The sequence below is a fragment of the Balaenoptera ricei genome, chromosome 19 (assembly GCF_028023285.1).
Source record: "Balaenoptera ricei isolate mBalRic1 chromosome 19, mBalRic1.hap2, whole genome shotgun sequence".
Classification (NCBI taxonomy): domain Eukaryota; kingdom Metazoa; phylum Chordata; class Mammalia; order Artiodactyla; family Balaenopteridae; genus Balaenoptera; species Balaenoptera ricei.
The window spans coordinates 63232650-63367065 of NC_082657.1; the positions used below are offsets into that span (position 1 = coordinate 63232650).

The 134416-nt window shown below is 62.5% G+C and overlaps 6 protein-coding genes across 21 annotated transcripts; 2 read left to right on the forward strand and 4 right to left on the reverse strand.

Annotated features, from left to right (window-relative positions):
• The first annotated feature begins 3052 nt into the window (after positions 1 to 3052).
• Positions 3053 to 7641, forward strand: CDT1 (chromatin licensing and DNA replication factor 1). Its single transcript, XM_059904393.1, has 10 exons — positions 3053 to 3315; positions 3786 to 3911; positions 3991 to 4142; positions 4663 to 4860; positions 4959 to 5104; positions 5262 to 5362; positions 5772 to 5960; positions 6246 to 6386; positions 6464 to 6665; positions 7037 to 7641. The coding sequence occupies exons 1-10, from the start codon at positions 3085 to 3087 to the stop codon at positions 7198 to 7200; spliced, it is 1650 nt and encodes a 549-aa protein (XP_059760376.1). The 5' UTR covers positions 3053 to 3084; the 3' UTR covers positions 7201 to 7641.
• A 194-nt stretch (positions 7642 to 7835) lies between these two features.
• On the reverse strand, positions 7836 to 10251 carry APRT (adenine phosphoribosyltransferase). Of its 6 annotated transcripts, none has more exons than XM_059904049.1 (5): positions 10134 to 10251; positions 9892 to 9998; positions 8678 to 8811; positions 8338 to 8416; positions 7836 to 8087 (listed from the first exon to the last, which is right to left on the reverse strand). In XM_059904049.1, exons 1-5 carry the CDS (start codon positions 10211 to 10213, stop codon positions 7861 to 7863), a joined length of 627 nt encoding a protein of 208 aa, XP_059760032.1. In that variant the 5' UTR covers positions 10214 to 10251; the 3' UTR covers positions 7836 to 7860. The 6 variants fall into 6 exon arrangements, with proteins under 6 accessions (XP_059760032.1, XP_059760034.1, XP_059760030.1 ...); XM_059904050.1 differs by having other exon boundaries at positions 7994 to 8221; XM_059904052.1 differs by lacking the exon at positions 7836 to 8087 and having other exon boundaries at positions 8336 to 8416; positions 8529 to 8811.
• Positions 10252 to 11042: 791 nt separating this feature from the next.
• GALNS (galactosamine (N-acetyl)-6-sulfatase) lies at positions 11043 to 33395 on the reverse strand. Of its 5 annotated transcripts, XM_059903972.1 has the most exons (16): positions 33203 to 33278; positions 29537 to 29788; positions 27007 to 28195; positions 26701 to 26824; positions 25900 to 25974; positions 25275 to 25377; positions 22661 to 22804; positions 21817 to 21883; positions 21609 to 21736; positions 21194 to 21333; positions 19408 to 19511; positions 18996 to 19132; positions 18339 to 18441; positions 15217 to 15338; positions 14579 to 14696; positions 12689 to 14464 (listed from the first exon to the last, which is right to left on the reverse strand). In XM_059903972.1, the coding sequence occupies exons 4-16, from the start codon at positions 26822 to 26824 to the stop codon at positions 14291 to 14293; spliced, it is 1539 nt and encodes a 512-aa protein (XP_059759955.1). In that variant the 5' UTR covers positions 27007 to 28195; positions 29537 to 29788; positions 33203 to 33278; the 3' UTR covers positions 12689 to 14290. The 5 variants fall into 5 exon arrangements, 4 of the variants coding, with proteins under 4 accessions (XP_059759954.1, XP_059759955.1, XP_059759953.1 ...); XR_009498951.1 differs by lacking the exons at positions 27007 to 28195; positions 29537 to 29788 and adding an exon at positions 12013 to 12447 and having other exon boundaries at positions 14168 to 14464; positions 33203 to 33395; XM_059903971.1 differs by lacking the exons at positions 12689 to 14464; positions 27007 to 28195; positions 29537 to 29788 and adding an exon at positions 11043 to 12006 and having other exon boundaries at positions 33203 to 33395.
• A 199-nt stretch (positions 33396 to 33594) lies between these two features.
• TRAPPC2L (trafficking protein particle complex subunit 2L) lies at positions 33595 to 39234 on the forward strand. Of its 2 annotated transcripts, XM_059904313.1 has the most exons (6): positions 33595 to 33661; positions 35430 to 35663; positions 36383 to 36467; positions 36745 to 36840; positions 36975 to 37054; positions 37876 to 39234. In XM_059904313.1, the coding sequence occupies exons 1-5, from the start codon at positions 33629 to 33631 to the stop codon at positions 37028 to 37030; spliced, it is 504 nt and encodes a 167-aa protein (XP_059760296.1). In that variant the 5' UTR covers positions 33595 to 33628; the 3' UTR covers positions 37031 to 37054; positions 37876 to 39234. The 2 variants fall into 2 exon arrangements, with proteins under 2 accessions (XP_059760296.1, XP_059760297.1); XM_059904314.1 differs by lacking the exon at positions 36383 to 36467 and having other exon boundaries at positions 35430 to 35602; positions 36753 to 36840.
• Positions 39235 to 42169: 2935 nt separating this feature from the next.
• On the reverse strand, positions 42170 to 45239 carry PABPN1L (PABPN1 like, cytoplasmic). 2 transcript variants are annotated; one of them, XM_059904311.1, is made up of 7 exons: positions 44800 to 45239; positions 44248 to 44386; positions 43872 to 43924; positions 43265 to 43371; positions 43081 to 43168; positions 42445 to 42587; positions 42276 to 42315 (listed from the first exon to the last, which is right to left on the reverse strand). In XM_059904311.1, the coding sequence occupies exons 1-7, from the start codon at positions 45046 to 45048 to the stop codon at positions 42276 to 42278; spliced, it is 819 nt and encodes a 272-aa protein (XP_059760294.1). In that variant the 5' UTR covers positions 45049 to 45239. The 2 variants fall into 2 exon arrangements, with proteins under 2 accessions (XP_059760295.1, XP_059760294.1); XM_059904312.1 differs by lacking the exon at positions 43081 to 43168 and having other exon boundaries at positions 42170 to 42315.
• A 7411-nt stretch (positions 45240 to 52650) lies between these two features.
• CBFA2T3 (CBFA2/RUNX1 partner transcriptional co-repressor 3) lies at positions 52651 to 105380 on the reverse strand. 5 transcript variants are annotated; one of them, XM_059903801.1, is made up of 12 exons: positions 105192 to 105380; positions 72100 to 72246; positions 68981 to 69058; positions 64503 to 64744; positions 64306 to 64395; positions 59904 to 60085; positions 59005 to 59228; positions 56309 to 56394; positions 55521 to 55719; positions 55008 to 55076; positions 54539 to 54729; positions 52651 to 53294 (listed from the first exon to the last, which is right to left on the reverse strand). In XM_059903801.1, exons 2-12 carry the CDS (start codon positions 72218 to 72220, stop codon positions 52995 to 52997), a joined length of 1782 nt encoding a protein of 593 aa, XP_059759784.1. In that variant the 5' UTR covers positions 72221 to 72246; positions 105192 to 105380; the 3' UTR covers positions 52651 to 52994. The 5 variants fall into 5 exon arrangements, with proteins under 5 accessions (XP_059759784.1, XP_059759785.1, XP_059759782.1 ...); XM_059903797.1 differs by having other exon boundaries at positions 53201 to 53619; positions 105192 to 105273; XM_059903802.1 differs by lacking the exon at positions 68981 to 69058.
• Positions 105381 to 134416: the final 29036 nt, after the last annotated feature.

A 134416-nucleotide genomic window follows, 5' to 3' on the forward strand; every position in this document is an offset into this window, starting at 1 on the left:
CGGCGGGGCGGGTCCTGAGGCCCCTGCTGTGGGGCCGCCCCCTTCCTGCTGGCTGGCTGTGAGGGGTCAGTGTGCTAAGTCCCCAGACCCCCAGCACTTCCCACCCCTCGTCCCACCCCCGCAGACAAGGGTCACGCTCATGTTCTGGACTCGAGACTCCAGTGAGCGTCCTTCTCAGCCTCAGCTCATCCTAGAGCCACTCAGGGCTCGCGAGGGCCCCCGAGTCGCCCCCAACGGGAGTAAGTCTGTGCAACGCTTTCCCTTCCCAGGAGTCCCCTTGCGGTGGACACGCCTGGCGGCGTGTGCCTATCACAAAGCATGTGGTGGCCAGGCGGGAAGGCAGTCCCCTCCCGAAGCGTCTCCCTGGATTTCTCAGGACCCTGGGGCCTGCCTGGGGCCCCACACAGCTCTGGGAGCGCATGAGCCAGCGCCCACGCTGTGGCTCCAGGCTGGTGGGCGGGCAGGTGGCAAGACACGTGAAACGCCGGTGGCGCGTGCTCAGCGTCGCGGAAACCGGGGAGGCCTCCGGGCCGCTTCCTGCCCATCAGCTTATCTACAGAGGGCAGGGGCTGGGCTAATCGGCAGGCGGGGTGCCCGAGCGCACAGCCACTAGTCAGGTCCTGCCGCTGCCACCTCTCCAGACCAGGTGTTTCTCTGTTTTCAAAACGTGAAACAGAGAGTGGGAAACCACCTTGTTGCACCCTCTCTCCTTATGAGAAGCTACGAGCCGGCCGAGGTGTACAAGGTCCCCTTATCGCCTCTGGTCTCAAGAAGAGGCTATGCCTGCGGCCTAGGCTCCCAGGCAGGTTTAGACTCCCACACGCTGTCCCTCTTTAACGCACAGCAGGCTCCACTTTGACTCAGGGTGATGCCTGCCTACAACCCCCAACCACTGTTTTGATTAAAAATGCGTTTTATGGAAATCAAAACTACAATGAGGTATCACCTCACACAGGTGAGAGGCTTCCCTGGTGGTCCAGTTCAATCCCTGCAGGGGGCCCAGGTTCAATCCCTGGTCAGGGAATTAGATCCCGTCTGCCGCAACTAAGAGTTTGCATGCCACAACTAAGAGCCCACATGCCGCAACTAAAAAAAAAAAAAAAAAAAAAAAAAAAGATCCTACATGCTGCAACGAAGACCCGGTGCAGCCAAATAAATAAACACTAAAAAAAAAAAAGTCTACAAATAACAAATGCTGGAGAGGGTGTGGAGAAAAGGGAACCCTCTTGCACTGTTGGTGGGAATGTAAATGGGTTGCAGCCTCTATGGAAAACAGTATGGAGGTTCCTCAAAAAACTAAAAATAGAGGTACCATACGATCCAGCAATCCCACTCCTGGGCCTATATCCAGACAAACTTTAATTCGAAAAGATACATGCACCCCTATGTTCATAGCAGCACTATTCGCAATAGCCAAGACATGGAAACAACCTAAATGTCCATCAACAGATGAACAGATAAAGAAGATGTGGTATATACAGACAGTGGAATATTAGCCATAAAAGAGTGAAATAATGCCATTTGCAGCAACATGGACAGACTTAGAGATTATATACTAAGTGAAGTTAAGTCAGAAAGAGAAAGACAAATACTATATGATATCACTGATTGGCAGAATCTAAAAAAAAAATGATACAAATGAATTTATCTACAAAACAGAAACAGACTCACAGACACAGAGAACAAACTTGTGGTTGCTAACGGGGAGTGGGAGCTGGAGAGGGTTGGATGGGGAGTTTGGAGTTAGCAGATTCAAATTATTATATATAGAATGGAGAAACAGCAAGGTCCTACTGTAGAGCACAGGGAACTATATCCAATCTCCTGAGATAAACCATAATGGAAAAGAACATATAAAAAAAGAATGTGTATGTATAACTGAATCACTTTGCTGTACCACAGACATTAACACAACATTGTAAACCAACTATACTTCAATAAAATAAATTAAAAAAAACACACTTTACTTGGTGGCTCAGAGTACACACACCAAAACAAAACTGTAACAAAATGTAGCCTTAAAAATGCTGGCCTCGGCCCACTAATAATTTGCTACAGGCTGCTAACAAAATATGGATCTAGTTGCTGTGCCCTTTGTAACATGTGGGCAACGATGCTTCTCTACCAAACTGTCTCATCAGCCCCCAACTTTCTCACTCTTGTCATTTTGCAAGCACCACCCCAACTGACGTTTCTGTTCCTTTAAATTTTACTTTTGTAGAGCCACGATTCATGCTCCTTACAGAAAACCTGGAAAAGATGGCAAAGTAAAACTCCCGTCTCAGCCCTCACCCCCTCCCAAAGACAACCCTTGTGATTCAGTTTCCTCCCAGACCTGTGGTCAGACTTCAGGACCGGGCTGACTGCATTTTTCTGTAATTCCACAGACATTGAGCCTGCCAGATAACCCAAGCTTCAGGCTTTAAGAACTTTCTTTCCAATTTGGCCATTTGAGAGCAACTTTCTCTTTCAAAATAACAGCTTGATTGAAACATAACCTTCACCCTTAAAGAAGTGTGCAATTCAGTGGTCTCGGTCCGTTCGCCTAACTGCCGAACATCTTCTTTCGAGGCGCATCCACCAGCCTCAGGGTCCTGGTCCGGACACTGGGCGCCAGGCCAGGCCCAGGACACGCCGAGACCCCCGCCCCCGCGGCCACGTGTGCAGCGCCCTCCCAGTCCGCGCAGCCGGGCGCCAGCTTCATTGCACCGTATTAGTTTAAATTTCAGGTGGAAGCAGCGTAGCATTTTCCTCTTTGCCAGGACAGCACTGGCTCGGCGCCCACCCGGAACCGTGCCGCCCAGCGCACACCCACCCAGGACTCGGGAAACGGCACACGGACCGCCAAACAACCCCAGACCCTCGCTGCGGCGCATGCGCGGTAGGCGCAGCCCGAGAGGGCCAGCGCGCACGCGCCCGGGCCCGTCCATATTGCGCCAACCCCCTTGGCCGAGGCGCCGATGGTTCCGCCCACGGCCGGGGCGGGGCCAGGGCGCGGCGCGAAAATCCGCGGGAAAAGCGGCTCCACTTCCGCCTGCGGTCCTGCAGTCGCGGTCCTGCAGTGCCGGTCCCGCCGCTCCCGCCATGGCGCAGTGCCGCCTCACCGACTTCTTCGCGCGCCGCCGTCCTGGGCTCCGGGACAAGCCGACGCGCACCAAGCCGGCCTGGCGCACCCCGAGTCCCGCCAAGCCCGCGCCCCGCGCCCCGGCCCCCGGCCCCGGCAGCAGCCGCAAGCGCGCCCGCTCGCCCGCCGAACCCACGCGCGACGAGCCTGCGCCGCCCGCGCGCAGGAGGCTGCGGCTGCCGGCCAACGCGGTGAGAGCGCGGAGGGGAGGAGGAAACTGAGGCCGGGGAGGGGGACAGACGGGAGGGAACTGGTGGAGCGGTGGGGAGGGTGCGGGGCTGCTGGAGAGACCTGCCCAGGAGGAGGGCACCGACCCGGGTCGAACCCAGGCCCCCCGCGGGAGGACGGGCTAGGGCCAGCTCACGCGCACCTGGCAGGCGGCGTCCCGTAGCCTCGCGGGGCCTCCCTTCTAGAGGACTTCCAGTGATGGGGAGGGGGGGTGCCTGATCTGACAGATGCTGGGGGAGGGCCAGAGCCCAGCGGACTGGTAAACGCCAGGTTCGTCTGCGAGACTGGGCGAGGGGTCAGGGCTGGGTGACTCTGGACCTGGCTGTGAGTGGGGCGTGGCCTAGTTAACCAAGGGGGCAGGAGAGCTGCTTTCTGCGAGATGGTGCACCCCGGAGTCTTGTGGTTTCATCACCTTCGGGGTCCTTCCCACCAGGTCGCTGGCCCCAGTTCCCCAGCTGCCGCTGGCTCCCCAGAGCACTCTCCTCCCCAAAGCACGGAGACGAAGAAGGCCGCCCTCTCAGCCGGTCAGCGGCCTTGGCTGGCAGCCCAGGAGGACAAGGTGAGGAGGCCGCACTGAGGGCAGGGGAGGTGGACCGGCCTGGGGTGACAGGCGGGCTGACAGCACTCTGTGTCCGCAGGTGCCTTCCAAAGTCACTCTCTCTGAGCTCAAGTCGTGCCTGCAGCGGGCACAGGAGCTGGGGGCACGGGTCCGGGAGCTGAAGGCAAGTGCGCAGAAGAGTGCAGGGGAAGCCAGCGCGCCGGAGGCCAGGGGGCACCCAGCCGGGCTGTGGTGAGTCTTGGGAGGGCGGCTAGGCACCCAGGAAGGGGTGGCCTGGTGGGAGGCCTGGCGGGGCTGGGCTGTGGTGGTGCGGGTGGGGGAGGGCCGTGCCCTCCAAGGAGTCGGCGCGGTGCAGTTGTGTCGGCCTCCGTCTGTGAGAGGGCCAGCTCCTGCGAATTTCAGACCACCTGGACAGCCAGCAGTTACCGGGACCTGCTGCCTGGCACCGTGTCTGTCCTTCCAGGTCACATAGTTACCACAGGCCTCTTACAGACGAGGAAGCCAGGGCTGGGGATGGTCGGGGACCGCCCTGTGTGACAGCTGGGTCTGAGGCCAGGCTTTTGTCTCCATCCCTGGTAGTGCTCGTGACCGGGAGACAGTGGGCGTGTAGGGGCTTTGTAAACTGGTGCGCAGTGTGCCCTGGGGGTGGAACCCCCGGCTCTGGGGTCTTCCCCCACCACTTTGCCTGCCGTCGGGTGCTGGAGGGGGTGGGTCTGGGGCTTCTCTCATGGCCCCGCTCCCTCCCTGGCAGTGGTGAGCAGATGCCTGCCTACCAGCGCTTCCACGCCCTGGCCCAGCCGGGGCCCCCGGGCCTCGTGCTGCCCTACAAGTACCAGGTGCTGGCCGAGATGTTCCGCAGCATGGACACCATCGTGAGCATGCTCTACAACCGCTCTGAGACTGTGACCTTCACCAAGGTCAAGCAGGGCGTCCAGGACATGATGCGCAAGTGAGCCGGGGGTTGGGGGGTCAGGGCCTCGTCCTGCCCTTGGAGTCTGTGTACCCTCCGACCCCGGCTCTCTGACCCCCCGCACCCTTGTGCCGTAGGCGCTTTGAGGAGCGCAACGTGGGTCAGATCAAAACTGTGTACCCCGGCTCCTACCGCTTCCGCCAGGAGCGCTACATCCCCACCTTCAAGGATGGCGTCAGGAGGTCTGATTACCAGCTCACCATCGAGCCGCTGCTGGACCAGCGTGAGTGTGTTGGGCCTCGGGTTCTTGCCCAGGACGCTGCACGGTTTCAGCGTGGGCGTAAGGCCTCGGGCACTGGGCCTTGTCTGAGACCCGTGGGGGTGGGCTGGGTGACTGGGGAGGCCCGGCCCTGGGGCTCAGGCCTGGACTCTCCCCACAGAGGCTGGCAGTGCGGCCCCCCAGCTCACGGCGTCGCACCTGCTGCAGCGGCGCCAGGTCTTCAGCCAGAAGCTGGTAGCCCGAGTCCGGGAGCATCACAGGGTGAGCGGGTGCCCCGGCTCAGGTCCTCACGTTGTCCCTGCTGTCGCGGCCCCATCTGCCGCCGCAGGAAATGGGCTCCTCCCGAGGCTGAGTTCTAGAGTTCTCTTAACCGCTCTCCACGGCTGTCTTCTACTCGTGGGCAGGCGCGGGGCTGGGCGGGGGCCCTGGCCCTGAGCAGACACGCAGGGAGCTCGAGGCTGCTAGCCTCTGGCCCCGGGAAGCTTGGGGACAGCCCAGCGGGTGCTGCTGGGTGCCCTGTGCTGTACCCTCAGCCCAGCTGAGCGCCTGGGGCTCAGAGAAGTGAAGTAACTTGCCCGAGGTTGCCCAGCTGGGACAGGAACCCGGACAGCTCTGCACACCCACAGGCAGATGTGCCAAGGGTCACCTGGTGCCCCCCCTTCCCACACAGGCCTTCCTGGCCTCCCTGAACCCCCCCATGGAGGTGCCTGAGGACCAGCTGACACGCTGGCACCCCCGCTTCAATGTGGACGAAGTGCCTGACGTCGAGCCGGCCGAGCTGCCTCAGCCGCCCGCTGTAGAGAAGCTGGCCTCCGCCCAGGAGGTGCTGGCCCGTGCCCGCAGCCTGATGTCACCCAGGGTAAGGCTGGTGCGGGGCGGCCTGACCCCCACGTTGGTGCCTGACAGGCTCCACCCTTGGCCGTGGGCCTCAGGGTAGCTGGACATGCCCTCCCCACAAGCAGAGCACCGCCCACCAGCAGGCTCTGCCCTGGGGCGGTGAGCACAGGCCCTTGATGTGCCGGGGTGACCCTGGGCTGGACAAAGGACTCTTGGGGGGGTCCACACAGACGGGGTGTGAGGAGCCTCCCCTGTGGCTGAACCGGGGGGAGGCGTCTCCTGACCTCTCCCCTCTGACCTGCTCCAGATGGAGAAGGCTCTGAGTGACCTGGCCCAGCGCACGGCCCAGCCTAGCAGCCCCCAGCCCCCCAGCCCGGCACTGCCAGCCACCCCCCCGGCCACGCCGCCTGCCGCTCTGAAGGGGGTGTCCCAGGCCCTGCTGGAGCGGGTGAGTGTTGGGCGTCCCCGTGGGGTGGTGGTGAGGCGTGAGAAACGACGCCCCCTGACCGTCCACGCCCACGGCAGGTCCGGGCCAAGGAGGCGCAGCAACAGCTGGCGCGGATGACGCGGCGCCCGGAGCACGAGCAGCGGCTGCAGCGGCTCGAGCGGCTGCCCGAACTGGCCCGCGTGCTGCGCAGCGTCTTCGTGTCGGAGCGCAAGCCAGCGCTCACCATGGAGGTGGCCTGCGCCAGGATGGCGGGCAGCTACCGCGCGGCCATGAGCCCCGGTACGTGCAGGGCCCTCCCCACGTCCCAGATGAGGGCGGGCACCGTACCCTTGGGCTCACCTCCCGAGGCTGTCTGGCCCCCTCGGCTCCTGCAGCCTTGAGGGGCTGTTCCCACCCTCTCAACCCAACCAGCCTTGTTTCTCCTGCGGTCCCTCCATCGGCCCCCAGGCCCCGTAGGACTTGCCTGTTGCCTCCAAGGTCTCTGGTCCCTCAGCTGCTGGGTGCCTCCCACTGCGGGGTTTCCGCGGGAGGGCCAGCTCCTCGGCAAGGCTGTGTGGTCACTACTGGAGTCCTTCCCGATCTTGTCCCGGGAGGCCTCACAGGGCCCTGACACCCAGCCTCACGTGCCGCCCCCCCCCCCCCCCCCGCAGGGGAGATGGAGAAGCACGTGCAGCTCCTCTCTGAGCTGCTGCCCGACTGGCTCAGCCTCCACCACATCCGCACGGACACCTACGTCAAGCTGGACAAGGCCGCTGACCTGGCAGGTGTCATGGCACAGCTGGCCCGCCTTGCCCGTGCCGAGGCGGCGCTGTGAGCCCGGCGCACAGGTGCCAACACTGCCGGGCCACTGGGCCTGTGTCTTACTTCCACTAGGAACACGACGCACTTTGCTTTCCCTGTCCCGAGTCCCCGTGAGGGTCAGGGCTCTGGCTGCGGGGCTCGAGGGCTTCTGGCCAGTGTGGTGGAGGCCCCCCTCACACACGGTGCAGGGAAGTGGGGGGCGCGGGGAGGGTGGTGTGGCTGGCGGATAACCCTCCCAGGTGTCCACGTGGGATCCTGAGGTGGTCCGCGAGTATCTGGGTGGGCTGGGTGTCACACAGGGCCCTCGTAAGAGGGAGGCAGGCAGATGGTGAATCTGAGATTGGAAGACGCCAGCAAGAGCTGAGAACCAAGGAGCAGGTTCCCCCTAGGGCCCACAGAAGGAGCCAGCCCTGCCTACCCTCTCTGAGTTTTGTCCTTGGCCTCCAGAGTTGTAAGATAAAGTTGTTTGAAGTCCACGCGCGTGCGTGATGAGTTACAGCAGCAGGGGAGGCCAGCGCGGGCTGCCCTGTGTGTGCAGGCGGCGGCTCACAGCACTCGGGAACCACCAGATGCGAATGTCAGAAAGCGCCCAGCCTGCCTGGTGGGCCCCCGCACCTTCCCGCACTGACACTGGGGAGGAGACTCCGCTCTAGAAAGTCATTTATTCTCATTCTCATCCCACTGTCAACGAGCCTGCAGCTCCAGGCCTTGGGGCTTCCAGAAGCCCCAGCAGGCCCCCGCAGGCAGCAGCCCCGCTCAGCAGAAAACCACTTAGCCACAGACGCATAAGTCCCCCCCGCTGGACTTCTGGTCCCCCTGGTGGCCAGCGGGGGTCGCTGCAGCCGCCCAGGCTGATCCTCTTTTCCAGTTGGTGCGGGGTTGGGGCCGGGGTCACTCGTACTGCAGGAGAGAGAAGAAGGGCACAGCCCCCAGCTTCTCCCTGCCCTTCAGAGAGGTCAGCTCCACCAGGCTCACACACTCCAGCACCTGGGCCTGCAGCTGGCCCAGCAGCTCACAGGCTGCACGCATGGTTCCTGGGGAGGGAGGGGTGGTGTGGGGACGGGCCCTGGGAAACTAGAGTGCCGAGACCCATCCTCCACCCCCGCCAGACCCTGACGCCAGGCTCGCTTCGCTGGGGGAAGATCCTCACCGCCAGTGGCGAGCAGATCATCCACAACCACCACCTTCTGCCCTGGCTCCAGGGCGTCCCTCTGGATCTCCAGCTCAGCCTGCAGATGAAAGCGGGCACGTGATCTACGAGCTTCCCCAAAACGGCCTTGGTGTGCAGAGCTCGGCAACTGACAAGGGGCCACCCCCTGGGCCGCAGTTGTTCCAACCCACCCTGTCTCCTGGCTCTGCCAGCCTGGCCCAACTTCTCAGCCTCTCTGAGTTCCCATGTCCACTCCAACCAACCACGGCAGCTCCACTGGAGTCCACGACTCTCCTTTTGGGAATGGAGGGTCCACAGAGGCAGCCCCCAGCCTTCTCACCTTCCCGTATTCCAGTGCGTATGAGACACACACAGTGGGGCCTGGCAGCTTCCCTCGCTTCCGGATGAGAATGCAGCCCAAGCCCAGCTCCTGGGCCAGGGAGGGACCAAACAGGAAGCCACGGGAGTCTAGGCCTGTCGGTGAGACCTGGGGTGTTGGGGGGCAGCTGCGTGGTACAGCAGCATTGGGGTCCCCATGGGTCAGGGCTGAACAGTGACAAGTAGCCATCACAACCCAGGACACACAGCCTTGTTGCCTCCAGATGAAAGACCAATGACATCCATCCACTTTGGGAACATTGACAGATCACCTACCACACAGGGACTGCTGGGTGCTGGAGAGGTCAGGAGCTGGGCAGGAGCCACTCCGTACACGGCAGTGTAAATAGCCGGCAGTGTAAATAGCCGTATGGCCTTGGGTAAGTCACCTAACCTCTCTCCAAAGCTCAGCTGCTCACCAGTGGCTGGTGGTACCTGAAACACCCTTAGCAGGCGGTTCAGCGTCTGCCCCAGGAGCTTCTAGTCCAGAAGGAGAGGCAGTGACTGCGCCGGCCACCTCCGGGGGTGGACTGAGCTGTGATGGGGGAGCTCAGGGCCTCTTCCCCACGTGGGAGTGCGGTTAGGGAAGGACAGCTTCTGAAGGGAAGAATCCTCTGCAGGACTCAACAAATTGGAGCCCTGCAGCCTACAGGGCAGTGCTGTGGCCCCTCAGGGTATCCAAGAACCAGGAAGGATCAGGGGTGCGGCTCTCAAAGAGAAATAGGACCTGCCAGGATTTTCCACGATCTCCTGGGTTTTCCTAAAACCCACCACTGGGTACAGGACCCGGCACACGGCAGGCGCTCAATGCCCGCTGGTAAAACAAGAAAGCATGCTTGGCCCAGTGGATTCTGGTCAGACACCCCCTGGGGAAATTCAGCTCTGGGGCCCCATCTGTCGTGCCTGCCCTCAGCCCGCCGCCGGCACCCACCCAGCAGAGGCGTTCCCCGGCCGCTGGAGAGGCCTGTCGCCCCTCTCACGGCTGCAAAGTCGGGATGCGGCAACGGGTCTGTTCTTACAACCCAAGCACCGTTGGGGCATCTGGCGGGTCCCCTAGAAGACCCCCAAAGCCAACCTGCCCAGGGTAAAGGACTCCCGACCCTGCGCCCTCATAGCAGACGCGAGCAGCACCAGGGAGAGTCCGGGGACCCGGCGGACCCCTGACGCTCCACTTGCCCGCGATGTAGTCGATCCTGCCGCCGTGGGCCTTTTTCAGGTGATTAGCCAGGAGGCTGATGGAGGCGCGGAAGGAGTCGGGGTCCTTCAGGACGGGTGAGATGTCCCTGGCACGCAAGGACAGGCCTGGTGACTCTCGGGCCCACGAAGAGCCCACCGCGCCCCGACATCCCGGGTCGCGCGGCCCGGTCCGTCCCTCCGTTCCTCCGCCCGCGCGCCCCACGTGGCCCGGCTGCCCGTACCTGAACAGCACGCCGGGGACGGGGAAGTCGGGGAAGCTGCGGATCCGCTGCGCCACCAGCTGCAGCTCGGAATCCGCCATCGCAGCGTCCGCGCGTCTCCTGGGCACGAGCGGGCTAGTAGGCTCCGCGCCTGCGCGGGGTGGGGGAGGAGCCCCCAGGGGGCGGGGCCGGGCGCCCAAGGCGGCTCCGCGCCTGCGTGGAACGAGGGGGCGGGTCTGGGTTCGGGTGGGCGGGGCCCACCATCTCCCGTAGGAGGTACCGTATTTCATCGAATCTTAATTGCGGTCGGTCTTAAGACACGTGCTTATTTCTTGTGCCCGGAACACTGGCGTCCCCGCCTCAAGGACGTTCGCGCGGGGCCCAGGTGCGAGTCAGGGTTGATGGAGTACGGCGTCTACGCAGCCCCGGCCGGACTTTCGGGGAAATCCTCGCCCGGTTCGGCCAAGCCGAGAGCGCCCGGAGGTCTTCGGCGCAGCTGTGGCCGGGACCCCAGGCCTCGGGCGGTGCGCACTGCTTCGCTCGCTCTTCTTCCCTCCCCGGCGGGTCTCGGCTGAGCTCCTGCAGCGCGGTGCGAGGGGGCCGGCGCGCGCACGGGGCGCACGGCGCACACACACGGCCCGGCCCTTTCCCCAGGAGCGCGCCGGTGCCTGAGGACCGGAGCAAGGAGGGGTTCCGAGCAGGAGTGCGGTGCAGAGGCCTGGAAGGGAGTTCAGAGGACCAACGGCCGGGGGCGGGGCGAGCCAGAGGCGGAAGCCCAGGCATTTGGTGCCTGGCTTCTCCGGGGCTTGCAGGGGGAGGGCAGCAGAGGAGGGAAGGATGGAATGCTTGGCCTGGCCCACTCCAGCCCCCACCGTGGTACCCAGGGGGGACAACTTCCCCCAAATAGAATTTCATGTAAAAACAAAAGGCTAAAATGCTTGTTACTTTATTCTAAACCTGGTCTCTTCATAATTTGCCAAGTCTTACAACAGTACAGAGTTGGTGTGACAGTCTGCAGAGTGGAAACTCCACACAATGGAAACGGCCCACGGGCCTTAAGGGGGAGTCCCTGGAGGCCGTTCACAGCCCTGCTCAGGCTCTCCTGATTTCGCTGGTGAATGGGCTCATCCTCAAGCTTTGCCACCCTGGGCTCGAGGACGGGAGGGCGGGCGGGGCACCTCTGAAGCACAGGCAGTCCCCACAGTGTGCTGGGGTCGGGAGTCCTGATCTCCAAGGAAGCTGGTGGCTTCAGCTGTCCCCACTGGACTGGGGAGGCCTTGGCTGTCGAGGCTCCGGGACAGGGAGGCCCTTGGCCTCCTCCCCCTTCATGTTCACACCCCCCTACCATGGGGGGGTATGCGGGGGAGGGGCGCTGGGGTATCCCCTGGGCACAGCGCCAGGGGGCAACACAGGATTGGCACGGCCACCCTCGACACCAGGGCTGAAGTCCTGAGGGAAGTGCAGGGGCAGCCACAGCGAGTCATGCCTCTGGGTCCTGGGGCAGAGCTCAGGCCCTGGAAGGGGCAGCCGGGAGGTAGCTGGAGCAGAGTGGGAGGACACGAGGCGGGCAGCCTCCGGTTCAGGGGCTGATGTGAGCCTGCGGCCGCAGAGTCAGGCAGGCCCGGTGGGCTGGGAACTGACTCCAGGGCCGGGTTGCAGCAGGCGTAGTCTTGCAGGTCCTGCTGCTGGCTACAGGTGACTTCCGTCTGGCAGCAGGCAGGGCAGAGGGAGTTGGAGCTCTTCCAGCACAGGAGCCCTGAGGCCAGAGCCTTCCTACGCCCAGGCCTGTCTTGAGCCCAGGCCGGTGCTAGTGGGGCCAGGAACACTTCTCTGGCACAGACTCCGGGGGCGTCAGGCACTTCCCTAACTTCTCGCAGCCTGGGGGCGCCCAGTTCTGGGTAATGAAAGTTCAGAAAGCGGACATGCAGTTATTCCAAGCACTTGTGGACTCAGCACTTTCCAGACTCCTGCCCTGCCCAGGCCTGTGACCTGCCCCACCCCAGTGGGCGGCTGCAGTGTGGAATCACCTGTCTCCACCTGGCTCGGAGGCGACTCAGTGCCTGAGGCCGGCACAGGAGACACTGCCCCACAGCAGCCTGGTAGTAACAGGGCCTGCCTGTCACCGAAGGGGACAGTTCGCTAACTGCCCACAACCTTGGCCTCCCGGTAAGCTCTAGAGGTGGCGGCCTTGATGCCCCAGGGAAAGCTGGCCTGCTTCAGCACAGGCTCTCCTGGCTGCATCTTCGTGGGCAGACTTGCTTTGTGTGGCAATGATTTCCTGGCAACAGAACAGGACACTGGGATTTCCCTGGCGGTGCAGTTGTTGGGAATCCGCCTGCCAATGCAGGGAATATGCGTTCAAGCCCTGGTCCGGGAGGATCCCACATGCCGCGGAGCAACTGAGCCCGCGTGCCACAACTACTGAAGCCCGCGCGCCTAGAGCCCGTGCTCCGCAACAAGAGAAGCCACCGCAATGAGAAGCCCGCGCACCGCAACGAAGAGTGGCCCCTGCTCGCCGCAACTAGAGAAAGCCCACGCGCAGCAACGAAGACCCAACGCAGCCAATAAATAAATAAATAAATAAATAAATAAATAAATAAATAAATAAATAAATAAATAAATGTTCCTTTAAAAAAAAAGACAAGGAAAAAAACAACAACAGGACACTCATGCCCCTGAGAGGGAGCCTTTGTGGCTCTGTCGTGTCCCCTCACCCAGGAGGTGTACCATCCCCCTAATCACCCTGGGGGGGCACTCCCCCTACTCCCGCCCCTGCCGGGGCCTGAGTCCGAATCAGAATATCAGCGCCAGCGAGAACCGCAGGTAAAGCCCTCCCCCGCCCGGAATAGCATCAGGTGGCCCTCTGATTGCACGGGCCGCCTGGCAGGGCCAGGTTTAGATAAGAAGCAGTTCCCAACCTCTGAGGCAGAGCAGAGAAAGGGGCCAGGTGCACGCAGAAAGCAGATTCTGCACCCAACCTGTGAGCCTGGGGGGTCAGGGAGGGTGTCTGATGAAGCTCTAGGGAGGTGGGCTGCCTGGGCTGCTCTTGTCCCAAGAGCAGAGGTCGCTACCCAGAGCCCTCACCCGCTGGCCTGGACGAGCGGGGCCTGGACGAGCGGGGCCTGGACGAGCGGGGTCCGGTCCGAGTGCGGGGACCGGGGAGGGCTTTGCATGCTTGCGTGTGCACACACACACAAATGCCCACACGCATCCACACACTGTTAAGTCCGTGCACCTCTCTGGTGGCAGTGCTCGCTTCAGAGTCTTAGGCCAACCCACGCTGTTCCGGGGTCCTCAGCTCACTTGGGGCGGGGGGTCCCTGCTTTCTCCTGTTCCAGGGTCGGCCGGGCCGTGGCAATTCCTGCCGCGACCAGGAGGTGGCGGCAGCACCCCGGTCAAGTCAGTCCCTCCCCATCTCCCCTACTGTCACTAAGACCCCTTTGGTCTCTGAGCCACCAGGCAACGGCTGCTACCTGGAGACTCGGCCCACAGGGCAGGTGTGACAGGAGATGGCGTGTTGGGGTGCGGACAGCACCATGTCACAGAGGACAAGACGGGTTTGCAGGGGGCACCAGGGGCTCCTCCCCAGGCGGGGGTCTCTCAGGCTCCTGGGACCCGAGGGACCGCAGTGGTCCTGAGCCAGGGGGGCCCTCCTGCTCCACTGCTGAGTCCAGAGGCTGGAATGCCAGCCTGGCGTCCTTCCATGGGAAGGGGGAGGCCCTGCTGGCCCCCGCCCCAAACGTCTTCCCCTGTGAGCCCCAGATGTGGACGACCGCGACCAGGCTGCCCCGCTGGCCCTGGCCAACGACCCTCAGCCGCCCCCAAGGCCACCCGCCCTCTGACACTCCTCACCCCTAGGGAATGCTTCCAACATCCGAGCCTCGTCTGTCGTCACACGCACCCATCACACGCACCCCGCAGTGCTCACAGTCACTTCCTGGCTCGAGGCAGCGGCTCCGCTGGCCCGGCCGCGCCCGCAGCCTCAAGGTGCTTAGCCGTGCTCACAACCGCCAGGCGGGTCTGGGGAATGGGGTGTGTGGGGCGGGGACACTCACGGCTGGAAGCCAGGCTAAGCTACTGGCTTTGCTCTGCGGGTTTTGGGGTGCTGCCGGAGCTTCTGCCGCGGGGACGGAAGATCGCCCATCTTTGTGGAGCGGGGAGCCACACAGACACCCCAGTTATGGGACGGACTTGTGGGTGAGCCCCCATGGAGTTGGAGGAGGCTGTGCTCGGAGGTGGCCAGTGGGCTTGCTGCACCCCAGGCCATCTGCCCAGCCTTTCAACACCCACATCCCACGTGGGTTTGGCTCGTCCTGCACCTGCAGAGGTGCCAAGCAACCCCCTTGCCACTCCTGTGAGGTCGGAGACAGAGAAGCAGGAGGGAAGTGGGGTTCGTGCCTGCAGCAGACCGGTCAGCACTCACATGGCCCTGGGATGCCCCCACAGCCCACGTACGAACCACTTACCATGACCGCCCGGTTGCACACATTAAGCTGGGGCTGGCCGGGGACCAAGGCCTCCTGGTGCTGCCGGACGACCGGGGTGATCCAGCGAAGTGCGTCCAGGTACTCGGTGCTGGCAATGCTGCAGGCGAGGGGCACCAGGTCACCGAGGTGGAGGGAGGGACAGGGCAAGTGGGGCAGCCCACCCAGGTAGGCCAGGGTTGGCGGGGAGACTGAGGGACAAGCCCCCATCCCGGCGTCACCATCCAGCAGCCTCCCGGAAAGAGCGGCTGGGGCCCCCACCTTGTCCCGCCCGCCCTCCCTGAGAGGCGTGCACCCCAGGAACCACCCAGCACATGAGGGTTCAGGCAGAGCCACGTCGTGCCCGGGACAGCAGCTGTGACCCTCCAGCCAGCTGCTCAGCAGGAACCACGGGGCACCCCCCGGCATCGCAGGCGCCCCGAGCTGCACGGGCTTCGCAGCGCCCGATCTCTCCTCTCTCAGGGTCCCTCTTAATCCTCTGGCCCCGGTTCGTTTCTCTCGAGCGGCTGGTCCTGCCCCAAACGCCCTCAGACCGCGTGGCTCCCGGGCCCTCGGCGCCCTGCTCGGTCGGCTGCACTCGCCCCACGAGGGGGCCTGGGGTCCCGTAACCCCCGGCTCACCTGAGGGGGTACCTCTCCCCGGGGTCTCGTCCCAGGTGGAAGACCAGCGGGAGCTTAGTGTGCTCCTCCTGCGAGTGGGTGGTGACCCCTGACACGTTCTGCCCGGGGCAGAAATCCACGCCCTGAAACGAGAGGCCGAGAGTGCAGGTGATGCGTGCGGGGCTCACAGCCGAGCACAGCAGGACCGCGGACGCCGCGCTGCGGGACGGAGCCTTCTTGCCACCCAGCCCCGGGCTGCATGCCATCTGCCCTGTGCACCATCCCCTAGGGCTTCAGTGCTTTCTTGGGGGAGGGGGTGGTGAATCTCTAAAATATTTCAGTCCATCTTCTATCTAATTTCTAGAGCAAAGCTTTTCACGTCCACCCTATCTGCCTCGTAGCAGATGAGGTGCACAGCGGTCGGCATTCCTCCAAGACTCCTTGGCCAGCTGAGGAGGAGGGACCGCAGGCCTGAAAGCCAGAGGAGACGCAGGGGACCCGGACGCACCGCCCCCACCCTTCACAGGAGATGCAGCATCTTCTCCACCAAGGCTCAGGTGTGCAGCCCTGCTCCGCGCCCCCCAGGCGGCCTCTGCCCTCGGGGTTCAGCCTTTGACGCGCGTGTGAGATGGGGTTCCCATGCCAGCGTGTCCCCCAGGCTTGAAGGCTGCCCCGCGGGGCTCCCTGACTTGGTTTAGGGAAAGGCCTGCTGCCATCTGGGCAGAGTTGGGCGAGGCCAAGGGTTGCCACCCCAGAAGCACTGGGGACCTCAGGGCCCCATAAGCAGCTGGGCACTGGTCTCCAGGCAACGTGGGACACTGTTTACAGGGTCTGGAGCAGGGCCGTGGCGGGGCACGTTAACCCTAAAACGGGGCTGGGGACAGAGACGTGCCTCCTGCTTCTCCTGCAGGCCCCAGTGCGGTCTGACGGCAATCCTCCCAACACCCGTGTGTCTGTCCTGGACGGCCAGGCAGCGGAGCAGTGAATATTCTGCTTCTCAGTAAAGCAGGGAGGTGAGGAGCTACAGAAATTCCAGTTGTCTGCCCTGAGCTGTAGCCCCTGAGTCAGCGGCTGGAATCTAAGCTGTCAAGGGCTGCCGAGAACGGACACCCAGGTGGGTCCCAAGTGAGTGACCTCTGACCTTCTGGGAGCAGACCAGCTGGAGAACAAAAGTGGACTTAACGGTGGGAGAAACAACCACGTTTAGCATAAAAAAGCTGAGCAGTTAATGCAGAAGAATCCAAGTCTAGACAGAAAACACAAATTATAATTTGGATGCAAATCAAATAAGCTATTTAATTAAGATCCCGCTAATTAGCACAGGCGTTTTCTCTCACAACCACTCCCGGGAGGGAGGACTCGCCCCAGGGGCACCGCAGCTGAGCCCCACGCAGCCCAGCCAGGCAGAGGGGGCGTGGGGAGCCCTGCCCCAGCACAACACTGGCTTTGGGAGGATGGGAAGGAGGAGGGAGGCGAACCGTGCCCTTGAGCCGACGCTCGTGGATTTAGTCCAGAAATGCAGAAGGTCCCGTGGACACACGGGCCCTCCCTCCTGCCTCGGCCCCCGGGCCTCAGACACCTCACGAGGGGAGGTCACGGGCCTGTTGGTGACGGTGGCACCAGGCCTGATCAGGACGCGGGCAGGTGGGCCCACAGGCACTGGGGGGTGGGGGGGTCGAGGTGGGGTGGGAGATGCCCCAGACAAGAGTACAGTGGGAAGTTAACAAGGTCCCCTCAGGCGAACCCTGCACCTGGGGACCCCAGACCTGTGTCCTCAGCTAAGCCACGCCCCCAGCCTGCGGACAGGGCTGCCCCTCGCGTGTTGATCGCCTGGAAGGGATGCCAGAGGCGGATCCAAGTCTCCGTGGAGCTCAGGGAGCTGTGGATGGCCACAAGGCCGCTGTCATAGCTTCTGGGGCCCCTCCCGACTGCACACCCCCCCTCAGCCTTACTGCTCCCTGCAGGGAAAAGGGCCATCAAAGCAGCGTGTGGGTGCCCCCACCCCCCCCAGGCATCTGACTGGAACCGCAACCGTGCAACCCGCCGCGGGAGGGACCCCCCAGTGCCTGCACGCCTGTGCGCCTTGGAGAAGAGACGGGGGTTTTGCGGGTTTCGTCTCCCAAGAGGACAGCGGCCGTGCAGACCAAACCAACCAGAAGCCCCACAAACAACCCTCGGAAAATGGAAGCAGCGCCACCCGCTGAGCCCTGTGCACGGGCGTCACCCGGCCACTCCGAGGGGGCCTCTCCCGACACCTTCCAACCCCACCGTGAACGTGGCCGAGCGAGGACAGGCCGTGCAGCTGGCTGCTCGCTGCCTGCAGACACCCTGGGCTAGAAGAGGCTCCCCAGCCCGTGGGTCCGGCTTGGGTGCAGGCTGGGCTGACCAGACCTGCCCTCAAGAGGCCCAACAGCCCACGGCGGGTGAGCGGTGGCTTCCAGAATGCAGCTGGACGCGACAGGGACCCTACGGGGTGGGGAGGGGCCGGGGGGGGGGGGGGACGAGGGAGGCCGCGCGCTGTCCCCAGGGGTCGCCACACCGCCTGCCTCAGGGCGCTCTCAGGCGGCGCTCCTAGGCCTCTCGGCCCCTTAGCATGTTCAGGGGCCAGCCAGCCACGGCCCTGCCCGCTGGGCGGCGGGGTGCTCAGGACAGCTCAGCCCGGGGCAGTGATGGGACCTGGGGAAGCACAGGCTTGGCTGGGGGAGGGCGAGCGGGGGGTGCCCGGGCACGCGGAGAGGAGGTGGTGGGCGGCCACGAGCTGGGAGGGCCGAGTGGGGCTCCGGGCCTGGCAGGGGCACTTCACCGTCAGGACTGGGGGCAGACACGGGGGAGCAAACACCGCGACAGCCTCTCGGGGGGCCGCCAAGCGCCTGGCCGGGCCGGCTGGTGGACGGGAGGGGAGGCCGGGGAGGTGCCGGGTCCGCCTGGGCCCCTGAGGCATCTGCCCCGGCTTTGGGGCTGAGCTGCCCGAGGCCTGCTCTCCTGAGCCTGGCGGCCCGGGCCAGGGTGGGCGCTGTCCTCGTGGCTACACCTCGTCACCCCCAAGTCCCTGACAGCAGGTCAGCACGCGAGCCGGGGGCACAGAGGCCTCCCCAAGGTGGGACGCAAGCGACGAGGAGTCCGCGGAGCCGGGACCCCCTCACCTGTCTGAACTCCTCCCAGGAATTGGTCCAGGTCCACAAGTGGGCCTTGTACTGGCCGAGGGTGACCGCCATCAGCGTGTTGCCACGGTAATAGAATATCGGCCTGTTGGGGGACAGGCAGAGTCAATTGAAAGGGTCCCCGGGCTGTGGAGGAGCCCCCACGGCCGCCCCTCCTCCTCGGTGCTGGGGAGGCTGGCGGCGGAGGAAGGGGGTAGCACCCGGGCACGGCAGGCGGGCCTGTGGGGACGAGCGTGGCGGCTGGCACCCCCGCCAGGGGTAGCAAGCTCTCATGCCAGGTTTCAAGACAGAAAAGAGAGAGTGAGCCGTCCACTCCTGGCCGTAAGCCCGCTCTGGCTACGCTATACACACTTCAGAATCCGCGCCCCTTCACGGCAGCCTGGGAAACTCATTTTGTTTGAGCAAAACAGTAGCAGGTCTTGAGCTGGAGCGTCCCGGCGCGGAGCTGGGTGTAGGCTGGGGCCGGGCAGAGGGTGAGGGACACCGCAGGGGGAAACAAGGCCTCTCCACCCCACCAAGCGTCTCATGCCAAAATGCCCGGGTCTCACCTCCCTCTGGGCGAGGACACCTGCTTTGTCAGCCAGGCTCCGGCACCAGGTGCAGGGCGCCAGGCGGGGCGTGTGCCCGGCAGGAACCTACCTGTCTGTCAGGCGGCCCTGGAGCACGGTGGGGAGGAGGTCCAGGCCGTCGATGGCCCTGTCCCTGGGTGGCGCCAGGCCTGCGAGGGACAGGCTGGTGGTGAAGAGGTCCATGATGTTGCCCAGCTGGTGGCTCACCTGCGATGGATGTGGCCCAGACGCGCTGAGGATGCCCGCCCTGCCCTGCCCAGACGGCGGCCAGGGGCCAGGTCCCCAGGTATGCTCGCTGACGCACACGCGCACACACGCGCGGTCACACCCCGCAGCATGTCCACACACGCAGAACAGAGGCCTTCCCTGCCTGATGACACGTGTGCGTGGCAGAATGAGCGCAGGGAGCAGGCCAGAGAGGGGACCAAGGCTTCACGCCCCAGGGTGACCGCAGGTCTGGCACAAGGCCGGCTCTGACTCACCTGGCCGGCAGGGATGTGCCCGGGCCACCAGGCGATCGCAGGCTCCCTCATCCCACCTTCAAACGTGGTCTGCTTCCCACACAGAAAGGGCCCGTTGCTGCCACCTGGGGACAGTCGCCCATCAGACCACGTGCCTGAGTCCCCAGGGCCACACACGCCCTGCTGGGCACTCACCCTCGGGACACGTCTGTCCACCTGGCTCCCCGCCCGGCCCTTTGGAGGTGACATTGCTGAGGCACTGAGGCCGTCGTGGAGACAAAGGACCAGTCCTGGGGTTCAGGCCTCAAGTTCAAGGTCAGAACACCTGGAGATGGCTCTGACCTAGAGCTGTGGTCGTAAGGTCACGCCCCCATAGACCGCAACCGCGCACACACACAGCACGTGGACATGTCAGTGAAAGACGTGGAAACGTTAAGACACAGTCCCAACCTCGGGCCTGGCAGGTGCCAGGTTCCCTAAATGTCACTGTGCACAAGCAGCTCCTGTGTGCCTGGGGTTTGGGGGTGCAGATCCCGTGTTTCTGACAGGCCCTGCTCTGAGCAGGTGGTCCCTGAACCCAGCTGTGGGCGGTGCTGAGGGCAGACAGCCCGGTCCTGGCTAATCGCACATCCCCGGCTCGCTGCCATGACGGAGGGAGGGTCCCACAACCTCAGGACCCCTGAGGATGGGGAGATGGACACAACAGCACAGCATTTTCCAGCAGCGACCCTGTGGTTCGTCCCCGCACTGCAACCCGAAGCCCACCTCGCCGGTCAGCAAAGGGCCAGCAAGGGTCACAGGCCAGAGGTCAATGAGGGCCTACTTCTTTCCTGCTCCGGTCTCTCCAGCTGCGGGTGGGTACATGGATTTTCATCGTCTTGTTCTGCCCCTGCAGCTCCTTCTTGGCCGGAGCCAGTCGCGCTGTTCCTGTCCCTGGAGACCCCTGGGCCCCTCTGCCCCCAGGACACATGGCTGTAAGGTCCCCCAGTGCCTCCCCACACAGGCCCGGCCCTGTGGGGTTTCCTGCTGTCTGTGGCCTTCCTTCCAGAGCTGTCTGAGTGACTCAGGGCCCTCCTGGGGCCCAGCTTTTTTAAGAAGAAAGGGAAGAAGAGACACATCACCACGGGGGTGTGAAACCCTCACAGGACTGTGAAACGCCGGGTCTAACAACCTCGCTCCAGCTCCGCAAGGTGAAAAAGCCTCAGACCTGAGAGGCCTAGAGGTCAGGGTCCTCAGGAGGACTGCAGGCCCGGCAGGGACACAAAGGGAGGGTCTGGGGGAGTGAGCAGCCCCACCGCGCTGCGCCAGGGGCTCCAGCACTGCAGGGGAGGGGGGCTCGGTCCCTTCCCTCCTGGACACCACCCACCGCGAGGCCTGGGAGGGCACTTCCGAGGGGGGGGGCGCCGAGCCTGGGCCTGGCTGCTGCAGGGTCATCGCCCCCGTGGGAAGGGAGGCTCCCAAACACAGAAAAAGGGGCAGACGTGTCCAGTCATGTGACAACAGCCACCGTGCTACAGCTGAGATCAGGACAGAAACACTGACAGGGGACGTTGCGGCTTCAGAGAGGGAAGTCTGGACGTGACTGGCCCCAGGGCTGGCCAGCGCAGAGGCAGGACGCGGTGAGGGCCGCAGCCTCAGCCTCCGCCGGTCCCACCGGGCTCTCCCTCCTGACCAGGCACCTGCCAGGCGGTGGGGAAGAGGGGCACTGCGCCTGGGGGGCGCTTGCCGGTGTCCCTCCCTCCCCAAGGTTGAGCCCTTCACACCCGGCCCGGTGGGGGGTGGAGCCCCGTCTGCTCAAGTCACCTGCCTTGTCTGGGCGCAGAAATGAGGGCAGCGCCGTTGTCCGACGTGAAGAAAACAAAGGTGTTCTCTGCGATGCTCAGGTCCCGGAGGAGGTGCAGGATCCTCCCGACGCTGTCGTCAATCTCCCGGACGGCGTCCCCATAACTGCGGGAAGGAGGGAGCGGTCAGCAGGGGCTGGCGGCCTCCGGGACCAGAGGGCGGCCGGAGCCGAACCTCAGGGAGGGACGAGGAGGGGGCGTTCCAGGCAAGTTTCAGACGGAATCGGGGCAGAGCCGACCCCTCCCTCCACCACCGCAGAGGCACAGATGCTTCACTCTGTCCACAGCTGACAATGGTACCAAGGGCCCAGCCTCTGGTGGTAGTCAAGCACAGCTGACCCCCCTGCCCCGGGGTCCAGATCTATGTGACCGAGGACTCACCGCCCTCGCTGGCTGGTGCCCAGGAAAGGCCTGGAGGCGTAAACAGGCGCGTGTGTAGCGTCGATGGCCCAGTATAGAAAGAAGGGGCGGTGAGCTGCCTGCTGCCTCTTAATGAAATCCAGTGCTTCCTGAGGAGAAGCGCGCACCGTCTTCCCTGCCCCAGGCCCACCTCCCACCCCAGAGCCGGGCCAGCCCCTGCTGTGGTCACCTGCAGGTAGATCTGGGTGAGGTTGGCTTCTCCAGTCTTCAGGTTAATTGGAAATTCCTCATAAAATCTGAAAACAGTACAGATCCAGACAGAAATTGGCCTTCAGGGCAGGAAAGCCCCTCCTCCCCGACTTCCTGCGCACAGTCAGGGGCCTCGTTTAAAAGAGAGATGGAAACATTCACGTCAGGAACAAAACCGGAGCCTGGAAGCTCCCAGGCCCGTCGGGGACCCACTGGGGTTGAGTCTGGTGCCCCGGTGACCCCACCATCTGGGAGAAGGAGGGGAGCCCCGCCAAAGGACAGGCAGGATGGCGCGAGAGGAAGTGGCCAGTCCACGGCCACGGAGGGCACGGCTAACAGGTGTGGGCATCTCTCTGGGGTGACGGAGGCGGTCTGGGATGGGGATGCTGGGTGAGCTACACCCCAGCAATGCTGGCCCAGCTCTGCGGTCCAGTGACGTGTACCGCGCTTCCACCAGAACAAAAATAATTAAAAAAGGAAGAAAGAAAGGGAAGTTAGGCCAAACAGGAAAGACCAGGGCCTGCCTGCAGCCACCCGATGGCCAGACCAGGTCGGTCCTGCAGCCGACAGCCCCCCAGACGGTGACTCGGAGTGAGGCTGACCGTCCAGGGCATAGCCCCCTCGCCGCCTCCGGGCACGGGGCCCAAACCCCGGAAGCCGGGGGGAGCGCCTCGCTCCGGGGAGCGTCTGGGGCTCCCGGCACATTTCCTGAGACGGTTAGAAGCCCCCGGAGGCGGGGCTCTTGTAAGTCAGAGGTCACAGGACGAGGTCTGGGCAGGACGAGGAGCTGGCGGTGGGCAGCAGCAGTGGGCAGGGCCTGTTACCTGCCAACCATCTCCCGGTCCCGGTACACAGGGATGTTGGGCCTGGCCTTGTTGTCGTAAGGTCCAAAGTGACAGTTGGGGGATCCAAACCACTCATCGAATCCGTGCTTCAGGGGGTGGAACTGAGGCCTGTGGCCCAGATGCCTAGAGACAGGAACCCGGGGCACTTCAGGGACCCCCGCATGGGCGCCCCGGAGCTCCGGGAAGCAAACGCCCTCGCCTTCAGAGAGCAGCTCAGGAGACAAGGCTCCAGCCAGCCCCAGGGTGTGCTGAGCCCGGCTGCCCCGCGGCCTGGCCCCCCTGCCCGCACGGTCCACCCAGGCGACAGCCGACGGGCGCACACGGGGACGGTGACCAGGTCCCATGAGTGCGGCTCACTGCCCCGGCGCCCTGGGCAGCAGCCGGACGAGATGAGAGGAGAACACGGCAAGGTGCCTGCAGGCAACGGCCCAGCTGTTCCCGAGACCCGGGCTCGGACCCGCCCCCTGCTCCCACCCAGGAGCCCCTTCCCCGCGGGTGCGTCACGTCGGGTCCTCTCGCCAGTGGGAGGGTCTCTCTTGAGAAGGCGCAGCTTCGGGAAGGGGTTTCGGGGTGAGGTTCCTCCTCCCTGGGAAGCAGACAGGTTTCCTGGGGTCACGTGTGCAGAAAGCCTCTCGCAGCCAGCATCGCCGGCACAGCGCTGGGGGGCTGCACCGGGCCAGGCCGACGCCACGTCACCGTGAGCTTGCCGCGCAGCTCGGTCACTCGGTCAGGCGGATGCGGCACGAGGCAGCAGGGCAGGATGGGGCCGGAACTGAGCTGGCCGGCAGCGGAGTCTGGGCGCCGGTAAGTGAACCTCTCGGTACCCCCTGCTGGTCCTGAAACACTCCGCCTCCGCCGATGGCTGCCCGGCTTCTGGAGCCCCTGTACCGGGGGCACCCGCACCGGCTCTACCCTGAGCGCTGTCTCCGCAAAGGAGAGCCAGCTGCGCCCCGTGCTTCCTCTCTGGGCCCGCAGCTATGACGCCCCCTCCATGCTGGACACTGCTGGGTGGGACACTCCTGGGCCTGCGTCCTTCAGCCCAAACGGCCTTCATGAAGCAGAAACACCCATGAAGGTCTGGCTCGTGTGAAGCTATCGATTCAAAGTGCTGGTCCCAGGGCAGCTGTGGGGTCAGCACTGCCCGCCGGCGAGCTGAGTGGCAGCACGTCGAGCCCCTGGGACTCGGGGCAGCCCCTCACGGGAGCCCAGGCTCCATCCACCCCAGGCCTTGGTTAGGCCGAGGAAATCCGGATCCGTGGTGCTGGGGCCCGAGGCTGGCTGTCAGGTGGCCACGGCCACAGCCACCAACACCCCCTGCGGCTCTAACGGGACCCTGCTGAGGCCAGGACACCCACCTGGCAGAGGAGGGGCCGAGCCTCCTGCCCCGGGCCTCCCAGAGCCCGTCATCCCATTGGCCATGGACGCCCTGACCCCGGCTGGTCCACCAGCACTGCGTCCACCTCCCTGAGTCCGTGCCAGCTGCTTCTCCAGGCCCTGCCGCGTCCCTTCCTGTTCCTGAGTCCACCCATCTCGGGAGCTCGTGGGGACAGGCTCCCACTCCAGCTCTGGCTGCCCCGTGTCAGTGGCCACGAGTGGGAGGCCCCTGGACCGGGGCAGAGCCGCCAGGCTGGGCAGAGAGCGCCGGTCATCGCGAGGGCTCCTCCTTCTGTGGGCGCAGCCCTGGCACGGCCCCGGCGGGCCTCGTGGCCGCCCCACCACGGTCTCCCGGGCCTTGCCGGCACAGCTGGGCCTCGCAGGCTCCCACATCCCGCACCCTCGCCACCTCTGCTCTGCAGCCCCCACCGCCTCCAGGCTCAACCGCTCGGCCGGCAGGAGAGCTGCCAGCCCGTCTCGGGGTGAGGAAGCAGCCTCCAGGTCCCCGGGTTCCCTGAGGACTCCTCTCCCAGTTTCTGCAGATCCCCCATCACTAGGACTGTCAACAGCGTGGGGCAGTGGTCCCCAAGGGGCGCAGATGAGGTGCTTGCCCTCGAGGTGGTGAGTGCCAGAGGGGTCAAGGGGAGAGGCTCCAAAGCACAGCAGCAGCCGAGGAGAGATGATCAGGGCTGGACAGTCAGGGAAGGCTTCCTGTAGGAAGCAGGCTTGGTCTCCAAGGGCTCCAACACTCGGGAGAGGAAAGAGAGGACATCCGACCTTCATATCAACCTCTAGGGCTACGTACTTAGGCATCCCCAGGGAGTAGGAGAGAAGCCACTTAACAGGCGCGACACCGAGTGTGACAACGTGATCTTTTACGATCACTTGATCCCGATGACTCCACACCACACGACCCTCCTCTATCCCCTGCTTGCTTCCTGGTTTCACCACCAGACAGAGTCCCTTTGCTCGCTGGCGTGTCACCGTGACGGCACGCGTGTGCAGTAACATGGCTCCTTCGGTGCTGCGGTGGCAGCCACCTCCCCAGCCTCGCCACGGGAGGTCCCAGGGGCGCAGCCACAGCAGCTTTTAAAGGGACGCTTTGGGCATCTTAGCGGACCTGGAATTCAAGGACTCTACTCCCACCCGAGGGGCTCCCACTGGGCAACGTTAGTAAGGAGCCCGTGGGGCGCGCCCAGCAGGCAGGTGTGGGACTCACCACTTGCCCACGATCTTGCTGGTGTAGCCGGCCTCCTTCAGCAGCTCCGGCAGCAGGAGCTCCGAGTCCGGGATGCCGCCCACTATCTCCTGTGGCGTGTAGGCTGGTGGAGCAACGCACCGTGTGAGCCGGCAGGATCGAGCGGTAGAGCCCTGGTCGGGGCGGCACTGCAGGGGCACTTTTCAGGTCTTCCGGCCGCTCCTCACAGCCAGCACCATTACCGCAGCGAACAGGCAAACGTGCCCCCGAGGGGGGTCCGGACGTCAGGGGTCAGGGGTCAGGGGTCAGGAGTCAGGGGAGGGCCCACCCCCGGGGTCTCCAGAACTCGGGCTCTGAGACCACACCTTCCTCCAAGGGCCGCTTGAAGCCCCACCTGGTCGGGGAGCCCACCCTAGAGCCGGGCCGCCCCTGCCCCCGGGACAGGGCGGGAGCCGGCCCCACCCTCACTGTCCTCCCCACTCGCCGACACGTTGTTTCTGATGGAAGCTCTGCATTCTGCTTTAAAGTGAGTTACAACCCAGACAGAACCCTCGACCCTGGGTGACGAGTGCGCCCAGGAGAAGCCAGGTCACCGGAGAGGACAGGTGACAGACGCCCCCTCCCTCTGCCCCAGGGCACAGCCTACCGTTCCTGGCGTGCCCGTTGGTGGTGTAGAAGCCACTGCGGATGGGCAGGCGTCCGGTAAGCAGAGCCGCCCTGGCTACGCGGAGGGGACACGACAGAAACACGGGTCACGCGTGCAGCCCGAGGCCAGCCCTGTGGTACCTGAGTCCCTGGCAGCCACTTGAGAGCCGGGTGGGAGCACGGCCCTGCAAAGACCAGCAGCGGGGCCAGCTGCAGCTCCCCCTCGCTCTCTCCGGCTCCCGGGACAGCCCGCAGGCCTCCTCATGCGCCGCCCCTTCCGGGGTCACCTCTCATCCTCCAGATCAGGGGTTCTCCCCACCTGCGAGGCCCCTACACCCCCAGCTGAGGATCCCTTCCCCGGCCGAGCACCTCCCCCGAACCAGCCGCGGCACTCAGCTCCGTGAATGAACAGCCGCCGCCGCCGAGGCAGCCACTTGGGCCTCAAACACCCGCAGAGGCTCCGAGCCCTTGGTGGCCTCTGATGGCTCCTGATGGCCCCGCGTTCCCCACAGCACGGAGCCCAGGCGCTCCCAGGCGCCAGGATCCGACAGAAGAGGCCGCAGCCCGCCCGCCAGCCCTCTGCCCCTTGCAGGAAACGCCGGTGGAGCCGACACCCAAGTCAGGGCTGCCGCCCCCGCGCTCTGTGCCCGCACCCTGTGCCCCACTTTCTGGTCTACGCGTTCCCCACCTCCCCACCGCGCTTCAGTCTCGGCGCTCCGTGCCCGCCCCCCTTGTGTCCCCCCGCCCAGCAAGCCCTACGCCCGGCCCCACTCCCTGGTGGCCTCAGCAGGCCCTGACTTACAAGGGGAGCACAGGGGGTTGGCCGCGTAGAAGTCCGGGAAGAGCATCCCTTCCGCAGCCATCCGGTCCAAATTCGGGGTCTCTCTGGAAGGTTCTCCGTACACCCCGAGGTCGCCCCACCCCATCTGCAGGAAAGAGCGTGTGGAGGTGGGATGAGAACGTAGCCGGAGCTGCGGCCCCTGGCGCACCCCGAGTGCGGCCCCGCGCGCGGTCAGCCGCTCCCCGGTGCAGATGCCCAGCGCCCACCCCCTCCCGGCTCCGAGGCCGGCCCCACGTGCTCACGGGGCACCGGCACCAAGACACACACCTCTGCCTTCCGCACAGACGAGGAGGCCGTCCTACTCTGCGGTGTGAATTCACATTTAAAAACAGCGGCCAGGCCTCGTGAAGCTAACCCGGCGAGGCCCCGAGACCCGCGGTTCCTCCCGAGCTCGCTGCCCCGAGAACTGGGCCGCCGGCACCCAGGCGCCGCACGAATGTCCACAGCAGCAGGACTCCCGACTGCTCAGAAGAAACAGCCTGTGTCCATCGCTGATCAACAGTAGACAGAGTGTGGTCTATCCATCCAGGACCGGGGTGAACAGCAGCCTCCCCAGTTTATGTCCACTCAGAACCGGAGAACGTAACCATATTCGGAAACACGGATGTAATTAGCCGAGATGAGATCACACTGGACTAGGGTAGCCCTAAATCCAGTGACTGGGGTCCGTGTGAGAAGAGGGGACACAGAGACAAGACAGACACACGAGGAGAGGCCAGGCCTCCACCACGGAGGCAGAGACTGGAGGGTTGCGGCCACAAGCCAAGGAGCACAGGAGCCCCCAGGAGATGGAGGGGAGGGAGGACCCTCCCTCGGGGCCTCCGGAGAGACTGGCCCTGCGACCCCTTGATTTCAGACTCTGGCCTCCACGACTGGAGGGAATAGATTCCTATTCCAAGGCACCAAGTCTGTGATCATCTGTTAGGCACGAGGGACCTGATACACGCACTACGGACCAGTACTCGGCCGTGAAGAGGAACGAGGTGCTGACACTCGCGAAAACAGGCTGCTGAGAAGCCGGTCAGAAAAGGCCGCGGGGCGTACGATGGATGTGAAACGTCCAGAACAGGCAAGTCCCCGGGGACAAGGCAGATGGGTGGTTGCCGGGAGCTGGGGGAGGGGGAGGAGAGTGACTGCCAGTGAGAAAGGGGTTTCTCTTCGAGGGGTGGGATGTTCTCAGCTACTGGACGGGGGCGCTGCACAAGCCGGTGAATGTGCTAAACACCACCGAACTGCACGCTTTAAAATGTTAAAAGGGTGAATTCGTGTTACGTGCGTTGAGCCAAAATAAAACCAGCCAGGTGGTGAGGCGGGTTAGCACGCGCACAGGGGCGGACGATGGACAGACGTGAGACGGAGCAGGCAGAGTCCAGGTGGGCGACAGGTGTGCACTGCGACGCCCCTCCCGCTGCACGGGGTGTTTGACAACTTTCATCATAAAGCGCGAAAGAAATACCTGAAAAGGGCAACGAGACGTGACTTCGCTCTACAACCCAACGCATCCTCCTGCGGCCAGTGGCGTGGGGCAGGAGTGACCCCAACAAATTGATTCCCTTCGGCGCTGATGGCAGGCACGGCCCTGCTTCCCCTCTGGATTCTCTAGCCGCGCCAGCCCCCTCCAAGCTGGCTCTCCTTCCCCGGCCGCCCCTCCTGGAGGGGCGGAGTGGGGGGAAGGGCGGGGACGGGGTTTCTTCCCAGGGTTATGAAGATGACCTACAGCTGACCGTGGTGACAGCTGCACGACGCTGTGAAGTTGCTAGAAACCGCGGAATTGCGCCCTTTACCCGGTGAACTGCGCGTGATGGAAACTACGTCTCCGTAGAGAGCCACTGGAAAAGCGCAGGCAACTGGTGCTGCAGAGGCCTGGCCGTGCCTGTCTCTCCGGGGCCCCTTAAAGCTCTCCGGACTCATGGGCCACGGCCTGCCAGCCCACAGCAGGCTCGGCAGGTCTGCACGGAGACGCTGGGGAGAGCTGGGCCGGCGTGCACGAAGCTCGGGGAGCCTTGGGTCACACGTGGGGGCCAAGCATGCAGGTTTGCCCAGGATGGTCACAGGTAGGTGTGTGGTCTGGCTGTAATCATTCATGTCCCCTGCACTGGGCAGTAGCTCACACGGCGCCCTCTCCGTCAGGGAGAGCCAGGAGGGGGACACGTCCCCTCGTCTCCCAGCCTTAGGCCCATCCTGACACTCGGGTCCCAGAGCTGCCTCGGGGCTTTTGCCTTTGGACCGTGCTGTCTGTTCTCAAAGACCCTTCCAGCCATAGAGTCCCTTTGGAGGTGGTTTATTTTTAAGTTACTGAAAAGGCTTTTCCGTTCGCCAACGACAGGAGCTGGAATGAAAGTTGCCCCTGGAGGGAGGTGTGGCCGACAGGGGCAGGAAGTGGAGTGAAAGGCACGAGGCTGCAGGCTCCAGGCCTCTCCCTGCTGCCCCCCTCTCCCCGCGCCTCCACGGGGCACAGGCGGGCTGCCGACCCTCACCCACAGGCCAGGTGGGAGGAGCAGAGAGAGGCAGAGGGGCTGGGTCCGCTGGCACCACCCAAATCCCAGCCTCCCAGGAGGGAGGTGGGGATCAGCACAAATCTTACGTCTGCATAAACAGTTTAGGCACAGGGAATGCTGGGATACTCCCCAAATCCAAGTTTCCAGATGGCGGCCAAGGGCCCACCTATTTACAGGTGAGGCTCTCTGAGGCCCGCAGTCGTTGGCCTGCTGTGCTAGCTCTTTCCTGCTGAATCAAATTCTATTATTACTTATCGGTAGGCTTTCTTGGCTATAAAAATAGGGATGTTAACACCCACCTTGCACGGCTATCACGGGTTCGATGAGACCATCCTCCACGGCACCCTGGGCAGGGTCTCCCACAGAGTGTGAAGGATGTCTCCCCTCTCCCACGTGATCGCCCACCCGCGCTGCCAAGGCAGCCGGGGACCCGGGCCCACGGTCCTCTTCCTGGCCTCGGCCTTTCCTTTACTCGGTGGGAACTTCAAGACTTCTGGGCATAACTAATGAGAACATAGCACAGGGAACTCTACTCAGTACTCCCTGGTGACCTAAATGGGAAAGAAATCCAAAAATGAGGGGATATATGTATACGTATACCTGATTCACTTTGCTGTACAGTAGAAACTAACACAACACTGTAAAGCAACTACACTCCAATAAAAATTAAAAAAAAAAAAAAAAAAGACTTCTAGGGGCTTCCCTGGTGGCGCAGTGGTTGAGAATCTGCCTGCCAATGCAGGGGACACGGGTTCGAGCCCTGGTCTGGGAAGATCCCACATGCCGCGGAGCAACTGGGCCCGTGAGCCACAACTGCTGAGCCTGCGCGTCTGGAGCCTGTGCTCCGCAACAAGAGAGGCTGCAACAGTGAGAGGCCCGCGCGCCGCAATGAAGGGTGGCCTCCACTCGCTGCAACTAGAGAAAGCCCGCGCACAGAAACGAAGACCCAACACAGCCAAAAATAAATAAATAAATAAATAAATAAATTTATATTAAAAAAATAATAGTAAAAAAAAAAAAAAAGACTTCTGGGCAGTGCAGGGGCCACACATGGCTACAAGGGATTATTACCCATGTGTGTGTCCACATTGACACGTGTGCGAGGCCCTGGAGGGTCAGGACGGGGGCACTGGCTGAATGGGCCCACCGTGGGGACACAGGGGCTGGCCCCTGTGAAGCCTGGCCTTACCCTTCCCGCTAGTCACAGGGCGTCCTTCTTAGTCCTGTTTTACAAGTAAAGAACTGAGACACACGGCGCTTGGGCCCAGCTGGGCAGGAGGGAGCTCTGTCCCTGCGCCCCCGGCCCCATCACCCATCAGCCTTAGAGAACGGAGCTTCTCAGCCTCTTCTAAATTATTCCACAAGTTGATGCCTACCAGGGCCTGCGCCTCCTGCCACACCTGATGACCGCACGGGTGAGGACACAGAGCTGGGGGGCCTGAAGCCTGTCTAGTCGGGAGAGCCTCGGCCCCCACTTCTGCTAAAGTCGCTTTGAGTGTGTTTCCTGTCATTCACTGACCAGGACAGAGGTCTCCCCGACTTCTCCGGGCTTCAGCTGCCAAAGAGCCCCAAAGTCACAGGAGGAACCCGCAGAGGAGAGGCAGGGCATCGGGGCCTCCTGGCCCACTGTTCCCGTTTCCTGGACCCATCCTGGGCACCCAGGCAGATGGGCCCCCGGGTCAGCCCCCCTCGAATAAGACGTGCCCAGTGCCGGTCCCGCTCCGCCACTCAGGGCCTCCGACAGGGACCAGGGAGCCACTGGCTGGGCCTGCAGCCCAGCGGCCCCGCTAACGGGCAAAGGGAAACAGGTGGGTGCGGGCACAGGTTGTACTTTATGGAGCCCCATAAACCCAGAAAACGACCATCTCAACCAGCCTGCAGCATCAACCTTCACTGATGAACCGTCACCTTGGAGAGAAGGGGAGGGGCAGAAATCGGAGAGGCTAAGTGCTCAGCTAAGCCTTGCCCCAATAATTTATGTACTTAAACAGCCTTCCTGCCCAGGAACCTCAGCTTTGAGAAGGCTGACCCGCTGACACAGCGAGCATTTCCAAGACCCACGTGTTCGTCATGAAGCAAAGTTTCCGTACCAGCCATCGGGGCGGGCTCCGGAGGAGAGGAGCTTCGGGGTCCCTACGGAAGCCGTCGTGTCTGAACAGTTATGAGTAAAGAGAAGCACGGTCTGTGTCACCTCTGGGTGGTGCCACTATAGACGGGTTTCTGCGATCTTTTCTGGCTTATTTGAATGTTAACTTTTTGTAATAAAGAATTATTTTCATAATAAAAAAATTACATGAGATATACTTTGTCTTTTTCTTGTACTAGGTCTTGGAAATCCGAGCGTGTTTTTTACACACACAGCACCTCGCAATTCCGACCAGCCAGGACCGCCCAGCAGCCATGTGAGGCCCGTGGCCTTGGTCCAAAGGCTCCTGGGAGTGTCTCTGCTGGTCTTTTGGGGAACTTTGAGCTATTTTTACTCACAACACTTCTGACACCAAATGTGTGTGTGGCGGGGTGACCACACCACTACTTCTCTGGCCTCTGGGCACCGGCTGGGGGTACAACAATTCAGCTCCATCTGACACTACCTACCCGGACCTGGCATCTGACCCCACAGGTCAAGGGCTCAGCCCCACAAGACTGCCCCCACTTCACATGCCAGGCCCACATCCTGGGCCTCCTGTAAGTCAAGGCTCCCACAACCCACCCCCACTGCCCCCAAAGTTGGATAATTTGCTAGAACGGCTCACAGAACTCAGGGTGGCGCTGTGTTTACTATCACCTGTTTACTATCAAGGATACAACTCAGGGACAACAGGTGGAAGAGATGCCTCGGTTGAGGTGTCGGGGGGACTTCCCTGCCCTCTCTGAGCAATTCCACGTGTACACCGACCTGGAGCCCCTTGAACCCAGTTACTTAGGATTTTGATGGAAGTTTCGTCACACAGGCACAGTTGATTAAATCGCTGCCATTGGTGATAGCACTCAAGCTCCAGCACCCCTGTCGCCCCCCAGAGGTCAAGGCTGTGCTGGAAGCTCTAACCCTCCAGTCACGCCTTGGCCTTCCTGGCAACCCCATCCTGAAGCCAGGGCCCCCCCCCACTACAGACACTGGTATCACTCCGGATTCGAGGGTTTAGGAGCCATGGGCAGGACCCTCTGCACTGCCTCAGCCCTGAGGACGGGGCGGAGGGGACGCCCAAAGGGCCGCGGTCTCCGCACAGCTCAAAGGAGCAGGCACCTGAACCCAGGTTTGTCTGCGTCCCCACTTTACCCCAACGCCTCACGTGGACTAATTTCAGAACCTCCATTTCACTCCCCCAAAAGTGCCCCCCAAATACAGTCCCGCTTCCTTGGGAAGGAGCACCGGGACCAAGTCGCAAAGAAGGCGCAAACAGCTCGGCTCTGCGGGAAGGGTTGGCCCACCGGTGTGACCAGGGTGGCCTGGGGCTACACACACACCCATCGGGGGACATTCCTCCGGTTCAGTTCTTCCCCGCCCCACAAAGACCTGACCTTTGGTCAGAAATCTCAGCAGGGTGGGAGCAGCCAGACCAAGCAGGCGGCGGCAGCCCAGGGGCAGGGCCGGTCCAGCAGGCCAAAGGCAGCGGGAGGCGACTGCCAGGGCGGGCAGGCAGGCCGGGGTCTTAGTCAGCTCTGCACCGCTTCCCTGACACCCACACCCCCAGCAGTGGGGGGCGGCAGGCGAGAGCAGGGATCCTGGGGAGCTGGTCCTCACCGGCCAGCATCGCAGCACGCCTCGGGGGCAGCGGAAGGGACGGGGGAGGGAACAGGGCAGGAAGGTCTTCTCCTGGCCCGGCCTGGACACCACACCTCACTTCACCCTCACCCACGGGCCACGCTGCGTCCTGCAGGGCCAGGCGCGACCCCCACACCGCCGGCCGCCCCCAACCCCGCGGGAGCGCGGCCCTCCCGGGAGCCCGGCCCACACCCGCACTCACGTCGTCCATGAGCAGGAGCAGGATGTTGGGGGGCTGCGGGGCGCCTGTGACCCTCAGCCCCGCGGCACTCAGCACCAGAAGCAGCCGCCACCTCGTCGCCGCAGCAACCGCCGCCATGGCAACCACGCCGAGCGACACCGAGCCCCGGAGCGGCGGGAACGGGCCTGGCGAAGCTGGCGATCCTTCCGGCCGGGCGAGGGGGCGGGGCCATGCCGGCTGAGTGACAGGAGAAGCGGGGCCCTGACCGACAGAATGAGAGGTGGGGCGGGGTCAGACCGGCTGAGTGACAGGGATGCGGGGCAAGGCCGGCTGACTGACAGGAGAGGCGGGGTCAGGGCCAGCCGAATGACAGGCGGGTGGGGCGGGGCCTGGCTGGCCGCGTGACCGTCGTTGTCGTCACGTGAGGCGGCCCGTCGGGCTCTCAAGATGGCGGTGTGCGTAGCGGTGATCGCCAAGGAGGTGCGTACTCCGGCGGGCAGGCCCGCGCCAGCGTCAGCCTGGCTCTCCGGTTACCCTCCTTCCCTGCCCCAAGGGCTCCGGAGGGTGGGCTCGGGGGCTTTGCCCAGCGTAGGTGGCCAGGGGCGGGCCCGGGGGAGGCGCCGCCCAGACCTGCACCTGCCGCTGCCGAAGCGTCACAGGCCGGGTCTTCCTCTTCCGTCCGGGCCCCCGCTCCGCCCAGCCATCCGTCCGCGGGCTTTGTGGTTTCCTGCTCCCGAGTCTACACGTCCACTTCTGTCCATCCTGCTCGGCCGCGCGCTCCCAACGGCCAGGCCGTCGACGCCCGAACGAGTGACTGTTTCCTCTCCGCTCAGCAGCCACAAGTCAGACCGTTGCACACCTCTGCCTAGAAACCTCAACGGTGGCTTCTCATTGCCTTAGGATCACGTCTGAATAATCCCCTCCCCGTACCACAGACACCCTCCACTGCAGCTGACGGACTTACCTGCAGCTCCACCCCCCCCCCCGGCAGGCTCTGCTCTCTCACCTCTGGGCCTTTACACCTGGAACCCCTTCCTCCCTCTCCCCCACTCCCGTCCCCTCCACTGGCCACCATCGATTTCACTTTCTCTAGAAAGCTCTTTCTGAATCCTAAGATTGAGCTGCGTGGCCATCCACGCGCTCCTACTGCACGGAGCCGTGGTGTCCGCCCCGGCCTTTTGAAAGACTAGGCTTCTGAGGCGGTTTTCCCGTGAAGCTCTTGTTATGCTGGCTTCCGCCTTAGCACTTGCTGCGTTATTTGTTGGTGGGTTTGTGGACTGTCTGCTTCACCTGTCATCTCCATCAGGGTGGGGACAGGGTTGTGTACGCTATATCTGTGCAGTGCCAGGCCTGTGGGAGCCTGGGAAGACGCTGGTAACTCCGGGGTTAGGTTGCTCGGAAATGGCTCTGCAGAGATGAAGGAGGTCTGAGACGAGCCTTGACGGGTTTAGAGGGAACCTGCCAGTGCCTCTGAGACTGCAGGAGCTGCAGTGTTGGGAAACAGCCAGTATGATGGGGCCAGGAGGAGGGCACGTGCTAGGATGGGGCCCTGCTCAGAAGGTGAGTGACAGGCTGCGCTCAGACGCACTTCTCAGAGCCGTCTTCTCTTTTCTGCCCATCCTACCCATGCCCCTTTGCAGACAGTATGAAAACCTCCTCAGATTAGATTGGGTGCCCTGAAGGCAATGCCCACGGCAGTTTGAAGGATTTTTTTAAAATTAATTAATTAATTTATTTATTTATTTTCGGCTGCGTTGGGTCTTCGTCGTTGGGCCTTTGTTGCTGTGCGTGGGCTTTCTCTAGTTGCAGCGAGCGGGGGCTACTCTTTGTTGTGGTGCATGGGCTTCTCATCGTGGTGGCTTCTCTTGTTGGGGAGCACGGGCTCTAGGTGCACGGGCTTCAGTAGTTGTGGTGCGTGGGCTCAGTAGTTGTGGCTCGCGGGCTCTAGAGCGCAGGCTCAGTAGTTGTGGTCCACGGGCTTAGTTGCTCCGTGGCATGTGGGATCTTCCTGGATCAGGGCTCGAACCCGTGTCCCCTGCATTGGCAGGTGGATTCTTAACCACTGCGCCACCAGGGAAGTCCCAGTTTGGAGGATTAAGCAGTGGATTTTGGGGAGTGAGAGCGTATTCCATGGATAATTGGCACTTGGCCGATCTGCCCTCCTGAGTGCCCCGTGGCCTTGTTTTCCAGGCCAGCGCACATGGGGTGGATCCTTGTCACTTCAGCCGCCGTCATCTTTTTCTTGCAGAATTACCCTCTTTACATCCGCAGTGTCCCCACGGAGAATGAGCTCAAGTTTCATTACATGGTGCACACGTCCCTGGACGTGGTGGACGAGAAGATCTCAGCAATGGGGAAGGCCCTGGTGGATCAGAGGGAGCTCTACCTGGGCCTGCTGTACCCCACAGAGGACTACAAGGTGTATCCTCGCGCCTGGCAGCGGCTTCGAGTCTGGGGATTGCCTGCAGTCGCAGGGCGCACTGTAGGCGTTAGGTCCCCTTGAAAAGCATCTCGTAACATCACTTGAAAAGGAAAAAAGATGCGGGCTTTTGGCCAGTGGGGTTTTAGAGCAGCTTGAGGACAATTAGGACCTCACACCCTTTTTTCTTTAATTAGGAGGATAATGTGAGAACAGCAGGCTTGAATTGCCTTGTGACAGTCCCCACCTGTCCCTTGGGTTTGTGGAGGAACTGGGGACTCTCTGGCTTCATGCCGTCTCAGCGGGGCCGCCACCTCCTGAGCAAGGGGTCATTGTTCACACTTTTTTTTTTTTTTTTAGTATTTATTTATTTAGGCTGCACAGGGTCTTAGTTGCGGCATGTGGGATATTCCTTGCAGTGTGCAGGATCTTTTGTTGCGGCATGTGGACTCTTAGTTGCAGTATGTGGGATCTAGTTCCCCGAGCGGGGATCGAACCCGGGCCCCCTGCATTGGGAGCGTGGAGTCTTAGCCACTGGACCACCAGGGAAGTCCCCACTCATCTCTTTGCCAGGCCCAGCCTCACCAGTCACTGTAAGATCTTGACCAGTCCTTGGGACAAATGGCTCGAAACCCATGGAGTTCAAAGACATTCCCACAAGCAGTAACGAGCTCGCCCAGTGTCACTGCCTGGAGCCACTGTTCCGCAGGATAGAGTGGCCTTTAGAGGTGTGGGTACCTTAGGCAGGATTCGCTTCATTTGTGCAACCTCTGGTCTTGCAGTTAACCCTTCCCAGCTGGGAACTGATGCAGAGAGAAGGCGAGGTGGCCCAGGGTTTGGGCAGGTTGCCCCGGGGCTTGAATCATGGTAAGGCTAAGCTCCCTGCCCTTTGCTCCCGCGGTAAACACTAGAAGCTGTCGAAGGAAGTGTCCAGCCACGCCTGGTACAGTCCTGTGCCCTCCTGGCACTGTGGGGCTGGCCCAGCCTGGGGCACTTGTTGTGATGCAGGTTGTCATGCTTCTCCAGAGCAGCTGAGCAGCCGGGGGACGTGCACAGATGGCCTTCCTCTCGCAGGCTCTGCACGGTGATGCCGTGCTTGGGGCTGTCACAGAGGCCCCGTGCTAAGAGCGTGTTCCCTAACCAGCTGTGCAGATACGGCTACGTGACCAACTCCAAGGTGAAGTTTGTCATGGTGGTGGATTCCTCCAACACGGCGCTCAGAGACAACGAGATTCGCAGCGTGAGTGTGGGGGCCGGTGGGTGCGCCTGGCCGCTCGGTTTTCCGTCTTTGTTCAGAAATGCTGAGAAGCCCGAGCGTGGCAGCAGCTGTGTGTACTTGCACATGTGAATTAAACACGTTGGTTCTTGTTTCAGATGTTCCGGAAGCTGCACAACTCCTACACAGACGTGATGTGCAACCCCTTCTATAACCCGGGGGACCGCATTCAGTCCAGGTGGGCGTGGCGCCTTCTCAGGTAGCCCCCGCCTTGCTGAGAGGCAGCGATTCTGCGAGGCAGGGAGGGAAGGTCTTTTTAAGCGACGGGCACTGTCCCTCTAAGGCAGCCATTCTGAAGAGGCAGAACCCTGTTTTTCCAAACAAACTCTTCCTTGGATCTCCAGATCAACAGAAGGGGAGTTGGGGAGCAGGGGGTGCAGAACTTGCCCATCTGGTCTCCCAGGTCTGCTCAGCAGGTCCTGGGGCGCCTCCCCAGATCCCAGCGAGGGCCCAGGCATATGGACAGGAGCCTCCCGGGAGAAAACGTCCTCCTGTCGCCGCCCGATTTTGACTTTGACGTTGAACTTAGACGATTAGGAAGTTAGGTTGCAGGTGTCTTCCAAATAGCCTTCAGGTAAGCACAGACCTGACCTCTGGACGTCACAGTGATGCTTCCCAAAGACGCATTCACGAGCACGTGCTCGAGGCCTGCCCTGGGAGTTCCCTGCGTCCCAGACACGGTTCCCGAGGGGTTCCTTGTAGCCGGCAGGTGACCCCAGCCAGGGGAGATGACCCCTTCCTATGGCGCCTTCCCTCAGTGGTGACAATGTGTCTTGGGTCATCCTGGGTCCCACCCCGGCCTGGAGACCCAGCAAGGGCAGCACCGTGGGAAACCGCACGGGAGTGAGGTGGAGACTCAGATTCTCACCGCCCGACGTGGCGGCATGCACGTCCTGGCCTCAGCCAGTCTTACTCACCTGGACCTCAGAGACTGACATCTCTGCCAGCCCGGATGGAGGGCCTGGGTCTGCTTCTCTCATTGTCTGTTTCTCTTTGCAGGGCCTTCGATGGCATGGTGACGTCCATGATGATACAGGTCTGTTGAGGAGAGCTCTGCAGCCCGTGGCTGGAAGGAATCGTTCTGTGCATAACCGTGTTGTTCAGATGTATCTTTATTTTCACTTGTCTCCTCTTGGGTGTCATGGACGTGCCGCTGGGGGCAGGGCCTCATGCACAGTGCCTGTTGACTAAAGGTCTTGTGAGATCAGGTTTGGCTTTTTCCTTCTGCGTCAGCAGAAGGTTTAACTAAAGACAGTTTAGGGACTTACCTGGCGGTCCAGTGGTTAGGACTCTGCGCTTCCACTGTAGGGGCCGCAGGTTCAATCCCTGGTCAGGGAACTAAGATCCTGCATGCCGCATGGCATGGCCAAAAAAAAAAAGGAAAAAGTTGATGTGGACTTTTCAGGGACAGAGCAGATCAGGGACCAGGTAGAGCAGGAGCTGTTGTCCCCACGAGGCACAAAGGGGCAGGGGGAGCAGGGTGGCAGGAGCTCTCGGAGCCCAGAAGAGGCTGCGAAGGGAGGGGCAGAGGACCCGTGGGCCGGCCGCCCCCTCCAGTGGCTCAGCAGGTGGGCAGATCTGGAGGGGTCGGCCTTCTGTGCCCAGAGCCGGATTAGAGGGGCACATGGGACGGCCTGCACACCTGCCCCCGGGGGGAGGGGCCTTCCTCCTCCTGGTCTTGCCCGGCCCTGGGAGGCCACCCTCCTGAGACCGTGTAACTACAGCGTCTTCGTCAGCTGCTGCTGGGCATCGAACGAGCAAACGCCAAGGGTCCCCTCCTGCCTGTTAGTGCCCTGAGGTTCCGGATGGCCCGAGGGCCAGGCGGGTGTTGGGAGATGAGCCCCCTTCCCTGCTGACCCCCGGGCCCCTGGGCAGGCTGTGGAAGGGGCGCTTACACGTGAGGAGGGGCTGCTTCCCCAGAAGCCTGCTTGGTCAAGGTTGATCACAGTTCTAAGTAACTGACCGTGACTGAGGCCACAGCCCCTTCTGGGATCAGGTGACCCAGGTTCTAGTGCACGTTGTCATTTGGTGACGGCGTCTCTGAAGTGGAAGAGGTCCTCCTGGGCCTGAGCCACCTCCACAGTCTGCTCTGTGTGGTCTCAGCGTGGCTGGCTTCCTTGATCAGGCACCCCAAGACACCACGAGCCCCTCCCGCCCCCTCAGTCACTGTGGAGAGGGTCTCTGACCAGGAGGAAGGTGGGAGGGTGGCTCAGACCCGCCAGGAACGGGCAGGCTGTGAGCTGTGAGCATCGTCGGCCCAGGGCTGGAATCGGGATGCACTCTGCTCTGCTTGTCTTCGGGTTTCCTTCCTTTCCTACGGGCACAGGATTACAGAAGTAAACAAACGAACAAAAAACAGCTCAGAGTGTGTGTTAAAGACACGCGTCCCGGGCTCCCCCCCGGCCCTGCCTCGCCTGCCACAGGTGGAATTGCAAGACCTAGAAGAGGGCTGAGAAGTGCGACCGGCAGGTGTTGGTCTGATGCAGGCCACCCTCACACGCGCTTTCTCCCCACAGTCCATCCTCAGCTCTCTGGTTGAGTTTTTACTTAGTAATCTCTCCTGCCTGAGTAATGGCTGAGGCAGGGACTACAGGTTGCCAAGCCAACATCCATTCTCCCTTGCTTGCTTACTAACAGAACGCTAGTGTTATTGGGGACAATTGGCTAGACAAAATATACTTCCTGCCCTCGCAAGGGTAGGTAGTTATGGCATGTAAGTGGATGGTGTTGGGACGTACTTGCAGGAAGGATACTTAAAAGGGGGAATTCAGCTGGCAGTACCTTCATCTTTACCCTTCTTCCTTCCTGGAACTTGGACGTGATGGCTGGAGCTCAGGCAGCTATCTTGAGAGCATGCAGGCGAGATTCATCCCCTAAGGATGGGGAACAGAAAGCTAGAAGGAGGCTGGGTCTTTGCTGACATACCAGCCCTGGACTACTTATGTTCAGCATTTTTTTTTTAATGAGAAAATGAAACCCCTATCTAGTTGAAGCTACTGCTATTTGGGTTTTTCTGTAGATGGAGCCAGAACAACCCATAATGGTTTTACATTTGAGGTTTTTCACATGCATTGTTAGGTAGCATTTCCATTTTAAGTCTGAGAAAATCAAGGGTTAGACGTAATCTGCTAGCCTTTGCTTTGCCAACAGAACTGTCAGATGGCAGTTTCATCTGAACTTTTTGCATCTCTGTACTGTGAGGCTAGCCTCATTGAGGGCCACCTGCCTGCCCATCCCCTGCCACCCCAGGCGCATCCGCGCCCCAGGGCTGAGCCCCATCAGATGCAGCCCCTACTCAGCCCTTGGCTGTTGCTCCAGGTGCTTCTGCTGAAGTTCTGTCCTCCCTCCCCATCAGCATTCCTTCTCCTCCCTTCTTCCCCGGGCCAGACGGGCAAGAGGATCCTGCGTGTCTTGGCTTTCTCTGGGCACAGCTGAGAAGGTGTGGGTCGGAGCCCTGGCCGCCCACGTGGGCTGCTTGGGCCTGAAATCCACAGGAAAGGAGGGACTCAAGGGCCCACTCTCCTCACAGTGGCCACACAGAAGGGATTAAGAAGATACTTCTGAAAAGGGACCAGTTCCTTGGGGTAGAAGCCTGTCTGCAGGTCCTTACACAAAAGCAAACTGCACAATGAATGCGTCAAGACCAATGCACATCCTTGCCAAGGAGGAGACTGGCACAAGGTACAGAGCGGCAGGAGCTGGTGCTTCATAAAGTTCAGCTCCAGGAACTACATCTGGACGGCCTCCCTCTCCTGCAGCCCCCAACTGCACGTGATCCAGGCCTGGCTCCGCCCTGAGCCACCCAGCAGCCTTGGCAAGCTCCCTGCCACTCAGCCCCTCCTACCCACATTCTCCAGGGGCGGGTGGTGGTGCGTGTGTGTGTGCGCACGCGTGTGCGAGTGCACGTGAAAACAAATCTATGCTCTCACATTTCTGGAGGCCAGAGTCAGAAATCAAGGTGTCGGCAGGACTGGTTCCTTCTGCAGGCTCTGAAGGAGGGTCTTTTCAGCCTCTCCAGCTTCTGATGGCTGCCAGCGACTGTTGGGGCTCCTTGGCTTATGGATACATCACTGCAATCTCTGCCTCTGTCTCCACGTCACCTTCTCCGTGTGTCGGTGTGTCTCGTACCGTGTGTGTCACTGGGTTTAGGGCCACCCAGGTGATCCAGGGAGATCTGATCTCCAGATCGTTAGCTTAATCACGTGTGCAAAAACCCCTTTTCCAAATAAGGTCACATCCACAGGTACTGGAGATTAGGATGTGGACATATTTTTGGGGGGGATTGTCATTCACCCCACTACAAGGGCCAGTGCTGACCCCAGATCACAAGGGGAGTGTGAACCTGGCCAGATGGACACACGGATGGAGAGCAGAGGCGCGCCCTTCCGAGAAAACACTTCACTGGTGCTGGAGAGGGGACACTGGGGACTGGGGACCGTCCACCTGTGGGTAGCTTAAGGACCTGATAATCAAAAAAGTACAAGGCAAAGAGGGTTGCTTTAGAAAAGCCCAGGCTGAGATTTTTTAGTGGTTATTTAAGGCCAGGACCGGGTGTGTCTGCAGCTGGGCCCCAGAGCTTCCTTTCCCCACTCCAAATGCAGTCAGAGGGCAGAGAGCACGCTGCACCCTCAGGGAGGGAGAGAGCGGGGCGTCTGCCGCAGAGAGGAGCGCAGGCAGGGCGCCCGCCATGGAAGCCCCTCTGCGTCGCTGTGTGATGAGGCCCAGGCTTGCGCCAGGTGCCGCGGGCGCACCCTTCTGCAGGGCCTCACAGGTGAGGGCCCACAAGGCGGCGTCTGTGTCACTCGTCATGGGGGAGTGTGTGCCCCGGAGGCCACCAGACCCGAGGTGAGGCGCGGGGGCTGGCGGTGACGCCGGAAAGCCCAAAGCTGCCGCTTGGCTGCCAGGAGTGAAGGGGGTAGAGCTGGGTCTGGGATCCACAGCCGCATCCCATCCCCCGCCTTCTCTGCACAGCGTGCACCGAGGAAACAGCGTCCAGGTGAGGCGAATAAAGCGGGGCGGTCTGTTGCCATGTGCTTTTAAAAAATATTCAAGTTTAATAATTTATGCTTTACCAGTAAGACACACGTTTCTACTTTTCTGTAAAAGGCGTTAGTGGAACAGTCCTGAGTATGCCGACCCGAAGCTGACCCAACGCTGCCTGGGCCTCACCTGCCCGCAGCTTTGCCCGGTGCCCTCCAAAGCCCCGACCAGCCCGCGTGCCAGGCCCACCCCGTGCCCTGCTTCGTGACCGGTGGCTTCGGCCGTGGGGTCTGGGCCGTCCTCCCGCCGAGGGAAGGGGGACGGATAGTTATTCTGCGCGGAGTAAATGGTCCCACGAGGAGCACGGCTGTCTACTCCTGACCCAGCCGCAGCCCCACTCTCAAAATCGGGCCCTCCCTTCAATACGGTGAATACCACGGTGAGAACCTTCCGCGCCCCCTGCCCGGAGAGAGACCGGGGGGCGAGCGGCTTCCAGGGCTCCGCCCACCGGACCCAGCCAGGTCCAACAGAGCCCCGCCCACCGGGCCCCGCTCCAATAGGATTCCGCCCTCCCAGGGCCCAGCCCACCGGTTCCACCCCCGTGGTCTGAAACGGGCCCCGCCCTGGAAGTTGCTGTGAGGGAAGGGTCCCCCCCTGGCGCCTGGGTGTCCCCGAAGGCCCCCGCGGTCCGTGGAGCTGATCCCTGGTAAATTGGTTCTTTTGGGCAGCACCTGGAATCAAAGGCCGAGTCCGCCTGAGACCTCTGTTCTCACACCCTCCTCCCCAGCCCAGGGCCGAGACCAGGGCTAAAGCTACCTCCAGGAAGCCTTCCTGGGTTTCCCTGCTGAAGGCTCACAGGCAGGTGAACACAGGCCCCAGCACCCACCAGGCCCCTGAGGCATCAGATCTTAACCTGTTCCCAGCCCCTGTCAAGCCAACATCTACCCCTGCAGGGGGGGTCAGGAAGGAAGCCTCCCCAGGGCTACACCCAGGCCAAACCCACTGGGGTCTGAGGTACCCCGACACCACCCAGCGGATGTGCGCAAACACCGGACACTGGAGAAGGGTCAGGCTGGGGCAGCTGCGTGTCCTCGGGCAGGTGCCTCAGCCTCTCCGTGCCTGCTTTTCCTGTCCCCTCGGAGATTAATGGGTTAACGTAGAGAAGCTCAGAGCAGAGCCCTGCCCCCCCCCCCGCCCCCGCAGTGACTGGTGGGGGACACACACCTTGATGACCCGGCCTCGGAAGACGCTCTTGTCCAGCTCCACAGCGGCCTGGGCCGAGCTCTCGGTGGCAAACTCTATGTATGCATAGCTGGGGCAGGGCGGGGGCAGGTGAGGGCCACGCTCACCCACGCAGAGCTGTGCCCGCCCCCCGGGCACCCGGCCCCTCCCCGAAGCCCCAACTGACCCCTTGGGGTGTCCGGAGAACTTGTCGCACAGGATGGTGACCCGCTGGATCTCCCCGCAGTGGTTGAAATAGGCCTCCAGCTCCTGGGCTGTGCCCCCGTAGTCCACCTGACAGGCATGGACCCTGGTGGGGGGCCTTCTGCAGGGGCCTCCGCCTCCCAGGGTCTCCTGCAGCACGTTTTCTTGGTAGAGAGGGGTTGATTGGGCCCCAGGGTGAGGGTGGTAGCCTAGACCTCTACCCCCAACCCCTGCCGGGGGAGTGGACTGACTATCCAGAGGACGCTCCCCAGGTTGACTGGCCTGTGCAAAGGGCGCCTGGCTTTTTCAAGTGGGACTCGTTGCCAATAATCTGCCCACTGGGAGATCTCACGTGGAAATCCCGAATCCCAGCCCACAGTGGGAAATCAGGCCTGACCACAGAGGGTCCACGCTCCCTCATGGGGACAGCCCCCTCGTCAGAGCCCCCCTCCTGCTTCTCCCTTCCGGGCCTATGTGGCTTTTGAGTTTGCTACCCATACTGTCTCTTCCTTTAATCCTCACAGCCAGGAGGCGGCTGCAGACCCGGTGCTGCTGGGTCGACCCCATCCCGCCCCCCTCCCCCCACTCACGTTGCCCACGTAGACGGATCTGTGATCGGCCTCCACCGCCTCCGTGGGGCTGTCTGTGGAGAGAGGGGTTTCAGGACCAGGGGGCTTGCCCTGGGCAGGGGGCTCCCGGCAGCTGCTAAGGGCAGGCACCTCACGTTGGTGGCTCAGTCCTCGCTCCTCGGGGAAGAGGGGCACCTGGGTTCTTGGGGAAGAGTACCCCTTGGGGCCTATCTAGAAGGACCCACTGCCAGGCCAGACCTCGTGGAAACCCTGGCCTTTCCCCGGGAGCCCACACTTTTCCTGCAGCAGCTCGCAGCTCATCCCCACTTACCCTCGCGCCCGAGGACTTGGGGGCCACGGCCCAGGGAAGGGGTCGGCCCGGCCCGCTGGTTCCTACCTGTCTCGGGGCTCAGCAGCTGCCCGGCCAGCAGGGCCGTGGCGTCTTCCTCTTCCCCCTCTGGGCCCTGCTCCCCGGGCGGCTTCGGTCGCTGGGCCTGCTCCATGGCCCACAGCTTCAGTTTGATGGCTTCCAGCTCCTGCCAGCACACGGCCCAGGCTGAGCCCGGAGGCGGGACAGCCCCCAGGCTCCCCTGGAGGGAGGGCAGAGGGGAAGGGGGCCTGACCCTGCCTGTTCTCAGGGTCATGCTGGGGGCTCCCCGGGGTGGGGAAAGGGAAGGCCACACGGACTCGGGCCTGGAGAGAAGCCCCTGTAATCCACCCCCAACACACAAAGTCCCCTTCAGGGCAGAGAGGCCACCCTGCCCTTTCCAGCCTGTGCACAGGTGGGCGTCCCTACACCCTCTTCCAGGCATGGGGACAGTGGCCCTCTTGGCCCTCTCACCCCTGGGGTCAGAGCTGCAGCCGTCTGTCCCCCTGCCCCCATGCACGGGGTTCCCCAGGTTCCCGAGATCCCAGCCGGCCTCCACCAGGTGCTCCGCGCCGCTGTTACCTGGTCAGGTAACGGGCACTCGGCCAGGTGCCCCCTCTCCAGGAGAGGCAGCAGGAAGCCTGCGTCTTCCTCGTGCTCTTCCGCTTCCCCCGTCTCCTCCTCCTCCCTGTCCCCAGCCCCCGGGCCCAGAGGGGTCTTCTCGGCCCGGCTCCAGGCCCCCCAGCCCTGGGCCTCGGGGTCTGAGGAAGCCCTGCTGAGCCAGGCCTCAGTGGGGGGCGGGAAGAGAGCTCGGCTGAGGAAGGGCCACATGGCGGATGGGGCAGGAGGTGGCAGGCAGAGCCTCCGCGCTCGCCTCCGCGCTCGCCTCCGCGCTGCCGGCACCTGCCTGCACCCTCCCGGGCTTTAAGCCCTCCCCCAGGCCAGGTGTTCCCACTAGAGGCTTCAGAGGCCTCCCGGCTGGGGCCGAGCCTCCATCCTGGCTTCTGGGCCCTGAGGGGTCAGAAGCCGGATCCCCGCCCTGGTGCCCTTCTTCCTCACTGGCCGGCCCCTCTGGGACACTCCAGGTGGAGAGGGTGCAGCTGAGGCAGAGCCGGGAGGGCCTCCTGGCGACAGCTCGGCCTCACCCGCCACGATGCAGGAGCCAGGAAGCTAAGGGGTCGCAGGTCCCCCCACCTCCCTGTGTCACGCCTCCAGTGGCCGGCCACAGTTAGGATGACGCAGACGTGAGCAAGTTACCCGAGTGTGCAGAGCAGGGAGGGGGCACAGGGGGTCAGAGCAGACTTCCTGGAAGGGGTGGCATTTGAGCCGGCCTTCAAGGAGGGTCAGGCAGAGCCGAGGCGAGGGTGGCCTGGGCGGAGGGAACAACTTGAACAAAGGTCTGGGGGTGGGGGGTAGGGAGGGTGCCACGAGGTCAGCGGCTTCTCGGGCCAGGCCAGGGCAGGGTCCTGGGCCAGAAGGAGAGACGTCCCGTCCCTCCTCCTGACCCCTCCTGGATTCCCTGCGGTCCCTCCCCTCCCCACCCCAATTCTGGGCCAGCTCTTAGGTGGGAACCACTTAATGAAGCTGGATCCCTGCCCGGGCCGCAGGGCACGATGGTGAATTCTGTGCAGATCAGGCCTGGATACTGGGGGCCTGAAGGCAGTTTGTCAAGTCCCGCCCAGTTCCTCTCTCTCCCTGAGGGCAGCTGCAGGCCTGTGTCCCTGGGTGCCCTGGTATCCTCCGTCCGTCCTCCCTAGCAGCTGCTCTGGCCTCTTCTCGCCCTGGCGTCGTCTTGGGGGAGCTCCTGCCATTCCTTTTCCATCCTCCTGACGTGTTTATGGGGGGCCCCTCTGGGCGCGTTTGCCCACCCAGCCCACATCCCACTCTCCAGACCACTGCTGGTAGGGCCTCTTCCCTGGGAATGTGGAGTTGGGGGAAGGGAGAGTTGCAGCCTGTGAACGAACCCCGGGGCCGTGGATGGGGGGACGAGGCGTGCGCCCTGGAAGGAAGTGGGGGACGCCGTGACTGCCTTTCTCCTCCCGGCTCTGTTCTCACCTCTGTGGAGGCTGAACCCCACCCCGGGCCCTGCAGGGAAAGGAGCCGGCCTGAGTTGGCTGTGAGCCTGCAGGCCTGGCCTCCCAGCTCCCGGCCCTCCTTGCCTGCAACACCCCCTTTTCCCCAGGCTGCACACAGTTTCATGCACTTGCATGTGTGAGGCTCCAGGGGGCACTATTCTCACTGTGCTGCTGCTTCCAGGAAGCCTTCCCGATTGCTCCATCTCCCTCTTGTGGCCACGGCGCCCGGGCCTCGCCCTCTGTCTGACCTGTGTAAGTTACACGTCCCCAGGTCCCCCCCCCCCCCCCCGCCGGCCAGAGTGCCTCAAGGGCAGCACTGAGGACAGGGCCCCAGCCCAAGGCTGGCTGGATGAGGACAGAAGTACAGCTGCCACAGGTCTTTCTCCCACGGTTCGGGGCAGTCAGGCCCCCTCTCCTGTGGGCTGAGACCCCATGGAAGGCCCCTGGCCCAGGCCCTTCCCTCTACCTCCAGGTGGGAGGCGGGACACCAGGGTGGCTGCGTCCAAGCCAAGGGCCGGCTGGACTCGGGACTGGCCTGGTCAGCCTCCCTCTGAGCTCAGACCTCTGCAATGGAAAATCGCCGTCATCCCCTCTGTGCCGGGACTGCTGACACACCAGGCCCGGCTGGGGCTCCGGCCAGCTGCCTGGCGTGCAGACAGGCTTGCCCCCATGCTGGCCTTTCCAGTGACGCCTTTCAAAATACACCATGTTCCAGGCTGGGCCCGAGTATTAATAACACCCCTTTCCTCCCAGGGGCCGCCCGTGAGCCCAGAGCCCTAGCCCTGCACACCCGCTGGGGGCGGGACCTGCCCTGTGAGCCGGGACACCACGTCTGGGACACCCTGGCTCCTCAGGGCCAAGGTGTCCACCCTCAGGGTCTTGTGGGAGGTGCCCACATGGCCACAGGCAGGGGGGGGCTCGGGCCCTTGAAGCCACGAGTGTGTCATCTGGGGTCCGAGGTCATCCCGACCACCTCGAGGACACAACCTTTGAGAGTTCACCCCACTTGGCCGGAACTCAGGAGGCAGAGGTCATCTGCCACGTCCCGCTCACGCCCCGACCCTGCACCACACGTTCGTCCACCCCCGTGGCGCAGGGTCTTGTCCCTCTTGCCTGGCACCGAGAAAGCCCCCCAACACAAATCTGGTGAATCAATGTGTGAAACGGGATTAGGCGGAGTCGCCGGGGACCCAAGGAGAGGCGGAGCCCGTGACGGTGAACGGCGGCTTTATTCCACAACACAGAACCCACGCGGCCGCGAACAGAGAGATGGGGGGACAGGGGAGGGCGGCCACCAGGACCCTGCCCGGCACCGAGGAATATGACCCAGCACTCTCGGTCCAACCCCTTTGGGGGAATTAAAAAATAAAATCACATAAAAAGAAGTGGACAGGCAATCCATTGCCCACAAGGCTGCGTGTAGCCGGGCCCCAGCTCCCGCTGCCCGAGCCCCTCGGCCCGGAGGCTGGCCTGGCTAGGCCCCGCCTTGTCCTTCATTCTAACGTTTAAAGCCAGGCTCCCCTTGAGTCCCGATGTCGAGTTACTGCTGTAAGGGGTCTCTGGGGAGGCACTCCAGGGTCCGGCTGAATTGAAGCAAAAGCAACAGGAAGCGGGAAGATTCCAGAGTTTTCTGGAACGCCGGGGACTGTGCAGGTTGCTGCCCGGACAGCCGGCATCCAGGCTCCTTGCATCCTCCTCTTCCTCCTCTCCTGCCAGCAGGAGGTGATCCCGCGGGGGGCGCTGGAAGAACCCCATAGGGCGCGGGAGCCCGCAGGCAGGTGTGGGGCTGAGGGGCCCAGGGAGAGCTGGGGCTGGGGAGAGTGTGCTGGGCCTCTAGGGCCACAGGGACACCCACCCCACCAACCTGGCCAGGGGCTCTTTCTACAGCTCTCCAGCTCTGAGGGGTAATTTCCAGCATCTGGGACCCCTGGATGGAAGACGGGCATAGGCGTGAGGCAGAGCCAAGCACGAGCACCTGGGAGCAGGGGCTCCAGGAGCACTGGTGTCTTAGGGAGGCCAGCACGGGGCTCTGTCGTGCCCCTCCCTTCCTGGGGACACCTTCTCCAGGCAGTGACCCCTGGTGACAAGGAGACGAGTGGCTGGCGCCACCCCGCAATGTCTGGGACTTGCCAGGGAATGTGCTCTCCCCGACTGGTGGTCCCGGTCACAGGGCCCCTGAGCAGCTGTGCGGGCCACCACCAGCGTCTCTCCTGGCCCACGGCCACCACACTTGCTAGGCGGGCCCAGACTGGCCAGAGCTGTTGCTAGGACATTGGTCCAATCTGCCCACGTCTGCAGCAGAACCTTATCTGTCCCCGGAGCAGGCCTGGACCAATGGGAGGGGCACTGGGAGGGGGTGGCCGAGGCCACAGGGGACCCAAAGCACCCCCACGGCTTTGGATCCCTGAGGGAGTTGGTGACGCTACACTGGGTTCTGGCTGGGGATGGACTGAGGCGTGGTCGTGTGGGTTAGATGGGAGACACATGCGTGGTGTGCAGACGGGTGGATGGTGAAAGGATGAACGGGGGACCAAATGATAGCTGGGATAGAGTAATGGACGGATGGGTGGATGGACAGATGGATGGAGAGATGGACAGATGGATGGGTGGATGGATAGATAGACAGATGGATGGGTGGATGGATGAACGGCCAGAGAGATGACAGGATTGGTCAGAAGGGTGAACTGATAAAAGAATCAATAAGTACTTGTGGGTAGGCTGAAGGGATGGGCAGAATCATGGCCAAACACGCTACAGTGAGCTGGGACGGGCAAAGTGGGTGGTGCCAGGGACTGGACTTTGGTGTCATTTTGAGGATGTATTTGGAAAAACTGGCAAATAGGAGGAAGTTAGGGCCTGTCCTGATCCCTCTCCACAGTGTCACTGGGATGAAACCAGAAGCAACGCCCCCTCCCACCTGTGTCCCTCCACCACTGGACCTCTTGGGCCCTGATGAGCGACCCCACAGGGCGGCCCCTTCCCGGGAGGCCGGCTCCTCTTGTACTACGGCCCTTACTCTCCTGGCCCCAAGGCTTTCTCCAGCTCTCCTCTCTTCCCCGGTAGCACCCAAGGCTTTCCTTTGGTCCTGGGGATGGGAGCCCTCGTGATTCAGACGGGGTCTGGGGTGTGCCAGCCTTCCACATGGGGAATGGTAGGCACTGGTCTTTGCCAACAGAACACCCCCAGACACCACCACCTGCCGACAATGACACGTCCTAAGAGAAAGGCCAGAGACAGGAGGGGGTGGGAAAGGTCGAAGGGTCCCATGTCAGGGGGCTTTCCACCGGGGGTGAGGGGGCCCAGGCGCCAGCATCCGCTGTCCCAGCCTGTGAATCCTTCCTGACTCGGCCCTGTGGGCCGGGAGCTCCGGCCGCCGCCCGCCTCACTCTGCCCTCCCGCTGGCGCTTCGGCCTCAGAACGGGGTAATGCTGCTGTTTCGGTTTGACTTGGGGGGGAGGGAGGGTCTGCGAGCAGCCACATCTCACAGAGCTTTGGGCTCACCAGCGTGTCCGATCTCAGCCCCTGGGGAGGAGACCCTCACGCGCACATCGACGGCCCATAAGCTCAGGAGGTAGCAGGGCAGGCCAGCCTCTGAACTGGACCCCTTTTGTCCAGACGCCCTCTTTGCATAAGAAAGGCAGGGGGAACACAGACCACCAGCCAACTCCAGCTCCGGCTGCCCCCCTACTGCCTGACCAGAGCTACTCATTGGGAGTTTGCCTTCTCTGTGAGCTCTCTGGCCAAACAGGGCCTGCGCACAGTGACCAACAGACATGCCGGCTCCCAAAGCAGGGAAGGGGCCCTGGACGGAAGGAGCCGCCTGCTTCGTGTGACCCAGCCCACACCCGGCATCCGCTGACTCGGCGCCCAAGGGGACACCCCTCCCACCCGCCCTGGGCCTCAGCCTCCTCGCTGCCAGCCGCTCAGCCCACCTGGCTGCCACCCTCTGACCCTGCGGACGCTCTCTGCCGGCAGGGGCTACGTCTGTCGGCCTCTGGCCGGCCCCTCGTGCCAGGCTTCTGCAGCCCCGGCCAGCGGCAGGTCTTGGTATATGAGATACAGGTATGGGGGCCACACAGGGAAGATGGCCTTTCCTAGCTGGCTTGAGGGACCTCTTCCCAGCAGCTGGGGTGGGACGGGCCGTCCCCACCTCGGACCCTCAGCCTGTGGTCCGGCCCTGCGGGCTTGTCTGGCCCGATGCCATCAGCTGGCCAGCCCTGGCGCGCCTGCCTGTCCTCAAAGGGGACCCTGCGAGCGGAAGAGGAACAGAGGCTGGCAAAGCACACCCGCGGGGCTGCAGGTGGCGGGCTCCTCCCAGCCAGGACTCACCCCGCAGTCCTGACCTCAGGGCCTCAGACCTCCGCACCCACACCCCAGCGCGCCCAGGGCGCCACCCTCCACCAGCACAACCTCGTGGGAACGGAGTCCGAGGGGAGAGGCGGGGCTATGTCACAGCACGTGCACAACTGCCCTTCTGACAGGTTCAAGTCTTGCGAGAGAGAAAGCAGACTGGAAACATGACGGGTGGGCGCCCGCCGCCTCACGAGAGCCCGAATCCCACCCGGCCCCTGGTCTTCTGAAACCCACAGAAGTGAGCCTCCGAGAGGCGGGCAGCCCTGCGGCCCCAGGCAGCCCGGGAGCTTTCTGGAGGGTGAGACAGGTCTAGCTCGACGGTCAGAGTTAGGGCTCCTGCCAGGTGGGGCTCGGATGGCACCTGGTCTGTGTACCGATGGAGTCCTTCCTGGCAATACTCAAAGGGTGAATTCTTACCACTCTGAAAAGTAACAGCGATCAACAAACCCATTGCTCCCCGTAGGACCGCAGTTCAGCTTTCTTTGAAAACCTAGTTCCTGAACTTTACATACTTCCATGGTTTCTCTTAATTTTTTTTTATTTGGCAAACATCTCTTCTTTATTATCATCATCATGAATATCATCATTTGGACCTCTGCAAGGACTATATACATTCACATTATCGCAGACTATTGATTTCTTGCCTCTCGGTGGGGGCCCTGGGCACCCGGTTTCAGTAGCTGGTCACTATTGCACTCCAGTCCAGGGAACTCCTTACAGCCATGCAAGAAAACACAGATCGGAGACCGTGTTTGCTGTTTGTTCTCCCACTGGGTACAGATCAGAACTTCCTTATTCCTTTATTTCCTCCTTGAGATCGCTGGGGGAGTTGAGTGGGGTGGGGGGACAGGGCTAGGCTTGGCGGGGGGATTTCGGAGAGAACATCCCCTGAGGAACAGCTGGACAAAAATGCAGGGTTATATACAGCTGATCAAGTCTCCAGAAAGTGCGGGGAGGGCGGATTGCTTTTCTTTGTCTTTTTTTTCCTTTTTCTGCAAAAGTGTGGAGCTGCAGGAGACACGGGGGCTGGGACGGAACGACGAGGTGGGCGGGAGCTTCTCGGAGTGGGCAGCAGAGGTAGAGGCGGACGACGAGAAGCAGCAGATGAAGGCGCAGTTGCTGTCTCCTCGTGCTTTGAAAAGCAGTCAAGAATCAACCCAAAAGATTGTCACAGTTTTGTCTCAGAATTATGTTCCCTCTGGGAAGGACATGTGAGCATTTCTTTTTCACAAATGGAAAGAATGAAATGTGATGGGAATTCACAGACGGAGTGAGGACAGACGAGGTACCCTCCCTGCACGTGTGCAGACGCACGCTGGGCGTGCCCCGGGTGCACACGCACACGGGCACGCACGCGTGGGTGCCGAGGGCCGAGCTGCCCACCCCACCCGGCCCCGGCGGAGGTGCTGCTGTCGAGTTGAAGAGAAAGAAGTCGATTCTTGTTGGACAAAACACTTCAAACCCCAATATCCCAACCCCCCGAACAGAATCAAAGCAAAAGACCGACATCTGAACAAGCCCAGGCGTAGAGTAAAACAGTGAAATAAATACTTTGGCAGTGACAAAAAAATTTTGGATTTTGACTTCTTGTGTTTGCTTTTTGGATTTCCTTTGGAGCAGAGGTGTGTCCGGCGTCCTTGGCTGGCTAGCTGGCAAGGTAGTTTACAGGTATGCTTCCTTTACCTTTTTTTAAAAAACTTTTTGGATTTCTACTCAAAGCCAAACAGTTTGACATTAAAGGAAAAAAAAAAAATCCTGAAACCAAAAATTACTTCTTGAGTCTGAAATTGACATCTTTCTAACCGTCCTCACTGCACCGGCCACACACCCCGGGGGTGGTTTCAGTGACACAGCGGCTCAGATCTCCGGCTATAAAAGAACAGTTTCCTTTTTCCCTTTTGAATCAGGAAGGGGAAAAAAACCCCACAGTTTTCTTTGTCCATTTCTGAGTAGCTCTTTTGCCAAACAGCCCCCCAAAATTCTTCAATGAAAATATAAGCCACCAAACAATTAGATTTTTTCATTGAAGAGAAAGTGTGTGAAAGTCATAAAGAGAGAAAAATGAGAGAGAAAGAGGGAGAGGCGGGTGTGGACGAGCCGGTCACCTCTGGCCGGCGTCCGTCCGGCTGCCTAAAGCTCGTCGGGTGGTTTCTGAGGATGCACGAAGAGGCTGAGGCGTGATCGTCAGGTAGCTGAGGAAGTTGCATTGATGCAGTCTTGTTGGTTCTGTGTTTTCTTTTGGAGAGAAGCAGTAGCAGCAGTGACTCCCAGGTCGGCTCCCAGGGCTGGGCGCGCGTCTAGCGGGCCAGGCGGGGCCGGGTGGGTGGATGGGCACCGGGTCCGGGCGGGTCAGCGGGGCGCAGCATCCAGCGGGCCGGGCGGGCCGGGGGAGCCGGGGCGGGAGGGCCCCGTGGAGCCCGCCTCGCTGGGGCTGGCGGCGGCCGGGGGCAGGCAGGGGCCCAGGCCTGGGGTGGCATCGGACTGTCCGGGCACTGGCTCAACCACTGCGGCCGAGGGGCCCTGCAGGCTCTGGCCGCACACGTGGTGGTGCTTCTCCCAGTCCTTGTGCTGGCAGAAGGAGCCGCAGTAGCGGGCCGCGTTGCAGCCGCTGCACGTCTCGCTGGCCTTGCGCCCGCAGTTCCAGCAGCTCTGGATGTGAGGGGGCATGGTCAGAGGTGGCCCGGGCTGGCCCCCCAGTTCCCCAGAGTACCCATCCTGGCTGCAGACCACGGAAGCACACACTCCAAACACACCTGCTCAGACCCAGCCGCGACATCACCGAGCAAGAAGAGAAAAACCCCAGCTTGCGATGACCCTCTGCAGACACGGCCCCTCAGCTGGGCCATTTTGGGGGGACGGGCTCCCACAACTCCAGCCCACCCCGGACAGGTGCATGGTGGGCCACAGCCCCTTCCCTCTCTTCCGGGAAGCCCTCCTGGCCTCGCCAGGGCTCCGATACGAGAACGTGGCAGCCCTGGCGGAGTAAAGAGGTGGGCTGCTCAGCCACAGCTGCCGCGGTCCCGTCCTTCCCTACCACTGGGCCTCTGGTCCCTTTTTCTGTAACAAGCGACGACCCCAGCTGCCCACATGAGCAGAAGGTGGGCGGGGATTCCAGCGAAAGGCCGGAGGCAGCAGCCCAGGCTGTGGGGTGGGGAAGCCAAACCGCCCTGGAGAAAGGCCCAAGCGCCCATTTAGCCCCCACAGCCTCCTGCTGGCCACGCTCCGCAGGCAGGCCCCCCGCCCCACCCTTGCTGCTCCCCAGATTCCTGCCGGCTCACTCCCTCAAGGACTGCTCGGACGGACGGTACCACTAGCGGGCTTCCCTGACACCCACCGTCCTCCCTACGCACGTCCACGGCCTGAAGCACCACAGGCTGTCCTTCTGTGTCCCTGCTCCCCTTGCCTCCTCGGGGCCAGCTCAGCACAGACGAATCCAGGGGGTTTGGAGAAGTGCCCTCCCCGAGGACAGTCCCAGGATCCCTGGAGAGAGCCTCTCCCTCCTCCTGACCTCTCTGCCGTCCAAGCCCTTCTCAGACAAGGAGAGGATGCAGTGGACGCGCAGGTACCAGCACGGTGACTCTCACGCCACGCCCCACTGCTTGCCTCTGCTCTCACAGCTTAGAGGGGGCCTTGGTGTCTGCCAGCCTGCCAGCGTTCAAACAACGGCCCCACCACCTCCTAGAGAGTGACCTGGGGTGAGCCATCTACCCTCTGGAGCCCTCAGTCTCCACACCTGTACAATGGGGACACCCACAGGACCTGCCTCACCAGGCCGTGCGGGGTCAAGGGGCCCCGGGGCTGCCCAAGGTCACGTGGCTGGGAAGCACGTGACCGGGAGGCAGTAGAGTGGGGTTCCGGCCCTGGACTGTGGGGGCGGGGGCGGGCGGCCCTACCTCGCTGGAGTCCTCCTGCTGGTTGACCACGGTGAGGGCGTCCTCGGAGGCCTGCCGCCGCGCCTCGGCCAGGGCCCGCTCCATCTTGGCTCGCTCCATGCTGATGAGCTCGTGGGCCTTGCGCTCAGCGTCAGACACGGCTTTCTGCAGCTCTGACATGGCCTGCCGCTTCACCTCGTTCACCGCTTCCTCTGCAAAGGACGCCCCCGGCTGGTCGGCACCTGGACCGGCCCAGACGGGTCTCCCCTGCCCACCGCCCCGGGGGCGCGAATGGTCGCGCGGGAAACCTGCAAAGCCCGCCCTCTACTGTAGTGTAGAGAACCATCCCCTGGAGGGCGGGGACTGGGCCCACGCCCACATTCTGAGTCAGCAGGCCTGGGAGCGCCCGCGGGGACCCCCACGCAGACGCAGACGCAGACGCAGACGGGGAGGGCGAGAGGGTCTGGGGCCCCGGGCCACCCCCACTCACCAGCCTTTCTCCAGATCTCCTCGGGCATGTAGCTGGACAGGGTCCGAGGCACGGACTCCCGGTGGACATCTGAAACACAGGAAGGCCATTATCACACACAGGACAGGGCCCACCCGACTGGGCCATGGGGGCAGGGTGTGTGATCTTGGGGGCCCCCAAGGTACCCATGGCGGAAACCCTGTTATCAGTTGCTGGTGGGGGGAGCAGGGTGATGTCAGGAAAGGAGACCCTCGGGAGCCGATGGGCTTTGGATTCGGCGGGGAGCTGGGCCGAGCCTGGCCCCTCTGCGTCTCCACGGTCATCATTCAGGAGCCTCCCAGCGCCGGGCCCCTGGCCTATCGGAACCGAGAGCTGGGCCTCCCAGCGGGTCAGGCAGTGTCTGGGCAGCAGGCGGCCCCTGTTTTCCAGGTTACACGGTGTTGGGTGTTATTTCACTGCAGGGCCGTGTGAGGGCGCTGCCGTGGCGAATGATGGCCTCGGCCCCGGTACCCGGCGCGCGCCCACAGAGCACACCTAGCTGAGAGCCCTCAGCGCCCACGGAGCTGCCGAGGGGCCGGGCGGCGGGCGCGGGGCCCTTCTTGCTGTCCTCGGCGGCGTCACTGTAGCGCCGGATCCAGTGGTTGAGCTCCTCGCGGTCGGCCTCCTGGCAGCGGCGCAGCACGGTGAGCGACCGCCGCGTCTTCTCGGCCATGTCCATGATGCAGTTCAGGAGCTGCGGGCACGCGGGGCCGGGTGAGCCACTCGATGACGAGGACAGCCGGGACACTGTCCCACACTCCGGGCCCGGCCAGCCCGCCCGCCAGGCCTGCCCAAGGGGGCTCAAGGCTGCGGCCTGAAAACCCACCTCCACTGCCCGGAAAAACACCTGAGCAGCTGGGCGGGGCTGGGGAGGCGCCCGGGGCACCACACTAGCGGGGAGGCTTGGCCAGACCCAGGGCTGGGGCTCTCCCTGCAGCCCTCGAGGTGCGATCTGCCCCGCGAAGTAGACGGGCTAGCTCCGCTCCGGGGACCACCCTTCTCTTGGGGTCCCCTCCCCAAAAGGACGCGGGGCAGGGATGACCCTGAAAATGGTGTTAAAGGGGTCCCACCCCCGCGGCCAGGGGACCTTTCTCCAGGAGACGGTTCGCAGGGCCCTAGAAGGGAAGGTGCTGAGGGGCCGACCAGGAGCGCACGGGCGAGCCTAGACAGGCAGGCGCAGGGCCAAGGGGGCGCACACGAGCCCTGGCCCCGCAGCGCCCGCAGGTTGGGCAGAGCGCCTGGGAGTTGCTGCAACGCCCCGTGGCCCGAACCTGGACACTCACGTTGTTGAGGTGCTTCCACTCCTCCGACCACTCGCGCTCCGTGAGCCTGTGGTCAATCACTTCCTCAGGCCGGGACCCGTGCACGGCTGCGGAGGGAGCTGATGCTCAGGCCCCGCCCCCGCTCCCAGGCCCCGCCCCGCTCATCAAGCCCCGCCCCTGCCGCAGGCCCCGCCCCCACTCACGCCCCTGCCGCAGGCCCCGCCCACGGGCTGTGTCTTCCCGTGGAGAGGTGAGGAAGAGAACCCTGGGCACTGACCGTCTGCCCACTGCCCTGGGGGCTCAGGAACGGGCCTGGCCTCTACTCATGCTTCGGAGGAAGAGAGCCGTGTCCCCATCCCGCGCTTTGGCCACCCCTCCCCCACCTCCAAATCCAGCCACTCTCTTTCTGCCCCCTGCTGCTGGCATAGTGGCCTCAGACCTCAGTCAAGGGACTTCCCCACTGCTCAGGGCCTCCTTGTGGCTGCCTGGCTTCACCCATACTTTACTGCTTCCCCTGAGCTATCTGGACTCTTGTGCATCCTTCAAAGCACAGGTCACAGGCTCCTTCCTCCTCAGCAGCCTTGGGCTCTCAGGCTTCCTTAAGCCCCATGTATCTCTGGTTGTGTAGTAATTATAGGTGCTTCTTTGCTTATTCTCAGTCCTGCCAACAGACTGTGTCAGTCCCCAGGGCAGGGCCAGTGTGGCCTGTTCACCTCTGTATCCCCTGGGCCGAGCTCCAGCCTGGTAAGAGGAGTGATCCGGCTTATCTGCTGGGTCTCAGGTGAGCGGGTCTAAGTGTGGTCTCCTGGGAAACAGTGGGGTCGGGAAAAGCCAGAGCCCTGACACTCATTCCCCATGGGACCTGGGCCCCTTGTCTTGCCTGTGGCCTCAGTTTCCCCACCCTGCCTGCCTCCCAGAGGTGTGATAAGACTCCCGGGAGACGAGATGGAGGGGAGAGCCCTGGGTGCTGTGCTAAGGGCTTTACGGGTTCATCCCTGCCTCAACCTCCAACTGTGTGTGGGGGGGGAGGGGTTCTGCCGTTATTTCCATTTTATAGATGAGGAAACTGAGGCTGGTTACAGGGACATGTTAAAGTAAAGCAAAGCAAAGCAAGGTAAAGTAAAGCAAAGGTCAGCTGGAGCTGGGGCTGTGCCCTTAGCTGCTGGCTGGTATAGCTCCAGAGACTGAAACAATGGGGTACCCACACCCCGTAATCCGAAACAAAACAAACAACTGCTAGCTGAGAAATTCACACCAGCGGGACAGCGTCTGGCTTCCTCACAGCAGCTCCTCCTACACTTTTTGAAATACCGAATATGCTCACGCCCACTGTGACCCAGCACGGCCCATGCTTCCTGGGCTGGGGTCTACTTAGGCCTTTTTTAGCCCCCAAACCTGAAATGCCTACCCAAACTGCAGCAGAGGTGGGAGGTAGTAGCCACAGCCCGCCGTCCACCACCCTGCCCTGCTGCCCAAGGAGCTGGGGCCTGCACCAACGCCCCAACCAAAATAGTGGCTGAGATCTGCCTGACAGCTGGCGTTTATTTTTGCGTTAGCAGAAGCGGGTGGGAATTAGCACCTGCCTGACCCGGCTGCAGGGAGCCAGACGCTGTCACCTGCTGCCCGGGCCTGGGCCCGGGCCCTGGAAGCTTCCGGGGGGAGGAGGCAGGGGCAAGGCCTCTGCTGACCCTTCCTCTGGGCCCACCATCGGTGCCCTGGGCCTCTGCCTCAGGGGCAGCTGTTTCCAGGTTTCCTGCACCAAAACGCTGGGGGGGGCGGGTCCCTGGGGTGGAGGCTAATCCTATTCATCCCTTTGACCCAGCACAGAGGAAGGTCAGAAGGTCAGTCGTGGTAGCTAGATGACTTTGGGCCTGTCCGTTACCCCTTTGGGCCTCAGTCTCCCCATCTGTGATGTGGGCATGCTAATACATCACACAGGTGTGTCAGAACACATCGGGGTGCTGCCTTCTAGGACCCAGCAAAACATACAATGCCAACAAGAGGACCACTGGGACCTGCCACACCGCCACCAGTAACAGCTGGGTCTTAACCCCCTCTCACCCCGTGAAGGCGGGGCTGCTCTTAGACCCAGCCAACAGGGAGGAAGCAGGCATGCAGGGCACGTGACCTGCCCAAGGGCACACCTGGGGGAGCTCGGAGGACCAGGCAGTCCTGCCCCCGGGGGTGTCGCCCCAGCGCCCAGCCCCCCTCATCTCCTTCGTTCTTGCACGGACCACCCTCTACGGATTTGGTGTTTTGGTGTAGCAGGACCGGCCGTGTGTGCTCAGTGGTGCCTCTGCTTTCCCTCGGGGCGCCTGGGCCTTGGAGGCAGGGGCTGCAACTCCCACGACTTGGGGACCCCCCACGTGCCGGATCTCTCCCGGCTGCCAGTGCATCCCGAGCGGCTCTAGATGCCATACCTGGCCCTGCAGAGCCCCCAGGACAGGCACCTCTGCAGCCACGGCGCCCACCTGCCATGGGGAGGGGCCCTCCTGGTCCTGAGGGTGGCGGTGTCGGGCTGCCCCCCCCGGGAAAGCCTGCCCTCAGGCTTCTGGGCGCAAATCCCTCCTCTGCACCCACGTCCTCAGTGTCCATCCTCCCCAGACAGACGTGGCCGGGCAGCGCCAGCGTTCACGTGCACACGGCAGCCCCGGATGCTCCACCCGCCCCCCACCTCCACTCGGCGCACGCGTGCACCCCCGCAGCGCGCCGCTCACCCAGCTGCCGATGGCGCTCTCGCAGCTCCCGGGGGTCAAGGTGGCGGTAGGAGTCCCGGAAGTGGTGGGCCACGGCCATGTCCTCCAGGCGGTAGTGAGGAGGCGGCGTGGGCTGGGGCAGCCCGTTGCTGGGGCTGCAGCGCTGGGCGGGGCTCAGGGTGCACGGCCGTTTGCTGAGGTGGTCCGGGTGCAGAGGGTCACGGTCTGACCCGTTCTCTTTGGTCCTGGTCCCAAGAGCAGGCAGGGGACAGTGGTCACGGGGCCAAGATCCGTGGACAGAGGGGTGAGGGGAAGGTCGGGGCGCGGGCAGAGAGCGAGCGAGCGAGCGAGGAGGAGACAGACCGAGGTGAGCAACGGGAGAGATCAGACCCGGCCGCTAGGGGCCCGGCCCCGTGCTCCCCTCTTCCTCCTCCTCTGGGGCTCCTGGGGTGAGGTGGTCAGGAAGCCTGGGCCTCCTTGGAGAGAGTGGGGGAGGCACCCTCCCCCATCAGCAGGACAGGTACCCACACATGACCCAGCAGTGAGGGCCAGCCCAGGCACCTGGGCACCTCGGGCTGCTGGACACTCAGGGTGCACGTCCAGCACGAAGGGAATAGCCAGGGCATGCCGGCCAGGCAGTGTCTGTCCTGCCTCCGCCCCTGTCCTCCCGGGGCATCCGAGTCCTCAGGAGAACCCGCCACAGCCAGACAGGGCGGCCTCCCGGTGCTTCAGCCTGTTCAGTGGCCTTGCACTTCAGGCTGAACGTGACCAACCCAGCAGCGGCTGCCACAGAACGCGACGTGGTGTCGGCCTGCGTTCTCTCAGCCCCGGCACTGGGGCGCCCGCTAAGCCTCGGCGCCAGCGCAGCTCTCAGGAGTCAGGTAGGGAGAGAGCCGGGCCTCCACTGTCCCCCCAGGTACCTGTCAGGTGTTCTCCTCTTGCCGTTCTCGTTGACCTCCGGGAGGAGCTCCGAGGGGTCGGTGGGGGAAGAGGCGTTGGCATCCAGCAGGAGCTGCTCGTGCTGGGCCAGGTACTGGGCGGGGGTCTGCTTGGCCAGGCGGGCGCAGTGCAGGAGCTCCCGCTGCAGCAGGGGCAGGTTAGCCTGCGGGGGACGGGGAGGGGCTTGGACTGGCTGCCGACTGAGGTCAGGGCGCCAGGTGCTTGGAGGTGAGGCAGGGATGCCAACGGCCAGCCTTGCTGTGTGACTTTGGGCAAGCTGCACGACCGCTCTGGGCCTCGAGTTCCTCTGCTACAGCCTGGGGATGAGGGCGGGACCATGCCCCTCAGAAGACCCAGTGGTTTGGGGTTTTTCCCCTTCACCAAGCTCCCTCCTGCGTTGGCATCTGGAGAAACCGAGGAGGGGTCCTCACCAGGACCCGCTGCCTGCGCCTGAGGAAACAGGCCCCAGACGACCGCCCGCACGGAGGAGACTGAGGCTCAGGGGGGCGGGGCAGCCCTGCACACAGCTCACCGCAGGGGACGAGCAGGACCCCAGCACACCTGCCACAGACCCCAACGTGTGCCGGCTGGTCCTGCCTGCCCACTTTCTGCGGGTTCCCAGCCCAGCCTTGAATAAAGGCATCAGTGTACCCACACCACTCTGGGCTGTCACGCGTGCCACCTCCCGGGGTCGGACACGACCACTGGGTTCCACGTTTGTGGGTAAGGATACCACAGCACAGGGAGCAGAATGGCACGTGGGGGTGGGCACAGGATTCGAACGCAGATCCTGCCTGTGACCACCGTGCGTAACTGCTGTGCCCTCCTGCCTCCGCCCTGCTCTAGGCCTCCCAGCGAACACGGCAGGGCCCCGGGGGCTCGGCAGTCTCCCCAGAGCCACCGTGGGGGGATGCCGGCTGGATGGGGGCCCGGCAGCAGGCCGCTTGGGAGGGCCAGAGTTCTAAGTATTTGTAAATAAATGCAATTCCCCAACTTTCTCATGGTGTTTCCAAGCCACCTCAGCAGCCTCTCCCGCCTCTGCACCACCAGCCCCCACTAGCGCATCCACCCGGACCCGATCAAGCAGCCAATGCGTTTTTGTCAAGCAGTGCCGGCTGCCAGGCCTGTTTTTTTTCTACTTGGATAGCTGAACAGGGGCCAGCCCGCCATCTGTCGAACACGTTAGGAGCATGAGCTGGGAAAGGAGGTCCCGGGAGGTCCGAGGACGCCAAACATCCTCCCTCCCCCTCGCCAGCCCCTCCTCTCCCGGTGCAGCAGGGCGGGGGACAGCACGGGCACTGGCTGGTTGCTGTTAGGGCCATGGAAACATCTGGATTCCTGGCCGGCTGGGCCCAGCTGGGAGCCGGGGCCACGGGTGGAGGGCTGGCTGGGCGGGGCGGCATCTCCCAGCTTCCGGAAAGCCCCACCACTCAGCCACGCACAGCGTCAGGCTCAGGAGAGGGTGCAGGGGACCTGGGGCCTTTGGCCGGGGGAATGGGGACCAGGGCCCAGAAGAAATGCATAGAGACTATGGGGAGCAGTGGTCCTCTCCTTCCTGGGCAGCAGTCCCAGTTCTGTCTCCAGGGCCTGGGAGGCCTTGCCGCTGAGATGCTGGACGGACCGAGCTGGTGAATCCCAGCTCTGCCACCTGAAAGAAGGTTCCATGCTGTCCTCTCCACAGACGGGAACTCCGGCCAGAGGGAAATCAGTGTTTCCAAAAACACCCGCAGTCACGGTGTTACTGGAGCAGGTGTCTCCCATTCGGTGAGGGTTTATGACATTTCCACTGCTTTCCCAAGGACCTCCTCCACTGCCCCACACTCCACTGCAGGCCCTGTGTCTGCCCACCGTGGCTGTGCTGTGTGACCGTGGGCAAGTCACTTAACTTCTCTGACTTCTGCCTCACCTGCAGCTGGAGCTGCAAGAAGCTCTGGCTCCTCCCATCCTGGGTGTGAGGCTCCCACGAGCTTCTCATGAGTTAACTCTCCCAGTCCCACCTGAGGTGGTGGGCTGTCACACCCCAGGGACCCGGGAGGGGACTGGGAAGTGGGAGTTTCAGTTGCCCAAGGGCAGAGCTGGGTTTGAGCCGGCTGGGCTGGCCGCTGCTCCCGCCTCTGCTATAGGAGATGGCGCCAAGGGCCACCACGTGGGTGCACCGCGGTTGGGCCTGGGAGGCCGTCAATCCCCAGGAAGGCGCTGCCCCCGCCGCTCCCAGGTCACAGGTGGGGAAACCGAGGCCGCCCAGCAGGCCGGCACGCCCCCCCAGGCTCCCTGCGGCACTCTGCGTGCTCAAGAGGCCAGGGTCCCACAGTGAGTGGGGGGGCAGGGGCGGGGCACTCCCCAGGCAGGGCCGCGGCGACAGGACTGGCCACGCCCAGGAGCCCCACCGTCAGGCAGACGAATGGACTCTGTCCCCGACAGCCCGCCGGCCCAGGGCCCTCACCCAGCTGCCCCATCACCAGGAGAGCAATCGGGGCGCCACAGCTCTGAGAGCCCCGTGACAGCGCTGTGGGCAGGGGGCACACCGAGGCAGGCACTGCCAGGCCGGCGCGTCCTGTCTGGCGCCTCACTGGGGTGTGCCTGGGAGGGTGCTGGGATGCCAGGGCGAGTGGGCCTGGCCGGGGCGGGCGCGGGGATGCGGAGTGTTTTCCCTGCTCCTGCCCCTCTGATAAACAAGGGCAGCTGACACGGGCGGGTGGGACATCTGCTGTAAATATCTAATCTGACAGAATAGCAGGCACTGCGTCCCCCACGATGGGGAGCGTGGAGTCAGCAGTAAGTTGAAAGCAGGGAGGAGCGGGAAGGGCTCCTGATGAATTGCAAATGACTGCCAGATGGGCGAACCCTCAGCCCAGCTCAGAGTGAGCTCAGCGGGGTGTGGGCGGGAAGGCGGGAGGAGGGAGCGGATGTGGGGTCCCCTTGGAACGAGGTGCGGGCCTGGGGCACACCCCGGGCAGGCTGGGAGGCTTGGAGCTGGAGGGATCCGGGTTCCAGCCTTGCTCCACCCCTCCACCAGAGGGGACCTCGGGGCCTCAGTTTCCCCGCCTGTTAACCGGGAACAGTGGCAGTGTCTGTGCCACGCCCCCTCCCGCCCCGAGGGCTGCTGGGGGCTCAGCAGGGGCAGCTGCAAAGGACACGTCGTCTGCAGAACACTTGAAATCCCCAGATGACGACGTGCAGTGTCCGTCGAGCACGTCCCAAAGTCTTTACCTGCGTCTCTCCCCACAACCTTCCCAATAGCCTGAGAATGGCTCCCACTTCACAGCTGCAGAAACCGAGGCACAGAGGGGCGAACTAGCTTGGCCCAGGACAGCGGGGGCTAAGCGGCAGGGTCAGGGCTCGCATCGGGGCACGTCTGGTCTGGCCTGTCTTCAAGACCCTCTGAAAGGCAGGCCCCACCAGGGTGCAGCTGTGCAGGCGAGCATGGCCCACGGCTGGGAGCACCACCTGGGCCTGGGAAACGAGAGCCCGCCAGGCGCTGCAGGGCGGGCATCTCCCAAGCGAGCTCTGTGGAACCTGACCTGAGGAGATGCGCGCCAGCGGGGGCACCCGGGGTCAAATACATTCGGGAAGCGTTTCATCTCCACCCCCTCTGGGAGATGTGCGACCCTCATAGGGGAGTGAAGGCCCTGGGAAGTACTGCAGGGGAGACATGGGTCTAACGCTTGTCCCGGTTTTGTGCACACACGTTGCCCAGCACCTTGTTAAGATGCAGATTCTGACTCAGTGGGTCTGGGCTGGGGCCCGGGAACCTGCATTGCTCACACACCCTGGTGTTGCTGCCGCCCATCCAACACCAACTACCGAGAGGCCCTTGTCCACTGTTGATCTTCCGTGATGACCACACGGCCGCCTTCCAACTGACACCCACTCACCCATCTGTCTGCTCACCCACATGACCACCGTCTGTCCACTGTCCCTCTCCCCTCACTCCGTTCCAGGTACACGGCCACCTCGCTGTTCCTCAAACACAGCAGGCACACCCCTGCCTCAGGGCCTTTGCATGTGCCGTCCCCGCTGCCTGGCTCTGTTCCCCGCTCTCCTCCCTCGCCCTCCTCCCCCCTCATCAGAATGCACCCGCTCTGCAGCTCCAGAGTCTACTGGCACATAGCAGGTGCTCAAAAAACAGCTGTCGAGCGGCTGAGTGTATTGGCCACTAATAACAGGGTTGAGCCTGGGAGCTCGGTCTCAGAGCACAGGGTTGGGTGGCTGACTAGTCCGGCCTGGCAGCGAGCTTGCAGGAGTCGGCCGCGACGGGTCAGCCCTGTTCCCCCCGGGGGACAGGGGTGTCAGAGTCTCGAGAACAGTGGCTGATCTGAGCTGGTAGAGAAAAGACTCGGGGCTCCTGGGACCCCAGCACAGGGGAAGTGGGTTTGTCCCTACCTTCAGGAAGGGGATGACGAACGGCCGCAGCGGGAAGTTGGTGGCCTCCTGGAGCTTGGAATGGAACTCCTCGATGGTCAGGGTGGAGTTCTGCGGTGGGGAGGGGGGGAGAAAACACCTCGCTTCAGCCCGGGGAGAGGAGGGCAGAGACCGAGGGCTGGCCCGGCCCGGGGTCACCGCGCCCCCACCCGACTCACCACGAGCCCCAGCACCAGCGTGCGCACGCGCTCCCCGATCTCCGGGGAGATGTCGCTGCCGAACTGCTGCAGGGTGGCCAGGAAGCGCTTGAGCTTGCTGAGCTGCCGCGCCCCGCAGGCCGGGGGCAGCTGCTGTGTGGCCAGAGAGGCGGTGCACGAGGTGGCTGGGCCATTGCTGAAGCCGCTGGGCGTGGACGGGGTGCCGCTGACGGCCGTGGGCGAGGGGCTGCTGCCGTTCATCACTGCGCGGGGAGAGGCGGGGTGAGGACGCGGCAGGGCAGCCGGGCCCCACGGACACCCTTTACAGACGCACAAACCGGGGCCCCGGCAGGGTGGGGCAGCGAGTACGGATGGGATCCAGGTGTGGCCCGGGCTCAGCGGCCCTGCGGCTTTGCTCTGGGCCACGCAGTCGGGCCCTCCACACCCGGGGGACGCCACGGCCCCACACTGCCTGGCAGACGCGCATCTCCTGTGAGCAGGTAGAGGGGCTTCCCCACAACCGGGATCTGCGGGCCCACCCTCCTCTTCCAGGGAGAGGTCTCTCATCCCCCCAAAAGGGCAGTGGCCACCCACCCCCCACCACGGCCCCAAGCCACGCCCCAGTGCCTACGCAGGTGCCATCGCCCGCCTGAGGGCCCCCGTGCCAGGCTGACGGGGCTCAAGGTGGGGCAGGGGAGCCTGGACCCCCGGGACAAGCGGGGTTGGATGCTGGCAGCGGGGACACTGGGGCTGCTGCACGGGTGGACGTGTGCGCACACGGGCCCCAGCTGCGTGCGGAGGACAGGTAGGTGACCTGAGGGGCCTGCGATGAGCTCATGCAGGGGCCCCGGGAGCAGCAGTGTGGGTCCCTGTGGTGACAGACACTGGAACTGCTGTGAAGTGGTCCAGGGGCAGGACCGTAATCAGCTGAGTCTGCCCCCAGGGCCGGGGAGCCCTCCAGAGCCCGACCACCTGCACCACACTGCCCGGCACCAGGGCCTGCACAGAGGTCAGAGGTCGTGGGCTCCCAGGGCCCCTGGTGATGGTGGAGGGGGTCTGGACACGGGACGGTGAACTGGACGCCTCTGGGGGTCCCAAGGCGCAGCCCACAGACTCCGCGGCCGACCTGCGGCCGCTCACGCCTCCGCAGGCTGCACGGGACCTGCTCCTTCACACTCCTGTTTGCACACCCGACTCCGGCTCCTGCACATGTGTGTGCTCCCTACACGACCGTCCCAGAGCCCAGCCCCTCGCCCACGCCCTTCACTCCCCGCGCCTTCCCTCCCTCAGCAGCCTTGCACGCACCTCACGCAACATGCCAAACACACGTGCACTCATGCTTGCATACACGTGTATACGTGCATGCAGATACATAAATGTGCACACACGTGCACGCACCTCACACGCGTGCTTGCACACAGGCCTATATGCACTGCATGCATGCACACACGTATGTGCACACGGACCCAGTGCACACCCTACGCGCACAAAGACCTATGTACACACTCACACGTGCACACACACGCCCACAAGCACACCCCACATGCACACACGGGCACGATGCAGTGTAGCCCCACTGCGCACCCATGTGCACACCCACACAGCACACATAGACGTGCACACTAGCACACACACACGTGCAGGCACACTTCTCACTCACTCAACTGTGGTCCCCGAGGCCCGTGCCCTGGCCCTCCCGCCTTGTCTGGCTGGGTCTGTGCAGAGGCTGTGCGCTCACGCCTCGCCGGGCTAGGGATCTGGGGATGTAGGACAGCTCAGAGCTGCTGCTTCCTCAGGGCCGGGTTTCTCCAGGGCTCCAGCATCTGCCGGGGCCCGCGTGTGTGGAGACGGGGGAGCAGGAGCCCCTTTCTCTGGGGTGGGGATGCTGCTGGGCTCGGCTCTGGGAAGCAGCCCCTTCTGAACAGCCACAGCACGGACGGCAGGCGTGTCGCTCTGCCCCTCCAGACCACGCCAGCCCGGCTATCCTGACCTGGCTCTGGGGGGTGACCTCTGCCGCCTTGGCCTCGCCCAGCCTGCAAGGGCGGGAGCACGTGAGGTGGCCGCATGCCCGTCCCTCCTCCCTGGGCCTCGGCTCTCCCAGGGCTTGGTTCTCCAGGTCCCGGCTGCCGGCTCCACCCGCCCCTGCAGGCCTGGGGGATGCAGCTCCTGCTCCAGCCCTAGGCCTGCGCCATAACCCTGGGAGCTGGAACTGGCCCACCCCCGTTAACCCCGAGCCTGCTATCTGGTCGGCTCTGCTTGCACCTTCAGCTTCCATGACCCGCCTGCCGGCGACACCTGCGAACGCTCCCCCCCCCGCCCCGAGCTGTGGGCCAGGGACCGGCCACCTAAGCCGCAGGCGACGGGCCTCGCAGCCCCCGAACAGCGCACACGGTGCTCAAGGTCGCCTCCTGTCCCCCGTTGCCCCGGCACTCCGCAGACCCTCAGAGGCAGACTAACGTGGCCCAGGCCTTGCGGGCGCAAGACAAGCACCCTGGTTGGGAGTGGACGTCCTGGACCAGCTCACACGTGCCGTGCAGGTGAGACACGGGCCTGGCCTCCGCTTCCTCATCAGCAAGCCGCCCTCGGGCCAGACCAGAGGCGGGGCTTCTGGGCCCGGAGGGCCGGCTGCTCCCCTTGCAGGACCCAGCGCATCCTTCTCCCACCGGAAGGCGCCGGAAACGCCTGACCTGATTGCTTTTACGTGTTGGGTGATGGCTCATCAATAACCGGCCCCACGTAACAGAAGTTTGGAAAGCACTGGTTGAAAGCCAGCGTTGGCGCCAAAACAGACGTGCTGCCTCTGTGTCCCGAGAGGGGGCGGGCTGCAGGCGTGGCGCCCTGCTCCGCTCCCGGGGCCCGTGCCCTTCACTCGGCCCTTGGTGCCGCTTCTCCCTCCCTGGAGACACAGTGCAGGTTGAAACCTGTTTGCCCCCCTGGTCTGGGCGACCTTAGGAGCTCCTTCCAGGACCCATAGGTGACACTCCGGCTCGGGGGTAATCCTGCAGGACAGTCGCTCCGGGGACTTCCTCTCGCTCTGGGATGGAAGGAGCTCCAGACACAGAACACGAAGGGCCCTGTCCCTCACCCTCTCCGAGGTGTGTTCAGGGGACCCTTGGACCAGAAGACCCTGCTGTTGTGCTAATTTTCTCTGTCATTGTGGAGCTCCAGCTGACCCCTCGGTGGATGCCGACACACACACACACACACACACACACACACACACACACACACACACACACACACACACCCTGGTCGAGACTGATGACAGCCGCTGGCGGTCACCCCAGCCAGGCCGGGAGGTGGCCTGCTGCATGGGGACCTCACCGCAGCGGGGGCTTCTGGTCACTCACGGCAGAGCTGGGCCGTCGCTCGGGGTCTGGATCTTCAGGGGCTTCGAAGACGGGCGGCTATCCATGCCTCCTGGGACCCCGCCCGCCAGCCCCTGGCCTGGCCTCCCTGTGGCGCCCTTACCCGCTTGCCCTCGGCGCCCGGTCCTCCCGGCGGCCGGCCTGCCCTCGCTCGCTGCACTCCCTCCCGGGCGGTCTCAGCAGCTTGCTAAAGAGACGCCGAAAATAACCCTCGGCCACAAGTGCTTTCGTTCCCACAACAGGTGTGTTACTAAGATAGACCACACGTGTCCCGGCCGAGGTTTGGGGGCACAGCGCAGCACCCCACGGCTCCCCCAGTCCCGGGGCCTGGGCCGGGGGGGCTAGGACGAGGCACCGAAAACAGCCCCTCCCGCCAGCCCCCCTCCCGGCCTTGGTGCCGGGAATCACCATCCTCCTGTCCACACAAAGCTCACAGGCCTCACAGCACCGCAGCTCCGTGGACACGCCAGGCCCTAGATGATGCCACACCTGGGCTTACATCGGGCCAGTCCAGATGGGCAAGCCCGCTGCACTTGCTGGCTGACACACACTGCCAGCATCGCCCGATGAGAGCCTCGCCTGAGGGCATCAGCTGCGGCTTGGGCACTTGGACGGGAATGACCACTAGTGACCAACATCCGCTGAGCACCCCGCGTGGGCCAGACTTCACGCTGACGTGACCCAGGGCTCCGTGTGATCACCCTTGGCACTGGCTCCATAACTTTCTTTCTACAGGTGGTGGTCCCTGCCTGTTGGACATTGTGCCTGGAAGGGTAAGAATGGGGTCTGCCCCGGGCTGGGGTCCGCCCTTGAGAAGGGCTGCGGACTGGCCACTGACACTTGACCTTCTTGCAACTCTGGGACCTGCCCGATTCGCCCAGTTTTGCGTTGAGGAAAAGGAAGCTGAGCGAGGCCATCCTCCTGCCCGAGGTCACAGAGCGTGTGAGCGGCAGGGCTGGGTGTGAACTCAGTCTGTGACTTGGGGATCCCGGCTGCTCTGCTCTCCTGGGTCTGTCCCCTGGGCCCCGTCCCCTAAGAGAGGCTTAGCCCGGCAGATGCAGAGGTGCAGGCAGAGCAGTGGGCACCGGGTGAGGACCCCCCGGAGGCCGTGGTTTTTGTTATTTTACTTACAAAGACAGACCATAGACCATTTTAAGCAGCCATGAAAACGGCCGTGGGGCAGAGACATCGCAGGCCCGTCCTCTCGATCTGTAAGCAAAATAAGAAAAACACGCTGTGAGGAAGGAGGCCGGGCACCGGACTCTGCCCTGGGGGGGTGTCTACAGTCGGCCCCTCCCCTGCCTCTCGACAGCGTTTTGGGGATTGGGACTCTGTCACCACCTTGGGCCAGTCCACAACCTTCTCTGGGCCTCGGCTTCCTTCTCTGTAAAATGGGCTGGATCAGGGGATCTCTTAGGGCCATTTCTGGTGGGAACTTCTGGGGCTCCACAAGAATTTTGGCACTTCCCTGGATATGGGTGGGACACCCTGGCTCTTAAACAGCTGTGTTTCTGGAAGGCGCCTGGTGACCCCACTCGGCACCATCCTCAGGGACCCGGAGCCCAGGTGATGGGCTTGAGGTTGACAGACAAACCAATGGTGGTTCCGAAACGAAGCCCAGGTCTGAGCTGCCGTGAAGGGCAGAAGCACCAAAGAGGAAGAGAGATTTGATTCGTCTGAGCTGGAGTTAGTGGGCAAAAGCCACAAGGAGACAAGCTGTACCACTGTAAACAGAGACTGAGCCCCCGTCACAGGGGGTAATCAAGGGCAGGATGGAGTGCTTAGCCCCTTAAGGGTCCTCCCAGATGCCGAGTAGCTCCTTACATCCCTCCCCAGAGTTCTCTCAGCCCTCTGCCCCCCTCCCGAGCCACACCACAGCTCCAACTCTAAAATGAATTCGTGCCCAGGGCAGTCACCAGGCAAGAAGAACCACAGCCCTCAAGCCATGGCTCAAGGTCAGTCTCTGGTCAGCTTGGCTCGCAGGCCAGTCCTGGGGAATCTGGGGAGGTTCTTGGCAGGAATCCACAGGGAACACAGAGGCTCCGTCTACTCTGGCTGTTATCAGCCAGGTGCACAGATGCAGTTAAGCACCCTGCTTTCAGGGAATTCGTGGGTTAGGGAGCAAATCTGAGGCCACCTTGGAGGCAGCCTGACACTTAAGACAAAAGCCCCCAGCAGCCAGATAGCACTAGGCGTCAGCTTAGCAAAGAAAGACCCTCTTGTCTCTCATAACCTCCATGCTCTAAACGGAGCCGGGACCCCAACGAGAGGGGACGGACCCTGAGCCACACGCAGGCTGCCACCCGCACGTCTGTTCGCAGGCCTCGTGAAGGCGAGCTGGTGGTGTCAGCTGACCCCGGCCCAGTCCGCAGCCTGGAACATCTGGTTCCCAGACCAGCACTTTCTGGAACACGGGCTCCTGGACCGGGAAGAAAAGCAGGCCAGGGAGTCGCGCCCACGAGGGTCGGGGTCCCCGGGTCAGAGCCCTCGACCAGACCCTCAGATGGTCGGCTGGTCTCTCCTGCTTGGAACCGGACAACAGTTGCGGGGCGGGTCCTCTTCCCAGGGGGAGCTGCTGTCGCCCCGTCAGGAAGAATTCCCTTTCCCGCCTGGGCTGAGCGTACGCGGCTGGAGCCTCCCCTCCCCACCCACGAGGCCGCACGGGGCGGCAACGGTCGGTGGACAGAGACAGACCGGCCTGCGGCTCAGCCCGAGGTGAGGACTGACTCTTCTGGAAAAGAGGGAGGGGTGACTGGCCGGCCACAGTCCCCGGGCGAGAAGAGTGAATGAGACAAAGCGCGGCCACCTCTGGCCACTCCCGTGCGGCCAGCGCAGGCTGCGCGCCCAGGATGGCGGAGGGCAGGGCCCCGCTGCTCTGGGTCCCATCCCGGGGCAGGAGGCAGGGCCGGGCCCACCCCAGTCTCCGTCACACGTGGGGACCCTCACTCAGGCCGACCCCGGGGGGACAGAAGCTGGAACATTCTGTGCCAAGCGATGTGTGGGGAGGGGTACTTGAGTATTAAGCTCCTGCTGTGCAGGGGTCGCCCTGCTTTCCAGTGGCTGCGCCCGGGAGCAGGTGGTGTTGCCCTACCTACCAACAGAGACCAGCTCACAGCCAACATCCTACAACAAGGGGCCCAGCCCGACCTCCTTCTCCAGGTGGGGGCCGCTGCCTGGCCTCGGAGGGCAGAACCAGTACCCTTCACACCCAGGAATAAAAGGAGCAGGCCAGGCCCTGTGGCCCACCCTGGGCTCTGGGCAGAGCCAAGGACCCTGGGTGGGCGGAGTGGAGCCCGATGAACCCGCTGGGAACCAGGGGCCACCAGGCCAAGGCATTTGAGGCTCCTGCCCCAGAAACGGGCTTCATTTGGGTTTCAAAGCCTGGGGAAGGGTCCCCTGGTGTGGGGCTTTCTGGCTTCTGAACATGTGGGTGGGGGAGGCACGTGGATTGCCCGCCAGAAACACCTAGGACACACGGCTGAGCCCCTGGTCGAGGGAACAGGGAACACTGTCCCCCACACCAGCCCAAGCCGGGGGTCTCCTTCCCAACTGCTCTGACTCAAAGGACTGGGGCTCAGGTGGTGGCTGTGAATTCCGAAGCCCACCCAGACCCTCTGTGTGTGCCGAGATGCTCAACCCAAGGCCCAGGGCCAGCGAGATACCACCTGGGGGTCAGGTCTGCCCACCACGTTGTCAGAGGGCCCCCTGACCCCAACTCCTGGCCCACCCACACACCCGGCTCAGGCCTGGCCGCAGAGCTCCTTCAAGGCCAGAGCTGCCTCCGATGGGCCCTCCAGGGCGTGCAGGCCCAATAGGATTCACCCACATGCAAGTGACCTGCTGTGTGACCATGGGGAAGCCCCCCATCCCTCTCTGAGCTCCAGTATAACAGCTAACCTTGATGGAATGCTCACCGTGTGCCCACCATGCTATGAACTTCTATTAACTCACTCGCCCTCACAGCAGCTCCGTGAGGCAGGGGCCATGACCAGCCTGGCTTTACAGATGAGGAACACCAGGCCCAGAGAGGTTAAGAAGTTTGCCCAAAGCCACACAGCTACCAAGCAGAAGAGCTGGGATCCGAACCTCAAAGCTTGGGCCCTGACCCATGATGAGATCCTCCCTCTTAAAGGCCCAACAGGGGCGTTTACAGGTCCAGGGTGTAAGCTCGGACCTTCACGGGCTCGAGGGACCCCCGGAGTTGCCTCTCCCCGCTGCGCCCCTCGGGGCCCGGCCCTGGGGTTACTCACTTGTGTGGGGCGTGAAGGAGGGGTGTCGTGTGGCCCCCTGGGACGCGGCAGGCGGCGGGGGCGGCATGCTGGGGGGCGTGGCCCGGGGCTGCGTCTTCACCTCGGCTGGAGAGCCAGGCATCGCGGAGGCCTTCTCCTTCCTGTCCGCTGTGGGCGCCATGGCCACCGGGGTGGGGGAAAGGAGAGAGAGACAGAGAGACAGAGCACGGGTGAAGCAGGCCGAGGGGCACAGGGGTCGGCGCCGCCCAGCCCCACCTGGTTCCCGGCTAAGGCCCCCAGCAGCTGGACGTGGGCCTATGTTGCTGGGGGCCCAGGTGGGCGAGTCCCAGGTGGCCCCCAGGTGGCTTCTGGCTCTGCCTACAGAGCCCGTCCCAGGCCCCAGCCTGCCCCAGATAAGCCCCAGGTGTGCTCACAGGTGGCTGACATCCCACCCACCTAGGACCAGAGAGCAGGCTTGGGTCAGCCCATTTCAGGTGGGCTGGAGGGTGTAGCTTTCAGAACTCTGGCCAGCCAGAACCGGGCTGGAGTTCTCACTGTGGGAGTGGCCCTGGGGGAGCCTGGATTGCCTCTCCTGCAGACCGGGGAGTCGGGCGGCATCCCCCAAGCCTGCGGTACCCCACTCCGCTTGCATCAGCCCCTCCTGGAGGGCATGCGCAGACAGCCGCGCCACCCGCATTTCTGAACTCAGCAGGTCCGGAGCGGGCCTGAGACTCTGCACTTGTAACAGGCTGCTAGGGAGGCCCCCGGGGCGGCAGCTGCCCAGGTGTTCTTTGCAGGTGGAGGGGGCTGAGCCTCTGGGCCTCCCCCTCCATCTTAGCTCAGGGTCAGCCAGCACCGGGGCCGGCCGCAGAGACCTGCGAGCAGCGGCTGGGATTGTGGGTGGGCGTCCCCGCCTGTAACAGACAGGCGCAGCCCACAGTGCCCCAGCCACTGCTCGTCCTGCTGACACTGACGGAGTCTCCCGGGGGGCCAGGGGGACGATGGGGCCAGGCTTGACACCTGCCAGCCGTCACCAGGACTGCCGCTCTGTCCCTCTGCCTCTCCCCACCCTCCCCTCCCGGGGTCCCGCACGACCTGGGCGGAGCTGGAGACACACACAGACCCGGGCAGCCACCTCCGTGGACAGCCAGGATGCTAACGAACGGCATTTACCGCCACCTGTGCCCCAGACCGTGCAGACCTCCCCCCCGCGTCGCTCCCACGTCCTCCTTCACACAGAGGAGATGCCCTCGGCACTCCAGGGCCCAGGGGGTGAGAGCGGAGAAGCCCCCTCCCCACTGGGCCCCACGGAAGGGGGAAGCAGCCGGTCACCAGCAGCCACCCGGCCTCGCGGCACCTGCTGTCCACTCAGCTGGCCTCCCTCTCGCCGGGCGCCCTGCCCCCCACCAGCCCGCCTGTCAGGAGGCTGATGGCCTGGCACACGTGCGCCACAGCTGTGGGGACCCGTCAACGCCACGCCTGGCTACAGGGCTGGCGGCCAGTCCCCGGTGACAACCAAAGAAGGAAAACGTGGCCAGCGCCGTGGGCTCCAGGCCACCTCTGTGGGGCGCAGCCCCATCCTGGCCAGCCCTTCATCTGACCAGGCCACCCTGGGGCAGGCAGTCCCGCCATCAGGCCAGGGAGGGCGCTTAGGATGCCAGGCTGGGACGCTGGGGATGTGGGGCCTGGTCGGACCTTCCAAAGCCCTTCCACGCTGGGGCGTCGCTGGAACATCACGGGCGGAGCAGGCCAGAGAAGCGGATGGAGAGAAGCCGCTCCAGGCGGGAGGGTGGACCGAGTGTGCCCGCGATGACGAGGGTGCCGCATCGCAAGGAGTCTCGCGCCCACCCCACGGTGTCTGCCGGGCCCGTGGACGGAGCGGGCACTGCCCTGCTGGTGCCCGGCAAGCAGGCCCGAGGCCGTCCACTCACAAAGGAGACACACACGCGCTCCTGGCACATGACAGTCATGGCTCCTGTTATTCCCAGGAAACCCTGTGAGGGGGACGCTGCTGCCAGCCCTGTTTTACAGGCGCAGAGAGGTGCAGCAATCCACCAAGGGCACACAGCACGTATGGTTTGGGTGGGTCTGCAGGGTTCCAAGGCCTGGTTGTCATCAACGCGAACTCTCCCCCTTGCAGGAGAGGCAGCAGTTCTGGGAATCCAACCCAGGTGGATGGAGGTTCTGGGCTGGGTGGGTGGGTGGGGGCACCCCTGCGGCTCTCCCAGGTCCCACCTCCAGCCCTGGGTCCTGGGTCCCCAACGTATGTGCACAGTAGGGCCACAGGTGCCAGAAACCCCACAAGTCTTGAATCTTGTTTGAGTCTGGCTCTATTGCCTCCTGGCTGTGTGACCTCGGGCAAGTCACCTCACCTCTCTGAGGTGACTCTGTAATGGCCGACGGCAAGCTCTCAGTGAAATTCGGTCATGGTTTATGGAGCAACTTGCGTGCCAGGACCCCGCTCTTGCGGCTGCCCTCGGCACACACCCCAACCCAGAAAGCGGAAAGTGACAGAGCACCTCGGGGAAGAGCAGAGGTGGTGCGGAGACGGTGAGCAAGGCATTTGTGGTCAAGGAACAGAGAGCGCAAAGGCGGGAGGGGGCGTGCAGGGCCTCTAGCTGTGCAGGGGACCGAGAGGAGGTTGGCTGGGCCGGGCTGGCGGGCGGCAGGGAGCCCGTGAACGTCCTGCACGGCATCCAGAGACGCCGCCTCTCCCGCCTGAAACCCTCCAGCAGCTTCCACCGCACGTGGGGCTTCCCAGGGTCCTACCCCCCGGCCCGCTCCCACGACACCCAGAGCCCCAGCTCCGAGCCCTCGCACACCCCCCGGGCCACTCCCCCTTCCCTCCTGGGGGTTCAGCTCCGACCTCATGTCCTCAGGAGAGGTGCCCCCACGTGAGACATGAGGCTCTCTAGCTCCCCTGGAACGTGATCCCCTGAGATGACCTTGTTTCCTGGCTCACCTGTCGCAGGGTTTCTGGCTGGGCTGGCACTTCTGGAAGGCCGGCCACGCATGTGCTGGACACCAGGGCAGGACACGAGAATGAGGTCACCACCGGCAGCCCTCCTAGAGGAGGGGTCTCCCTGCTCAGGGGCTGGAGGGGGCAGGTCGGGGGGTCCTGGCTGCCCTGGCTCCAAGGCGGGCCGACACGGGGGCTGCTGAGGGGCTGTGGACGCACCCACAGCTCGCCCTGCACGCTTGCCTTCCTCGGGGCTGGCCGCGCGAGGACAGCAGGGCGAGAGGGAGCTGAGTCCCAGCCTCCTGGCGAGTGGCTGCGTCTGAGCCGGGCTCCTCGCCTCCCTGGGGTGCAGCGCGGATCAAAGGAGGAGGAGAAGCGCTCTCAGTGGGGGGCCGGGCACCCACCGTGGTCACGCCACGCGTGGTGGCAGCTGTTACACCGCCCTCTCGCCACCTGTGCACCCCCGAGCTGCGTGCGGAGCCCTGACCAGCCTGTGCTGGAGCCAAGCCTGCCCGCCTGCTGGCCTGCGTGGCCTGAGGGCACACGGCTAACGAGCTGCCAGACAGGCAGCCTCACTCTCCCAGGAGCCGGCTTCCTGCCCAGCCCCTTTCAAGGGCCCACGCCAGCCAAAGGCTGCTCCCTCACCCCCTAAGACCCACTGCGAGGCCCGGACCCCCGAGGGCTATGGCACAACCTTACTGCCCATCTGGCAGCCTGCGTGGGGCCACGTAGGCAGGACCCTGCACCCACAAGCCAGCACGAGCAGGGGATGACCAGGGCGTGGGGGCCTGGGGAGCGGCCCGCTGTCGGGTGCTGAGTGCTGGGGGCCGGTGAGGGGGCAGCTCCCACTCCCGCCAAGGCTGCCGAGGGTGCCAGCGTGGTCAGCTCAGCTGGCAGGGGGCACGTCCCGGCAAGGTCCAGACTCCGCCCAGAAAACCTGGGCCGGCGTTGTGGGGCAGTTCTTCCCCCTTCCCCCATTCGCAGGTACCTCTGTCCCCAGCGTCCACTCCCAGGGGACCTCAGCCCCGGGCGGAGCCAGGCCCCATGTGCTGCACATCCACACAGCATCTTGTTGGATCCTCGTGGCCTCCCCAGAAGGCGCTGTCAGGGCCCCTGTACCGTGGCATCCTGTGCCCCGCCTATGAGAGGCACTGACCCCATCCGTGGGACCCCAGGCTCGAACGGTCCCCCTGCACCCACTCCAGGTCTGCGTTTCCCCCACTCCTGATTCTAGGGTCATTGGGGGCCCTCAGCCCCAGAGATCCTCCACCCAACATCAGGGGTCCTCCTACACAAGCCCCCTTTTAGGGAGCTCTGATTTAGCAGGTCGGTTATGGGGCCCAGGCAGCTGAATGTATGTCAAGTTTTAAGTTCCTTTTTTCTTATGAGATTAATATATAAATAACAGCTTCCCCCATGAGGGCTTAGCACGTGCCCCTCATGCATCAGCCTGCCCGCCCCTCAGGACCCCAGGGACCGACTTTGACTAAGAATTCCATACCCCTGCTCGAGGACGCACTGCACCTCAATAGCAGCCCCAGGAGGCAGGTCCTGCCATCGCGCCCATTTTATAGATGGGGAAACTGAGGCTCGGGGAGGACAAGTGACTTGCTCAGGGTCTCAGAGCCTGAGGGCAGCAGGGCCCGAGCCTGGGGACTCTCCATCGGAGCCTCAAGCCCCCAGGCCCTGCAATCGCTTGGGAGATTAGAAAGTTCTGAAGCCAAGCCAGGGCTCCCTGCATGGGCCGACCAGAACACGGAAAGGGCAGCTGCCTGGGGTTTGAGGTCAGGCCGGGTTCATTGCTCTGAGTCGGTGGGTGACGCCCCGGGCGACCTGACTCTGGGGCAGGGGAGCACAAGGACCACCTTCCCAGCTCCTCGGGCTCTTTCCAGACGTTAGAGCTCCAGGGAGGAGGAAGCGGGCCGGCCACAGCATCCCTGTCCCTTCCCCAGCCCCGTCAGCAGCCCCAGAACCCCGCACAGAGATGAAGCAGGAAATGGGGCGGAATCTGAAGACACGTCTGGGCTTATCCCCAACCGGGGCTCCCTGCCAGCTCTCCTGGAGTCCCGCACAGTGCCTTAGCCGGAACGGCGGCCCTTGTGCTGGCGGGCGGGAGACATCTCTAGGGGTGCCAGACCCCTCACCCACGGTCCTGGCTCAGAGGTAGGCAGACAGGGGCGAGGGGCCCAGCCAGTGACTCGTGACCCTCTCACAGCCCTCGGAGGCAGACGGTGCTCCGCTCCATCCTACGGACAGGGAACCGAGGCACAGAGAGGCTAGGCGACCTGCTCGGTTCACACAGCTGACAAAGGGCTGGAGGTGGCCCCAGCGTCTTACCACCTGCCCCAAGGGCTGCCGCTGGAGGTGCCCCCCATCCATTCTTCTTCTAACTGTCCGTCCCCCCCTCCCCACCGTCCCATTCCGATCCTGTAGGGCTGGGGGTGGTCCCCGCTGGTGATACCCAGTGAGCTAGAGGGTGAGATGTGAGCGGCCCCCCTCGGAGCTGGACTTCCTCCTCTGGCCTCTGTCGCAGCCCCACCCACTGCCCTGCACTCCCAGCCCTCGAGAACATTCCCAGACCCCTGCGGCGCTCCCCAGGGCCCCTGGGAGACCCTGCGTCTTTCCCAGACCGCGGCTCCAGTTCCCACTACACGTCACTAATCCGTTGACAGAGGAAGCTGCTCTCTGAGGCCGGGCGGAGCCGGTGGGAAAGAATATGGAACGTGCGGAACAAGCCACCCCATCCATCACTGTCCTTGCCCTCCTGTGTTCCCAGCCCGCCCTGCCCGTCTGGGAACTGGCCACAGCCCAGCGCTCCCAGCCCTGGGGTTCTAGAGCCCTCCACGGGAGGGGGGCCATTAGCATCAGCACAGCCCACTCCCAACCCGTGCTGCCGCAGAAACAGCGGGCCCCGCTTTGATCTTTTGCAGTCTGATTCTGCCGTGACCTCATCTGACCCTCACAGAAGCCTCAGGAAGTGGGAAGGTGGGCCGGTACCGACAGGTAACACAGCTACGGTGACAGAGTCCGGACTGCGAGCCAGGCCTGAGCCGAGCAGGCCACACGGGTCCCCCGGCCTGGGAGGTGGCAGATGAGGAGACTGAGGCCCAGGGCCCAGAGGCCACTCTCTCTGTGGGGTCTCGGGATGTGACCTGTGGCGCACCCACACCCAGTTCCTGGCACTGACCCGCAGGCAGGCAGGGTTCCCCAGGCCCGTGGGAGGCTCGGCAGGAGGCCTGCACCCGGAGGAGGAGCCCTGTGCCTCGGCCCCTCCCCTGCGAGCGGGTGGCCCCTGGGCACACTGCCCGGCCTCAGCCTCTGCAGCTGTAGGTAGGGGGCGAGGAGGGAGCCCCACTGGGCCCGGCTCTGAAGTGCTGGCCTCCGCCCTGGGCCGGGCAGCCGGCCGAGGTTCTGAAGCTCCTGCCAAGGTGGACCGGACGCTGGGCTTTCTTGGAGGCAGAGGGGCGAGCTGGTCCCTGAGACACGTTTCCTAAGAGCATTACCAGCCCCCTGCCCCTCGGCCGGCATCCTGAGAGTGCCCGCAGGACCCTTTGTGACTGGCCGTCCCCTCTCTGCCCTCACCTCCCACACTCTCCTCCACGTCTTTGCCCGAATGCGAACATCTTTCTCAGTGAAACCAAGTGCCCAAAGTAGGGCCAAGCACACAGAAGGTGCTCCACAAATGCTGTGGAGTCGGGACCAAGAGAACGGGGAGATGGTCCACGGACAGCGGGACGGTCATAGCCTCCCCAGGCCCACAGGCTCCCTTTCGGCAGATGCCAGTCCTGACCCCCAGCCCAGAGCCTCGGCCAGAGACTGGAGGGGAACCTCCCCAGTCAGGTGTCCTCTGGAGCCCCGTCCTCCGTCCTCGGAAGGCCTGCGGGCAGGGCAGCAGCTGGCTGGTGTCAGGTGTCCCGGGAAGAGCCCGAGGTGTCCCAAGCGAGGGCACACAGCCACCCGTCCCCGGCGCCTCCCGGCACACTCTGTCCTGCTCAGGCCAGACTCTCCCGGGAGGATCACAGTGTCCCATCCCCACAGACATCCTGCCCAGGGCGGGGCACCCCATCCATCCGGGCCCAGCCTGGGCTCCCGGGACCCTTCATCCCACACCAGCCCTCGAGGAAGACGCCGCTATCACCCCGCTTATGGATGGGGACAGCGGGGCCCAGAGTCACAGTAAGCGAGGTGCCTCCAGGGTCCAGGCCCCCTATTTCCTTTCCCATCAGGTCCAAACTCTGCCTGTGACATTCGGGGCCCCGCACGGCTTCATCTCCGTGTCCTTCAAGGCCCCGACGGCTGCCGAGTGCCAACGCTCTCTCAGGCTCCTCCTCCGCGTGGCAGAGCCCTCGTCCAGGTGGACGTCGCTGCCCGCTGAAGCGATGAGGAAATTGAGGGGTTGGAGGTCGGGGTTCACGCAAGACCACAGCCCAGCGAGGCTGCAGAGTCCTGACTCTGGCACCACTGGGTCCCGGCCAGGATTTCCCTCCCTCCTTCCCTTCCTCCCTCCTTCCCTTCCTTTCTTCTTACACCCCCTATTACAACACCGCTCTGAGCCCCAAAGCCCCTTCTAACTACAAACAGCCCCCGACCCCCCACAAGCGTAGAGGAGACAGAAGCGGGTATGCCTGTGGGGAACTCAGGCAGCGCACGGTGACGTCCACGGCTTCAGGGCATCCCTCGTGGGCAGCACCCGCTCAAAGACGTGCCTGTGTGTCAGACATGGACACCGTGGGGGCCCTCGGACCCCAGTGCAGCGTGGCCGAGCACGGGCACCGTCCCCCAGCAGTGACAGCTCGTGGAGGTGAGAGCAAGGTGCCTCGGCCCACGAGCGGCCCTCCTGCGTGCCGGGCGCCCACGGGGTCCCTCTGCGTCCACACGAGGGGTGGACATTGTTCTGCTCACACGGTCCCAGGCAGGCTTCTGGCCTTATGACCGTCAGGCGGGACCTCGGAAGCCGTGAGAGATGCAGGCGATGCTGGCGGTGCAGGCAAGTCCTTCCTGAGGGCCGGCCCCGCCCCCATCACCCGGTCAGCCCCGAGCACCCCCTGGGGACAGATTCACCTCCTTCGAGGCCACTGACCACTGCACACTGGCTGCCGTGGGGCCTGGGCAAGGTGGGACAGACCCACTGCCAGCTCGCAGAGGGGGCGGCGGGACCGCGGGGGCAGACACCTCTGCTTAGGTAGCTCCTGCCCCCAGAATGCCCTCCCCTCCCCTCAAGGCTTCCCGGAGGGTGGGTGGGAGGTTTCTCTCCTGGACCCTGTGATCCACTCACAGCTCCTGGACCCTGGGGGTCTCGAGCAAGCCGGGCAATCGCCTGAGGGCCAACTTCCTGGAGCAGGAAGAGGGGCATATGGACCCTCCCAGAGCCTCCCAGTGGGTGCGTGTGGGACAAACAAGGGAAAAACTAGGCATGCACCCCAGGAAGCAGCCGTGTCTCAGAGGGGCCTGTGACCCCGCCGGACGGGGCTCTCAGGCAGAGGCGGAGGGACTCGGGGGGCTCCAAGGACATGGGGTGACCCCTCTCATCGAGATGGGAGGGTTTGACCAGGAGGCTGACCCCTCCCCACCCCCTCCAAAGCCAAGGTCAGGGGACGGCTTGTCTTTGATCCCCAATGCTCTGCAAAGCAACGAGAATTCTGGGGGGCGGGCAGCCCTAATGAGTCCCAGGAGCTGGAACTTGGGCCGCTTCCCACATCTGGTTTCAATCAAGGTCTCCGCCGACCGACGAATCAGTAATAATATACACAAGGATTAGTATCTTCCCTCCCTTGGTCTGGGCGGCCCTCCCGCCCCCGCTGGCGCTCCAGCCACGTCCCTTGGATCGTCCCGCGTGGCCCTTCCCGGTCCTGGGGTCTGACCGGGAGGGCTGTTCCTCTGTCCATTGCCGCTGCCGCCGCCGCCGCCCTTCCCACTGCCGCTGCCGCCCTTCCCGCTGCAGAGCGCTTGGCCACCCTGGCCGGCCTGCCTCCAAGGACCCTGTGACCGCCGGGCCTGTGGGTGACAACAAGGTCACCCGTTGCCATGGCAACAACACTGGGCCGGGAGCCAGGAAACCTGGGTCCCCCATCCTGCTCTGTGACCGACTAACTGTGAATCCATAAAATCACCCCAGCATGGCTCTGAGCCTCGGTATACCCATCGGTAAAATGGGCCCGTAACTCCCTCTTCTCGGGTCGGGGGTGGTCTTAGAAAAGGAACCGTAAGGAGCAAGGCCACTGTGGCTCCTGTGTCGGGGAGGTTCCAGCTGGCCTCCCTCCACCCGTCTCAGCCTCTCGGCCGGAGTGTCAGTGGCTTTTCTACCTGAGGCCTCGGTTTTCTCACCTGTGAGATGGGGATGAGAGCAGAGCCGCCCCGTAGAGGCGCGGAGGGACGGGTCATGCTCAGCCAGAGGCTCCTTCTAAAGGCCCACAGGCCTGGGCACCAGGCGGGGGCACAGCTCTGATTTTAAACAGGCTCCCTTTTGCTGGGAGCTGCGTATGCGCCTGGGTGTCGAGACCGCCTCATCCTGACAAAGCCCGGACGTGTAAGACCCGAGTTACAGATGGGGAAACCGAGGCACAGGGCGCGTGCCCGGGGTCACACGGCCATAATGCGGCAGATCCCACACATGAGCAGCCCTCTGGCTGACGACCCCGCTGGTCGCAGGAAGGGTCCCTCACTCTGGACCCTCAGAGCCTGCCCAGAGGGGTGGCGGTGAGCCTCTGTCTGGGGGTGGGGTGGGGGGTCCCCGGGGAATGTCCTGCTGCTCAGGGCAGCCCCTCACAGCCCCAGAGGGGGCGCTGCAGTGGCCAGGCAGCCCCCCGCATCAGCAGGGGCTCACGAATCCCGCGGGTGCTGAGAGGAAGCCGTCTGCCTGGACGGGAAGTTCCCTTCTACCACCGAGATGCCACCGAGATGCTGTGAAACGGGGCCAGACACACTCTCACCACTGTGCTCCAGCCCAGGGGTCGCCTCTGGAGCGGTCCAATCTCCCCTTTGTTCTGGCTGCACGCCCCCAGGCTGGGAGACCCCGTCCCAGATACTCCTGTGCGGCCGCAGGGCCTCCGCACCTGCTGGGATGCCCCCCACGTCCACACAAGGCTGTCTCCTCCTCCTCACTCAGGATTCGGTCCCAATGTTCCCCCTTAAAGGAGCCCTCCTAGCCCCCACCCCTGCCCTTCCTGCTGCATCACCCACTTTATCTCCTGTGGAGCGCTTGTCAGCACCCGCGATGGTGGCCCGTGCAGGTCCTCGCGTTCACCACCCCTCGCCCCAAGGACACGGGCCTCGTCTTTCTGTGCGCTGCTAACCCCAGACCAGCACCGACGCCTGGTGGTCAGTCAGATGTTCCACAAAGGTGTGCCGACTGACCTGTGAGAAACCCAGAGCGGCCCCGCCTGCCCTTGTGCTGCCTCGGCCCCCGGCCCAGCCCGTTCACGGTCACGCTGGAGAGCTTGGTGGCTGTGGCAGGAGAGCCTGGGCGGAGCTTGGCTTGGGACCTGCCCCTGCCCAACGGCCCCAGCAGGGAGTGCCCCTGTGTGTGCGGGTGGGGACCGCGGAGCTGTTCTGAGCCTGCCCCACAGCGGTAAAGCTCGGTCGTGGCTGCCTCAGACACCCGCCACCTGGGGGGGTGGACGGATTGCAAAACGGCCTCAGTTCTCGCGCCCCCCCCCGCCCACGCACACCCCTTGCAATGTGACTGCAGCTCTTTCCACCCAGAGATGGAGTCGATTTCCCTGCCCTTGGATCCGTGCTGTCCCTGGGACTCGCTCTAGCCACTAGGATGCGGCAGAAGTGATGTCAGCCAGCTCTGAGCCGGACACCAGGCGGTCAGCTCCACTTGCTGTCCTGTTGAGCCTGCTGGAGGGGAAGGCTCACATGGGGCAGGGTCAGCCCAGTTGCCCCAGTTGGGGGTCCAGGCACATGAGGGGCCCAGCCACCCTCAGCAGAGCCAGGAGCAAGGCCAGCCAGGACCGGGATCTCACACGTGAGCCGCCCGAAGACTGTAAGCAAGATGAAGGTGGTTGTTTTAAGTCACTAAGTTTTGGGCAGTTTGTTACCCAGCAGTAACTAACAGGTACACGCTGGTACTTAGAACCACAACATTTTGGAGCTGGGAGGGCCCTTAGAGACCCAAGGATCAGATGTTACAGGGGCAGGTTCCAGCTGAACCAGGGCTCCTGCCACTCTGCTCCCTGTTCTCGTGGAGACGTCTGGGCTCAGATGAGCAGGCCACCCAAGGGACCATGTCTGAGGACATCATCCGGCCCAGACAGTGACCTGCAAGGAAGCTCGCCCGGCATTGCTCGTGAGGGGGATGAGCCCACAGAGGACAGGTCAAATACATCCTCCGGCCAGGGGGATCCTACGGAGCCTGAAATCACGCGGTGGGTACTTTCACTTTGGAAACCGCTTTTCCGTGCCCACAAGCCTGAAGCACTGCACACCCAAGGCACAGCGGTTTGCTCTGAGGCAGGGAATCAACGGAAGTGCAAACAGCCGGGCATCGGCAGCAAAGGACAAGAATACTCACTGGCCACTGTCACAGAGGCCCATCAATAGGTCAAGGGGCAGATCCACACGGCAGAATACTATGCAGCAAGGAAAAAGGACACACATAACTCCATGCACCAACACGGACAAATGTCACCAACATAGGGCTGAGTAAATGACACCAGACCCCAAAGAGGACGGGCCACGTGATTCTACTTTACATGGAGTTCAGAAGCTGGCATTAGGGTCAGGGTGGTAGTCCTGTGACAGGCAGTGACGGGGAAGGGCTCGGGGCCTGGGGCAGGTCAGGGAACGTTGCCTGGTATCTGCACACCCTGTGAACACTCCCACGTACACTTTTCTATGTGTGTGCTGTACTTCGAATACCCAATTACTAGCAAAAATGGTGCCCCGGAATACCACCTAATAATAAGGAAAATCAAAAGAGGTGGAAACACATGAAACTCCATCTTGTAAATAAACATACGTGCAGAAAAATGACGAGAAACAAAAGGTGACCGTGGTTCCTGGTAGAAGGCTGGTCAGAGCCATTATGCCCGTGTCTGTGTTTTCAAGAGGGGTCTGGGGGTTTGGTTGGACCAAGGAGCCCAGAGCTTCAGCCGAGCGCAGATGCCCCAAACAAGGAGGGGGGCGAGACTTCCTTCTTGGACCAAGCCTGGGTGGTCACAGAGCCAAGCCCACGGCGCCCCAGCGCTGAGCAGGGTTGTGAGGCGGGGAGGGCGGAGAGCTCACAGCAGCTGGAATGGAAAGCCTCCCCGCTCTCCGCCGGCCGCAAACGTGACCCAGATGTCCCCCTGCTCGCCCTGCGGCTGGCGCACAGAGCAAGCACATTCCTCGCCCAGCTGCCCGGGCCGCGCAGCCAAGAGCAGCTCCTGAGAGCTGAGGGGGAGGCGCCCGCCATCTGGGCCGCCCGCCGTGTGTGTGTGCGTGTGTGTGTGTGTGTGTGTGTGTGTGTTGGGGGGGGCAGTGGGAGGAAGGGCGCCCTCCTCTCCCAGCACCGGTCCTGGCACTCTGGGAGTCCCCTCCCGTCCACCCATGCACACCTGCCCCCCAAGGGGGAGTGGCTCAGCTGCAGGCTGGCACACCTAGTTAGTGTGAACAGGCTGTGATGATAAACGTGGTGGTGCCTGGGCAGGCACGAGGGGTGTGGGCACGTGGATAGAGAGACGTGAGTGGGTGCGCAGGAGGCGGGGGGATGGCGCTGTGACCCAAGCACGATGGAGAGAGTCCCCTCCTGCAGCTCACGGTGGGGGAGGCAACGGACACACAGGCCACCACACGAGGTTGTGCGGTAGGGGGGAAAAGCCCAGCCTTGGGGGCGGGCAGGCCGGAGTCCAGCCATGGCCTCGTCACCGGGGTGGCCTTGGCTGGGCCTCCTCCTCTGAGCCTTGGTTTCCTCAACTGCACACTCGGGCCGATGTCCCTGCGAGGATTAGGTGCGCGCCTATTAAGCCCAACACCCTGCTTTGCTCACACACGCACCTGGCGGGGATGTGATGGGGCGGGGGACCCTGGCACCCCAGGAGCTGCCTCGCCTGGTGGGGGAAGTCCTCCTGGAGCCCAGGACATCTACACTGAGGCCTGAACAAAAGATGTGTCCCCCGAGGGCTGCGGCAGCACCTGGGAGAAGCAGCCGGGCAGAGTGTGCACGTGTGTGCGTTTCCTGGGGGGAAGGGCTGTGACCCCAAGGAAGACTGCAGGACACCCTGGAATAAAAGAGGATCTGATATGTACACGGAGAACCTCTAGAAGGAAACAAAAGCTGCCCCTGGGCAAAGGCAGCAAGGCTCCCTCCTCTCTGCCTCCCTCCTGGACCAGCCCCGCTTTTAAACCACCTCCTGATTTATTTTTAAACTGCCTGCCGCGCACCAGCATTGTGCCCCTCCCCAGCTCTGAACGAAAGTGACAGTAACGTGAGCAACGGAGAGACAATTACAAAGTGCCACTTAGCGAATAAACAGATGCCTTAGTCCAGATTCCTTATTTTAAAAAAGGAATTGACAAAACGCAAGCAACTCATTGGCCACGACACCCTCTGAGGATGGTCGGTGCTCAGGTTTCGGTGAAGTGGGAAGTCCTGCATCCGCGCAGGCGCACCTGGGCTGAGTGCGTCGCTGGAAGAGGCAGGGTAGCCTTGAAGAGGTGCAGCTGCAGCTGTGCGACTTGCACAGCTGAAGCCGGGAGGGCGTCCCGGTGGAGGGCGCAGCTTGGCAAAAGCAGTGCAGTCGGAACTCCAGGAACAATCTAGTACCGCCTGTGCACGAAGGTGGGCAGCAGGGCGGGGGGGCCGGAGGGTCTGGAAACCTAGGCCACGCGGTTGGGATGCTCCCCTGCCAGCAACGGGGCACCACCGAAGGCTTAGCCGATTCCCAAGGCATTTTTGTTGCTTAAAAAACATGCAGATTGGCTGCACAGCACCTTGAACTCCCCAGAGGAATGTTGCCAAAATATAAAATAATAATGCTGCTCCCGTGAATGCTAAATAATAATTAGGGGCTGGCGGTTTACCCTGCACGCATGGCCCGTTGAGGGCGTCTCTCCAGAGTGCCACATGATTCTCCTGCCAGCCCCAGGACACAGAACGGCCGCCCTTGGCACACGTGGCCCGTGAGGACCCCGGTCACCCGTGACGGGAGCCACCGATGCGGACGAGGGGGTGTGGCCCCCAGGATGCTGCCCGCGAGGGCTGAGGGATCCCAGGTGGTGACATGCACCCGCTCAAGCAGGTTTAGAAGTCACCGCCCGCAGAGGCGGGGGCTGAGGAGGTGGTCTGGGCTGGCTTTGCTCCGAGGGCTGGGGCGTCTCCAGCTCTCACGGCCCACTTTCGTTAAGGATGACCCGAGAGCTGGTTTGGCTGAGCTGCGGCGGGCGTCAGCCCGACATGGCGCTGCCCCCGTGCCTGCTGCGGGAGCCCCTGTGGACCGGGACTGGGGCGGGGGCAGGCCTGTGGTCTCTCGCCCCACCCAGAGACAACCAACCCCGCTCTGTGCCCTCTCGCTTCCTGGACGTGGAAGGCCCTGCCCAGGCCCCTCCCTGACCCGCACACCCAGGGACGAAGCCGGGCCCACGAGAGACCCCACCACTGCGGGGGCAGCAGCCCTGGGCCCGAGGCCCTCCCGTCCTCCTGCCTCTGCCTTCACGGGGGAGGCTGGGGGCCACTGGAAAAGCTCACACTTCCTCTGGCAGAGAACTCGGTAAAGACAGGAGGCGAGGTACCCTGGGGGCCTTACAGCTACAGCATTCTATCGCGGTCAAAGCTCATAGCACCGGGGTGGCCATTACTGCCTCCCTTCCGATATGCTCAGAGAGGTCCAGGTCTGCACCCGAGGTCACACAGCACTGGTGCAGGCTGGGCGCTCCCAAGGACACAACAGGCACCTCTGGCCCCAGCAGCTCTGTCTACTGCTCACCTCCTCAGATACCTGTGGTTAATTTTACAATTTAACACCAGCAACGCGGGAGAGGCCTGGGGGCAGTGTGGCCTCACACCACCTCTTGGAGGGAGGGACCGGGCCCCAGCCTCTTTGCATCCTGGGCGCCATCTTCCCAGGGCCCTTCTCCCTGATGGATTCCAAACAGTCCATCTTCTTCCCCAGGAACTGCCGAAACGTTCCAGAAATTCCAATCACATGTCACCCAAAAGTCACGGCCCAGACCCTCCCCCGCAGGGGGGCCAGGAGCCTCAGGGGTCACACACAGCCCGTTTCCAGTGCAGAGAGCTTCTTGCACGTTTGCTGCATGCCATGGGCCATGCGTCTCCCCCCCACTCCCGCTGTCACCTCACGCAGTCCCCGGAACCCCACTATTTCCCTACTTTCAGAGAGTCAGCAACGTGCCCGTGGTGAGCGTGGCAGCCGGCCCCAGGTGGGGGTCATAGTCACACAGGAAACCCGTGACTATAACCCGCTCCCACCCCTCCCAGCCCCCACCCACAGTAACCACCGCTGACGGGTCTCCAGGATCCTTCCAGACACTTCTACGTAAACACAACTCTGTGCGTGTGTACGAGACCTGGAGGCTGTGCTCGGTCCCGCTGCAGTCTCCTCACCTGTGCGATGGGGAGGATTGGCCCCGCCCCCGAGGGTCATGAGGAGACGCAGAGGGCTTCCCTGGTGGCGCAGTGGTTAACAGTCCGCCTGCCAATGCAGGGGACACGGGTTCGAGCCCTGGCCCGGGAAGATCCCACATGCCGCGGAGCAACTAAGCCCGTGCGCCACAACTACTGAAGCCCACATGCCTAGAGCCCGTGCTCCACAAGAGAAGCCACCGCAATAAGAAGCCCATGCACCGCAGCGAGGAGTGGCCCCTGCTCGCCGCAACTAGAGAAAAGCCCATGTGCAGCAATGAAGACCCAATGCAGCCAAAAATAAATAAATAAAATAAATTTTAAAAAAAGAAAAAGACGCAGAGTAAAAACTAGTACAGGCAGCAGCCAGGCATACAGCAAGTGCCAAATTAGTGCCAATCTACAACAGGAGACACCCTGAGCGCTTGCTTTCTCAAAGGTGCTCCTCTGAGCCCTGCCGCGAGACAGGGGGACGCGACGCCACCACAAAGGCAGGTGGAAAGGAAGCCTCCCCCTCCGCACCCAGAGGAGCCCCAAACTTGGCAGGACGGCGTCCCCTGCCACTTCCCAGCCCTGCCCCCCACCCTGCTGGGTGGTCTCCCCCCCCAGCCTGGCCCACCCAGCCTGGAGGCCAGAGCCCCCAGCGGGCCCTGGGGATGACACTAAGGGGACACGAAAGCCTTCTGGGGAGGCAACCCCGTGAGCCAGCGTCCACACAACCTGGGAACAACCTCCTTTCACTGGATTTAAGGAAAACAGAGTCCTCTGGAAGCAAACCTTTTAAACAGATGTTTCCTCTTGGCACGAACTTCCCGGGCGGGGCCTGCGCTCTCACACAGAGGCGCCGGGGAGACCAAGTGATTTCCATTCTTTTTAGGAAGGGGAGGAAAATAGTTTAAAAAATGTGTTTTACAAGCCTGCCTTTGCCATTGTTTATGTAAACAGGTAAATTGTTTCCTGCCTCAATTAAAAACATCTGCCACATAAATGAATACCAATTAACTCATCCTGCTTTTAATTAGTCTGTTAATTACACGCAGGCAGCAGAAAGGATGGCTAGGAGTAGGCGAAGCCGAGCGCGCGCCCCGCCCCCAGCTTGGCAAGGATCTGGGCTGTGTCTGGCTCCTGGTGGATGAGGATGGCAGGTAGGTGGTGGCGCGGTGCCAGCCGGGATTCCCTGATCTGGGGCTGCCGGGTGGGCACCTCCTCCCGGGGCCCCTGGATGGGGTGGAGCCCCCTTCTGCATCCCCTTCTGCCCTCCCCCCCTCATCTCCAGCCACCCCCCTCGTCACTGGAGAGGAAGGAGGGACCTTAAGGGCGGGCGCCCCACTCACATCTTGGCCATATTTTGCTGGGGGAAGGAGGCGGCCAGGGAATGGAGGCCTGTGCCTGGTCCAGGAAGGCCTGCCTGGGAGGGAGGGGGGGAATGCAGCTCGGTCAGACGCTGCATCGCATTGTGGCTGCACCCTGAGCACCGGCCTGTCCCCAGGCCGGTTAGAGCCGCCTCAGGAGTGCCCCTCACCCGCCCCCCGCCTGCGCCCCTCCTCCGCAGCCTTCACCATGGTTTGTAATTTCTCACCCTCTTCTGCCTGCTTCCCCGAAGCCCGGCCCAGGGCAGGAGGCGCCCGGTACACGCTCTCTGAGTGAACCTCATCCAGGGAGGCTCGCCCAGGAGATGTCATTATTCCCACTCAGGAGGCTCGGGAGGGCGGCAACCCCTCCAAGGTGTCACATGGTCACATCACCCCTCCTGAAGGGCTGGATTTGAACCCGGGGGAGCCCTGATTCCAGGGTGTACTGACAGCACCGAGTACATCACAGAGGCCAAGCTCGGGAGCCGACGCTGTCCCTGGGGGCTGGGGCCGGCGGGATCTCGAGTCTCACGTCTGATGGGCCCCTGGGGTGCCCCCTCCTTCCACGCCCGGGTCTCTCCTTCCAGGGTGGGGGGCACATCCCGGCCTCCCACAGACACTCTCCCCACATCTCTCCCAGGTTCCCAGGGCTTACAGAAGCGGAAATGGTCAGAGCTGGCTGGCCCCCAGAGCCCACCCAGCCAGAGTGGTCGGTGGGCTTCCACTCCCACTCCAGGCCCATCAGGCAGGTGGGCACCAGAGCCACTCAGTGAGACTGCTGCTGCTGAGGAAAAGGGAAAAGGGAAAGATGTGTCCGACTGATTGGTGATGTCTGCCGTGGGCATCGGAGTGGGCAGAGAATGATAAGCCACGTCTGCCATGGGCATCATAGGAAGTGGATGGAGAGGTACCCAGGATTCAGTCCACCTTTCACCCACAGTGTTCTAGAACAGTCTGCCTCTCCTACTGCCGGTCGGCACCTGCTCAGGAGGCTGCCTGCACCAGGCCTTCTCTGAGAGGTGGTGAACAGTCCACAAATGGACAGGCCAGAGGCCAGGGGCCAACCCCTTCCAAGACCGGGTCCCAGCTCACAGGCCCCACCTGGAATCCTGTCCCACCCTGGGAGAGGGGGAGGTGTACAGCCAGTGCTAAGTGACCAACAACATATTAGCTAATTAATCCTTCCAACAGCCCCGTGAGGTTTTTCTGCTCTTTAACAATAACGTCAAAACATAAGACATGTTACTGCCCCCGTTTTACAGGTGCAACTCACACACAGAGGTTCAGTAACCGCCGGGCACACGGCTGGGAAGCGCAGGGGTGGGGCTCCACCCAACGATGCAGCTCCGCACGCGCCCAGCCTGAGCGCACACAGCTGCCTGGACCCAACCTGCTCCTCTGCCAGACAAGCAGCGGGCTGCTGCGGCGAGCCACAGCCTTCGGGCTTGAGTTGGGCGGCTGTCCACTTTCTGGCCGCAGGCTGTGAGTGGGTCCCTTCGCTTGGCTCGGCCTCAGCATTTTCCCCGGGAAGTGGGGGGACCCTCACCCTGCCTCGCGACATGGGCGCGAGGATTCTGGGGCTTTCCTGCCAGCCTCCCTGCGTGCCTCCTCTTCCAGGCAGGCCACCAGGCTGAACTCCTGCACGTGGCCGGGCAGTTTCCTGAGCTGCTGGAGGCCAAGGCCAGCGTGGGCCAGGGCCCGCCTGCATGTTGTTGGCGTGCCCGCACCTCAGCCTCGCCGGGTGGGGGCCTCCTGCAGACCTTCTGCAGCGTGCTGTCACTTCAACACCCGCCGGCCAACAGCCTCACACGGGTCTGGGCCTTTCTCTGGGGCCTTTTGGCCAATTTGAGCCATAAGATGCGTCTAACAGCAGCTCCCCACAGAGCGCTGGGGCAGCTGGGCCTGACGTGGGGAGCCCCGTGCTGGCTCACCCTGAGCACATCTCCATGCCCGGGGGGCTCTCTGAGGAGCAGCCAGGAAGCAAAGCCGTCCCCAAGGCTCGTCCTTCAGGCCAAGAGATATCTTGCTGGCAGCCCGCAGCCCCACGTGGTCCAGAGGGCCCGCCTGCTTGCGGGGAGGAACCCAGACTTGCTGGTCAGGACTTCAGATGGGCAGTGGCCACAGGGAAAGGACCACAGGGACCCTCATGTCCCCCACGCCCCGGGCCTGAGGCAAGGGCTCATGATGACCCGAGTCAGAGCAGGGACCCCGCATCCCAGAGGCCACGTCTGCCACGGGAGGGCCATACGTCGGGGTTTAAACCCCAGTGACCTCCTCTGTGTGTGGCTAGATGAAGCCACCCCCTCAGAGGTGACACAGGCCGTGGGTGGGCAGTTATAACAGAGGGACGGTCCTGCAGAAATGAGAAGCCGCCGGCTAGCGGGCGCTCACTGGTCAAGTCCAAGGTTCAGAGTGTCCACCTGCTACATCAGCCCCAAGGTGGAATCACTGTGCCGCTTCCGAGGGGCACAGGGAGGGCAGGAGCCAGCCCGGGGTCACAGAGCGGCAGCCTCACCCGCCGGCCCTCAGTCCCCTGATCCGGAGAACAGGCGGTGTCCACAGAGGGCAGAGGATCTGTTTCCAGCCCCGCCTCCCGCCTTGGACGGCACCAGGCGGGCAGATGGGCCGGCGCTGCTGCAGCCGCGGTGGCAGCTGCTCTGGGAGAGGCGAGCAGGGAGCCGGCTCCACACCTCCCTCCTGAGCGGAACCTTCTGGATGTTTTGACTCATTCCACCAAATGGTCGCACAGAACCTCAAGGAGATCTGGGGGTGGGGCCCTTCTGAGTCAAAACAGCCGAGGGGTTTTCTGCGGAGGAAGGAGCGTTCTCCTGCTCTGCCGGGGCTCTGAGGCCATCCCCCCACCTGACAGCAGGGAAAGCCGAGGCCACCACTGGCCCCGGGGTCTCCCCTCTGACCCTGGGAGGCTAGGCCAGGCCTGTCGTGAGCGCAGGGCACGTGTGGAATCGGGCGGCACTTCATCCGGGGCTGCGCCCTCATCTCCCGTGCTCCCCTCAGGGTGGGCTTCCCGAGGCCGAGAGGTGGGGGGCCCTGATTGTGGCCAAGGCCGCGGGGCGCTCCCAGTCACGTGACACCCTCCCGCCCTGGTAGTGTGACTGTTTCCAGGTGACTTTTTTAAAAAGAGAGCAGCTAAGGAGGCCCCGGCGCCTTGGAGGGAAAACCTGTGTCCGTAGGCCTCACCCTGACGGCCCCCCGCGGCCTGCAGGGCGGCCCCTGTGCAGACGGTGCTCCGTGCGGGTGTGCGGGACTCGCTCGCTTGCCCTTCCTGGGACCCGGGGACGTCCCGCGGCAGTGCGGGCGCTCTGAGCTCATTGTGGTTCAGACCCACAACCGTCCAGCACAGCAAGCTTCCGGGGAGTGAGCGGCACTGACCCGAGGGGCAACCTGGGCTCAGTTCCGGCCTATTCCGGCTCCACAAACCTTCCCCTCAGCTGCCAATGCCCTGAGGATGCCCGCGGGCCCTCCTGGTCTCTGAAATGCCCATCTTCCGACCCTCTCCCAGCAGCGCAGGGTTCAGGGCACAAGCGAGCTTCCCCCTCCTCCCTCTTGGCAGGCCTCGGGGCGGACGGAGAAGGAGCGCCGGCGGTCAGCTTGATCAGGAGGACGGGGTGAGTGCCAAAGCTGCCAGCCACGGGGTCACAGCCTGACCGGCGGGACCGGTTCCAGGTGTCCCGTGCGGCCTCACCCTGGGCTCCCGCACGGAGGCTTCGGCTGCGGGCAACGCAGCCCAGGAGGTCCGCAAGCCTGGGAAGGCGCAGCTCCACGCGGGGATCTCCCTCAGGGACAAACTGGCCGCTGCCGTGCGGTCATGGGGGTGGGGGGCAGGCAGACCCCGGGCGATGCCAGGGCTCCCGTCGGATCAGCCCTGCGAGTGCTTCACTGCAAAGCCTGGCGCACAGGAAGCTCGTGACTTTTTCATGCCTTAGTTTTGTTTTTTTTCTGTTTTTCGCCAGGCCACGTGGCACTTGGGATCTTAGTTCCCTGACCAGGGATCGAATCCACACGCCCTGCCGAGGAAGCACGGAGGCTTAGCCACTAGACTTCCCCGCCAGGGAAGTCCCCATGCCTTAGTATGTATGCCACCACCTCCACCAGCCAAAGTCCTCAGTGCCCACCGGCGGCTCCCAGGCCGTCCTCTGCCCGCCTCCCTCGTGTCTCTCCAGCCACAAGGCCACCTCGCTGGTCCTCCAATGTGCCAGGCACACTCCTGCCCCAGGGCCTTCACACAGGCTGTTCCCTATGCCAGAGGGGCTGTGCCTTGGTGGCCTCCTGGCTCCCTCCCTTCCAGGCTTCAGCTCAATGTCACCTCATCAGAGAAGCTGGACCTGGCAAGGACAGCAACTTCCCCCCAGCCATAGGCCCTCCCCACGGGCCCTGGTGGAGAAAATGTTCCTCGTCCCCTTCGTTTATTGTCTGTCTCTCCCCAAACAGAGTAGCAGCCCCACAAGGGCAGCGGTCCGTCCGCTCGATTCTGGAACAGCGCCCGACGCACGGCAGGCCCTCAGGCGCTATTTGTGGAAGGAACGAGCAAGCACCACCGAACCAACTACGTTCTAATCGACGGCTCGTCTCAGGTAAATGGCACCCAGCTCTGTGCCGGCGTTTCACAGCCGCTGGGCGTGGGCTGTGCCGGGTAGCAGTGACCCCCACCCTGGGGTCAGCCTCCCGGGCTTCGTCCAGGAAGGAAACAACGGCTGGAAAGCGGGGTCACGCTGCAGGGGGAGCCCTGTGAGCAGATGTGAGCGGAGGCGGGGGGCGGGAAAGCACCGCCTGGAGTCAGAACGCAAACCCCCAGCCCCCCCGAAGCTGGGGTCACGGTGGCTTTGGCCAGGCCCACCCACCCCCAGCATGCAGGGAGCTCAGAGGAGCGAGGAACTCAAGCTCTGCTGCAGCTCGAGAGCTACGCTGTCTTCCAGTTTGGAGAGAAATGAAAAATCATCATCTCATGCACCCTGGCCAGGCCCTGGGTATTCGGGTTCTGCCCTGTGTCCAGACAGGCTAGGGGAGGGGCCGGCGCCTCTGGGAGGGGAGGGTCCATCTGTCCTTCTCCAGGGACCCCCCCACGTGGGGTGGGAGCCGGGGTGCCCAGGGGGACAAGCTGTGTCAGCTGATGGCGGACAGGCACACCACGAGGCGCCAGCCTGCTCCTGGCTCTGCAGTGGCCCCGGGGGCCCGGGCTCCCTGGCACCTGGGAAGGAAAATGCCTAACCTCTCAGTGGCTCCCGGGACGGGCCGTCTTGGCTGGGGAGACTGAAGCAGAGGTGACCTGGAGTGAGCTCCACCGCCCTCCCCTCCTCCGCCCCAGGCCCAGGTTCTGCAGGGTCCCACCCCCCAGGGGCCTGTCCTGACCCCCCCACCCTGAAACCTTCCGTAATTCTTCCTGCGGGAGGGGGGCTCCTGGCCACGCCACACAGGCTCCTTATACACGAGGAGTCCCCTGTCCTGGGTGGCCAGAGGGAGGATCTGAGGACATCACGAGGTGGAGACTCAGTGTCCCCGCCGGGCCCCATCCAAACTCCCGACCCAGGAATCCGAGAGCCGGCACCTGGTGGTTCTACGCCACGGAATGAGGGGTGTTCTGGCCACAGCAGGCGGAGCTGGATAACTTCTCTGCGAGCTCGCCTGTCCCAGCGAGTTGTTTCTGGGGCGTGCCCTCTCCTGCCTCTCAGCTGCCCCCGGAGTGAGCCCTCGAGACGCCGCCGTTTGGGAGCCAGCGGGGTCAGGTTGAGGTGGACGGCATGACCCTGGCCGCCTCCCCCCGCGGCCCCCACGCAGGCAGGACTCACGGCCCGACTCCAGGGCTGGAGAGCAGATGAGATAACTGTTTGTGGAACCAAATACAGCGACAGCTTGCAGGCAGGCGGGCCCTGCTGTTCAAACAGCCCTCTCCCAGCACCCGGCGAGGGCATCCCCACAGCCGCGACCCTGGCATCGCCGCCCGTGAGATGGGGGCGCTCCCAGGTGACACACGTTCCTGATCCCCTGGGCCTCCTGTGTGTCAGGCTCCCGCCTGGGCTCTGGGGCAGCGGGGAACAGACAGACGGAAGTCCTGCCCTCACAGAGCTGACCTTCCAGGAGGGAGATGTGGTGCCGTGCAAAGAAGAGGCCCAGCGGGGAGGGGGAGGGGCGGCCGTGGGCACTCATGCAGAGAGGACTGCTGGGCGGGACGGAGGGGGGCACTGGGAGCCGCGTGTGAGGGTGGGGGGAGCACGCAGGCAGAGGGACCCGCCAGTCCCTGGTGTGCCGGGGAAACAGCAAGGCAGGCGGGTCAGGGGAACGTTTTGCAGGGCAGGGCTATGTGGCCTTGAAGCCACCGCAGCAATCTGGGCAATCTGGCTCTGTCCCCGGAGGAGCCACATCTGACTAGTTTTCCGGGGGCCTCTCCGGCTGCCACGTGGAGGCCCCAAACCGCCTGCCCTGTGAGTGGGGGGAGGGCAAGGGTGAAGCCGGAGACCAGGTGCAGAATCTTGCTCATGCCACGGACGCGGGACGCAGGTGCCAAGGAGACGCGGTAACTGTTTGCGGAACCAAATACAAGGACAGCTTGCGGGCAGACGAGCCCTGCCGGCCCAACCACCCTCCAGGCTCCTGGCAGGGCATCCCCGACTGCCAGTAAACACCACCCCGCCCCGCCCCGGGCCAGGGTGTGTCACCTGTGGAAGGAGTGGGCCGACCCGGTTAGGCGACTCTGGGAAGCCGGGCGACCAGGGCGGGAGGCTCTTCTTGTGAATTTGTCCCTCGAAACCTGGGGGACAGTGAGTTAAACCGAGTGACCACTCGGCACAGCGGTTCCTGCCCCAGGAGTGAGCCCAAGAGAGCTGACAACACACCCCCACCCAAAAGTGTGCACACGAAGGTTCACAGCGGATTAGCCACACTCGCCGAAGGTGGAGGCAGACCAGCTGTCCCTCAACTGACGATGGACACACACAAAACGTGCAGATCCGCGCAGTCCAATCTCATTGTTAAAAAGGAGTGAAGCACTGACACGTGTGACAACACGGACGAACCTCGCTGAGGGGCAGGAGCCAGTCGTGTACCTGAAACGCCCAGAACGGGCAGGTCCACGGCGACGGAAAGCCGAGCAGTGGTTGCCAGGGGCTGGGGCGGGGGTGGGGTGGGAGTGAATACTGGTGGGTGGGGTGGGAGTGAATACTGGTGGGTATGGGTCTCCTCTTTTTGGGGTGATGAGAATGTTTGGAATTTCATGGTGGTGATGGTTGTACAACATTGTGAATGTGTTAAATGCCACCGAACCGCACACTTAAAAGTGGTTACGGCGGTAAATGTTATGTTCTGTGTACTTTACAATAAAAAAGAAACCCAGTGGGGAGACGGAGGCAGGCAGGACGCGACCTTGTCCTCCCCCCGTGGCCCGTCTGCGTTGCTAACAGCCCAGGATGGGGAGTCCACGTGTGATGGGGACACGCTGCCCTCCCCGCTTGGCGGCCAGGGCCGGCCCGCAGCAGCGCAAACTGGGAGGGTCATGGCCCTCTTCCCAGGCGCAAGGCTCTTGGTGACCTGGGGGTCCCAGCCCTACAAGTGGGCAGGAGGGTGGCTACCTTGCTGACCCCAACCCAGGCTCCCCTGGGGCTGGTGGTCCCAGGAAGGAAGATGGTGAGGCCGGGCCCCACTGGCTAGTGACCCGCTACCTTCCAACACACGCCCCGCATCCGGAGGCATGCCCTTCGGGAGTCAGCAGGGACCCTGAGGACAGTCTGCCTAAATAACCTCATGAACCAGGAGGCCTAACTGTACTAAAGGCCCCTGTGACGTGAGGATTACCAGCCGGAAAGGGGTTCGGGCGGCAACTGAAGGAACCTCAGCCGCTTTGAGAATCAGATAAAAGCCTTCGGAACGCGGGGCGTTGGCACAGGTCAAGCCCAGGACCGCGTGACCACCCTGACCTGTCCTCCCCTCCACCCCGAAGCCCCCAGGGCCGTACAAGCCCCGACACCTCCACCGACCCGCCCGGGCCAGGAACTGTGCTGGTCCCTAACCAGGGATTTAACGATCACGATTGCAGAGATTCTGAAAAGGTTTCACACGAACAGAGAGGAAACCGAGGCTCCAAGAAACCGCATAACATGTTGGAGCCAAGGGCGAGCCTGTGGGCCGAGATTCCAACTGGGCGCCTGACACCCTGAACGAGGCTCTCCCACAACAAAGCCAGGCACATGTGAAGTGACAGGCGTCCTGGGACAGTCCCTGTAGATGGTAGTGACAAGCATCCTGGGACAGTCCTTGTCTAGGTGTAGTGACAGGCATTCTGGGGTGGTCCATGTAGATGGTGGTGACAGGCATCCTGTGACAGTCCTTGAAAATGGTGGTGACAGGAGTCCTGGGACAGTCCTTGTCTATGTGTAGCGACAGGAGTCCTGGGACAGTCCATGCAGATGGTGGTGACAGGGGTCCTGGGACAGTCCATGCAGATGGTGGTGACAGGGGTCCTGGGACAGTCCATGCAGATGGTGGTGACAGGCGTCCTGGGACAGTCCATGCAGATGGTGGTGACAGGCGTCCTGGGACAGTCCATGCAGATGGTGGTGACAGGTGTCCTGGGACAGTCCATGCAGATGGTGGTGACAGGCGTCCTGGGACAGTCCATGCAGATGGTGGTGACAGGCGTCCATGCAGATGGTGGTGACAGGCGTCCTGGGACAGTCTAGGCTGGCTGTACAGCTCCCCTATGAGTGCCCCCGGGGCTGCTGCCCTCGGGACAGTCGAGGGAGGTCACACATCCTTCTTCTGCCTGGTTTTCACAGCCTTGCACACACACTTACGTGCCCCGTGTGCACCCCCCACGTGCCCACTCACACACAGGGCTCCCGAGGCAGGGTGAGGTCCACCGTGGGCCCCGGAGGGAGCTGCTCCCCCTCCACCAGGGACCTCCCTGAAGCCCGGCCCCCTCCTCACCAAGTCGACGGAAGGGCAGTGAGCTGGGAAGCACACCTTTTCAGGCATAAGTGCCCTGGCTTCAGACCGTTCTACCCACATGCTGACTGTGGGACAGAAGGGGCCTCTCCAGCCCGTGCTGGGGGCTTGGGCTCGATGCGCAGAGGGGGGCACGGTTCTCCTGGATGAGCCCCACCCTCTTCGGTGCCCGTGTCTGGATACTGCGTCCTCCAGGCCCTGTGTCTGCCCACATCTGTCCCCCAGGACCATCTTCTCAAAATGCAAATCTAACCAGCACCTCACCCCACCCCACCCCACCCAGCCCAGCTCAGGGGGCTTTCCTGGGTCTCTGAGACTCCAGGGACAAAGACCAGAGTCCCCTCTGGGTCCATCATGCCCCACAGTCCTCCTGCCTGGCCCCGGCCCCCTGGCCTCCGCAGGGTCGTCCCCAACACATGCCTCACAATGCCACACACCTGCACCCCCAGCGCCATCACAGCAGCCCTCAGTGCTGTGGCCACTTGAGAATTCCCTGTGCCCGCACCCTGCTCTGTCCGACATGGCGGCCACCAGCCAGCCAACGTGGTTGCTCAGAACTCAGACTCAGAGTAGTGTAAAACACACGTGGAATTTCGAAGTCTTTTTTCTTTTTTTAAAATTTTATTTATCTTTGGCTGTGTCAGGTCTTCGTTGCTGCGCGCGGGCTTTCTCTACTTGTGGCGAGCGGGGGCTACTCTTCGTTGCGGTGCGTGGGCTTCTCATTGTGGTGGCCTCTCTTGTTGTGGAGCACAGGCTCTAGGTGCGCGGGCTTCAGTAGTCGTGGGACATGGGCTTCAGTAGTCGTGGCTCGCGGGCTCTAGAGCGCAGGCTCAGTAGTTGTGGCGCACAGGCTTAGCTGTTCCATGGCATGTCGGATCTTCCCGGACCAGGGATAGAACCCGTGTCCCCTGCACTGGCAGGCGGATTTTTATCCACTGCGCCACCAGGGAAATCTCTCAAAGTCTTTTTTAAGAAAGATCTCAATAATTGAAAACAAACAATTGCCTGTTGAAATGACAATATTTTGGATATATTGGGTTAAATAACATACATCAGTAAAATTATGTGGGTTTCCTTTTCCTTTTTCCCTTTTCTCATTGCGGCCACAATCGTAACTGACACAGTCTGCTCTGCTTGTGGGTGCTGGGCGCAGGCTGGGCTCACCAGGCCGTGGGGGCCGACGCGTCCTGGGAGAAGCGTCATTCAGAGCATCTCCTGTGGGACACGGCCTCAGGGGTCCCAGAGGGCACATGGCATGTCCCACCCTCTAACAGCTACTCGGATCACAAACCGAGCAAACTCCAAACTTCCGTGAGGTCTCCGAATAGTCCAAAGAGACACCGGCACGTAGAGAGGCCGTCTCAGGGCTCAGGGACTCTCCGTCCACACACGATCGGACCCCGGGGAGTCATCTGGGCAAAGAGCACGTGAGTGGACAAGATCAACGGTTGGCGGGCCACGTGGAGAGGGTCTCAGCCAGACCCCCGACCCTGAGCCTTCACAAGCGGGGATCTTTCCCAGGTAAAAGCAACGCCTGTAGTGCTGTCCAGTGCGTACTCCAAGGCGCGTGGCAGATGGGGTCACAGCAAGGCGGTGTCGTCCTGTCCCCTGCCTGTAGACAGGCACCTGGTGGGGCGAGCACGGCTGCTCGTCAAGGGAGTGGATAGGACCGCGTGCCCTGTACTCTCCTGCCCAGATGTTCTCTACGTCAGCAGAAGGACCTCTCTGCCAGGAGCATGGCCACCCCCGCCGTCCACGTCCGTGCTGCCAGCACAGCCTGGTGTGCAAGAGTCAGCACACAAACACCTGCCCTTCCCTCCGCCCTGTGCACAGCCAGCTCAGACACGGAATGCTGCCGTCTGTGCTCTGCCCGGGGCAGGGGTGGCCGGTGCCCCACTCTGACTTCTCAGGGGCAGGGAGGTCGGAGGAAAGGGCCCCTGTGTTTACTGCGCTCACGAGTCCAGGCTGGGCTGGGTGGGCTCGGGAAGCCCAAGGCCCAGGGAGAAGTTGCACCAGCTGTTGGGGGAACCAGGTGTGGCGGAAACACAGAGGCTCTGGACTCAGATGACCTGGGCTCCTGAGTTGGAATCCCACCTCTGCCACCGAGGTGGGATGTGATGATGCTACTGGATGTCATGATGCCAGCCCCAGTTTCCCTCTGTGAGCTGGGAGGGGAGCGGAGCATGGGGGTGCAGGGCACGCAGCCCCGGTCCCCGGCTCTGAGCTAGCTGCGTCCCCAGCGTGGGGAGGAGGGTCAGCAGGCGTGGGGGCCTGGGCTATGCTGGAGGACGCAGCCTGTCTCTCTGGATCACCCCGGTTCGGGCAGGAGGACACAGGCGCAAGCTGGGAATCAGAGAAACAGGGCGTGACTGCAGAGCTGTGACGGCACTGGCACTGAGTGTCCCCCAGAGAGGGGCTGTGAGAGCCACGTCTAGAGCCACCAATCAGCCAGATACACCCGACCTTTCACCCCTCATTACAACCCAAAGAGAGAGGAGCCAGTGCGACTGTATTTTGCATTGAAATAGACTCAGAGAGGGTGAGTGATGTGCTGCTGGTCACACAGCCACCAGGAGGGGAATCAGGATTCCCATCTCAGCAGTGGGGCTCAGAGAGGCCAGGGTGGTGCCTCCCCCCCTCCACACAGCCTGGGTGAACAAGACAGAGGCTCCCCAAGCTGGGGGGGGGGGCTGTGGCCTCCTCTGGTCCTAAAGACCCCCACCTCTCCAGCCTCTCAACACGTCCCCCGCCTGCCTGTAAGAGGGGCCACAGCAGCCGGAAGGCTTTCCTTTCCTGCCGTGGCTTCACCCTGGCTTTCTCGGGTGCTCCCGGGTCGGGACCACAGGGTGAGTACCTCCTTGTGGGTCCCACACGTGGCCCAGGGCGGTCAGGTACACAAGGAGCCCTCCAGACCTGCCCCGGCAGCTGCGGCTCCTGCCCTGCCCCCGCGGTGGACTTTTCTCTGCCCAAGTAAACAGAAGGCGCCCAGCGCCGGACGTCCTCCCAAACCTCCTCCTGCCACATCCACGACGCTCTGGCCTCAGCGGCAGTGGGAGGTCCAAGCACCCAGGCTCCGGGAGGCTGGAAGCGGGTGTGGACGGTGAGCAGGACACCGGAAGCCGAGAGCGTGTGGGTGATCCGCCGGGCGGGGCTGCGGGCGCCCTGGCCCCAAGGGAAGGTTTCCTCATTGCAGCCAAAAGCATCTTTGCTTTCCTTCCCACCGACATTTGGCTGCCGGTGCAGTCCCCGGATTACAAAGAGCAGAAGTCCTGACTCCTGTTTTGTTGCTGCAGGAAACTGCTGCACACGGTGCGTTCATCGGAGGCTCCACTCAGCCATGCACCAAGTGCCCCGGGTACGCCGTGAACTCAGACGCGGGAACCGGGAACCCACTATTCCTCGCTTTCCTTATCCTGAGTTTCCATCCCTAGCGCCAGGCCTCTGCCTGGCTCTTTCCACGGAGGTTACGAGGGTGACATCCTGCCCAGGAGTCTGTTTACAGATGCCAAGCCCTTGCTGGCATTTGTGTGCTTGGCTTAGGGGCCCTGCCCTCCGCACTGCCTCATCTGGGCCCCCATGGAACAGGGTTCCGGCCTCAGAACCGTGGCAGCAGAAGCACGCCTGCTCCTTTTTTGCCCAGAATTCTGGGGGCATGATGCCCAGAAAGGATTTGGAGGTGTGTCCAACAGTCTTGGAGCCTGACCCTCAGGATAAACAGCGTGGTGCCCGCCCAGCCTGGCCTGGACCCGGAGACCCACGCCTCTAGGAGCTGTGACCTCGTGCGAAAAAGGAGCCTCCACCAACCAACCCCTCTGAGCTCCCCGCTCCCCGTGAGCCTGGGCCCTCAAAGGCCACACCCCAGACAGACACCCACCAATCACGAGCTACCAGCCTCCTCCTGCCCCTCCCTCGGACGCAGAGGCTCCAGGTGGGGGGACATGGGAATCTGTCGGGGGCTCTAAGGAAGCATGCCTGCAGGCCCCACACTGGCCCTCCGGAGTCGGAACTTGGCGGAAAGCTCAAGGTGCCTGTCCACCCTCTGGTGGACCTCTCCCGGCCTCAGTGTCCCCATCTGGAGAATGTGACAGCAAGGGTGCCCACCTTCAGGGTTGTCCTGAGGTCAAATGAGAGGAAACAGCCTGCCATCAGGGTGTGAGCTGCTGTTGGTGCTGCGTCATGATCACTCTACCCCCTGCCTGGATGACCACCTGTCCAGCAATGCAGCGATGGGTGACGAGCACCTTCCAGAGCCAGTCTGGTCCAGTAAATGCAACAGTGGCCACATTCCCGCATTTACAAATTACAGAGTTCAGGCCCCCCCACCCGGGTCTGGGAGGTGACACCAGCTGCCCAACAGCAATGCCAGTGTTCTAACAGACAATGTCCAGTGGCTTCTAGAGGGCCTTGAGTGACAATGACCACGCCCCCCACCTCCTACCCCTCCCCTGCCCAGGGTGGTGGCACGGGGGAGGGGGCTGGCCTTGGGCCTCTGTGACCCAGACAGGGCAGAGGTGCTCACCGTCCCCGGCCCTGATCCCAGGTGGCCCCCAGCCCCAGGTGGTGCCCTGGGTGCCAGTTACAACTGTGCCCCACGAGCCTGAGACCGTGTCCAGGTGAGGGTTCCGACATCTGGGGCGTTAACCCCTCCTTAGCACCCAGCAGTCGCCACCAGCACCCCCAGGTGTGGGAGGAACCCTGACAGGCGGGCCGGGGACGAGGGCCACAGACACAGGGAGGCCAAGGCAGCTGCTGTCTGGGTGGGGGTGGGGCACCCGGGCTCCCCTCATGGAATCGACAGCCCACACCTCCCCGGGCGTCTGTGAAACGGGCGAAGTCCCACCGCCCCACAGGCTGTCCTGCAGACTCAGGCGGTGAGTGTGAGCGCTGAACCTGGCTGGGCAACGCGTGCCTGGTCCCCAGGCTGACTCGTGCTGGCGGCGGGACAGACCACACGCGGTGAGAGCTGGGCCATGGGCAGGACAGAGCTGCCCCACGGAAACGCCAGTTCCCGCCCCCAGAGCACCACTCATTAAGCACCTACTGTGTGCTAGCTCTTCACCTCGCCCACGTTCTGGATTCTGAGCACACATGTGTGCACACACATGCACACACTGACTGGCAAGGGAATTCAGAAGAACTGAATTCAACCACCACCCTGCAGGTCCTGGAGGAGGCAGACAAGTGGCTGGAAGGGGGAGGGTGCCGAGAGCGCCAGGGCACTTCCAGGTGGCAAGGAGATGCCTCCCCCAACACCACCCTGCACTGCTGCCCGGCGACCAGCGCGCAAAGCCGCCCCCCTACAGCAGCCTCGTGGGCTTGGATCTTGTGGATTAGTGACCCAGCCTGCCGGCGTCTCCAGATCCTTACGTACGAAGGAAAATTAATTTCTTCCAGTTATGCAGAAATGAAAATATGTGGACCCAAATCAGAGAGATTTCCTGCAGGTGGTAACTCATTATGCGGATCACCTGGTGACAGAGGAAGGGCTGGTGGGTGGCCCGGAGCAGCCCCAGAGGGTCCTGGAGGAAGATGTCTGCCCCACATCGTCCAGCTCGCCAGCCTGGGGACCCTGGGTGGGCTTGCGAGCAACCGGGTACCACGTCCCTTCCCCCCATCACACACAGATCAAGGCAACTCCAGAGAGCGCCGGATTCCGACAGAAAATTGGTCCTAATGTGATATCCCCTCCCACCCAGAGTCCGCCTAGCTCTCGGGAGCCCCAGGCGCCACATCTGTTCCTGTGCTCAGCGCCCCTACCCTCCTCTTCCCTCGCATCGTATGAGGGTGGCCCGGCAACAGAGCCCCACGCAGCGCAGCCGGGCTCTTCAGGGACCAGGCTGTCAGCCGCACAGAACAGAGAACAGAACCCCCTGCCTCCCTGGGACGCCCCCATGCAGAGGACAGAAGGTGGGAGGTGGGGTGACACAGCGAGACCCCAGTGCCCGTCCCAGTGCCAGCCTCTCTGAGTGCGCCCTGCCCCTGCCCCTGAAAAGATGCCGGGGGTTGCCTGGCACCCAGGGCAGGCAAGAGCTAACCCCCCGGGGCCCAACCTCAAGAAGTTTCTCAAACCTTGCGGCAACTTGGGAGAGCGACGAGGGACACAGAATAGCTGCCCTCCCTCTGTCCCCGGCCAGCCCCTGTCCTCTGAGGGCGGCCGCCCTGGGAACCTCCTGTTTCTGGGTCCAGGGGAGGAAACACACGCCCAGTTAGACATAATGATTTGGTGTCCCGGCCGCCAGTCAAAGTCAGGGCCTGATGGTTGCTCAGATCACCCCCCACAGGAGCACAGGATCTCTATTCTCAAAGGAAATATGTTTCTCCCTGGTCTCTGGAACAGGCCAGAGGTCGGCCAGCCTCAGCCCAAACGGTGGGGAATACAGTTATTTTGGGGATTTTGGGCGGGGGGAGTGGCAGGGGTCTCCACTCCTACAGGGGTCTGAGCACACACGCAGCTCCCAGGGGCCGGAAGGAGGAACAGCCTGGGGCTGCGTGTTCAGAGCCCGGTGGCTCAGAGCGTGGCTTGCCACCAGCCCCGCCGCCTCCTGCTCCACGTAAGCCCGTCTAGGGCTGAATTTCCAGCCATCTGTCCCTCCACGTCGGCTCACACCTCCCTCCCCGCCGTTCCCACAGCCTGGCTCCCAGCCTGCCCAACATGCAGATGGACGGTTCCCAAAGCGTGTGAGCAGAATCGCTGCCACGGGGCTGCGCCCGAGGCCCCGGAGCTGTCAGGATCCAGCGGCTGTTGTTTAAGACCTTCTCCCCACCCACGGGGAGTGGGGGCAGGGCCCACCCCCCCAGGACTTCACCCCTCAAAATGTTTAACGGCTCCTGCGCTGGGAGGCATGTCCAGGAACCAAAACAAGAGGGGGAGGGGCTAGAGGGAGCTCTGGCCCTCCTCCCCAGCCTGGCCACAGGCACCTCCATCTGTCCTAGGGTCACCCTCTCTCCCCCCCAAACAGTCCCCTGTCACATGGCCCGAGGCCTCTTTGTCAGGAAGCGCGGGCACCGCAGGGGAACCCGCAGGACTCCCCACCTTCCGCACGCAGGTCCCACCTTAGGTCTGACCACACCCCCAGCAGGTCAAGCTCCCGCTCACCTTGGGGGTGGTCAGTGGGCGGGCGCTGAGTGGGCTGGCCCCACCCCGCTGTGGGCTCCAACTTTGTAAAGTGGGGAGGGGGTGCCTCGGGAGGCCCACGCACTGTGCATGGCTGCAGGGAGACCCTAGGACAGCAGCCGCGGGCGGGGTCGGGTGACAGCGCGGCAGCGCGCGGACAGACGGGACACTTACGGTCCGGGGGTCCGGCGGACGGGAGGCGATTGCACTCTCGCGACCCGGCTCCTGAAGTGGCTTTTCCTTCGAACTCGGTCCCTGCCTCCGTAACTTGGGGGCAATCCGCGCGCTGTCTTCTCGCGCCGGCCGCGCTCAGGCGCGAGACGGGGCCCGGGCGCGCGGGGCGGCTGCCCGGGCCATGCCCAGTCGGGCTCCGGGCCGCTCACTCCGCCCGCCGGCCGCCCGCGCGGGAACAAAGCGCGCACGCCGCCCCGGGCGGTCTCCGGCCTCCGCGGCCCGCGCCCGGTCCAGCCGCCGCGCCTTTGGCTCGCGGGCGCCGGCTACGGCTGCCGCGCGCTCGCCCGAGCGTCTCACGGGGCCCCGCGGCCCCCGCCCCGCGCGCCCCGCCTCCGCCTCCTGCCCCTCGTCGCCGCCGCCGCCGCTGCGCCACCTGCCTCCTGCTCGGCGCCCATCGCGCTCAGCTCCGCCCCGGGGCGCCGGGCTCCGTGCGGGGCCGGCGCGGGAGAGTGGCTCCGCCCGCCGCCGCCCAACGCCGAGGGCCGCCCCCGCCGTCCCAGTCACTCGGGCGGCCGCGGTCCCCGGGGCGCGTCCTGGGAAGTCGGCCGAGGGCGCGGGCCAGCCTTGGGGACCGGAGGCTCTAGGGCGCAGCCGGCGGCCGGGAGCGCGGGTGCGAGTGTGGAGGCTGCGCGGGCGGGTGTGAGCGGGGCGAGTGCGGGTGCGCGGGGTGCCGGGGTGGGAGAGCGGCTGCTGTGGAGAGAGAGGCAGCCCGTGAGGGCAGCGCAGGGTGCCGCGGAGCGCGGAGAGTGCGGGAGCGCGGGATGTCGTGGTGGGGGGGTCGCGGGTGCCGCGGGGGTGGCAGTGTGGGTGCTGTGGGCCGGGAGCGCGGGCTGCCGTGGGGAGAGCCGTGAGGGTGCCGTGCAGGGAGCTCGAGTGGCGCGCTCGGCGGGGCCCTCGCCCGCGCCCACCCCCGCCGCCGCCGCCTCCGCAGGCCGCGCCCTGGGCGGGCGAGTGGGGGCCTGGAGCTGAGCGCGCCGCCGCGCACACCCACCTCGGAGCAGTCGGCGGGCGCCCGCCTCGCAGTTTTACAGCCGCGGCGTCTGGCGTCCCGGCGGGAGGCGAGCGGCAGGCGTCCCTCCTCCAGCCGCCGCGCCCCCCCGCCCGCCGCCTGCCGCCTGCCGCCTGCCGCCTGCCGCCTGCCGCCCGCCGCCTGCCGCCTGCCGCGTGGGCCGGGCCGGGCTGGGGCCGCCTCCACGCTCGGCCGGCAGGGGGCGCCCTCTCGCCGCGCCCCGCACCGCGCGCCCTGGTGGCCTCTGCCCCACGCTGACCGAGTTACTGAGCGGAGTGCGGGGGCGCAGGATCCCGGCTCACAGCTTCTGGCCTGGGGCGTTTGCGTGTGCTCGGCATTTATCTGCGTCCCATTCGTTTAATGTCACCCTGCAGGAACGCCCAAGCCGCTGCCCTGGCCTCTGTGCGCCTCGCTTCTCCCTGCCTACAACCCTCGCCCTACCTCCCTACCCGCACCCACTTTGCCTCTTTCCTTAAAGTGCTTTGCGGCATATCTGGTGCATTTGCCCGGTTGGTACATTTTAGCAAAATCGGTGCCTTTTCCCTTCCTTCTTCCTCCAACAGACACAGACTATTTCTTAGAGACAAGCTGGGGTCCCAAGGTCACAGTCTTAGGAGACAGAGGGGCCAGAACTTCAGAACAGTACAGCCCTGATTTGCATCTCATTTGGCATAAATCTGCATGCGAAGGTCCAAGGTCCCCAATTCCCAAGTACAAAAATACAGCGATGTGCCAAAAAATATCCTTCTTCTTGACTGAGCCCTGCCCACTGGGGCGAGCTAGGCAGAGGAAGCTGGTGGGAACACAATGCAAGGCTCTGGGGGGGGGCACCCCTGCCCCATCCTGGTGGCCACCCCCAGGGGCACTGCTCCGGGATCTGTCAGCTGGGTCACCAACTAGCCGTGTGGCCCCCACCAGTCCCTTGACCTCCTGGGCCTCTGTCCTTGTGGAAATGAGGGGTGTGGTGAAGGATTACTTGGAACACAAATGTCTGGCATCTCCCATCCCCTGGCTTTCAGAATGTGATCAGGTGTGGACCCCTCCTGTCCTGGGAGAAGAGCAAAGGGTCCTGAACCCGTGTCACAGAAGAACGTGGATCTAAAAGCAAGTGTTCCAGACTTCATACATCAGTGTTTATTCATACCAGCTCCCCTACTTCATGGACGCTGAGGCACCACAGATTTTAAGATGCACCATCATTTTAAGTGCCACTAAGAAAAGAGAACACTCTCCCGGTTATAATCCTAAGATGCCTCTAGATTTCAGATATGTTAACATGCCACCAGCGGGCTAGGTGGAGCATTGAGCATCAAACAGACAGTCTGAAGCCAGCCTCAGGGGCTTTCGGCCAGGCAGGGAGGTGGACCAAAGGACAAGCACCAGATTCTCACAGAGCATTAGCAGAAGCTGGGTCCAGCCTGGGGTCCGCTGCACCTTGACCGCCACAAACAGCACATCGTCGTCAGTTCTTTGTGTTAAATTAGCAATTGCAGGAACTTCCCTGGTGGTCCAGTGGGTAAGACTCCATGCTCCCAACGCAGGGGACCAGGGTTCGATCCCTGGTCGGGGAACTGGATCCCGCACGCATGCTGCAACTAAGACTCCGCATGCCACAACTAAGACCCAGCGCAGCCAAATAAATAAATAAATAGATAAATATTTAAAAAATTTTCAGTTGCATTGTCACTGATTTAAGCAGGGTGCTGAACACCACTGGAGACATGACAGATCCCAAAACACCAAGAATAAAACTGCAATCATTAGAGACCACGCTCAGGCCCCGAGCCAGCCCAAAGGCTCCCGTGTCCCCACCTGGGAGGACTGAGGCCTGTGCTGACTGGGTCAGACGGACGGCCAGGCCAGTCTGGCCACATCACAGTCATGGTGAGTCACTGCAGGAGCTGTCACATTGAGGAGGGTTTGCCGGGGGCAGGCACTGAGCTGAGCACAAGCTCTGCATTTTCCCACTTAGTTCTCACCCGTCTGCCAGGCACATGCTACTGGAACCCCCATTTTACAGGTGGAGGGACTGAGGCTCTGACCGGCTGCATGGCCACGCAGACCCACACGGGTGGAGGCTGAATGCTCACGCTGCCGCTACACTTTGGGCCCCCTTTTGCCTCCCATGGGCTGGTTTCTCACTCTGGAAATGGCCCAGGAACAACCCCTGGCTCTTTGGCCGAGCTGGAGTCCCACCAGGCCAACTTGGCCTGGGCATCCAGACCACCAGCCACTGCAGACCACTTTTCTTTAAAAATAATTCTGAGGGACTTCCCTGGTGGTCCAGTGGGTAAGACCCTGCACTCCCAATGCAGGGGGCCTGGGTTCGATCCCTGGTCAGGGAACTAGATCCTGTACGTGTATTGCAACTAAGAGTCCGCATGCCGCAATTAAGAGCTGGCGCAGCCTAAATAAATATTAAAAAATAATAATTCTGAGTGATGGTGGACTTCCTCAAACATGTATCTGTTATATGTAAAAATCTTTGGCAGAAGTTTAAATTAGCTGCCAAGAGTATAAAATCTGACATATTGTTAAATATGAATATTTCGAAATAAAAGGGTGGCTGATGGGCTAGAAGTGAGAGCGTTTTGATAGGCATCGTTGTCCATTTAAAAATACGCGAATGAACTCTTAACATCTGAATTTTCACCAGCTCCCTAGCTGACACAATGAGCTTTTAGATACAACACCAAAAGCCTGACCCATGAAAGAAAAATTGGATAAGTGGACTTCATTAAAATTTAAAAACTTCTGCTCTGTGAAAGACACTATTAAGAGAATGAAAAGACAAGCCACAGAATGGGAGAAGATGTTTGCAAGACACATACCTGATAAGGAACTGTTATCTAAAATATATAGGGACTTCCCTGGTGGTCTAGTGGTAAAGAATCTGCCTTCCAATGCAGGGGGCGCGGGTTCGATCCCTGGTCAGAGAAGATCCCACATGCCCTGGAGCAACTGCGCCCGCGCACCACAACTACTGAGGCCGCGTGCCTCAACTAGAGCCCACGTGGAGAAGCCCACGCACCGCAACGAAAGAGCCCACATGCCTCAACAAAGATCCCGCGTGCTGCAACTAAGACCCAACACAGCCAAAAATAAATAAATAAATAATAAATCTTTAAAAATATATATGTATATAAAGCCTCCTCTCTGACACCTGAATTTTCACACAGCTCCTTCCCCCCCTCACCGTGTATTTCCATTCCACCCAATAGAATTTTGTCCTAACATATTTTCGGTTTGAAAGTATTTAGATTCCCCTATCACACAGAACTATGTAAAAACATTGGAATATCAAGATTTTAAACATTCTCTCGTGTTCCAGTTTGTCTTCTGGATTGGGTTATCATTATAATTATTGGTAGTATGCAGCTGATACAAACCAGGTGAATTTATTACACATTTTGAGAATTATTAAACATAAAAGGTAAATTTTTATTAGAAATATCTCTCCGAAAAAGAGGGATGGGCAGATTTTTGCAGAGTAGTTTGTGTATCCTTCCGTACATATTACTTCTTGCTAGGAAAAGACAAAGTTCCACATTAATCCCATTCCTATCGTGGGTTTTTAATGTGAAAGTGTGAGAAACCCCAATCACACAAGTAAATAGATCAGCATCAGAGGCTGACATGCCCTAGTGATACCACCGCGGCCTCCTTCCATCAGTTTTCTGCCCCGAACCCCAAGGTGACCAGTCACAAGAGCGATTTTTAAGGACTGTCAGTTGACAAGTCCATAGGCCTCCTTCAGTTTTGTGGCAAAGACTGGAAATGGCCCGAACTGCAAGAAGCTGTGTTTGCTGCAAGTGGGGAGACGGAGAGGAGGCATCGTGGGGGGCCCAGCAGGGAGACACCAGCCTTTTTGTGGTAAGTGAGAGAGGGGTGACTATGCAAAGGACGCTGGGGAAAGGGGCTGCACCCGGGCCCAGGTGGGCGGCATCCTGCCCTGGCCATCAGCTGAGGCTGGTGTGGGCATCAGATTCTGGGGCTTTAAGTCGACCACGAAGGCAGGGAAAGAAGCCTGAGCAGAGAGAGTCCTGGGCTCCAGTGTGAAGCCCCCCCAGCCCTGGGGGCATCTCTTGGTTCCCCCCGGCCGCTCACACAAGACTGGTCCCACCCGGATCCAGGGATGGCTCCTCCTGCAGCAGGGGAGGCCCACCCAGAGCCCCAGGCAGAGACGCACCAGCAGGGCTGAGCGGGAGATCCGTGAGGTCACCCCGTCCACCTGGCTTCAGGGCTGCAGAGTAAGATTGTGCAGGGAGTACACTGCCCCAGCGGACAGGCAGGGAAGGCAGGTGCGGCTGCATTGGGGGCAGAAGTGCCTTCCTTCGTCCTCACAGAGGCAGCTCTGCCTGTCACCAAGGGGGCCCCGTCAACCACCTCTGAAATACCTTCTTGGTGTGTCCACGGGGAACCCTGCCTGCCTGGGCCTCTGGCCCCCCACCCACCCCTCACTCGCCCCTCTTCCTCCTCACAGGCCCAGCCCCCACTTGGTGTAGGTCTCCATGCTGAACACCCCCACGAGAGCTGCTCCAGGTACCGCTCAGCCCTGGGCCCTGCCCAGCCGGCCACAGTCCATCCGCAGGTTCAGAAAGTGGCTCGTTCTTGGCTCAGAAGCGGGCATGTGATCCCACTCCAGCCAGTGGGATGTGCGGAGAGGGGGTTCTGGAGAATTTTCTGGCTCCCACGTGCCTAGAGGAAGCTTCTGTGTCCTTGCTCCTGGTGCTGCCCCATGGCCAGCACCCTGAGGGTGATGCTGATGCGGGGCGGGGCGGGGGGAGATGGACGGAAAGGATGGGATGGGGGCCCCTCAGAGCACTGTTGAGCTGCTGAATCCCACCGTGCTTCCTGAAACCCACCATGCTTATGGAACTGCTGGTTCAATAATACATTTCCTCTTGTTCGAGCTGGTTTTAGCTGAGTCTGTTTCTTGCAAGCAAAAGCATTCTAACTATATGCCTTCCTTTCCAGAGGGTCTTGATCTCAGCCATCTGAGGGCTGCTGCAGGTTATTAATTATCACTCTTGATGCAGAGGGTCTCAAATTTAATATACATCAGAATTACCTGAAGCGATTGTGAAAATGAAGGCTCCTGGGATGGGGACCTGGCAAGTACTGAGGTACAGAATTTAACGGGCACCAAAAAAACCTTCAGTACACAAGATAAATCACATTTTAACCCAATATTTTAAAATAGTAGAATAAATGACAGAAATCCATATGAGCAAAGTATCAAAACTTTCAATAAAGGCGGGATTGCCATTACTGATCTCTCCTCTTGGGTCAGGCCGCACAGCCGGGCACTGCCTGGGTCCTTCCCCTGAGATGGGATTAGGAGGGCTGGGAGGCCCAGGAACCTGCCTCACACAAGCATCGCTCTGCCCTGTCCTCTACGTGATTCTGGGGAGGGTAAGACCGCCTGGAGGGAAACAGGACCCCGAAGCATGACTCAGGTCACTCACAGGCAGGCTCCTCCCCCTGGTGCTCAGGCCAGCCCTTCAGGGGGAGTCAGCCCGGCAGGTGGGCAGGCTGAACTTCCTACCTGGATTCTGGGAATGGGAAACAGCCTCTGGGAAATGCTTTGTTCTGGGGCAGGATGGGAACAAGTGGCCGGCACTGTCTTATTTGGTCCCCCCAGAGTTCGGTCAAGGCCAGAAGGCGGGGCAGGGGAGTGGGAGTGAGACCCGGAGGGAGGGAACCAGCAAAAGCCACCGTCCACCCAGGGCTGGAGAGGCGGGAGGACACGGATTTATGCAGCAGCTCCTGTCCCTTCCGGGGGGGCTGCCTCAGGGACCCTCGCTCCCCGCCTGCGTCCTCCCCTGCGGTGGCGGTGGCGCAGGGGGAACACAGGTGAGAGTGGCGGGGGCTGGTGGTCGCGAGCCAGCAGGTGCGCGCGGAAGTGAGGGCAACGGCATGCGGGCGCGGCATGGGAGTGGGAGGGGACTGGGGGCGTGGGTGGGGATTAAGAATATGGGCGGGGCTGGGAGTGGACGGGGTGTGGGTGTGGGCGCGGCCCGAGTAGGGACTGAGGATCTGGGCGGAGCGCCAGGACAGCGGCCAGCTAGGCAGAGCCTGGACAGACCCCGGCAGGCTGGACTCCCTGTCCCTCCGTGGGGCTCCCTCCACCTGGCCCAGGGCTCCTCAGAATCCTGGAGTCCTGCAAGATGCCTCTGGGGGCTCCCAAGCCTTGACTCCAGGTCATTGTTTTTACCTACACCGAAGCTTTGTCAGGAATCGGGATGACAGTCACGTTGTGAGAACTGTGAAGTCAAGTTCTGTGGGCAAAGCCATTAAATATCCTGTGTGCAAAGCCAGGCAGCTAAAATCCCAGTTCCAGGCTGGGCCAAATGCAGCCCCGGCCAGGTGTTCTCAGAGGAGCTCTCCTGTGGCGGGGGAGCAGACACCTGGCGTCCCACCTGCGCAGGGGCGGTGCTAGGTGCTTCACACACGCTTTCATCCAAACCCCGGAACAACCCCGGGGCAGGTAATGATCCACCTTCCTGCAGATAAGGAAACCCAGGCCCAGGGAGACCGAGAACCCGCAGAGGGTGGTGGCGCCGGGGGTCCCAGAGGTTCTCCCAGCACCCCAGCCCGGGCCCCTCTTGGCTGCACTGTGCTGCCAGCCCTACGCTGCTCGCTTCTGCCCTGTCATCGGGCCGGTCACACCCTGCCACCTCCTGGCCCACCCATCCAGCGGCCTGTCCACGCCATGGGTGACGGTCACGGGAAAGGAGGCCGCGGAAGGGCGGCCCATCTGCCTTCCAGATTGCAGGGAGGAACCAAGGAGGCGGCTCTCGAGGGCCGGGCGCTGCTGGGAGGCCCAGGAAGACTCAGATGTGGCTCAGGGCCCGGGGTGGCAGAGCTGCGGCAGTGGGCGCACAGTGCCTGTGGGGACCGGACATGGTCACAGCAGCAGTTTGTTCCCTGCACCCAGTTCTCTGAGGGATTCTCGGTGAAGTCAGAAAAGGAAGGTTTTCACAGACTTTCACTCACCCAAGTGCCTTAGACTCCAAGGCTGTGGGAAACACGGACCCTCACTGGTGATCACAGGACCGTGGGCTAAAAAGCCAGATATGCTCCCCACCTGGAGAAATGGCCACACTTAAAAATGAAGATGTCCAGTGTGGGTGAGGGTGCTGGCACACAGGCCGAGTGACATTTCCCCACAGGGCGTTTCAGCAATAGTCGCCAAGAGCTGCGAACAGATCCAGCAATTCCTACACTCAGATTTATCTACCAGAGGATGTTTCTTACACCCTTACATGTTTCTTTCTTAAACATCACAGTGCGACAGTGAACGTCAGAAGTGGTACAAAGCCCACCCGAAAGCCGTAGCTGGGTGAACACTAAATACCTAAGGAAGGGACCGTGCGGTACCTCATGCTCTGTTGGCAGGTGGAGAGTAGAGAACGGGGGTGCGGAGGTGGGAGCAGGGGGTGTAACAAAGGACTGTAGCACCATATGCGAAAATTGCCACAAAGGAGTAGAGAATACAAACGTACAGAACAAAAGTGGGCAAAGGATATGTGCACGTAATAATTGCCTACACTTTCAGGGTTTTCCTGCAAAACTTCCCCTGAGCGCTAGATCCATTTCCCAGGGTCTGGTGATGATAAAACGATAGTGGCGGTCACTGTAGTGGGGCACCCGCCCTGCACTGGGGCGCCGCCGGTGTCACAGCCCACCTGCTGCCCCGTCTCAGCGCCTGTACCCAGGCCCACCCTCCGTCGGGAACACCCCGGTCCTCCTGTGAGCTCACGAGGCACCTGTCTTTCCGTCATTGCACATACAGCGTGTTTACCTGTGGTTTACCTGTTCCCTAGTCTCCCTCCCCCGGGGCAGGGCATGTCTGTCTGTTCACCACTGAGTCCCCAGGGCCTCGCGTGGCCTACACCCTCAATGAGTATTTGTTGAGTGGCTGCGTGACCTCATTTAAGCTTCATGCAACTCTCTGAGAGGTGTCATTATTCTCATTTTATTTTATCTTCACCTTCCTTTCTCTTATCTGCATATTTGGATTTATCATTTTATTTTTGCTTTCTTAAGTAAGGGAAGATAGCAGTTAGTTTATAAAGTGCACTTGCAGTGCACGATCAGGGTGGCTGCTCTGGTGCCAGGCCTGTGGCTTCTCAGCCCCGGCTCCGGTCACAGGCTGCTCCCCGGCACCAGGGTGGCACCCGGCTTGGAAGCCCGTGGGCAGCACTGATTGGGCCACAAGGAGGGCATGTGACACGGCTGGGCCAATCACAATCCTTCCCTGGAATTTTTTGAACTGGACCAGAGAAGGGGAGCTTTCTTTTTGCTCTGCTCAGGAGGCACCCCCAGAGCTGCCTGGGGCCGTCTGCTCTGAGAGGTAGAGAGGGCCTGCCCTGAGCATGTGCTGGCTGGACCAGGGTCCCTGAAGCCAGTCCCACCCTGTCCTTCCTGGAGCCTGTTACTTGAGCCAACACATCAGGGTCCTTCCTGAGCTCCAGGGCAGGGTTTCTATCACCTGCAAGCACAGTACCCTGACTGCATGCCCCAGCAACCCCACCGTGCACACGGGGAACTCAGCCTGGAGCAGCTGTGGGCAGCCGAGCTCTGTGCGTGAGAATGATGAGAAGAGCCTGCCTGCTGCGGCGCCACAGCCAGGGCAGGCCCAGATGGACCAGCCCAAGCCCACATGCATCTCCCACTCTGACGGGCCCTTTATTATCCCTGGAGCAGGGGCGCCCCCAGGCCTTCTCCTGCAGGGGACCTGCAGATCACCCGGCAAGACAGATCTGGTGCTGTCACTCCCGCCTGAGAAAAAGTCTGCCCCTCAGGTACATGCAGCTCCTCCTACCTGGAAACTCCTGCCCTAAGCTCCTCTCCGCCTCAGGAATCTGTCAAGAGGCCTTCTCATACTGTCCTCCCCGAATCTGGGGGAGATGCCCTCCTGCACCCCCATGATGGCCCCATCACAGCTGCTCACATGCCCCAGGAGGTAGGGGGCCCCTTGATGCATGGCCATGGCTTCCTGCCCCCACCTGTCCTGGGGTACAAGTGTCCAGGACCCACACACAGGCTCTGCAGAGACGGCTTTACCGTGTCTGCTCTGGAATGAGTGGCTGATGGAGGGCCATCCTCACCCCCAAAGAAACCCCCACCTGCTCCCCATTTGTGCCTCAAATATTCCTCGAACACCGTCCTCCCCACCCCCACCCCGCGCCGAGGGGCACTAAAAGAGGATGAGGCACCAGGCGGGGCACCAGCCCATGACCCTCAACAGAGGGCACAGAGAAGGCCCTCGCTGCCTGGGAGGGGAGGGTGGGAGGCGGGTCATACAGGTGAACAGACCTCGGAGCTCACCAGGCTGCCCAATAATTTCACAGACAGCGAAATGGACGGAGCCTCAGAGAAGAGGCCCTTCTCAGTTCTGGGACTGTGGGGGTCCGAAGAGGGACGTGACCCCCAGGGACCTTTTCCTGCCAAGAGGCCCGGCTTGCTCGGGGGCAGGGAGCCCGCCCAGCAGAGGTGTGACCGCTCGGGGCTGGTCCGGGAGCAGCTCTGAGGCTGGATGGAGAAAGAGCCAGGTCTGCCCTGGTGCCACGGGAGAGCTGTGCTTTCTTGACACACACTAGGGGACATCGTCCCCTCCTCCCTGCCCTGCCTGGGCAGCCGTAAGACAAAGGTGGCCACGCCTGGTCCCCCAAAGTCAGCCCCACCCCGTCCTCTTGTGTAAGAGATGCAACCCCGGCTTGCGCGGAAGACAAACCCATGCCAGCTGGGGATTGATGAGCCGCCCAAGCAAGCATGTGGGGCGCTGACCAGTGCCCCCCAGTCCTTCCCAGACGCACCACCCACTGCCCGCTCTTGGCACCCCTGTTCAGGGTTGGCAGAGCTCCAGAAACGGCCGCCCTCCCGCCCACACCCTCGTGTCTGGACATGGTAGGGTGACAGGGAGGGTGCTGAGCATCTGGGCAGGGTCTGAACGCGGTGCTGTGCGTGGAACACGGACGCTTGCGGTGGGGAGGACGGTGGAGAAGGGGACAGTCACCTCCCGCCCGCGCAGGGCACTTCACCCAGATCCCCCATGGAATCCTCACGCCCGGCCCAGGTGGCTGTCCTCATCCAAGCCGAGGCCCAGAGAGGGGCGGTCACTCGCTGAGACCCACAGCGTGTAGGTGGCGGGGCTGGGTTTCCCCCAGGCTGCCTCCCAGTCCAAACGGTGGAATAGGATTCGCCAGAAAGAGAAATGAGGTCTTAATTCGTGCTACAATGTGGATGAGCCTTGAAAACATCATGCTGAGTAAGAAGCCAGACACAAAGGCTGCGTTTCATACGATCCCATTTATGTGAACCAGCCAGAAGTGGCAGATCCAGGAGACAGGAAGAGACCGGGGCAGGGTGGGGTGTGACTGCTAAGGGGTACAGGGTTTCTTTTCGGGGAGAGGAACGTGTTCTAAATTAGGCAGTGAGGACGGTTGCACAGCTCTGTGAACAGACTAAAAACCACTGAAATTGGACATGTTACATGAGTGAATTGTATGCTCTGTGAGTTATCTCAAGAAAGCTGTTTTAAAATCAAAGCAGACCCAGAACTGAGGCGCCTTCCGAACGGCACGCACCGCCCCGGCTCCTAGGGACAGGGGCCGGCGGAGGGCGGAGGGCGGAGGGCGGAGGGCGGGGGCCGAGGCCCCTCGGGCAGGCCGCCGTGGGTCTGGAGGTGCGGGAAAGGCAGGTCAGTGCGGCCGGGCTGTCCGGAGAGGCAGGCACGTAGGAGGAAGACCTAAAATAACTCTCAGAACCTGAAACTCCGGGCAGAAGTTGAGGGTGGTGTGGTCACGGCGAATGGGGAACTGAACTGCTCGTGGAGGGAAAGGAGAAGTTTTATTTGGGGGACGTCAGGGTGAGGCAGCAGGGGATGGCGGCGGAGGTGGCGAAGAAAGGATTCTCACGTGGAAACACTCATGTTTCCAACGCCCTTAGGCGCCACGCACTTTTGTGGAAGGACCCCGAGAGAGCAGAGGGAGAAGTTCCGTCCCCAGATCAGAGACCAAGGCCTGGGGCAGGTGGAGAGCCCAGCGCGGGGGTCTCCCACCGCCCGCTGCTGCCCTTGGAGGGGCCCTGCAGACCCCCGGGCCCACCAGGCTCCTCTCTGAGCCCCGCCACCCCTGGCCCCGCCAGGTGCTCATTTGTGAGCTGAGAGCTGCTCCCGGCACCAGCTGGGGCTGGGGACACGGGGCCCTCCAAGCGCCTGAGTTCCAGCAGGCCCTGGAGGACCGGAGCACGAGGGGGGCCCACCCTTCCGCATTGATAAAGGGGTTGGGGAGAGGCTCTGTGCAGGGCGTCAAGGGCACAGAGCAGGTGCTGTGACCACTGACGGGCTCTGAGGGGTGCGGCCGCCTCCCCTTCAGGGAGCGGGCTCAGAGCCGCCCTGGCAGTTGACGTGGGTTTGTGGGGAGGGGCCTGAGAGGAGGCTCGTGGGCTGGGGCAGTCCCCTGGGGGGGAGTCGTCATGGGACGGCGGCACCCAGCTCCAGGGGCCCGGAGGTCTCGAAGGGAAGGTGAGGACAGAGGCAGGAGGGGCGTGGACATGATACCTCTGTCTAGCTCAGGCGCAGGAGAGGTGCCCCGGAAGTCGGTGGACACGAGGCCGTGCCCGGCAGAGGCCTGGATGGGGAGCGAGATGGAGGGAAACAGAGCAGGAGAGGGGAGTAGGGGAGAAGGGTCCCAGGGATGTTCGGGGTCTCCTCTTTCCTCCAGCTGCTTGGAAAAGTGATGGAGAGAAAATGGGGAGAGGGAAACGCTGGTGTCCAGGACCCTGGTGGGGAAAGGCTGGATCTTTGTTTAAAAAGACCAGTCAAGGGACTTCCCTGGTGGTTCAGTGGTTAAGACTTCGCCTTCCACTGCGGGGGGTACAGGTTTGATCCCTGGTCAGGGAGCTAGGATCCCACATGTTTTGTGGCCAAAAAACCAAAAATCATAAAACAGAAGCAATATTGTAACAAATTCAATAAAGACTTTAAAAAAATAAAATAAAATAAAATAAAAAGACCAGTCAAGTTCCCGCGAAGATGAGTCCATTGGCCCCTAGGAGGGATAGATGGCTGCAGATGCAAGAGCAGACCCTTCGGGGCCCCGTCCCAGCTCCCACCGCCTGACCTCAGGAGGCCCTGCAGACAAGGTGGGAGAGCAGTGATTTCCCAGCCCGGGTTTTGGACAGTGCGGTCTCCCCCTCTTCCTCCAAGTTCAGCGAGGATGGCCACTTGTGAAATGGCCCCATGGGGCCGTGGCCGGGTGGATTGACCTTGGGCGCAGAGGTTTTTTGAAAACAGCAGAGAAGTTGAGAAATTAGAAGCCAGAAAGTCCTGGTTTGGGAAGGAGCTTCAGAGGTGGGGACTGGACCCCCCATCCTGGGCGTAACCAGAAGTCTGCCGACTGGGGTTTCTACAGAAGCCTTGCTTTCTTTATAAGAAGGGTCTGGTCCAGTTTTTGTCCTCTGCACCTTCTCTTTTCCCCTTTCTTCCTGCTTGGGAGGCAGATGTGATGCCTGGAAGTGACGCAGCCACTTTGCAGCTAGGAAGCCACAAGTAAGAGGAGGTAGAATAGAAAGAGTAAAATAGCCTGTGTCCCGGACGGCTGCACCAGCCTCCACGACCTGCCTCTGAGTTTTTGTTACATGGACAAAGACAAACAAACCCTGTTCTACTGCTGTTAGGTTTTCTGCTATTTGCAGCTGAACACAATCCTTTTGGAGACAGGGTTCGAATCCTTCATAGATGGGGTTGCCAGATTTAGGAAATAAAAATATAGATGCTCAGTTAAATTTCAATTTCAGATAAGCAGTGAATAATTTTCAGCACGAGTGTGTCCCAGGCAGTATTTGGGACATATACTAAAATATTGTTTATCTGAAATTTGAACTTTCATGGATGAAGTAACAGAACCCAGAGAGGTTACACATCTTGTCCGAGGTCTCGTCCTGAGCAAGCGGTGGAGCACAGGCTGTGTCCTCCTGCTCTGGGGCCTCTAGGGCTTCCTAAAGCCTGCCGTAATGATGCACAAAGGAGACTCAGAAAAGCCGTGTGACTCACACTGCCCAGGACAAAGCGATCCGAGCTAAGAGTGTCCAAAGACGAGAGTCGTGCAGAAAGCGACGGTCGGTGGTGGAAGCTTCTGCCCCAGTTGGATGCCGTCGTGACATTTTAATTCCATTTGACAAAAGTACCAGCCAGGGATGGGGGACAGCAGCTCCCCATGGAGAGCGTGCGACCACCGGCCAGGACTGGCCCCAGGAGCACGGTGCTGTGAAGGGTGCTGAGGCCCCCGCTGCGCTCGGCAGAGAGGTGCAGCGATTGATTGGCCACGCCTGCCACAGCTGCGAGGGGCGCAGGCTCCTGGGTGCCCTGCAGCTAGGCCAGCCAGTGGGCCAGCCACCCAAAGGTCCACGTGAAAGGACGGCAACATGTCCAGGTTCCCAGGACCCACGTTTCAGGGGTGACATTCACTGGGCCCCGAGGAGCGTCGTTACTCTCAGCATCTCCTTTGGTCCTGGGGGCGCTTGGCACCCCCCCAGTGCAGGCGTCCGCAGAGCCTGGTGTTACAACAGGAAGCACGGCCCCTGCCCCAGCCCCTGGCAACCCCGAATCTGCTGTCCATCCCTGTGGAGTGGCCTCTTGTGGACCTTTTGTATGAGTGGCGTCGTGTAATACATGGCCTTTTGTGTCCGGCTTCTTTCACTGAGTATGTTTTCAGGGTTCGTCCAGGCTTCTAGCCACTCAGCCGTTCTCCAGATTCTCTCTCTCAGCGATGTTTCTCCAGCACCTGATGTGCCGTGCTCTGTTCTGGGGGGGAACGACCAGGCGAACCACAGACCCTGGAGAGAAGAGCCTCCTGATGACCCAGAAGGTAGAGCTCTGGCCCCATGGGCAGGGAGCCGGCGGGAGGTGAGGCGGGGGCGGCAGCAGGACTGGGGTCGAGGCCCGGCCCCCGCACAGAGGTTGGAGAGGTCCCCGTCTCTCACCGTGAGGGGGGCAGTTGGCTTGCAGCAGTATCTGCAGAAAGAAGAGGGGTTCTGTCTTCCAACGGAAGAGAACCAAGAGCCTTCCGGCCCCCCAAGCCCTGGCCGGTGCGGCGGGCAGGCTGCTCTGGTCTGTGGCCGGGTCTTCCCAACGGGCATGTGCCCAAGACTCTGCAGCTACCTGGGCAAGAGAGCTTGAAGGAATCCTGGGGTCCTCAACTTCCAGATTGTTCCAGCAGGAAACGAGGCCTGTGGTCTGCCCGTTCTTCTCTCCTCTCCTTTCCTGATCCTCCTTCTCTCCTGCAGGCTGAACCCATCCCAGTGCTTTGCCTCAGGGTATAAAGACCCAGCGAGTCTCCGGGCCTCCCCTGCCTTCGTCTGATGGAAACACCTGTCCCAAATGAGTGACAAGGCAGAGGGCCACCCATGCCCTCATGTCCAGCCAGGCTGCCAAGGTCAGTGGGCCTTTCGGAACATGCCTGGATGTCTTTCTATTGATGCTGATTGGGTCCCAGACGCTGTAAGTTAGGTGTTAACTTGCAGGAAACAGACAAGTTGCAGACCGTTTCTGCTCAGTAGAGAAGACTGTGCTTCATGACTGTGTTTAGGGGTCTCAGGGCGGCATTCTCTGTTTTTGGGTTGGAAAATTGCTGTGTCCTCCCTTGAGTCGCCTTTGCCACCTGGCTGGCTACCTCAGCAATGACGGAGACACGTCTCTGACATGTGCTTACTACACTTTCATAGAAGAATCACGTTTATAGCTTTTTGAGAGGTTTGCTTTAACTTACCTTCCTGCCTTCCTGCTTTCTTTTTTTTCTCCCTGTCCATCTATTCATCACCCACCCACACCCATCCATCTGCCATCCATCCATTTATACCAGAAGTGGAATTCCAAAGTGAGACAGTTGAGTCATTAATAACATGCTTATTTGAATTAAAGCTGACAATGTCAGTCTGGGCCCTGACAATTTGGTTTTGTGGCAACATTTCCACTAGTCAAGGTGCTAAACCTGCAGCCTCAGGGTTGTCATGAAAATAGGTCCCAAGCACGTGTGCAGCATGAAATATATGATCCGCTGGACCACTTGAACTTTGACTGTTTAAACCACAATGTTTAGATGTTTTGAACTGGCCCATCAGCACCATCACCCACAGTCCTACGTCCCCCATTGGTTTAGAAGGATATTTGTGAACCCATATACAGGCCCCTGTGTCCCTGTTCATTAAAGTAAAAGGCTTTTGCTTTAGTTTCCCAGGCCTGCCCAAGCCTCAAAAACCTGGCTCAAGAGTGAATGATTACAGGGACTTCCCTGGTGGTGCAGTGGTTAAGAATCGGCTGCCAATGCAGGGGACACGGGTTCGATCCCTGGTCTGGGAGGATCCCATGTGCCGCGGAGCAACTAAGCCCGTGCACCACGGCTGCTGAGCCTGCGCTCTGGACCTCAAGAGCCACAACTACTGAAGTCCACGTGCCACAACTACTGAAGCCCACGCACCTAGAACCTGTGCTCCACAACAAGAGAAACCACCGCAATGAGAAGCCCGTGCACCACAACAAAGAGTAGCGCACGCTCGCCGCAACTAGAGAAAGCCCGTGTGCAGCAACGAAGACCCAACCAGCCAAAACTAACTAACTAACTAACTAACTAAATAAATAAATAAATAAATTTTAAAAAAGAGTGAATGATTACAAAATGTGAAGATGTAGAAACAAAGAATACTTGTTGGGCCAGGAAATTGGTTACAGTTTAGACTCTAAACCAGCCACAGAGCAGAATCACTGAACTCCCAGTCCCCTGAAAGATTTGGATAGGGGGCTTCCCTGGTGGCGCAGTGGTTGAGAATCTGCCTGCCAATGCAGGGGACACGGGTTCGAGCCCTGGTCTGGGAAGATCCCACATGCCGCAGAGCAACTGGGCCCGTGAGCCAAAACTACTGAGCCTGCGCGTCTGGAGCCTGTGCTCCGCAACAAGAGAGGCCGCGATAGTGAGAGGCCCGCGCATTGCGATGAAGAGTGGCCCCCGCTTGCCGCAACTAGAGAAAGCCCTCGCACAGAAACGAAGACCCAACACAGCCATAAATAAAAATAAATAAATAAATAAATTTATAAAGAGATTTGGATAAAGGCCTGATGCACATTCCTAAGTTGTTTTTACAGGAAGCCGACCCCCACGAGGTGAAAACTGATGACCACAAGCACATAGACCCCAGACCGGTTGAAACCAGAAGGCTGGTGATGCTCGAAATTTCACCTTGATGCCAACCAATACAAGAATTGTGCATGAGCTGCTCAGACACCCTGCATCCCCCTTCCTCACACGACCTTTAAAACTCCTTCCCTGAAAGCCATCGGGGAGTTTGGGTCTTTTGAACATGAGCTTCCCATTCTCCTTGCTTGGCACCTGTAATAAACGCTGTACTTTCCTTCATCACAGCACAGCATCAGGAGATCAGCTCTGCTGAGCATGGGCAAGCAGACCCAAGTTCAGTTCAGTAACATTTGCAGTGCGATGCCCACCAGGGGCTCAGTGTGATGCCCACCAGGGGCTCAAGGCCTGTTTCCTACCGAGCAGGCAGGGTGCCTGCAGGGTGGGGAGTCTGTGAAACTGGCGTGTGCCTCTGTGCACTGCTCACTCCAAATGTCTCACGGGGGTGTTAAGGTCAGCCCTTCTTGTGGCCAGCTAACTGTCACCTTCCAAAACTTCTCTAGTGGCCCCAGGCCTCTGTTATCCACCAAAAAACAGCAGCCCAGGGTCGGGTGTGACTGAGCCCAGTAAGGCCGCTTTGTAAGAAATATCATCTTAAAGGAGGTTCGATTTTTCAAAAAAATTTTAGGGGACATGCCAGCCAAAAGTAATAAAAATCCCCTGAGCCACTGGCTTGGAGGGTAGGACCTGGCATCCAGCACATGGCAGGCCCGCTTCCCACCAGCCACGGTGTCGGGGCTGCAGGAGCTCTCCCTCCAGGGAACAGGGAGAGCTCGGTGACACGCCACTATTATTACAGCACCCCCTGCCAGGCCCCCACTGCCCCCTGGGCCCCAATCCGGCTGCTCTGACCCCGTCCTGCCCGCACCAGCCCAGCTGCCCGCCCTCTGCAGCCAGCGCCGCCTGTCACACGTTCCTGGCCTCGCTGAGGGGTGGACGGGGGTGTGTGCTCAGCAGCTCAGTCTCCCGACCCCTCCAGGACAGGCCGAGGCCCCCTCTGTGCAGTGCTGTGCGGGGGGGCGGGTACCGGGGGCAGGGGTGGAGGCTCAGGCAGCCAACAGGCAGGCACAAAAGTCCCCTCGGCCGCCTCTTCCTTCTAGCGTCGTGGAGGGGCTGCTGAGAGCCCCGTTTCTGGCTTTCTGGAGAGGAGCGGGGTTTCCCAGCTTGGAGGCCTCCGGCCCGCTGGCCCACACACGCCAGGACTTTCCACCACCCAGGCCTCACGTCAAAGGTCTGGAGTGGGGCTAGAGTCAGGGAGGGGATGGTGCACAGCGAGGGGGCCACACACCGACCGGCCTCTCCCCCTGCTCGTCACAGCTGGACTCCCCACCACAGCCTCACCCGGGATGACGCTGAGCCCACGTTCAGAAAGGGTCGGACTAGGTCGAGCTGAGGCCTGCACATGCTTGGTGCCCAGGTGCCAGTGCCTCGACCCCGCCCACGCTAGTTTCGGTGAACTGGGCCTCCCCAGGAGCCATAGGGAGGTTTCATGACCTCCAGAAACACCCCACATCACGCTGGACACGTAGCTGTACGAAAGGCCATTCTCAATGGGAGCCAGGTGGGGTCTCCTTGCAGCCCTACCCTCCCACTGCCTGGGCTCGTGGGGACTCATGGGGCCGCAGGGCAACGCAGGCAGCACCTGCACGGATCCAGTGTTATCTATCATCGTGGAGAGAACACAAAGTTGCAAAAGATGCACAGAACGTGATACTCCTATGTAACAATTTAAAACAGAAAATCGCAATGTATCTGGGAAAGACACACACAGATAAACACAGTCCTTTGGACGGTTCCACAGGTGGGCGGCTCCCAGTGCTGACGTGTGACACCGTCCGCATTTTACAGATGATGACATGGGTCCGAGTTTGGGGACCTCGCAGGGCACCCTGAGCTGGGTCCAGGCCCAGCAGCCTGGCTTTCAGTGACTTCCGATCCCGTCTTGCCGCTGCAGCACGGGCAGGGGGGCAGCCTCCAGGGGTGGGGGGCACTGGATCTATAACAATTCCTGTTTAAGAAGAAGTGGTGATGGGGGAGCAGACTCTGGAGCAAAGCGAAGCTTGCTCGCCTGGCTTGGGATGGGGCTTTCCTGGCCGGGGCGAATTCTTCCACAATTTAAATGAAAGGTGGGCCATGAGACAATGGGATGCAGGCGGTGCGTCCGAGGCCCAGCTGCGGGCAATGACCAGACCTGTCTCTTCTGTCTCCTGCTTCCTGTGGGCTCAGCAGCCCGTCCAGTAGGAAGTGGACATAAGCCGCAGGCTAAGTGTTTCATATTCTGGCAGCCAGGGCAATTGGCTTTAATGCTGTGTTCTGGTAAATCTGATCTATCTGGAACGACATCATTTTCACATGTATTCAAGTTAAAGATTACTCAGGTATTTCGCACCTGCTTTTGCCCAAAGACTTTGAAATCCTGCACCAGGGTGGCTCAGGCTGGACGGGCAGCCCCAGGGGGTGGCAGAGCCTTGGGGCCGCTGGGCCTCGTCTGCGCACTGAGGGTGAGGGGCAGGTGGTGACCTGAGGCCCAGGGAAGCAGTCGTCGTCGTGGTGACGGGTGAGAAGCGCAGTCTGGACGTGGGGCATTTGCCTGAAGGAGAGGCAGCTCGGCGGGGCAGGGCTGCAGGACCGGGTCCAGCTGTCTCTGGGTCCCCGCGGGAGGGAGGGAAGCACCTGGCAGTTTCGGTTTCCACAGGAAGCCGCCTGCTCCCATCTCCCCTCGAGCCAGCTGTGCTCTCTGCCCTGCAGCTCCGGGTGGCAGCCCCCGCCCGGAGAGCCCCCCAGGTGGGGACAGCCCCTCGTGCTGCCGACTAGGAAGCCCCGGTTGAGGGGCCAGGGCCAAGCAGAGCCTCTCGACCGGCCTCCTGAGCCCCGGAGGACGGGCGGCGGGTGGGTGCAGTACACCTGGGGGCCATGAATGGGAACGATACTGTTCTGACTTGCATTTTTTGTCACCTGCTTTTAGGATGTCGGGTCCTGACCCTGGGTCTAGAAAACGCTGTGGTGGTGGAGGGGTGGGAACGAGTCTGATGTCTATCTGTGCGTCCATCTGTCCAGGGCTGGGGGTACATCAAGGCAATGCCCCCCTCCTGAGAAACAGGAAGGGAGAGGCAGGGGCCGGGTGCCCTGAGCCTCCAGGGGGAGGATGTCTCCCTCCCGTCCTGAGGCAGGAGTGGGTGTGCGGCCAGCAGTGGGGGGCTGGCGGCGGCGGGCAGCGTCCTGGGGAGGTAGGCCCAGGGACCCCTTGGCAAACCGTGACCTCTCTGAGCTCCAGGGTCTGGGTGTTGGGGTCCCGTGTCCGGGCCGGCCACTCTGCTCAGAGCGAGGCTGGAACCTTAGATCTTTTCTCTTAATAAGAGGACCCAGCTGTGGGAAGACCCCCACCGCCCCAGCCCCGGAGCTCGGCAGAGGGGACCTGTTTCTGAGGAGGCCCCATCAAGTTGGCCTGAGATGCGAGGGTCCCAGCACCCCTCCTGCTTGTCTTCCCTCCCACCGCGCTGCCCGCTCCCAGGCCCTGTGAGGTCGGGGCTTTCCACACACTCAAAATGCACCCCAATTTGGGAGGGAAGTAGGAAGCGCTGGGAGCCCGAGGGCGGGTGAATCCCCAGTTCCTTCCACGGGGCTCCCTCTTCACCCCTGTGAGGGGCCTTGGCCGGGGAGGGGGTGCAGGCAGGGGGTCGCAGCCAGGATCCGAGGAGGGGGCGAGAAAGGCGGGCCTGGACCTGGGGAGGGCCAGGCAGGTGCCGGGGTCCTCCCCCACCATCCTCCAGCCTCTCGGGGGCTGGCTGCCACCCCCATGTCACAGACGAGGAGACAGGCCTGCTGGGTCCCGGGGTGAGTGAAGGAGCTGGTTTCCAGCCCAGCCCTCCCCTCCCGGCCATGATCTGGTCCAACCGACTGCCCTTGCCACGAGCAAACTGAGGTCGGCGAAGCCGGGCTATGCAGACCCCTCCTGTCCCTCTCGGGTCTCCTGGCCCTGCACCTCATGTCCCTTCCCTGCAGCGTCTGTGAAGCCCCACAGGCCCAGGGAAGGGACACGGCCAGCGTGAGGGCCAGGCCCTCAGGCTCCCCCTCTGCCCAGGCCGAGGGCAGCTTGGACACTGGCCACGTCTCTAGGGCGAGGACGGGCCACCTGCAAGGCCCCACCCTCTGCCCTCTGACGTGTGCGCCTTCGTACCCCGGCCCCTCCAGGCTGTGAGCCCCACGGAGCAGGTGGCCCGACGCCGCTTCCTCTCAGGAAGGGACCCGTTTCTGCACCCGTGGGGTGAAAGCCGCACCCAGAGGCCACACCCTCCTCGAGACCTCGGCAGCACGGACTGGGCCCTCAGAAAGCCCGAGTGCGTCAACATGGGGTATTAACCTGGGGCAGGCCCGGCCCACTTTTCCAAAGGCTTCAGAGCAGCAGGCAGCACAGGGCTTCGCCCCGACGGCCAGGCCGGGCGGCGGCTCTGCGGGCATCAGCTGGGGCAGCGCTCTATCCAGGTGTCAGCTGGGGCGCCAGACGGCACCTGCCTTGGGCTCCCTAGTGCAGAGCCAGCAGACCCACTGTAGGCTCTCAGAGGGTTCAGCCAAGGGTCTGGGCTGCTGGGTGCAGCTCCCACATGGGGAGTGGTGGGTGCAAAAGGGGTCCCTTTCCTGAGGCCCCACCTCAACTGCGTTTCCTCCCAGGGAGGGCGCTGGGCAGACAGGGGGGCCTCAGCCCTGCTAGTGACTTGCTGTGTGACCTTGGGCAGGTTTCTTGACCCCTCTGATTTGTCTTCATCTGTACAGCCAGGCCAATGATGTCTTTGAAGGGTTACTGGGAAGAAGCCGTGCCCAGGGCCAGGAAGGCGTCTGGAATGGAGTGGCCCGTCCCCTCTGCCCCCTTGTCCAAGGCCTGCAGCCTGTTCTTAGGGAACAACCTTGGAGGACCCTCCTGTGTCCCTACTGTCGCTGCCCCGGGGGCTGCGTCCGAGGTCACGGCCTACTCAGGGAGCCTCTGCTGCCCAAGGAGCAGGCCTCCTGTGCACAACCCACTCGTCACCCAAGGGTTGCCCAGCTCTTGGCAGTGCCACCTGAGCCCTCCCGCCCGGAGCAGAGGGGCCCCCTGCCGGCTCAGGAGCTGGGGGAGGGGTGTGTGCATGCCCAGGCCCCTGACCCAGGCCCCAGGGCCAGATAGGCAAGGGTACAAATGCCCCACCAGGGTCCTGTGGCCAAGTGGGCGCTGGGACAGGGGGCAGGAAAAGGGGGCTGTTCCTCCATGCCTGGGACGGAGGACTGTCAGCAGGTCAGTGTTTCCAAGGCAACGGAACCCACGGGGATGGCGGGAGGTGCTTGCCCCTTCCTCCAGTCAGCCTCACCCTCCGGCCCGCTGGCCCTTCCCAGCCCCCTCCCTGGTCCTTTCCCGGAAGTGCTGTTTAGGGTGGGGAGCAAGCGGGCTATGGACCAGGGAGCTGTCACCAGACACCAAATCTGCCAGCACCCTGGTCTTGGATGGCCAGCCTCCTCATCTGCAAGAAACAACTGTCTGCTCTTTATAAGCCACCCCACCTGGGGCGTCCTGTGACTGCAGCCTGTGGCCTTGGCAGTCACATCCCCTCTCTGGGCCCTGCGTCCCCCTGTAGAGGACACGGTGAGAGAAGATGGGAGGGCAGGCGGTCTGGTACCGTCCATGCCTCAGGCTGCAGGGGAGGGGACCCTGGTGCCCATGGAGGGGCCCTCGGGCTGGGAGGGGCTGAGAGGGGCCGCTAGGCCCGGGTCCAACTCTGAGCCCTGGCCCTGCTTGCTGTGTGACCCCTGGCAGTTTGCCCCCATCTCTGGGCCTCAGGTCCTGTCTGACAGTGGCTGTGATGGCACATCTAGAATCTGGAGACCAACGCAGCCGCTCCCCACAGCCCCTGTGCTGGTCAGCAGGCTTGCTGCGTGCGGGGTGGTCCAGTCATCTGGACACGGGATGCATTCACCTCCCAGTGCCAGGGGCCACGGCAGCACCGCTCTGGGCGCCGAGTGCGCCACGGCAAGCAGGCAGAGGAGCCAGCACGCCCGGGAGACAGATGACGACGAGGTGTGTAACCCTGCGCCGCCTCCGTTGTCGGGGAGAGTAGGAAATGAAGGAGGAAACAGCAGGAGAGGAGGACCGCGCGCACGTGTGCGGGGTGAGGGGAGGGTAACCCGAGCAAGGACTTGAAGGGGGGCACGGGAGGGGGCCCTGCAGACGCCCGGGGGAGGAGTGCACAGGGAGGGAACGGCGCTGGGGCTGGAGGTGCCTGGGGTTTTGGAGGGGCGGCCAGGTGCCGGCTGGAGGGCAGGGCGGGTGCGGGGGGGACAGGAGGCGGGGCGGGGGAAGCCCCCCCACCCCAGGCGTGCACACAGGTGAGAGGTGATCTCACTTGCCTTTTCTTGGGCTCACTCTTGCAAACGGCGGAATGACAAAGCGACTCCCCAGAGCTCCACGAGAAGAGCCTGTCAAACCCCCCCCCCGAAGACCTTTGGATGGGGTCCCCACGGAGGCCACCTCCATCCTGGGCTGCACTCTGACGGTCACCGCCCAGCCCAGGGTGTTTGCCGGCCCTGGCTGTGCCAGTGGGACCTAGGTGGGGTTTAACGATGAGAATTTCATTAGCGCCACTGCAGCGTCACCTCTGGCCCCGTCACGGAGTCCAGGGGAGGCCCCTCTTTGCCCTGGCCTCTCCCTCCTCCACTGCAGTCACGGAAGTGAAGGTGTGAGAGGTTAGCACCAGTGTCTTTCTTCTCAGTCAAGACGCTTCAAGAAGTGAAAGTCTCTGCCTTCTCCTGCCGCCCCCGCAGGACCACTTCCTTCAGGAAGCTGGCCTGGATTGCACCCTGTCCCCTGGGCATCACCCCGCCCTGCAGCTCTGTCTTCTGAGGCTCAGTTTTGCTGTCTGATGGGTGGGGAGGACACGGGTGGCCGGTGTCCTCCTGCTGGCTGCCCCCAGAAGTCTTGCCCCACAGGCTTGTGCGATAGGGACAGCATGGAAACTGCGGGTCTCAGGGAAAGAATGCTTCACATTTGCCCCGGGGCAGGGGGCTTAGGGAGCCCCACTCTTCCCAGGACCTGGGGTGGAGTGGAATCCTCCCTCCCCCAGACTTGTTCTGGGTCCTGACACAGGACATGGGGCGATGGGGACTCAGTCCAGAGCCTCTGTCTGCACCAGAGCTGCACCCCTGCTCCTCTGCCCTGTGCCCTGGAGGCTGGCCCGGGACTGGTCAGGCCCAGGAGATGTGGGGTGGGGAAGGAAGATGTGGGTGTTTGTCCTGCCGTCCACTCTCCGGGGCTCAGCCCACTCCACTTGTCTCCTGGCCCCTCTCTCAGCTCCTTCCCCTTCTCCCCTCTCACCCCTCAGGTCAGGCTGTATCAGCCCCCAGACTTCTGCGCTGACCTGGCTGCTCTGTTTGACCTTTGTAAGTGGTTCCTCATCAAACAGTCCACACTCTGTTGCCCGGTGGTCGCGCTAGCAGTTTCCTGCCAGGACCAACTGATCTGGCAGAGTGTCCAGGTCCCGCTTTCCACCCAAAATGGGCCCCCACTCCATCTGTCCTGCAGGGTCAGTAGAGCCGGGATCAATCACACCTCTGCTCTTGCCTGCTGTGTGCCCCTCAGAACCTCGGTATCTTCTTCTGAGATGGCAGTCACCGCAGCACGTGGGGCTTGGCAGCCCTGAGCCATGACCCTGACACAGGAGCCCCCAGCACCATGTGGTCAACAAGACGTGGGGACAGGCCTGAGGAGGGGGAGAAGGCCCTGCAGAGTGTGAGCAAAGCAGGGACGGGACTGCCATCCTGAGTGCGGCGACGGTACAGAAGAAATCAAATGACAAAGCACTTGCAGTACTTTGCACAGAGACGCAGATGGACGGTCACCGTGGGGCTCTGTCCTCAGTCCCGCATTGCAGACAGGGGCTGTGGACTCTGCCGTCCTTGCACGCACACGCCAACCCCAGACGCCCCGGGCCCTCCCCGTGTGAATTCCCCAGTGTCCATAGCTGACCGTCTCCCGACAGCCCTGAAAGCATGTCCCAGGGGCCTCGGCTGAATGAAAAATGGGGCAGCGGGCAGTTGGGAGACCATGTGGGCTTCTGATAACCTGGCTCCCCTCTTGCACCGTGTGGCCCCGGAGGCACCACTGGGCCCCCTGGTAGCTGGAGGCCACGTGCCCAAGCCCTGGCTGTGACGGAGGCGGCTGGCTGCAGGCTGTGGGTACCTTCACCCCAATCCTGCTGCCTGGAACGCAGAAGGGACGGTCGGAGCTCTGGTCATCTGGAAAGGTCACGCTAAATCCAAAGACAACTGTCCTTATAAGAAGAGGAGAAGAGGTAGAGACATGGGGGAGAGGCCATGGGAAGACGGGAACAGAGATAGGAAGGACGTGGCCGCCAGCCAAGGACGCCTGGAGCCCCCTGGAGCTGGAAGAGGCAGGAAGGACCCTCCCCCAGAGCCTCTGGAGGGCGCCCAGCCCTGCGACCCCTTCATTTCAGACTCTGGCCTCCACAGCTGGGAGGGAGTAGATTTCTGTCGTAAGTCACCTGGTTTGTGGTGGTTTGTTACAGTGGCCCCAGGAAATTAATACAACAGGGAAGGGCATTCCAGGCAGAGAACGTTCCAGAGAAGAGCCTGTGGTCGGGGGTGGGGGGGATGCAGCTGGAGGGGGAGGATGAGGATCGCGGGGAGGGAGGGCAAGCCCACTTGGTGCCAGTGGTGACCTCTGAACCCCACCCCCTGGGACCAGGCGACCCAAGGCTCCCAGGACAGCGCTCTCCATGGGATCTCGCCCAACACCCCCTAAGGCCCCAGCTGCCTCTGCTTGGACCCTCCGGTGATGGGACACTCCCTGTCTCCCTCGAAATCTGCCACCTGGGCCCCACCTATCCCTCTTAGGTGACACTGAACAGGCCTGACTCAGTTTCTTCCCCGGGTTGGTCACGGGGCATTGTCCCCAAACCTCCTTTGCCTGAGGCAGCCCGGCTGGTGTCCTGGTTCCCACCTCTCGTTGGCAGGAGCCCAGCTTCTAGTGCACACAGTTGGCACCTAATAAATCTAAGGCCGCTCGGCATGCAGGATCTTAGTTCCCCGACCGAGGATGGAACCCGGGCCTCCTGCAGTGGAAGCACCGAGTCTTAACCACTGGACCGCCAGGAGGTCCGGCACCTAATAAATCTGAGTGCAGTGAACACTCAGCACTAAACAGCACTGTTCCTTCCCACCTGCTGCCAGCGGCCCCACCACACCGTGGGGTCCTGACGGATCCCCATCCTCTGCCACGCCACCCCAGCGGGTCTGTCGTCCTCCCCACCCTCGGCCCCGCCCCGCCTCCTGCTGAGCAGGAGGGCAGCGCAGGGTTCACGCACATTTGTTCTCCAGAGAGACAGGTTCGGCTTTAAAAGATACTACTTACTATTCTTTTTGTGGTTTGGGCGCTACTTAACATTTGGGGTCTCAAAGGTTTTCACGGGCTCTTGGGAAGCCTGCAGGACAGAGCAGCACTGATGCACGGGCCCGTCCCCCACCCCCAGGCTCCCCGGGCCCCCAGCCCCCATGGGCTCCCTCCAGCCCAGCTCCACCTGCCACCTCCCCTGGTGGTGATGTCTGGCAATGTAGGGCCCAGCATCTGCCCCCCTAAGGAGACCTGGGGAGCAGGATGTGTGGCTGTGCCTATCGCCTGGGGCCAGGTGATTTAGAGAAGATGGGCCGTGAGCTCCGAAAAGCCAGTGTCCCAGGGCTGGGACCCCCGCGCCCAGGCAAGCCCCCAGCCAAACGCACGAGCCACTGCTTTCCCTCCTCCCAGCAAAGCCTCCCAAGTGAGAAGTGCCCCCGATGCGGCGGCTGGGATTCTGCATCGGAGGTCCACCGAGACCATCTTCTCCAAGGGCCCGCAGCCCGACCAACATCGCAGGAGACATCATGCGCACAGAGGGTACATCGCGTTTCCTGGCCTCAAACCCCTTTCACGGGCTGGCACTCCACCATCCAAACACAACAGCAGCCAGCAGTCTCATCTGCCTCCCCCCTCCCTCCCCCGCCTCTGAGAAGCCGCTCCTTGACCCCTTCAGTGGGCAGAAGGACGGGGCCTGACACACGAGGAAACTGAGGCCTACGTGAGGAGGGGCCGGCCCCAGGTGAGGAGGGGCGGGTGGTCCCAGAACAGTGGGGTCAGGCAGGGCTGCCCCGGGAAAGGAGGGGCAGCTGTGTGGTGCCCAGCTGGAGCCGGATGGGACTGGCGCCTCTGGCCAGCCCGAGGGCAGGGCGACCGTGTCCCAGGCCAGTGGCTGGCGCCTCCCTGGCGACGTCCTCGAACCACCCGCACTCGGGAGAAGCCAGCAGCATGCTCGTTACTGTGGGGAGAGGCGGGCCTTGCACACCCGGGATTCTAGTCCTGGAGGTGCTGAGCGCCTGGCAGACCTGTGTAGGGAGCTGGCCCTCGGGGCCCTGGGTGGGGCAGGCGGGGACCTGCTCAGGGGAGGCGGTCCCTCTGCAGGGGAGATGGGCTGTGTGGGGTCAGGGTGCCAGGGCGAGTGGCAGGGCGTGCTTGCACCCCGCAGTGAGACTTGGGACTCTGTGCTCCTGGGACCGTGGGCACGTGGCCGTGGCTGTGGAGCGGGGCCACCTGCCTACAGCTCTGCTGGCTCCCGAGTCCTGGGAGAGCCGGGCAGGCGACCTTGCAGCTGGGGTCGGGTGTCAGGGAGGGCCACGGCCTCCTGCAACCCCCAGTCAGCAGCCCACGGGGGGGTCCGCCCTGTGCGACCACTTCTCCCTGGCACTGGCTCCACTGGGTGGGAGCCCTGGCAGGGGCGGTCCTCAGTGGGGCCTGGGGCCAGGTCCTGGACCATCACTCTCTCCCGGGGCCCTGGGCCAGGTCCTCTCCATCTGGCCTCAGTTTCCTCATCCGACCTCCAAGTCTTAGGGGCCCCCACCAGCTTGCACACCTTCTTCCTTGCTGACTCCGGGGCCCTGCTCCCTGAGGCCAACAGAGCCCACCCCTCTTAGAGGGACTGAGCGGCCCCCGCCTCTAGCATCTGCCTCTGGGTGGGGCCTGCCCGCCGGCCTGGCACCTGCCGGGTCCTCCCCGGCCACCTGCCCCAGCTGTGCAGGCCTGTGCCCGGTGGGAGGCCGTGCTGACGGTGGGGGTGAGTCAACAGGGCCAGGCAGGCGGCAGCGTGGAGATGTCACAGCCTCGCCACCTGCTCGGGCCGCCCCTCCCCCTGCCCCATCCCCTTACCTGGGCCGCCCTTCCTGGGACCCCTAGGCGCTGAGCAGCTGGTGGGTGCCGTGAGCCCACTCTCCAGCGCGGGGGACGCACGGGACATGGAGCTGGAAGTGGGTCCAGGAGACTGAATCCTGCTGCTGGCGGGAGCCGGGCCTGAGCACGGCCCTGGGCGCCCTTCCCGACCTCGTGAGCCCTCGAGGGAAAGACAGGGGCCTCAGCCAGCCTGGGCTTCTCCAAGCCGGAGGCCTCTGTCCCCCAGACCGCTCTGGGCCTTCTAGCAGCCGCTGCCCGCTGGCCTGGGGAAGGGGCGGGCGGCCGCAGGGGCTCATGTGATGCGGGGCGGGCCTGGGGACGCGCCGGTGGGGGAGGTCGCCTGCAGCCTGCAGCGAGGCAGCCAGCTGTGTCGCTGTGATAGTGTGGCCAGGCCAGGAAGAGTCGTGCAGCTGTGCCCACTGCTTCCTCAACAGGAACCATCTGGGCCCAGCCCTGCCTGGCTTTCCCTCACGGCCATTCCGTCCTGACTTTCCAACAACTTCCTCCTACCACCCGGCCGGTGACACCCCACCCACCCTGGGCCTGGCCCGCTGGGTGTGCTTCCTTGACCTGGGCAGGGGCGCAGCTCAGCAGCATGGGGGCAGTGTCCATCCTGGGCAAGCCTCCAACTCCCACGCTGCCCAGCCCACCTGTCTCCCTTCTGGCCTGGCCCTGTCTTCAGCCTGGGGTGGTTTGGGGGTCTCTGCCCTCTCTTGCCCTCAGCCAG

What these genes read in the sequence shown, in the direction of transcription:
- TRAPPC2L (XM_059904313.1), top strand. Translation starts at nt 33,629, where the DNA reads ATGGCGGTGTGCGTAGCGGTGATCGCCAAGGAG. An exon ending in TAGCGGTGATCGCCAAGGAG is followed by an intron (nt 33,662 to 35,429) that starts GTGCGTACTCCG and finishes TTTTTCTTGCAG; the next exon opens with AATTACCCTCTTTACATCCG. An exon ending in GCCCCGGGGCTTGAATCATG is followed by an intron (nt 36,468 to 36,744) that starts GTAAGGCTAAGC and finishes TTCCCTAACCAG; the next exon opens with CTGTGCAGATACGGCTACGT.
- CDT1 (XM_059904393.1), top strand. Translation starts at nt 3,085, where the DNA reads ATGGCGCAGTGCCGCCTCACCGACTTCTTCGCGCGCCGCCGTCCTGGG. An exon ending in GGGCACCCAGCCGGGCTGTG is followed by an intron (nt 4,143 to 4,662) that starts GTGAGTCTTGGG and finishes CCTCCCTGGCAG; the next exon opens with TGGTGAGCAGATGCCTGCCT. An exon ending in GCAGCCTGATGTCACCCAGG is followed by an intron (nt 5,961 to 6,245) that starts GTAAGGCTGGTG and finishes GACCTGCTCCAG; the next exon opens with ATGGAGAAGGCTCTGAGTGA.
- CBFA2T3 (XM_059903801.1), bottom strand. Translation starts at nt 72,220, where the DNA reads ATGCCTGGCTCTCCAGCCGAGGTGAAGACGCAGCCCCGGGCCACGCCC. An exon ending in CTCCTTCACGCCCCACACAA is followed by an intron (nt 69,059 to 72,099) that starts GTGAGTAACCCC and finishes TTTTGCTTACAG; the next exon opens with ATCGAGAGGACGGGCCTGCG. An exon ending in CGCTGAGGGCTCTCAGCTAG is followed by an intron (nt 55,077 to 55,520) that starts GTGTGCTCTGTG and finishes CCTGTGTTTCAG; the next exon opens with ATGTCCACCGGGAGTCCGTG.
- GALNS (XM_059903970.1), bottom strand. Translation starts at nt 33,319, where the DNA reads ATGGCGGCGGTTGCTGCGGCGACGAGGTGGCGGCTGCTTCTGGTGCTG. An exon ending in GACCGGGAGATGGTTGGCAG is followed by an intron (nt 21,884 to 22,660) that starts GTAACAGGCCCT and finishes TACTGTTTTCAG; the next exon opens with ATTTTATGAGGAATTTCCAA. An exon ending in CAGGGCCGCCTGACAGACAG is followed by an intron (nt 18,442 to 18,995) that starts GTAGGTTCCTGC and finishes GTCCCCCAACAG; the next exon opens with GCCGATATTCTATTACCGTG.
- PABPN1L (XM_059904311.1), bottom strand. Translation starts at nt 45,048, where the DNA reads ATGTGGCCCTTCCTCAGCCGAGCTCTCTTCCCGCCCCCCACTGAGGCC. An exon ending in GCTGCTGAGCCCCGAGACAG is followed by an intron (nt 43,925 to 44,247) that starts GTAGGAACCAGC and finishes CTCTCTCCACAG; the next exon opens with ACAGCCCCACGGAGGCGGTG. An exon ending in TTCTCCGGACACCCCAAGGG is followed by an intron (nt 43,169 to 43,264) that starts GTCAGTTGGGGC and finishes GCCCTGCCCCAG; the next exon opens with CTATGCATACATAGAGTTTG.
- APRT (XM_059904047.1), bottom strand. Translation starts at nt 8,957, where the DNA reads ATGTCATTGGTCTTTCATCTGGAGGCAACAAGGCTGTGTGTCCTGGGT. An exon ending in TGGCAGAGCCAGGAGACAGG is followed by an intron (nt 8,417 to 8,528) that starts GTGGGTTGGAAC and finishes TTTCATCTGCAG; the next exon opens with GCTGAGCTGGAGATCCAGAG. An exon ending in TGATCTGCTCGCCACTGGCG is followed by an intron (nt 8,088 to 8,337) that starts GTGAGGATCTTC and finishes TCTCTCCTGCAG; the next exon opens with TACGAGTGACCCCGGCCCCA.